Source organism: Salvia miltiorrhiza, chromosome 5 (assembly GCF_028751815.1).
Source record: "Salvia miltiorrhiza cultivar Shanhuang (shh) chromosome 5, IMPLAD_Smil_shh, whole genome shotgun sequence".
NCBI classification, from domain to species: Eukaryota; Viridiplantae; Streptophyta; class Magnoliopsida; order Lamiales; family Lamiaceae; genus Salvia; species Salvia miltiorrhiza.
This window is the reverse complement of record NC_080391.1, coordinates 3283977-3422673: the sequence shown is the minus strand read 5'-3', so window position 1 is coordinate 3422673 and position 138697 is coordinate 3283977. Positions and strand designations below refer to the sequence as shown.

Below are 138697 nucleotides of genomic sequence, written 5' to 3'. Positions count from 1 at the left end.
CTGCATATATTTCTAAATGTGCAGGTTGAGCAGCTGCCGATGGTGATGAAGTGACGAGCAGGATTCTTTTGTCTTATTATGTATTAATGAACTCTAGGGTTACATGTCTTCATACATGTAATCAGAACCTTATTCCGCTGCGTACTCAGAAGTTTTATGTTTATTTGGCTAAGTCAGAGATATCTGAACTTACTAGTTATTTGAGTCTATACGACTAAACTTCTGTTATATTATAAATATTCCTTTTGTTAAATGATGAAATGTGATCCTTTCTTGTTTGATTATTCCCCTTTCTACCCCGCTTCTAATCTTCCTCCATTAGTCACGGTTTTCCCGGCTTAATTATCCTTAATTAGGTCTGGTCGTGACAAAAGTGGTGTATTTTCTTTTCTTTTTTTGTAATAATTTTACACTACAAACAATGTGGCTCCACACACCTTTACGCACTTTTACACTACAATCTTATTCTCCTTAAATCCCGTGCCGAAAAGAAGCACACCGCTTTCGTTGGGACGGAGGGAGTGAAAGATTTAGATATATGTATAAAATGAAAAATTTATCGATAAAATTCATTTGTTAGACAATTAATAACTGGTTTGTGAGATGAAATTTTGTAAATATTAAGTATGCATAAAGTTAAAAATATAAAGGTATGTGTATCTAAATAAAAACACCGTATTAATTATGGACGAATCAAAATAACGAATAATTGTAGATAATCGGTGTCCAACTGCTATAACACTAAAAACGATCGTGGTTAAAAATTCTTTCAATTATTATTTAATACATTAAATAATTTAACACTAAAAACGATGGTGGTCTCTTGATTTTGTTGTTATGATTTCAATTATTACTTAATACATTAAAAATACTATGATTAAAAATAATCATATAGAATATTGTGGTTGTACTAGTGGTCATGATAAATCTCTCAAATGAGTGTGATTCGACGAGATGAATATTGGTGATGTGAAAGACAAATAAATCAATCAAATATTAAAAACATTGGATGATTGAAGTGGTTGCTGGTAATGATAATCTCACGTGCTATGGTAAAAAGTTTTGTTTTCGAATAGTTGTTTTATTATATGAAACAAGTTTATTCAATTAAGACCATCTCTAGTAATCGAAGATGCTTAGTTAAAACGGTAAAGTTGAAGCATCGAATTCTTTCTATTGTACGAGATTATTAGTTTAGGTATCATTAATATTATATGAATTGCATTTTTCGTTTATTTGATCTAATTTATACTAATTTGATTATAAATTTATTAGTAGATTAATTAATTTATTATAATATTTTTTTAACCGTCTCAATTAAATCGATTAATTTTTTTTATATAGAATAGATATAAATAAGAAAATATATAATTAATTATTCACTTTATTATTAATATATTTAAAATATTAATTTTTTTAATTTCGTATCGAAAAGATATTAATACATGGATATTTAATTATGCTAAAAGGAGCTATCGGTTCATAATCATGTGGTTTACCCCAATAATGTTTTGAGTATTTAATCGCTAATCATTCATTTTATTTATTGTTGTGGACTGTTTAAAAACACCAATGATAAATTATTAGTCACAACAATTACGCAACAAATCTATCACTCGGGTTTGACTAATTGTACTTGGGTATAAAATTGCAATACTTTGTTTAATCACAATCCAGTACTATTATTATAGATGTCACTTAAATTATCTTTTCCAAATTCACTGTGTACAAGTAGAGTTATAAATAAACATAACTATTCGCAAATATTTAAGATTCGATTCAAAAAAAATTATTCGAGACTTGATTCGATAACAAAAGAGCCGAGCTCAAACATGACAGCACTCGGCTCATTGAGCTCGCAAACATGTTCGAATTCGATTGTTCGCGAATACGTTTGCGAGTCTGTTCACGAGCCTTTTATAAACCTAGTGCACGAACCTTAAACGAGCTCGAGTAACATATTAATCAAGAAAAATTTTCTGATTTTTCAACGAATTCAAACTCAAACATCATGTATACGAACATTATCGAGCTCAATCTCAAATTTGACATTATCGAGCATTACCCGAGTCAAGCTCGAGCTCGACAAGTGAATGGCGAGAGACGAACTCGATCAACAAGATAAAAGCTCGAATCAAACTCGAGTCGAGCTCAAACAGTCAAATATTTAAACATATTTAAACGAGTCGAGTTCGAGCATGTTAGTATTCGATTCGATTCGGCTCGTTTACATGCCCTATTTACAAGTAGTCGCAAAAAAATACTCATATTATTAGATTAGATTATTTTAACTTTTGTTGCTGTTTATTGAACCATATTATCTGTTGTAAATAGCGATATATTAATTGTACGGCACAAATTAAAGTTGATCAACAGGAAAACAAGCCGTTGAGTCGTTGACTATTAAAAGTTGAAAATCAAATATAAATAGTCATAACTTCGAAGCACTATAGGAATATTTATTTATGATCAATTATCAATAATGTCGAGATCATTTAATAATCCTAAAGTCATCAATAAATTTGACACGTATTTCGAACAAGGGGGCGTGAAAGTTGACCACTGTGGATGGCCATAAAATTATTTAGATTGATTGAAAATGAATTTAGTCATTTTGTATTAAATTTCACAATTTTTATAATTGGTCATTTAATTGCGTGTTTGAAAGTCAGTCACGTTCATTGGCTTTGTTCGAAAATTGAGATTTGTATGATTACTAACATAATGCATATGTATTTTACTTCCTAATGTATAAATATACACATGATGTTGTGATTAAAATAATATACGAAGTAGTAATTGTTTCAGAAACCTTCTCTTGTTTGTTTGTTTCATCAACGAGAGCGTTTTTTATTTTTAATCTGCAGTTTTATATTTCTAGACCAGCCTTAATTTGTTTGGTAAAAAAATAAAAAAACTAATTTATATAGGTTTGAATAAGTACACATTTATCATTTCTTTATGTTCCGGGTGGTATAATTAAAACATGTACGACATATCAGTACATTTGATGATTTGATGATATGTATAATTTTAGTAATATATTAATAGTTTGGTAAATAATACAGATGCTGAAATACATATTCCCACCTAAACTAAAAATATGATGTAGTTTGAAGGGCACGTATTATAATACTCTTTCCGTCTCAATGAAAGCGGTGCCTATTCCTTTTTGAGCCGTTCCAACGAAAGTGGTGTATTTTCTTTTTTTTTTTTTGTAATAATTTTACACTACAAACAATGTGGCTCCACACACCTTTACGCACTTTTACACTACAATCTTATTCTTCTTAAATCCCGTGCCGAAAAGAAGTGCACCGCTTTCGTTGGGACGGAGGGAGTGAAAGATTTAGATATATGTATAAAATGAAAAATTTATCGATAAAATTCATTTGTTAGACAATTAATAACTGGTTTGTGAGATGAAATTTTGTAAATATTAAGTATGCATAAAGTTAAAAATATAAAGGTATGTGTATCTAAATAAAAACACCGTATTAATTATGAACGAATCAAAATAACGAATAATTGTAGATAATCGGTGTCCAACTGCTATAACACTAAAAACGATCGTGGTTAAAAATTCTTTCAATTATTATTTAATACGTTAAATAATTTAACACTAAAAACGATCGTGGTCTCTTGATTTATTGTTATGATTTCAATTATTACTTAATACATTAAACATACTATGATTAAAAATAATCATATAGAATATTGTGGTTGTACTAGTGGTCATGATAAATCTCTCAAATGAGTGTGATTCGACGAGATGAATATTGGTGATGTAAAAGACAAATAAATCAATCAAATATTAAAAACATTGGATGGTTGAAGTAGTTGCTGGTAATGATAATCTCACGTGCTATGGTAAAAAGTTTTGTTTTCGAATAGTTGTTTTATTATATGAAACAAGTTTATTCAATTAAGACCATCTCTAGTAATCGAAGAGGCTTAGTTAAAGCGGTAAAGTTGAAGCATCGAATTCTTTCTATTGTACGAGATTATTAGTTTAGGTATCATTAATGTTATATGAATTGCATTTTTCGTTTATTTGATCTAATTTATACTAATTTGATTATAAATTTATTAGTAGATTAATTAATTTATTATAATATTTTTTTAGCCGTTTCAATTAAATCGATTAATTTTTTTTATATAGAATAGATATAAATAAGAAAATATATAATTAATTATTCACTTTATTATTAATATATTTAAAATATTAATTTTTTTAATTTCGTATCGAAAAGAAATTAATCAATTTAGTTGAGACGTACAAGTAGTCAATTTGATTATAAATTTGGTTGTGGCAAACAAGCAAGCCCACATTATTGGAAAAGGGAGACCATGTGCAAGATGCGATTTTCCATAAAGACAAAATCGTGCACCGACTTTACATAGTTTGTCTCAGGGTTCACCATAATTACCCGTGCACCCCACCGTATCTTATGCCTACACCTCGCACATCACCTTCCTCAGTTGTATACTCTTCCTCGTATCACATCGAAACAGCAAAAAAGTTATTTTTGGATTAATTTATTTAATCAGTAAACCATATTATTGTTACGTTCAATCAATTGTTTTAGCCGACGCCTAAGCTCTCATCGCGCTAATCCCTAATCTAATTATCGCATTTATTAAGCCCTAATGATCCGACACTTCCCAGCCCCACGCTTCCGTAATTAATATGTGAAGACGATTACATCAACTTGGTTTGGTCGATTCTTGCCATTTTGGATTATTTTTTTCCGTTTTTGGCCCATATCTTTTTCTCCTTTTTAGTATTCAACGATCTCTAATGGCGTTTACATTATTCACTTATGTTTGTAGAAGGATTTCCGCGTGCTCTTACATTAAAGCTACAATCTTGATCTGATTTGTTATTTCTTGTGTGAAAGTTTGGATTTTTTTTTTTTTTCGTTCTAATTTTTGTTTTTGGAGTGAAGATGAATGTGGGGAAGTCTCAGGTGTGGCAACCTTGTAAGAAGAAGAGGTTATAGTGGGGTTGAGATTCAGGAATCCCAAAAAGGAACTTCTATTGTGTAGAGAGAGGGGAAGATGGATGGAATATGTATAATCTGTATTAGGTAGGTGAAGGAAAAAAAGGAAGGTTTATCCAAAAAGAGGGAATTTTGGGATTGATTCAATACATATACATATAGATACGGATAAGGGCTGTCGAGATGGTGATGGCATCGAGATCAAGCGCTGGTGGCGGCGGCGGCAGTAGTAGCCGGACGCGCGTGGGGAGATATGAATTGGGGAGGACTTTGGGAGAGGGGACTTTTGCGAAAGTTAAGTTTGCTAGGAATCTGGAGACAGGTGAGAATGTGGCGATCAAGATTCTTGATAAGGAGAAGGTTCTCAAACATAAGATGATTGGCCAGGTGCTGTTTGGATTGGATTATTATTGTTTTGTTACTTTTATTCAAAATCTTTCCAGCCCTTTTCATCTGATCAACTGACATATGTGATGTTTGTGTGGTTTCCTTTGTGTAGACACTTTTAATTTTTTGCACTAAATTTTGGGTTGACTTTTCTAGTTCACAATTTCTTTGATCAGTCCTTTCTCTTTCCAAACAAAAACCTCTATGTGGGGTGTGATATCTGATCTTTTTGTGACCTTGAGTAGTTGTGGGGCTAAAGTTTTATGAAAAAAATTTCCTATCACTTTTAAGACAATCCTATGTGTTGGAGAGTTGGAATAGTATGCTAGCTAATTGAGTTGAGTTTGACATATATATATATATGGAATCTGCACATTTTGGAGTCGATCCACCATCTAATGATCAGAATATGCTTGATATATTTTACTAGATTTATCTAGAATTATTATGTAAAGATTTTTGGGAACTTTGATTTGATATGTGCATTTATATCGTTCCAACACTTATCCTCGCCTTGCAGATCAAGCGCGAAATTTCAACCATGAAATTGATAAGGCATCCCAATGTCATCCGGATGTATGAGGTCGAGTCGAGTATCTTTAACCTAGTTTCAGTTTTTCATAGTGTGTTGTGGACTTCGTGAGCTATGATCTTGAGATGCATGCTTATTGATGGGCTTCTCCTGTAGGTTATGGCCAGCAAGACGAAGATATACATTGTCATGGAATTTGTCACCGGTGGTGAACTCTTCGACAAAATTGTATGTCTCACTAATCTTCACTCTCAAAGAATAGATTCATGAGGTTAGATCAAACGTGATATGTAAGAAGTGCAATTTATTGTTGCTTTCTTGTTGGCAGGCTAGTCGAGGCAGGCTGAAAGAAGACGAAGCAAGGAAATATTTCCAGCAGCTTATCAATGCGGTTGATTATTGCCACAGCAGGGGTGTTTATCACAGGGATCTTAAGGTGAGCACGTCATTTCCTCTTCGTCTTCTTTAGCTCCATGTAACCCGACTTGTCCAATTTTATTGAATATGAAAAGCTCATTGTTTATTGTATTCCTTTCTTGGTTTATAGCCGGAGAATTTGCTGCTTGATGCCAATGGTGTTCTCAAAGTTTCCGACTTTGGTTTAAGCGCCCTACCACAGCAAGTTCGGGTACTATGAGTTGTTCCTTTTTCCTTCAGGGAGCATTTTCATAATTTAGATGAAATATTTCCTCTATTCCGTGTTATCTCTGGACGTCGGAGAAACATACCTCTACTGTTTGAACTTTGCATACTAGACAATGAATATGATATAGTAATTCATTTTCTTGATCCTTTATTAGGAAGATGGATTGCTTCACACGACATGTGGGACGCCAAATTATGTTGCTCCAGAGGTATGCAACCATTTTTCAGCTCAATCGGTGCTGTTTTCTTGTTTCTTGAAGAATAGTTCTGTTTTCTGAATAACTGCTTTTGTCTCCCTCGTTTCACAGGTGATCAACAATAAGGGCTACGACGGAGCCAAGGCAGACCTATGGTCTTGTGGTGTTATACTTTTCGTACTCATGGCTGGATATCTGCCCTTTGAAGAATCGAATCTTATGGCATTGTACAAAAAGGTATATGCCGTATTTCATGATATTCGCCCTGGAATTCGTGATGAAATTATTAAAGAGAAGGGCGGTATGGAGTGAGGTTTTAAACACAAAAATAGTTGATGCTAAAAAGCATGAACACTACGTGCTATCTTGACAATGTTTGTTGAGCTTGCGGTTTAACTTCGTTGCAGATATTCAAGGCGGACTTCACGTGCCCTTCATGGTTTTCCTCGAGTGCAAAGAAACTAATCAAAAGAATTCTGGATCCCAACCCTTCCACTGTATGCTCACTCCTCTCTAGTCAAAGAATTTTTTTTCTTGCAGCTTTATTGTAAAACAATGGCCTAGCTACTTTTTATTATCCAGACATAACTCTGTAAGCTTCATTTGCTACGTGATGCAGCGTATCACGATCAGTGAACTCCTCGCGAATGAGTGGTTCAAGAAAGGATTCAAGTCACCTGTTTTTGAACAAGAGGAAGTCACCCTCGACGATATCAATTCTATCTTTAATGAATCAGCGGTATGAATTTTTAGTTTGGCTACCAGTTTTTTCTTTCACACGAATTATGATATTTCGCCACTCACTGGTAAAGTTGAATTTTGCGATCAGGACTCTCCAAACCTCGTTGTGGAGAGGCGGGACGAAAGGCCCCCAGCCGCACCAGTGACTATGAATGCCTTTGAGCTCATCTCCACCTCACAGGGTCTCAATCTCAGTTCCCTCTTTGAAAAGCAAATGGTACGCTGACTATGTAGTTCGATCGACTGGTAATAAGTGAGAATTTGAAAAAATTAAATAACGCGCTTCACATCTTCTCCGACTCTAGGGTCTTGTGAAGCGAGAAACGCGATTTACATCTAAATGCCCTGCCAATGAGATTATATCAAAAATTGAGAAAGCTGCCGGGCCTATGGGGTTTGATGTGAAGAAGAACAACTACAAGGTTTGATCTGTGCATTAAATGTCCCTCTCTTATGATTAAGCTTCATACATTATTCTGATTTCCCAAAAATATATATTAAAATCCTCATTCATGGAAAAAGATTCATTTTTTGTTCAGGAGTTCTGTATCATTTCAATCCTCTGAACCCCTATTTGTTTGTCATTCCATTTAGATGAAACTCTATGGGGAGAAATCCGGGCGGAAGGGTCACTTGTCCATCGCGACAGAGGTATTTTTACCTACAGATCTTCTCGACTCCTCTCTCAATTACACGGCCGTTAAGGCCTACATTGAAGTTGAACCAAAATATACTCCATATCACATGTTATCTTGCTAGAAGAAGAGCAAGCATTTTGTGTGTGTGAGAAAGAGATGTGTTTGTGTAACATTTTGTAATGCCTCTTGCAGATTTTTGAAGTGGCTCCATCACTTCACATGGTAGAGCTTCGCAAGGCCGGAGGAGATACGTTGGAATTCCACAAGGTATTCTTACATTCAACTTATCATAGGAAAGCTACGCGTGGTGTCTTAGACGATCTCATGAGATTTTGTCTGCAACTATCGAATCTTCTAGAAAGACGAAAGAGGACCAAGTTCACAAACAATAATTCTAGTTGCAGGGTGATAACCCTATTAGTTCTTAGGAATTCAATTTGTTACAATCTATTGAAACTGAAATAGAGTCACATGATAAGCTCTCTTTTCTTCTCCTTATGCAGTTCTACAAGAACCTTTCCACTGGGTTGAAAGATATCGTATGGAAAACGGGCGATGAAGTAAAAGAGGAAGCGAATAACAACGGTAAGTATATCATTGCCTCGTCTACATAATCATTGTTGTGTCGTGCATCATCCCGTTAATCTTTTTGCAGGTGCAGTCGTCTCAACACCGTAGTTGAACGTCGTCTCGGTAAATTGGACCTAGTATAATTACTTGCATGTTAGGGTTTACTTGTATTATTTGGTATGTTTTGATCTTGTATCATTAGACAAATATAAGGAAACAACCAGTGCAGAATTGTGGTAGTTCTCCTCTTTGAAGTATTTGATTTGCTTGTGTAACACATTACCATATCATATTTGATGTTTATAAATATGTGATTGAAGAGGCTTATGTATTGTGTGTGACAGGTAACTGCAACTGATTTTATTTTCCTAAAATATCTTCAGAATAACTTTATAGTTTGTTATTTAGAGATTGACATGGATTTTCAATCAATAATTGAGACATTTTTATTTTCTTTTTGGTTTTTTAATAAAGCAAGATTGATGCTATGTATGTAGAAGAGTTTATTGTTTAAGATTTTAAGAAATGGTGTCCAAAAGTGAAAAACTCTATTCCAATAATGTTAGTATTTTATACAGGCTATACCGCCTGTTTGGTATCCCGATACATTTCGCGGATGGCCCGCAAATAAGGCGCGGCCCGAGGTAAAAACACTGTAGCTTCTGGTTTATGAATCCGACACCCCCCCTCGGTTACCTTTACCAATTTTGAACAGTGATCCATATTAAATTTGGCTTTGCCTTAATTGCCCTCAATTTTTAATACAGAATTCATCGTGTAATTACTTGCAAGTGTAAAAGCAAAAGCTTCTGCAAGGTAGCCTATCTAAATCTACCAATCTGCGTGCGTGGGGAAGGAGAATCATATCCTTGCAAAGAATAATGTTGGAACTAAAATACTCATGAAAAAATTTAGTTTTACAAATGGTTTTGCTGAAAAAAAAACAAACCATAATCAATCGGTATGATTAATCCTCCTCCCCCCTCTCTCGGCACCTGCCGCCGCCCTTCCTTTTCTCCCTCAACATTTCTCTCCCCTGATACTCCCTCATATCTCGGGTCTCGTTCTCTGTCACGCCGGCACAGCCGACGCCGCACCATCACTTCTCTCTCCTTCAACATCTCTTCCTCTCCGGTCAACGACAACAGCCTACATCGTGGCCCCCTCGTTGACAGCAGCACAACCCAAAGCCCGGCCTCCCCTTTTCCAGATCTGGCGCTGGCCGTCCAGTCCAGTCATTCACCCCAAAACTCCTCTCCTTTGCTTTTATCTCCTTCTGGTTATGAGCAAAATAAGCTGGCGTGACGCGTGAGTGCCAAATGCCCAGTATGAACCAGTGGCCCCTCTCTCTCACACACACACACACAAAGACACAAAATACTCATGGGGGTACTTCAGCCATTACGAAATTATTTTGGGGATATAATGGGTGAGGTAATTGTTATCTAATTTTTAACATTGGGTACCAAACAAAAAATTGCTTAAACGCGGTAATTATTCTTACGAGTCAAACACACTATCAATACTAATTAATCTTTGTTTATTTAGCTTATGTAACCGGACTTAATTAATATTGCTATATCTCACCCAACAAATCAAACACGCCCTTAAGATGCTACATAATAGCAACATTTTTGCTCTTCCGTGACTTCCATAAAAACTAGTGTATCTCCCGCGCTATGCGCGGTGACTATGATCTTAGAGCACTCCCAGCAGAAATTCCAAAATTATGCTCCTATATTCCTCCCTAAAGCTTCTCTATTTAATTTTAGGATCTCGATTTTATAAATGCATACACCAGATATCCTATTTTCTACATAAAAATAATAATTATGTGTGGGCCCTACTAATTATAAGCTTAAAATAAATTTAGGGTGGGTGTAAATTTAAGATTGAATTTAGATGGGTGTAAAATTTTTTGTGGGCCCCATCCAATTTAGGGGATCTGCTGGATGCATTTTTTATCTCATTTTCAATTGTTTTAGCCTAAATTTAGAGTTAGTGATGCATTTAGGTGATCTGCTGGGAGTGCTCTTAGACACGCATAAATTATGTATATATTTTATATTTTGTTCGTTTACAAAAAAAGATGATACAAATTTTAATAATAATTGTTAGTGTATTGTGAATGAATAAAGGATCACACTTCAAAAGTAATGTAAATAATGATAATTAATTATATTGTGGGTGAAGAAAAAGATCCATCAAATCCATCGTGTGATGCAAACTTTCCAAAACTGTAATGAGACTAATTTTTGTGGACATCCTTAAATGGCAAAAATAGATTGTTTTTGTGGGAGCAGAGAGTAATTATTAGTATAACCTAAAAAACAATAATTTTAATATCAAATTTATTATTTACAAATTTATCTAATACTTTAATGTAATCAATGTAATTTATGCAAAAATATAATATTTGTTTATATATAGATATAGTATCACAATAAGTTGCTAATGATGTAAACCAGATTAACAACTATACTTTCGAATTCAAAATTATAGTAATTAATAGTCAAATCAGGTATATATAAGGAAAATATAAAAAAATAAAAAGTTATTTTGAAAATTTAAATATTTAAGAAATTTCCAAAAAGTTAAAAAATGATTCACTTTTCTTCTTTTATTAAAGTAAGAGATATTTTATAATATATGCATATAATATAACTCGTTGAGGTTGTTTAATACATGCAAACAAAGTAATTGTTCCATTTATATTTGTAGAAAGATAAAAATGTATTTAATTATTCAAATAATTATGTTGAAATTTTAAAAGATTCTAATTTTACTATTTTGAACTTAAATTTTCATAATCTTTTAGTTTAATTGCATATAGGATAAAATATACTAAAATAAGAAGAAAGCAAATATGCAAGAGAGAGAGAGAGAGGAAAGAATAGATTAAATTAAAAAAATCAATGTGGCATGGGTAGAAAGTGGTTAATTTTAATTTTATAGCTCAATTTACGTACAAATTATTCTCTTAACCTATAATAATTCTATATTTTGTGTTTGAACAAATTAATAATCAATTCAAAAAATTGATCCACTGTCACTACCTTTTATTATGTGGCAATTGTATAATTTAATGCTTAAAAATAAAATATAATTATGTAATTTACAAATTTTTATAGTAGTGACATCATGATACATTTTAATTTAAAATTCGTTTCTCTTATTAAAAAATTAACATAAAATAATACAAATACAAAATATAAAAAACCAAATGTCAAAAAATCAGAAAAAGGGCAAATAAAAATAAAAACGTTTAAACACATCTCTTGAAAAGGAAAAGTAGAGAGATAATAAATTATTAAATATACTGATAAAACATTAAACAAATTATATGTTTTGCTTTTAATGCTTTTGCTTATTGTGATCTAGTTTACATAGTAAGAAATGAAAGGTATTAATTCTAAATTGTGTACATAAAAAAAATGGTCGGCAGTTTTGCAAAAATTGATTGTCGGCGGTTTTATAGGTAACAATTTTAACTTAATTAAATTTTCAATTCCAATTATGTCCTTGCAATTAAACTTATTTACATTTACTTTGCTCTTTATATATATAAAGATTAAATATACTGATAAAACATTAAACAAATGATATGTTTTGCTTTTAATGCTTTTGCTTATTGTGATCTAGTTTACATAGTAAGAAATGAAAGGTATTAATTCTAAATTGTGTACATAAAAAAAAAATGGTCGGCAGTTTTGCAAAAATTGATTGTCGGCGGTTTTATAGGTAACAATTTTAACTTAATTAATTTTTCAATTCCAATTATGTCCTTGCAATTAAACTTATTTACATTTACTTTGCTCTTTATATATATAAAGATTAGTTCATTTTCATTTTTATAAACTTTCTATCATATGATGAGCTTCTTTCTTCACTCACAATACAATTAATTATCATTATTCCTTCTCCACTTATAATACATTCAAATATTTTGATTAAAATTCGTAGTATTCTCATCTAAGACTATTTTTTATGGACATAGAAAATATGATATTATTCGAGATTGAATTTTTCCCTAAGAAAAGATAATAAAGAAACCAAGCTTTGGCTTCTTAATGTCTTACTTGTGAGGATAATCAATCTTAATGGGGAAAAATACTAACATCTTATACAACATACTTTATATATTTAATACATCGAGGAATATATTCAATTGAATCGAAGTGTGATGATTCGAACATGTTCGAAAGCTCAACGAACCAAATGCTATCAGGTTCAAGTTCGGCTCGATAAAATTATCGAGCTTGAAATCGGGTTCGAGCTCAACTCATTTATTATTGAATTGAGTTCGAAATAAACTTTTTTCGAATCGAGTCACGAGTAATTTGCCAGTAGCTTTATTCATTTACATCTCCACTCTAAACTCAAAGTTTGTAAAATCCAACACTGTATTTGTCATGGGTCCAATCTCAAGATATGAAAGCCCACTTTATTAATGGGCTAATCTATATGGATTGGGCTTTTTCCAAATTGGGCCGACTTCAAGCCCAATAATTTCATGGCTGCCATGGAAACACATAACTTACCTTAGATAGGTCATGGGTTTGGGGTTTGGGAGCAAGTAGCCGTCTGCCATTTCGCGTAATTTCTTGAGCAGAAATTAATGTCGGCTTATGATTTCTTCATCACCGATCACCGATCAATAAATTGCCCCTTCACCACTGTTCCGATCCAACATAATTGAAGGACCGTTGACCTAGTTGGAGATTCGGAGATGATTTCGGTGAGAGGGCTCGCCCGGTTGGCGAGGTCGGGCTACGCCCGTCGTCGATGGGTCTACTCGTCTTTGGGGTGTAGCGGCAGCGCGCCGTTGCAGCTCGAGCATTCCTCCCACTTTCGCAATCCTATTCAGTCTTCTCGAGAGGTGAATTCGCGTGCTATTTTTGTGCTTGTGGCGTCGTTTGCTTAAGTGGAAGTTAATTGTTTTTGGGCTAGCTTTTGAAATTCGCGGTTGTTAGTGAAGGGTATCACTATTCCCTTTTTTTGGAAATTGATCGAACAGTTGGTGGGTGTAAATGGGTTTTCCACTAAATTGAGCTGGCGTATGGGTTACACAAGCTTGTCTCATGATGAAAAATTAAATTTTGCTACAGTGATCTTTTAATAGATGGTGGAACCTGACTTATTCTCTGATTCCATTTTTAATCTGAGAAATTATGTTGCTCTCTTCAGCTCTCTAGCCTTGGTGCATTTTGTTTAACTGTTAAATGGCGATGCTTATGCAACCACCATATATTTCGCTGCTCTTGACATATTTAGTACCTTTACATTGTATTATATTTGCTTTGTTACTGTTTATTAGTAGGTTTTGGGTTGCAGAGTTATTTATTCTTGGGTGTCAAATGCCATTAGTACGGTTGGGCAACAGGTTCACCTTCAGAGCAGCTCTGCAGTTGAGGTCAGTGCAATTCTTGTTCCATTTGCCCATTTTTGATAATCAAATTGTGATGATGTTCCAATTGCCTTGAAATAATAGTGATTGCAGATAACATGATTAAACTGCAATCACTTTTCATGTCTTTGTATATGGTTGCCAGCTGGTCTAGATGCGCTCTATTGTGTGGCCAACCTTCTTAATTGTATGGCAGGAGCAACTAGACCCGTTTTCTCTTGTTGCTGATGAACTGTCGATTCTTGCGGATCGCTTGAGGTCTATGGTAGTTGCGGAGGTATGACATGTACGTTGATACTGTTTTCCAACAGATAGATATGTAATGAAGGTAATTCACACTTATTTCTTCTCATACAGGTTCCCAAGCTTGCCTCTGCCGCGGAGTATTTTTTCAAATTTGGAGTTGAAGGGAAAAGATTCAGACCCACTGTAAGACTTTCCTTTCTATCTGTGTTATGTGCCCCCACTTGTTACACCGCTGCGAAAAATGAAGCATTCTATATTTGATCGACTTGTGCTGGCCCATTTGCTTTTTATATGAGTATAAATTTAAGATTACTAGCGACACGGAATGATTTCTAATTTTGGGAATTGATTACTTATGCAGGTCCTTTTATTGATGGCAACAGCTCTAGACTTACCAATCGCAAGGCAAACATCTGAGGTTGCAGTCAATACTTTGTCCACAGAGTTGCGTACAAGACAACAGTGCGTTGCTGAGATTACAGAGATGATCCATGTTAGTGACTCCAGCTCTTTGTAGTAACCTGTTTACAAAATGCTTCACTTCATATCTCATTCTTGGACATTCAAATGGGTTTTCAGTTATAAAATTAATTGTGCCAAAATTGTGTGAAGAATGAGTGGAAAATTGTGTCCGTCTGTTTGTAGACTTGTCATAGTTAAGTTGCTACTTACTAGTGATAAAAATTTATGATATTATTATTGGATTTGTACTTACCTTGCTTTTTGTATGATGCTACTGAACCACATTGGGGAATTGGGTTTATTCTTGTAATTATCACATTAATTTGTAACCCTTCTTCTACTTCTTATTCTGCAGCTTTATGGGATCTTACCTTCTCGCAATGTTACTATTCTGTGTTTGTGGGATGCCTTTTCTTATTTTAATTATTCTGTACATATTGGAAGGTTGTATCTTTGTTTAATAATATCCCTGTAATATAATAGGTTGCTAGCCTCCTCCATGATGATGTGTTGGATGATGCTGATACAAGGCGGGGTATTGGCTCTTTGAACTATGTGATGGGAAATAAGGTACGTGATTTCTATCCTTTTTTGATTTCCCTCTTTAATAACTCGATCTTAACCGACAATAAGGAAAATGTGTAAAGGAGCTTGATTTTTAACTAAAGATCATCTTAATACTACTGGTTTTTCCTTTCTACCTAATTCGTTGTGATGGTTTGACTTTTACCTTTTGAGTTAGCTTATTTGTCTATTGAGTTGTGTCTTTTTTGTTTAAATTGCAGTTAGCTGTGTTGGCTGGAGATTTCCTGCTATCTAGAGCTTGTGTGGCTCTTGCTTCCTTGAAAAACACAGAGGTACCCTTTAAGCTTTTGCCGGTTGAGGATAAGCATTTCTCTACACACATGTGACATTATGAAAGACCAATCATACACATGCTTAAGAATCACACTCGTAATATCATTTATGTTTCTTGTTATTGTTACAGGTTGTCACACTCATCGCTCAAGTCGTGGAACATCTGGTCACTGGTGAGACCATGCAAATGACTACTACATCTGAGCAGCGCTGCAGGTATACTGCTAGCTGGGCTTACAGCTTCTTTTATTTCGTTTGGCTGTTCCCTTACGTCTTGGTAACTTGCGGAATGAGATCACATGATATAAATTACTGTTCCTTTCTCACGCTTCTCTTATCTTTTGCCCGTTCTTCCTAAAATATTGCGCGGTTGCTTTTGGCAGCATGGAGTACTATATGGAAAAGACATACTACAAAACTGCGTCACTAATATGCAATAGTTGTAAGTCTATTGCCCTTATTGCTGGACAAACGGCAGAAGTTTCAAATTTGGCTTATGAGTACGGCAAGAACTTGGTTTGTATTTTTTCCTGTTCTCTTTCTTGCTTGTATGTACAATGAAATTGGGAGAGTATGTTTGTGTGTTTTGACTGGACTACAGGCTGTCTTTTCTCCCAATGGAAAGTATGTTATGTGTTACTTTTTGATAGTTCTATCATGAAATCTTGTTTGCAGGGGTTGGCATTTCAGATAATTGATGATGTTCTTGATTTCACTGGCACATCAGCTTCCCTTGGGAAGGGATCCTTGTCCGACATTCGCCACGTAAGTATCTCCATTTCGTTTCAACTTAACTCGATTGCCCGAATAGTTACTTCATGATGACATGCCAAAATTTTCAAATAATTTTTCTAGGGGATTGTTACTGCTCCTATATTGTTCGCTATTGAGGAATATCCTGAGCTACGGAAGATAGTCGATCAAGGATTTGAGAAGTCCTCAAATGTGGACCGGGTAAGTTTGCTTTTTCACTTGATCATCTGCCCTTTAAAATAACAAAAGAAGCAAAGATATCGACTATCGAGTTTCATGTTCTCTCTCTCTATCTCTTTAGGCTCTAGAAATTCTATCAAAGAGTAGTGGAATTCAGAGAGCGAGAGAGCTAGCAGCAAAGCATGCTAGGCTTGCATCAGCTGCAATCGACGCCCTTCCAGAAAACGAGGACGAGGTTGTGCAGAGGTCGAGGCGGGCACTTGTAGAACTAACGCATATAGTCATCACCAGAACAAAGTAGAACAACTATACAATATGATTTTGATCATGTCGCAGTTGTCTAGGACATTTTTCTCTATTCTATTTTTGGTTGCACCAGACAAGTGTTAATTCGATTGATCGTTGCCCCCCGCCGGCATTTCATTACCATGCTCCGAATAAAAATGTCTTCCAATTGAAATTATCTCCTCTTATAATGAAAAGGGTGTATGCCATTGTAAAGTTTGAAGCAGTTAGTGGTTTGCTTTTTTTCTTTTCTCCCTGTTTTTGCGATAATTACGGTTTTTGAATAGAGGTCAAATGAGAATTTCATTTTCCAGTCTTGGAGATTGCTGAGCCTTTTGTAACTAATGTGAAGGCAATCAATATGTGTTATCTTTGTTGTATATTTGAAACATTTGTCTTCTAAATAGAAATATAATGTAATGCACTCTAAAAATAAACAAGTCAAAGGAAATATGGTATACTAGTTAATGTCTTAAACCAAAGGTTTGAAACTGGTTTTAGGTTCAAGTTAATTGTTATGCTGTTTCCTAAAATTTATTTATCCAAACAAATAAAGATTAGAATAATTTTTAAAAGTGCATTCAAAATTGAAAGAGTAAGTAATCTGCTCTCTGTTGCAGTAAACTCATTGTGCACAGAACTAAAAATCATATTTTCAGAAGAATATAAAGTGAATTTGCTACTATTATAAACAACTCAAAACTACTTTCTTGCATTTACCAAAAACAACACACTGAATCACAACACACTCTTCACATATCTACTCAGTCTCATATTCCTCCTGTATTCATCGATGTCCCGTCGAAAAATTAACACTTGTTTTCCTTTGTTTAGAACACATCTAGAGAGATGAATGCAGCCCAAGCATCCTACAAACAACATCACAAGTTAAGACAAGAGTCTTGGCCAATTCTTCAACTTGTGCAATGTTCAAAACTGACCTGAAGTATCGAAAAGGCTTTATCTGCAATGTACTTCTGTTGGGGCGTCGCACCTCTTTGTTGGAGCTTGTCCGGGTGCAGGCACAGCCGGGCCTTCTGATACGATTTCTTCACTTGAGAGGATTCGATTATATTTGCCAAGGGCACCGGTAGCCAACCACTATTAGGCCATAAGATCTGAGTGGCAAAGAGAGTATGTATTTGTTATTTGCATAATCTAGATTTCTTTAACCATAAACAAGGAATTTTGCATTACAAAGTGGAGTATATATGAAAATTATCTCACATGATGCAAGGAAGATAGCAGCAGTCGAATGTCAGCTTCCTTGCCAGTTGACCATAACCTGATCTTCTCATCCAGAACCTCAATTTCTGTTTGCACCTGCTTTGGTTTGAAGATAGTAGTTGACTATCACAAGCCCAAACGATGGATTAGGTTACTACATACGCGATCCAAACTTGAGCTATGAGATCACAACGTCATTATCCAACGGAGTTCAGTTCTTAAAGATGCAATGTATGATTCCAGAAACAATTCTTGAAAGTTGAAGGCCTCAACTATGATGAGAAAGGCATGTGTGATCACATATGTTACAATGCAATTTGGAAATAAAGCTTTATACCGTGCATTCAAGTTGTTGTTCGTCTTCTACTATTTCCCACTTGACCTGCTGATTATCCTGCAAACCAACAACAGAAAAGGCGTTCACAACCATAAGCAGTAGACTGCAACGAAGAACAAACCACATGATGATCCAAGACGATACAAAATGTTCGATTTCTTGGATGTTAGGACAACATTACCAATGATCCAAAACTGTCTGTATGTCCCTCAGAAACCTGATGTCCATTCAACAGATCTGCAAAAAGACACAACCAACATCAATGGACAGAGTTAAGAAAGAAGCAAGAAGCAAGAAGAGAAAAACTGACACAAACCTTGTGTAGTTTTCTCTGCCTCACACTCGGAATAATGTGTTTGAGACTTCTCCTTGGCCCAGGCTATGGCCTCATCCACACCGTTGGATTCACAAGTCCCTTCCCTGTTCTCGGAGTTGATCTCAATCACATAGGAGCTCATGGCTTCATCCTCCTCGGCCTCACGGTGGCAAACCGAGGAAACTGCAGATGATGGTGAGTTGTTGAGCTCCATGTCATCTGCAGACACTCTGAAGCTGCCGTTTGAAACCGGCTCAAGGCTGATCGTCTCCGGAGAGGCGTTCCTTCGACTTAATCCGAAGGGGAAGCTCCTCAGATTGTCTGGGCCATTGTGAGAGTGAGGAATGCTTGAAAATGGCGGCATCATGTTTTGCTGCCTTAGCTGATCTTCATGCCCCATTCTTGTCGAATTCCACGTAGTCCTCACATTAATTGGCCTAGAATGAATTGAAATTTCAGTTTCAGTTCAGCTAATTTCCATCACCTATGATCGAACTTAAACCCTGATTTCTTCCAATTATATGATCTTTCAAAATTAGGTTGAAATTAGCACCTAATCTTGTGTAAAAAGAGGCAGAATCAGCGCTAATAGCATATAGAAGGAAAGGAATGAAAAATACCTGAGTTTCGGAGCGAAAGACGAGACGTCGTCGCCGCCGCCGCCGTCGAAGGAGAAGGCCGGCCGGAGAGGGCTGAGCTCCTCCGAGCTGAGCACCGACGAAGAGCTCGTTTTTGATCTTGATCTCGACCTCACGACCCTCTCATCATCCCTCCCAAAAATATCGCTGTAAAAACCGGTTTTCTCTCGTTTCTGATGGCCCGGGATCCTGAACTCCGGCAAGCTCCGCCCGCTCCTCCTCCCCGGCGGCGGCGGCGCCTTCTCCGGCGGCCGGAAAATCTCCTCGTAGAAGTAGCTCGTGGAGGAGGACGACGACGACGATCGCGGGAAGCCGGAGGAGAACTGGCGGGAGAGAATCGTTCGAGGTGGCCCGCCGAAGACGTCGCTGAAGTCTTCCGGGTTTAAGTGGTCGTCGGAGGCGGGTTGCCGGAGATGGTGGCTCGGCCGCTGGAGTATGGGCGGCGGCGACGGAGGTGTGGGCATTCCTATCCTCATTCGCCAAGACTCGTCCATTGTTGCTGATTTGCTTGCGGCGGAAGACGGCGGCGGCGGAGGGAGCGTGGTTTGTGAGCAGTGATTACTAATTATGATAATTTGATATTATGCATCTACTTGCATGTGTTTATCCTTTATACATAAAAGCTTTTGAGTGGAATTTTCTTTTCTTTTCAATTTCTTCATTTTATTTTAGATTTTCCTTCATTTTTCAAATTTACAAAGCATTATTATGTCACGATATTTTTTTTGGTGTCTTTGTTACTCGAATGTAAATTCACACAAATTGGGATTTTAACCTTTTTATTCATACATGCACGTATAAATTATAAATTTAGTAACGCATGTGTTTATATATATCATGAATATAAATGAATTTATCATAATTATAAAAAGTAAATACATAAGAATTTCTCATCTCATAGCGAGATAGGTAAAATCAATATATATATAGGGGGCCGCTCCAATGAGACCCCCTAATTTTAGTGAGATCTAGGACATGATCTGGTGCGTTTATTTTGTCAATCCTATGGCTGATATTGTATCTAGAGGGTGATTTTTTTTCGCAGGGTTCGAATCCTGGAGGGAGCAGAATATTTTAAATTTTGTTATTCATCAGTATATACTGCGTTGTTCATCAGTATATACGGCCATGTTCATCAGTATATATGTTTTATTCATTACGAATTTTTTAAAATTTATTTTTCATCAGTATATACATCTTGTTCATTAGATATACGTTTTGTTCATTTGTATTATATGCCTTATTCATTGTACTCATGTTACACGAAAAATAGGGGGTCTCACTGGAGCGCGTCCCTATATATATAGGGACGCGCTCCAGTGAGACCCCCTATTTTTCGTGTAACATGAGTACAATGAATAAGGCATATAATACAAATGAACAAAACGTATATCTAATGAATAAGATGTATATACTGATGAATTTTTTTAAAAAAAAAATTCGTAATGAATAAGACATATATACTGATGAACAAGGCCGTATATACTGATGAACAATGCAGTATATACTGATGAATAACAAAATTTAAAATATTCTGCTCCCTCCAGGATTCGAACCCTGCGAAAAAAAATCACCCTCCAGATACAATATCAGCCATAGGATTGATAAAATAAACGCACCAGATCGTGCCCTAGATCCCACTAAAATTAGGGGGTCTCATTGGAGCGGCCCCCTATATATATATATATATATATATATATATATATAGAGGGTGTGGTTCTAGAGAGAACTACATTATTTGTGAGAACGTGAGAACCATCAAATTTAATGCATTCACTGTAAAAATTAATGCATTCGCTGTTAAAATTAATGCACTCAAAAAAATATATAAAAAAATGCTCCCTTCATCAGGATTCGAACCCAGAATCTACATTCATCCAACAAGATGATGCATCCACCGTAAATCTTGATGATCGAATGACTAAAAATGATTCTCCGTTTTTGTTTTATTTAGTGGTTCTTTCAAGAACCTCTCCCTATATTTATCTCCCTCCGTCCGCAATATCATTTCCACATTGTGGACGGCACGGGTTTTAAGAAAAGTGGTGGATAGTAGTGGAAATGTAGTGAGTGGAGTTTGGGTCCCACAATTGTTGTGAGTGGAAGATTGTGGACCCTACTTCTATAAATGGAAGTGGAAACGATATCGCGGACGGACCGAAATGGCAAATGTGGAAACGATATTGCGGACGGAGGGAGTAGTATATTAGAAGGTCAAAATATATATTTTAAATTGCTAAAGTATCTTAAAATTATAAATAAGCAGAGATGATACAAGTACTAATAAAATTTATAAGTATATACACTTGTGTAATATTCTCTCCGTCTCATTTCAAAAATGTCTCAAAATTGTTATTGTCATATAGTTTTGAGACATTTGAAGTGGGACGGAGGGAATATTAAGTTAGTAACAAATTTTGTTATATTAAATCATATGTATAATCATTCAAAACATTCTTTCAAACAATATACTTAGTTGGGCGTTGGGTATATAAGTGATATAATAAAAGCATATACATAAAATAGAAAATTAGTCTACATATATATAAGTGACATATTATGTAGAAATGGAGAGTGAGTGGAGAGTGGTGAGGAAGAGAGGGGTAGGTTGGTCCCGTCCCGAGCGTATTCCGGTGAGGCATCAAAATTCCCCAAATCCTAGGAACCTTAACCTTCATGCATGGAGAGCTGCTGGGAGGAATGGCGCTGATGGACGTCGGAATCATGACAGAGGCGAGGTTTTGGCAAAACGAAGGGATGGAATGACTACCTTCTTCTTCAATAATCTCCCTAAAGATTGTAGCGTGGATTTCCTGAGAAGAAAGTTTGGTACAGTACGGAAACCAGTCGAGGTATATTGTCCGAGAAAATTCGACCTAAAGGGTAAGCCTTTTGGCTTTGTTAGGTTCGAAAGAGTTGATGACCAAGAGAGCCTTCTTGCAAAGCTTAATTCTCTTTGGATTGGGAGTTATAAACTGAGAGTTTATAAACCGAGATTCGAAAGAGAAAAGGAGGTGGCAAGCGATCTAAGGCAGGAGACGAAGTTTGAGGCTAACCCGAAGTATAAAAAAAGCGGGATCATTTCAGATAACAAACGAACGACGGGAACCACTTTTAAGGACGCCTTGGTGGGAAACAAAGGTATGGATACACATGTAACGAAATTGCTGCAGTTCCAACCTTCGGAAGCGGAAAAGTCGTGGTTGGAAGGAACATACTCTGGGTTTATCAAGTCTGACTTTTGCTGGGATGATATTAGAGAAGAGATTAATTGCGAGTGTGCTGGCAAACTCAAAGTGACAACCATGGGGGGTAATCTCGTGCTTATTCAAAAGAACGGAGAGATTACGGTGGAGAAGGCGTTACAGGAGCTCGACGAATGGCGTGACTTCTGGTTCCAATGGTACCGTCCTTGGAAGTATGTGGATGTAGGGCAGCAACGCGTGGTTTGGACCAAATGGAGCGGAGTCCCGCTCCACGCATGGTGTCCTAGGTTTTTCGAAACCGCAAGTGCTTGTTTTGGAATGGTTCTTAAGATCAACGAAAAAACAAAGCAAAAAGAGAAATTGGATGAGGCCCTTATCCAAATCTCTACAGGGCTAGCACCGGTTGACAGAGTAATGGAGTGTAGAATCGAAGGAGCCTGCTTTAGAATCAGGATCCAAGAATTGCACGACTTGAGGAGATCGGAGTTGGAGATATCCCAGGTGTTTGAGGAATCAGGAACCGAGTCCGACTGGTCGTCGGATGCGGATTCTCAGGCACCGGCGGAGGCATGCATCGGTTACGGAGAGGAACAAAGCAATCATGAAAAAGATATTTCAGTCACCCAGGAGAAGACATCTTCGATTCCTGAGCTAAGCGTGGCTGGGGTACTCCAAAACGAGGATGGTAATGTCGGGTGGGTGGAAGTAGGGTCTCAGAGGAGGATGCAATTGAATAATAATTCTGGTGCTTTGGGGGAGCTTTTCACGCAGATGGGGAATCCTTGTGGGGTCATAAAGGTTCTAAAACAAGTGGGAGTCCATAAAGAATATTGTGACTTCCCAAACCACGTGAATGATGGGAATGATCTTGGGCCTTGCAATAATCCATCAATCTCGCAGCAACCCATTATCCACGTCCAAGAAGAGGGGACCACAAGGCACGATGACAACCAACAAACAAGTCAAGGCCGGCTGTCTGTTTCAGTGGCCGCAATTACCGCAACTTTGGATCCGAGGGAGGAAGCTCTAAATTCAGGAAGGAAATCCGCCGTCTCTGCACAAAGGAATGACGCGAATTGGGTCTCCGGGTCGCTGGAGTCCAGTTCAACAGTTCTTGCCTCTTCCGGGGTGGTCGAGAGCTCGATGCGAAACAGGGGAGAGGACATTCAACCGAGGAAGAAAGGTGCAGGGAGAAACAAGAAGAAGAAAAAGGCTTGTGTAAGAGAAAGTGAAAAAAGTGGATGGAAGGATTTCATCTCTCAAATCGCTCAAGATGAAGGGGAACAAGGCGAGTTGATCGCTAGAAGAGACAAAGAACGAGACGAGGCGCCTCAAAAGACCGATCTTCTCAACAAAACCGAAGGATGCGAAATTTGGAAATTGGGGAAACAATTGGGTCTGACAACCGAATTGCCGGAGGAAGTGATTGTTGAACAAATCGAAGCACAAAGGGAGAAGGCCAGTGAGGTTCAAAAGCTGGGAGATGAACAAATCGTGAATCCATGAATATAGTGTCTTACAATATTAGAGGCCTGGGAAGCAGTGTGAAACAAAAAGATGTGAGGGATATCATCAAAGCTCAGAATATCGATTTGTGCTTTTTATAGGAAACTAAGATGGAGTGCTTCAAGGAAGATGTATGCAAAGCTTGGTGGGGATCGAATAGCGTCGATTTCGCTGTCCGGATGGCCGACGGAAGATCGGGAGGAATTGCCAGTGTGTGGAATAGAGAGGTTTTTGAGGCATCAAGCACTTGGAATGTACCAGGAGCGGTGATCGTCAACGGAGTTTGGAAACAAGGTAATATTAAAAACTGTTTCATTAATGTTTATGGACCTGCAAATTCGGGTGAGAAGGCAGCACTTTGGGAGGTGATTGGTTTGATTGTTGAACAGAATGAGGATGTTTGTGTGTGTGTGTGTTGGGCGACTTCAATGCCATAAGGAAACCGGATGAGAGAATGGGATGTGGGGAGATGAACATTTCAGCAGAAATTAGGAACTTTGACAATTTTATTACAGAGGGTGGGTTGATGGAGATTCGTACCCAAGGGAGGAAGTATACTTGGTATCAGCCAAGTGGAGCCTGTAAGAGCAAATTGGACAGGTTTCTTGTCAATGAGAAGTGGCTTAGAGTGTGGGCTTCAACCAGCAGTCGGGGGATACAAAGATTAGTGTCGGATCATTGCCCAATAATTCTCACAACCAAATCAACGGATTGGGGTCCGAGGCCATTTCGCTTCATCAATGCGTGGACTTCCCATCCAGAGTTCGCGCAGCTGGTGGAAAAAGTGTGGGGGGAGACAAAGGTTAATGGATGGAGGAGTTTTGTAGTAAAAGAAAAACTTAAGAAGTTGAAGGGAGCTTTGAAGGAATGAAACTTGACCTCTTTTGGCAACATCGAACATAGGATCCAAAATCTTAAAGATGAACTCTCGCAGTTGGATGCTTTGGATGATACGCTCGGGTTAGAAGAGTCGGAAATAATCAGAAGGAATGAAATTAAAGCCAATATCTTTCTACAGATGAAAAACAAGATAAGCTTGCTACATCAGAAAACAAACGGAAAATGGCTTCGGGAAGGAGACCTCAATACGAGTTTCTTTCATCGAGTGATTACGGGCCGAAGGAAGATGATTGATTTCTCAGGGCTTTCCTTCAACAATCAATGGATTTCAGAGCCGGAGATAGTCAAGAGCAAAGTTAAGGAGCATTTTCAACAGTTCTTCAAGAAAAGACAAAGGAATCTGCCACGTTTTCCTTCAGATTTCATGGAAAGAAAATTAGATGACAATGATAGTAGATGGCTCATCCGACCCTTCGAGGAAAAAGAGATCAAAGAAGCAATCTGGAACAGCGACGGGAACAAAAGTCCGGGGCCGGACGGATTTAATTTCACATTCTGGAAGGCCTCTTGGGACACTATCAAAGGAGACCTCGTCCAGGTGATGGCGGAATTCCATGCTAATGGTAAAATTCCAAGAGGGTGTAACACTTCGTTCGTGGTTCTCATACCAAAAAAGCAAGAAGCAGGGTCAATTGAAGAGTTCAGACCCATCTCGTTGATCAGCAGCCTTTATAAGATTATTGCCAAGATCCTCGCAAGGAGATTGAAAGAAGTCATGGGCTCAATCATTTCCGACAATCAGAGCGCCTTCATTTGTGGAAGATTCATTCTTGATGGTGTAGTTATACTGAACGAACTGATTAATGAGGCAAAAAAGAAAAGGCTCGGCAGAATCTTTTTCAAGATTGATTTTGCAAAGGCCTATGACTCGATCGAATGGGATTTCATTGACGCCATGATGGAATTACTTAACTTCGATCCTCAGTGGAGGAAGTGGATTAATGGCTGTCTCTCTTCCGCGTCGGCAAATGTGTTGGTCAACGGATCGCCGTCGGGGGAGTTTTCGATGGAAAGAGGTCTACGCCAAGGAGATCCGATGTCTCCTTTTTTATTCCTTATTGCAGCTGAAGGACTCCATTCGCTGATTCAGAAAGCAACGTCAAAGCAATTGTTATTCCCTGCCGAAGTGGGGAGCGAGAATGTGTTGATTTCTCATCTTCAATACGCCGATGACACAATATTTATCCTTAATGGTAGTGAGAGGAACGCAGCTGTTGTCAAGAATATTCTTCATCTTTTCCAGTTTGTTTCGGGGTTGAAGGTGAATTACGAAAAAAGCAATTTGATTGGAGTGGGGGTCGAGGAGGCGAAGGTAAGGAGGATGACTGATATTCTGGAATGCAAAGTTGGCTCATTGCCTTTCAAGTATCTTGGTATCAAAATAGGTGGCCGAAGCAATAGCGTCGGTGATTGGAATAACATTGCCGATAAAATCAAATAGAAAGTTGTAGACTGGAAGGTGAGGAATTTGTCCTTAGCTGGTCGTATTACCTTGGTTAAAGCGGTGTTGCAAGCCATTCCTATCTATCAGCTCTCCTTCTCTCTCATGCCTAAAACCATTGTGAGACGTGTCAATTCTATCTTTGTCAAGTTTTTATGGGGAGGGAATGGTGAATCGAAGTCTTTGGCTTGGATTAAATGGAGTGATCTTTGTTCTAAATTTGATGAAGGTGGGTTGGGCTTTAGAAATTTAGAGGAGTTTAATCGAGTCTTGGTGGTGAAATGGGTTTGGAGGTACCTTCAAGAAAGGGAGTCTCTGTGGGCAAGGGTGGTGAGATCTATTTTTGGGGAGGTGGAGTGGGGGGAGGAGGGTAGGTTGAGGTTGGGGAAGAGGCATCCGAAGGGGGGATGGTGGCCAAAGATTGTTGAAGGCTGTGGGGGGTCGTCCGAGAATTGGTTTGTTCAAAACCTATCACGTCTAATGGGTGATGGGTTTGATACCAAGTTCTGGGGAGACAGGTGGGTGGGACAAAAACCGTTACGTTTTGTCTTCCCTAGATTGTTCCAGTTATGTGGTAATAAGGAGGCGTCCATCGGGGAGTCGGGCAGGTGGGTTGAGGGTAAATGGGAGTGGGAGTTTCTTTGGCGTAGGGAGCTGTTTGAGAGGGAGAGGGGGGCGATCGAGTCCTTGAGCGAGTACTTGTCTGTTTTTGTTCCTTGTGCAGGTAAGAAGGATAAGTGGACTTGGAAGGCGACTAAAGATGGAGAATTCTCGACAAAATCTGCGTATCAAATTATTGCAACTACAATAACTGAAGAGCCCACAACAAACACTCCAGTAGATCTTCTGGCAACGGTGTGGAAGTCGCCCATCCCTCATAAGGCCAAAGTCCACGCTTGGAGATGTCTGAGAAACAGGTTAGCGACGTGCGATAATTTGATTAAGAGAAACGTGGCAGTGAATGTTGAGGAGTCTTGGTGTAATGGGTGTGTGGCTAGTGAAGAGACAGCAAACCACTTGTTCCTGCACTGTCATAAAGTTCAACAAGTGTGGGATGAGATCCAGAAGTGGATTGGTATCTCTTCAGCGAGACCCATGAAGCTGGAGCAGCACTACAATTGGTTCATTCATCTTGGGAAAGGAAAGAAGAGCGGTAACATGCTCAAGGCGGTCTGGATTTGCACGGTGTGGCTTCTTTGGAAACGACGTAACGAGAGCAGATTTGAAGGGAAAACGTGGGGGATCCAAAACTTGATGCTGGAAATTAAAGGAAGAATTTGGAGTTGGAATAAATCTTTTGGTATTGTTGCAAAGGAATCGAGCTTCATTTCTTGGTGTTCTGATTCCTTTTTTCTCTCTTCTTGTTTGAATTTTTAGGTACCCCTGGTACCACAGTTATCTTAATAAAATTTTTTCTGATCAAAAAAAAAAAAATATAAGTGACATATTATATATTGATGTAAAACTATGTACACCAGACGAAATATTAAAATTAGTCCGAGATGAAGCACTAAGATCCAGACGGATTATTTAATTTTGAATTAATATAATAATGAATAACAAAAAATTACATTCACTAAATTAATGCCCTACTTAATCATCACGGCTTATCTGGAAAGCGGCTTTAATGCTGATTTACCCAAAGACGAAAAAATATTTAAGAACTTGAGTTTTCACTTTGACCTCTTAATCTTTAATCTCATTTTATCCCCTAAATTTGAATATATGCATCATCTCATCTCTAATTAATGAAATATTTTACCTCAAAAAGAGGAAATATTTTTATTCACACTTAAAAATAACGTAATTGATGAAAACAAATCGCGATATTAAATTTGTTATAGAAGGAAAATCAAGTACTCCATAGTTTTTTTTTTTTTTTTTTTGAGAGAAAAATCAATCAATCAATCAATCAAGTATAGTTTGTGTACAAAATTTTATAAGTTTATTATTAAAGATTCTCTATTTTCCCCTTCACTTTAATTTGATCCCGTTGTAGATGAAGACTTTCATGATGAAAAATAGTACTCCCTCCGTCCACGAAAGAACTTCCTATCTTTTATTTTTGGGATGTCCACAAAAGAACTTCCTATTGGACTATACCCCACCACTTATAATCCTCTTACTTTTCACAACTCCCAATATTAATTATAACACATTTTCACCACTCTCAATACACTCAACTACCTTTTATTCACTATCAATACACTCAATAATATTTTTTCTTAAAACCCGCGTCACTCCCTCCTAAGAAGTTCTTTCATGGACGGAGGGAGTAAATCATAAGATGAATAAAGAAAATCATAGTCAATGGAATTGGAAAAGAGAAGGGTTAAATTTCTTTGATGACTTGTGTTCATTTCATCATTTGTGTTTGTCCAAATATATTATACTCGCAACAAATGTGACTATGTGAGTGAATTCATTTTTACTTTGAAGAGAAAATCGGAAACTATTTATTCTCAACAAGGCAACAATAAATTAGTGCAAAAACATACACAAGTAACACAATAATGAATCACTTGTTTTGTGCTTCACCGTAATTGAAATATAAATCGCCGTTTCAATGCTGAAAATTTTGTGTAAGGAAAAAAAAAAGTAAACTTTTCGTAATTAATATCCAATGGCATATTTATAATTACAAATATTAACAAAACTACAAACATATCTTTAATATATAATTTTGAATTCGGATCTTGACTCGTCTCATCATCCTCATCATCATGATGAGACGAGACGATTTATTCTCATCATGTGGCCTATATGATATTCAAAATATAAATTGAAAATCCAACTTGACAATCAAGAACCAAAATGATTATGCTAATTATCTCACAAAAGCACAATAAGACTCCCAAAATCACGATTGATTAATAGTAAACTCTTCGTTCATGAACATGAATAAATAATTGAGTACAATCAAATTTCAGAATTATAGCGACAAGTTGCAAAGCAACAAGAATCAACTTATTTTCCACAAGATAGGAATTATAACAAATTAATTTATTTTTCATATGAAAAAAAAGAAGTGGGAGAAAAAAGGAAAGTTAGGAAAAAAGAGGCAGGTGAGGTAAAGGATAGTTGAGCCCAAGGAAGGAGACAATGCATGCTGTATTGTTTCATTCAAATTAAGCTTTATGATAAAAGAAATCCCCCTTTATTTATTTGTTCTCTATCTACTTTTATTAGTCATCTTTGCTTGCAAAACAATTGTAATCATTAATCTCCAAAAAGCAAATATCATAGTACAATAAAAGAGTTGTGACATTCGCCTTTTCTCCACTTGACCTTAGCTTGCAATTATTCTATTACCAAGTCTATTATCAAAACGCCATATGTGTAACGTTATGCGTAAAATGATAAATTTGTGAAGTGTCAAAATAAAATATTAAATATTACGTCCCTAAAAATTGCGACTCAATGAAAGTAGCATGAATTTTAAAAATAAAGTTTGAGTGAAGATTGAGTTTCACACCTTTTTGTAAATAGTGAGAGAGAAAATTTGTAACGTCATTTCCAAATAAAGAAATGTTACAATTTTCAAGGACATCCCGATATAGTAGTAAAGTCACAATTTTTAGGGACGGAGGGAACCCTTTAGAATAGAAGGTCTCGCGCAATTGAAAGAATTGATAGTCAAAGATTTAATTTTTTTAATTTCCCAGTTTCGGGTATAGTTTTTATTTGGTTATTGAAATGGAGTACAAGGTTTTTTTTTCCCCCTTTCACAATTAATATAAAATTGTATAGTTTAGAATTTAACATATTGAGATTATTTTTATTTAAACTCACAAGCAAGATATGATATCTGTCTTCCTTTGCAGTAGCATTACATATGTAATATAGGAATAGGATGTACCAGTCATCTCTCGTTCAAACCATGACAGGTTGTCTATAAGTGCAGTTAAAAGGGGTTTTGACAAATAAAATCACGAATTATTTTGAAATTGTAATTTTAACGTAACTTTTGAAGTGTGACGAATTAAACCACCACCTTTTTAAGTTTGATAGTTCCGTCCCCTTAATTTTTTTGGTCGCCAGATTGTTGAGTTGAAGTTTATTGAGATTAATTTGTCACGTAATATTCATATTATGAAGTTGTTTGCAATAAAATCGCTGAATATAATCCCTTTATAATTTAGAAATTTTTTTAATTAAAATTGTATAAAACAACGTCGCTTAGGCCTCACAAAATGACATTGTCTTTTCTAATCCATATAAGCTCCTATTCAGCACTTCGATGACCGGAAAAAAGTTAAGGGGGCAAAATTACAACATTTGTAAAAATGATGATTAAATTCACTGCATTTCAAAAATCACGTTAAAATTACAATTTCAAAATAATTTGCGATTTTATTTGTCAAAGTCCTGAATTAAAACGATGGTTACCAATCTAGACAAGCGCATTTAATCTGGGAAACGCAACAACAACACAAGTAAACACAATTCAAAGATACCTAACGTATGTCTCTGTGTTTTTTATTTTATTTTATAAAAGAAAGCCATCATTTTCAAGCTTTATGCAGAATGAGAGATCACAGAGAGTGAAACATGGCAACTGTAGCAAGATATTTGAGCACTTAAATTCTTACAATTTTAGCAGTATAGGGGGGGTTGGTTGGCCACCTTCCGGACCGCGCCCCGTTTTGTGCCGTATTATACACATGACATGCACCGATGAAATCAAACACGGGATGAAATAGAACGAGAGCGAGCAGACCCACTCGAATTAATACGAGCCTAGACTCGAGCTAGTGTGTGTCCTAATGAATCCAAAAGACTGACAAGGAGGCCATTATCCGCTCGTACGAAGCTGATGAACTAAAATACGAGATGGGATAGAATGCGAGCACAGGGGCTCGAGTTTACCCCCACTTGTACAGAGCAATTTACGTGCAATCGCAACAATTATCACTTGTTCACGTGGCAAAGACACGGTGAGTGTGAAGGGAAGAGCTATATTCAAATCAGAGTGATATATGATAGGAATTCAAGAAATACCAGAAAAGACAAGTGAATGAATCATTTGCAAGAAAAAAAGCCTTTGGATTTACTACCTAGTGATTCTGGACCATCTCTAGACAAATGGAGTCATGTCCTAGACTTCTATGATGAAGATTCTCGTCATGTCGTTGTCAACTCTCTCTCTCTCTCTCTCTCTCTCTCGCTCATAAACAACAACTATGTCCATCACACATTTAGGTATTATGCTAATCAACTTAGGAATTACAATGCAGTAATTAAAGTTTTGCTGACCTGTCTGTGGTGTAGATGTCCAAAATCTAACTGCATAACCTTTGAAGCCAGATTTCTAGAAGCACAGAACTCTGCATGATCAAGAAATTGTGTTAACAGCTGATATCTTAGATGAATTCTATGACTACTTTTCACATTTTAAACGCACCAAGATTATATGACTTTTCACATTTTAACAGCTGATATCTTAGATGAATTCTCTGACTACTTTTCACAAACGCACCAAGATTATATAGGACCACTTATAGTTAAGATAGCGATTCATGGTTGAAGTTCTTCCAGAATTCTGCCATTCGAATTCGCAGACAATAATGCACTCATAAGAGAATATTGATCAGTTCATAGAGAAGCATCAATATTGAGCAAATTAGGCACAAAAAGAAAATAGTCATTTTCATACCCTAAAAGTCCACTAGTAGTGATTGAATTAAACAGAAATCATTATCATAAACCATCAATGAAAATCAATCTCACCAGCTTCCTTAATGCCTGCTTTAACCTATCTTTTTTGGGATCATTCTACCAGTATGTATATATCGAAGAATGGTTGAGCTTTGCAGATCAACTATGGAGAGCGTGTTTACTCTTAGCCGGGAAATGCCCACGTTCCACAAACCGCAGCATAAGCTTATCTGCCTCCTCTAGTTTCTGCTGTGAAATCAGCTTCTTACTCACTTCCTCACACAGCTTCAGATCAGGAACCAAATTCCGATTGAACATTCTAGAAGCCACTTGATATGATCCAAGAGGATTCTCATTCTTTAAGAAAGTTCTCATAAGAATGTGGCAAGTATCCACATCAGTTTTGGAAGCAGTTTTCAGAATCCTTCCCAAAATCTTGTAAGCCTCATCAGTGTGCCCAAAACAACAAAGCTTTTCGATAATGAGGTTGTATGCCGTCTTGAAGCTTTGTCGTGGCAGCAGCTTGTCCATCAGTTTCAACAAATCGTCTACCCTCCCCTGCTGACAGAAATTATGGATGAGTGATCTATACGTGACGGGTGTAGGAAGCAAACCACGATGTAGCATGTTCTTGATCATTTCAATAGCCTCGTCGATTCTCCCTCTCCTTCCCAGCGCATCCACTACCGCTGTATATGTCACTGCATCAGGGTGTTTGTTATTCAAATACATGTCATCAAACACAGATAGAGCCGAGTCTAAGTCATCATTTTGGCAGAATCCATGAATTACAGAGGTGTAGTTCACAACATTGACAGCACACCCTCTTTTAAGGCACTCCTCCATTAACTTCCTAGCTTGCTCCGCTCTGTCAACTCGACATAGAGACTGAATCAAGAGATTGATGTCGACAGGAGAAGGATAAAACCCTTTCCCGATCATCTCCATCACGACATCACAAGCCTCAGATAGCTTCCCTTCACGACGAAACCCATGCAAGATTACACTATAAGTCACAGAGTTAGGAGTCCACCATCCCTCGCTCATGTCCATCATCTCTCTCGCCTCAGAAGAGCTCCCACCCCGACATAGCCCGTTTAACAAGGCTGTGTATGAGACACAGTTAGGCTTGCAACCATGCTTGTACATCTCCTGCAGCAATTTCTTAGCCTGATCAACTTTCCCCACGCGACAAAATCCATTCAAAACAGCAGTATATGTCACAACGTCAGGGCTGCATCCCTTCAACAACATCTCATCAATGATACCTTTTGCCCTATCTATTCTTCCTCCCTGGCAAAAGCAATGCACTACTGCAGTGTGCCCGACTTTGTCAATACGAAACCCTCTCTCCTCTGCTTCCCGTAGGAACCCCAGCGCCTCGTCTCCATGCCCATGCTTGCAGAGCATGTGAATCAGAGTATTATACGTAACCTGATCAGGCTGCAATCCACTTTCTTCCAACATCTTCTTCATAAGCCCCTTCAGTTCATCAATCCTTTTCTCCTTGCACAAAACTCCCATCACTGTATAGTAACTAACTTTATCTGGAGCACAACCTCTCAGAGGCATTTCGTCGATCAACTTGACTGCATCATCCAACTGCTTCCTTTCACAGTAGCCCTTAACCAGACAATTATACGTAACAACATTAGGTTCAATCCCAACCACCTGCATCCTCTTCGAAAACCTCAACGCCTTCTCCAACTTCTCCCCCTCCACCAAAACATTAACCGCAGTGTTGCACACCGAGATATCGAGCTCGACTCCCGCTCTCTGCATTGCATTCAACACCTGTAATGCTTTACTCAGATGACCAGCTCTACTGAAAGACACCATTACACAACCAAAATCTTCGGGCCAGAGCGCAATCTTACGCCTAATCATAAGATGAAGAACGCGCTTAGCCCCCTGGCATAGCTTCGTCTTGCTCAGAATTCTCAGCATTTCATGATAAACAACAGGATAATGCCTGTATCGCCATTGCCTGTCAGCCCAGTAGAAGAAATTCAAAGCAATTCTTTCATCGGACTGAGCTCGAAGCACGGCGCACACTTGGCTAGGTTTCAGGCTGCGCAGTAAGCGCTTCAGCTCCGATTCAAGCTTAGGAGACCACGCTGCCCTGCGATCAATCAATCTACATATCTCTCTCACTAAAGGGTGCCTCAAATCACCTTCGTCCACCTCGATTCTTCTAGACGCTTCGATCCGCGCTCTGTTCCCATCGAAGGCACTCAAAACCCTAAATTCGTCGTCGTCGCTGCCTTCTTCACTCTTCCCCTCTTCTACTTCTTCATCAGACTCGTCGAAACCATCAAAATCGCAGTTTTCTCCACCCCAGCTATTCGAATTATAATCTGAACTCAATAGGCTTTCTTTAGAAACCGTTTCTGCAGTCCTATCATAAAAGCGTTTGCTATCGTCAATATTATCGCTTCTCACGCGTTGCTCGCGAATTTCCGGCGCCGAATCAGAAGCGTGACTGTGATTGTTAGCTGAACACGATGAGAAAAAATATGGAATTGCTCCAATGCGAGGGAAAAACCGTTCATGGAAGTAATTGTGCCCGATAAAATCAGAACAAGAACACGTATGTAACGCAAGAATCTCACTCAATCGATGAGTGATTGCTGAAGTTCCTCGAATTTTCTTAAATTTCTTGAAATTCAATGACATTTCCAGTCAAATTGGAAATTGGAAATAGGGTTTTGAGAAATTACATTTTAAATATTCTGTGATTTATAGCTGGAAGAGCTGAAAGCCTGAAACTCGAATGAACAAATGAGCTGGAATTGGATTTTGAGCTACATGAACGTTATTCACTTTTTTCTAAATTAAAACTTTTTTAGTGTTTTTAAAATTATTCCCAAAAAAATCAGAATTATATAGTAGTCTTATAGTAAAGACAAGGAAAAAAAGCTCAAATTACAAATTAAATAAACATACTAGTAATAAAAAAGTAAGTACTAAGTCTTGAATCAATTTATCACCAAAAAATGGAGAGACGATCTTAAATTATTTTTTTGTTTAATTGTAATTTAATATTCTAATTCATGATTCATTACATTTTTTTGAGAGGGACCTAAAAAAATGTAATGAATCACGAATCCCTCTAAAAAAAATGTAATGAATCATGAATTAGAATATTAAATTACAATTAAACAAAAAAATAATTTAAAAATATGTATAGTATTAAACATAGCACCAACATATCCGTGGGCAAATACCGTACTTCTAAACTCGGCCCATATAGCATGATCCACTAAAAAGAATGAGTTATTTCTCAGCCTACTTATATTGAAGCCAAAAAAATAATTTAAGGAAATAATAGTAAAAAAGAACACAAATAATAGTATCTCTCATTAATTACTCCCTCCGTCCCTAAAATAACTTCCTCTTTTTCCATTTTGGGACGTCCCCCAAATAACTTCCTCTTTCTTTCTTTCCATTTTTGGAAACCTACCCCACCACTAATAATACTTTATTTATTCTTACTTTTCACTTTTCACCACTCCCAATACTAATTATAACACTTTTCACAACTTCCAATAATAATTATATTACTTTTTCTCCACTATCAATACACTTTACAACTTTTTATTAAAACTCGTGCCGTTCCCAAAGAGGAAGCCATTTCAGGGACGGAGGGAGTATTAATTAAATCATCAAATGGTTACTTCTATTAAAACACTTTTTTTTTACTTTTTCGTGTGCAGAAAATTAAATACAATTTCAATCCGAAAAAAATACAATTAGCATACACAAATAAAAATTAAAGTATAAATCCAAACATGAAAATCAAGAACAAAAAAAAATCAAACTAACTTGGTATTGGGCCTCGTGAATTTCAGCCCGTAACCTGAAATAATAAAACTGAATAGTATTGTTTTTTTAGGGAAAAAAAGAATATTTTTTAATTTTTGGAGACGTAAAAAAAAAGAATATTCTTTATCAGACAATTCGCCATCACCTCATACTCTCTCTCTCTCTCTCTCTCTCTCTCTCTCTCTCACACACACACACACACACGTCACAAATTCGGTGCGCCGGAGAGATGGCAGCTGCCGCCGCGGAGGTGGCCGAGAACGGCAATGCAGCGACAGAGAAATCTGCTCTGATATTTCTCGGTACCGGTTGTTCGAGTGCGGCTCCTAATGCGTTATGCTTGATCCAGCCTTCTGATCCTCCCTGTCGCGTCTGCTCCCAATCTCTAACCCTACCGCCTGATCAAAACCCTAACTACAGGTTTTTGATTGATTGTTATAGCGGTTTCACTACTTAATAGCTTTTTAGAGCAATGCTGGAGTCAATTGGTTTTAATTCATATTCATTGTTGATTGTTTGCAATTTCTGGAATGATCACTTTTGGAGTCCCTATTTATGGCAGATGACTTAGATTCCTCTATTTTGAGATGCCTCTGTTCTTACTTGGATTTAGGTTGCAATTTCAATGCATAATATACAATTTATATTGTTAAGCAATGTGACCTGTTGGAATAGTGTTAAAATGAAAGTGAGGATTTGTTAGTCAAAAAGTAGCAGCTGCAAATTCTAAGTTGGCAGCAATGTATTTCCTTAAAGGCTGCCACCAACCACCTTTCGTTTGCCTATAAATAGAGAAGGCAGCAACCTGCAAAAATCACCCAGAACGACCTCCAGAACAACACCAGAGAAAAGGGTGTGATATTAGAGAGAGAAATCTTGTGTGAGGATAGCTTCTGAGTAGAAGTTATACACGAGTGACAAAAGTGAGTTGAGATATAGTCTTGGTTTAGGCAGATAAAATACATAGTGGTATTTTATGTTGTACTCCTCCTTTTGAGATTCTCTAATATATTGGTGTGGGTCCGTGGACGTAGGCAGTTTGGCCGAACCACGTTAAATTCTTGTGTTGTTAAATTGTGTCTAGTTTTATTCTTATTTCTTGCTTCTACCAAGTTTGGATGGGGAACTAATTTCCCCAACAACTGGTATCAGAGCCTGGTTGAGGTCTCTTGATATTCCAAGTATGCTCTGTGGTTGCAGCATTGTCTGATCTTCCACATCAGAAAGGATTTCTTGAGAAAGATCCGGGCGGGGTGTCTCTTGCGAGACGGCTGTTCATTTTGGTGGAGAAGCAGTACGTCAAGTCAACTTCAAGTCCAAATGAAGTTCGACGTGGAGAAATTCGATGGAATAATAAATTTTGGCTTGTGGCAAGTGCAAGTCAAAGATGTGCTGATACAATCTGGGTTACACAAGGCCCTGAAAGGAAGTCCGGGTGCAGTCAAAAAGCCCGGTGCAGATGATGACGCAAACAACAAGTCCGGTATGAGTGATGAAGATTGGGAGAATCTGGATCTGAAGGCGGCAAGCACAATTCGTCTCTGCTTGGCCAAGAATGTACTTGCAAATGTACATGGGATTTCGAGTGCGAAGGAGCTTTGGGAAAAGCTGGAAGCTCTGTACCAAGCAAAAGGCATCTCGAATCGGTTGTATTTGAAGGAACAATTTCATACCTTACGGATGGATGAAGGTGTGAAGATTTCAGATCACTTGAGTATTCTCAATGGCATTATCTCTGAACTGGAGAGTATTGGAGCAAAAATTGAAGATGAGGATAAGGCGTTGAGACTCATCTTGTCTCTTCCACGTTCCTATGAACACATGAAGCCAATATTAGTTTATGGGAAGGAAACTCTAGTCTTTGCTGAAGTCACGGGCAAACTTCTTTTGGAAGAAAGAAGGCTGATGAGTGAAGGACGTACTTCATCGGAAAATTCAGCAATGGTGGCCTTTAGCAGAGGGAGGAAGAAAGACTCCAAGGGCGTTGTTTGTTGGAGGTGCGGAAAACCCGGCCATACGAAGCGAAACTGTCCAGGTGGAGCTCGTCAAGGTGGAGCGGATTTGGCAGAAAGCTCCGAACAATCAGCTAACATCGTGTTTGATGATGTCCTTTGAGGACATGAATATCCTTATGGCATGTCCAATGGCCATGATAGAGGATGTGACGATGTTAGTTGGACCACATGTGCATTGTTTTTTGGCATGGATGCAGGTGTGTGGTGAAAAGTATGTCGATGGCTGATGACTTCTAGGAGGGCCAAAAGCTAGAAGGTTGCACCAAAAATTTCAGCAAGGTTTTTTCGACATGTGCCTAAGTAAAATTCTTAGAATGGTTTATTCTAAGTGTTCTACTCATTTGGTGGAGTAGGTTTATTCTCTTTTGAGGATGATGGTTCTTTGTGATAAGAATCATAATTGTCGGTGAAGACAATGGTGTTTTTCTTTCATTTTAACAAGGTGGAGATTGTTGGAATAGTGTTAAAATGAAAGTGAGGATTTGTTAGTCAAAAAGTAGCAGCTGCAAATTCTAAGTTGGCAGCAATGTATTTCCTTAAAGGCTGCCACCAACCACCTTTCGTTTGCCTATAAATAGAGAAGGCAGCAACCTGCAAAAATCACCCAGAACGACCTCCAGAACAACACCAGAGAAAAGGGTGTGATATTAGAGAGAGAAATCTTGTGTGAGGATAGCTTCTGAGTAGAAGTTATACACGAGTGACAAAAGTGAGTTGAGATATAGTCTTGGTTTAGGCAGATAAAATACATAGTGGTATTTTATGTTGTACTCCTCCTTTTGAGATTCTCTAATATATTGGTGTGGGTCCGTGGACGTAGGCAGTTTGGCCGAACCACGTTAAATTCTTGTGTTGTTAAATTGTGTCTAGTTTTATTCTTATTTCTTGCTTCTACCAAGTTTGGATGGGGAACTAATTTCCCCAACAACCCATGTTCTTTCTTGGATTGATACAGATGAATGCCATTGTTCATTTGAGTAATTGGTGGTGATGATTTTGTAGGTGCAATACATCTCTCTTAATTGATTACTTTGGCAGCGAGGGCAAACATAAATATATTTTGATAGATGTTGGGAAGACTTTCAGGGAGCAAGTACTCCGATGGTTCACTTGTCATAAAATCCCACAAGTAGATTCAGTGAGTTTTACATCTTCTTTGTGTGAAAATTCTCTCCACATTTTACATTTCCAGCACAATAATTTATCATATTGGAATTTTGAGTTACGGAGTGACGTGATGTTGCATTTAACCAATAAAGCAATGATTATAGTTCTTCCTTCATGCTATGGAATTTAGAGTTACGGAGTGACTGGGTGATGATGAAGTTGTATACAAGCTGATAAAAATTATGTCTAGCAAATTAGAGAATCCAACATCATTTAGTGATGAACTGCCAGTGGATCACATCCAGAAAGATCGATGCTAGAACAATGTTTTCTTACTTTAGGGGGTGCAAAATCTTCGTCATGTTTGGCAAAACAAGAGAACTAGGTAGGATGAATTCAGTTTGGAGTTTTTTCCTTCTTCCTGTTCACCTTATTCGGGTTAAACCTTCGAGTTTCACCACCTGGTCTCTGCTGTTGGTTCAGTAGGATCTCACCATATCTTATGTTGGTTTCAATTCACTTTTCTTTCCACAAGATTTAGTAAAGACATTAGGAACCGCACTTTTCTTTCCAAGTCAACTGAACAGAGAAGTTATTCCCAGTTAGTGTTGTTACATGTAAACGAACTTTTCATCTTTTACACTTCTTCTCAAATGTGATTTATCTGCTATACTTGCTATTTTTATTTTTTACCACAGGAACAAAAATAGAAAAGGAATAAGAAAGTGGTAAAAATTTATTCATCTTGACCAAGAACTTTAGATTTATGGAGATTGGAGACTGCATTGCCTGAATGTTTGTAAAAATGATGGATATCAATATTGATTTCAGTTGTTTGTCACTTGGTATAGTTTCAAAAGGATTTCGGTAGTTTGAGCCAAACTTCTGCTTTTACGGACTTAACCCCGGTGAGGTTGGCTCACTACCTGATCTGGGAAATAGTCCAGTAGCCAGGATGCTGTTTTAGGTGCTATATGAATATTATTTCAGCTGTTATTGACTAATATAGATAATCTAGAACTAATTGTTCTACTTGGCCAATTTTATAACGTCTGCAGATCATATTAACTCATGAACACGCTGATGCTGTTCTTGGTTTGGACGATATACGTGCTGTGCAACCTTTTAGTCCAACAAATGACATTAACCCGACTCCCATCTATCTTACTCAAGATTCAATGAAAAGGTATATTGCACCTTGAAAGAGTTACCTATACTTGGTTACAGTGATAGAAATTGTGATACAGTTCTCTGTCATCTTTTATTACTTGATCAGCAATCTTTAAACAGTAAGATGATTTCACTGCTTCCTTTTTTTTGTCAAAAGGCAATACCTATTGGAGTACAAAGACATTATAATTTTGTGTAGAACAGCTGTTTGATTGGTGTTGACATTAAACAAATGGATCAGTCTCTGCAGTTAACATATGATATCTTACATGCACATGTTTTACATGCACATGTTTTTGGTTATGAACCTTGACATTTATATTTTATGCTATTATAATTGAGTATAGGTAAAAGCAAATGATAATTAGAAAATCTTGCAATGGATGTTGTTTGCAATTACAATATTCTATGCTATATAATTGTTTTTTTTTTTTGAGAGGATATAATTGATTATTTTTAACAGCATTGCAGTGAAATTCCCTTACTTGGTTCAAAAAACGCTAAAGCCTGGCCAGGAAGTTAGACGTGTAACACAACTTGAGTGGAAAAATATAGAGAGCGATTTATCAAAGCCATTCGTGGCATCTGGATTGCAGTTTGTTCCTCTCCCAGTTAGTTTTATCTTGTTCCTTTTTTTGGTCCGAGTAGAATATTGTTTTATCTGAAGATATTTCTAATGCCCGACTTGTATATTCAATTGTTGTGCCCTTTCTAGGTGATGCATGGTGAAGACTATGTGTGCTTAGGTTTTCTCTTTGGCGAAAGATATAAAGTAGCTTATATATCAGATGTTTCACGCTTTCTTCCGTCTACAGAAAACTGTAAGAACTGTCACTTTATATTTGTAACTGTCTGTCCAGCCTGACCAATCTTTTGTCCAGCAGATATTTGTTATTGAATAGCATTAGCATCTATCATCATTAATTAGAGGCGTGCATCTAAGAACATGGGAAACCTACCCTTATTCTTCTTTAATTCTTCATGTCTATCTTGAGATACGATCTCTTATAAAATCTACCACGGCAAAAAATGTTGAGGAACTTTCAAGGTAAGAGATAGTTAATTAAATGGTCTAAACTTGTAATTAATCAAAGAAACACATTTCAATTAGCCTGAAGTCTGAATACAGGGTTAAAGACCATGCAGTTGTGCATAAGTAGAAATCTGGATCCTCTTATAAATATACCTCTGTTTTTTGTAGATATTTCAAAAGATGGCGGTCAACAGTTGGATCTTCTTATTTTGGACACGCTGTATAAGGTAAGATGCCACCCCCTAAAATCCTTATAAATTCATGTTTACAGCCACTTAACTCATCAAGCATTGCATAAAATCATTTCTAGTTCTTCTATTATGTTTTTCTTTGATTTTACAAATAAATTGAAGAGCTTGCTTTTACTGAAATGCAGAGAGCTTTCAGTTTTGAATGTGTTTTACTTTCCAGCTATTATGTTTTGCAATTATCCTGTATTAGTAAAGCATCAGTTTTACTTTTCAAGCTATTGCCTCCTTGAAAAGCCTTTTGATTTAATATGTTTCATTCTCATTGACTGTTAGGATCTAATATTGGCCTGTGTATGGCTTCTCCAGTGCTACAGTACATTTTCCGAGCAATTTAATTGCCATTTTTGTGGATTTTTTAGGTCCTATATATTTCTATTTCTTCTTAATTAACAAGGATATTTGTGCTTGCCCTACCAATGTTGCTTATCTATCTACTCATATTTGCAGAAAGGATCCCACAACACTCACTTATGCTTTCCTCAGGTTCTGCTTATGTATTTTTGTACTTGATAAAAGAAATCCTCAAATGCCTTGTGTTTCATCGTGAAGTTTCTTCTTCAGACTCTTGATGCCTTGAAGAGGATGCACCCGAAGAGAGCTTTGCTTATTGGAATGACCCATGAGTTTGATCACCATAAAGACAATGAATTTCTCAAGAACTGGTCTGAAAGGTATGCTTATAAAAACAAGTTAAACTTTTGGAGGTGAACGGAGCGTATATTTCTAGTGACACTGACACCCACCATATTATACTTGTGCGTTCGACATTTACTAGGCACTAATGTTTTTGGTATATATATGTGGCCTTACTACCCCTCATGAGATGACATGGATAGACGTAATGCAAACCTGTTTCATTGTTTCCAGAGAAGGAATACCAGTTCAGCTTGCACATGACGGACTGCGAATCTCTGTAGACTTGTAATGTGGTAAGCTTTCGAATTTATGAATTACAGATCTAGCTTGAATCAATCGTTTCTTTATGTGGCTGCTGAACCAATGAGCCATCATTAAGTTTTCTTTACTGCTCATTCTTTCCAGTAAAGTTGATGATGGAATTGTTTGGGATACACATACACATCGCAAATGCTACGTGTATATATGTCCTGTTACCGGGTAGTACTTTATGGGACACACATCACATTCTAATCTGCAGTTGCATTAACTGATAAATTGATTGAGATTATAATTTCACCCTTTTCTTATGTGTATTTTGAAGGAAGATCGAACGATCCGCTTGTATGAATATGACTATGGAGACTTCCTTGGTTTAACTGACTACACTGGACCTTCCAGCATCATGCACTGAGTTTGAAACTCGGTATATACGAACCTTTCAATTTGTAAAACTCAATACAATTATTTGTCAAATTTTCAGCAAAGACAACTTTGATCAGATGATGAGATCATTTACACTGAATGCATTCTGTTGTTTTAATATACAAGTCTCCTTTGTACAAGAGCATTATGAAAGTCTCCCAAATTCATATTCAGTCTGCTTCATGTACAAGAGGCAGCGCTTTGATTGGTTGGAATAGTTATATTTTGCAAAGAGATTGATAGGCATGTTTGGACGACTTTTATGTATCTTTTTCATTTCAATTTTGTCTCTCAAAATGTATCATTTCGAGTCAATATTTTCTCCTGAAACATCCCAACATTCCCTGTGGTTTATAAAATTGTGCCAGTCATTCTCTGGAGATAGATCATTAATTATATTCACTAAACTTTCACAAAATGTTTCGAACTTTCGTTTTGCTTCTTGAACTTTCAGTGTTTTCCATAAAATGTCCCACTATACAAAATTCGGTGAGGTAAAGATGACTTGTCTCGCCGGATGTAATAATTTGAGGACTGTCATTGTTGGAAAACATTGAAAATTCGGAATTTTTTGTTATTTTCATCACTGAATTTTATAGGGTTAAGTATCAATTTAGCCCCTAACGTAGAGGCCCTTGTAGCCAATACAACCCTATGCGCAGGGGTGTCTCAACTAAACCCCTATAGTCCATGTTTTGCGCCAAGTAAACCCCTCCGTCTAACGGAGAGTTAACACCGTTAACTATTTTAATTTTTTAATATTTTTTCTTTTATTGGTGGTGGGACCCACACCATCTTCTTCACTAAGCTCGCCGGAAACACGCCGGAATCCACCCCTTCCCCGAAACTCCGGCGTCGCAGCGACGACAAGCTGCGGCCGCCTATCTCACCAAAGTGGTTGACACCATTCCAAATCAAGATTTTATGAAGAAAAATATTATGAGGGATGGCCGCCGCCTCCGATCAAACCAGCACACAGCGGCGATTAGGCCCCACGCCCTCCGCCGTGCCGTGCGCTGCCGCCGGACCCTGCGTCCCTCACCGCCACCAGCCTGACTTCGCTTCAAACTCCAACAAGAAGCGGCGAGAAAGACCGACTGGATCTGGAAGACCGGCCGATGGGGAGACTGGATCTGGAAGAGCGGCTGGATCTGGAGGGAGACCGGTCGACTGGATCTGGAGGCCGAAGGCGGCATAAGGATGAAGGGGAGGATCCAGCGGAGGGAGCGATGGCGGCCTCGGCCTTTGAGGTCGACCGGTGGTCCAGAGATGGTGAGATCGACGGCGGTGGTAGCCAATGGCTGCTGCTGTTCGTCTGTCAAGGAGAGGGGCGGAGGCGATGAGTTGGAGAGTCAGACGAGGGAGGCGGCGATGGGTACGGTCCGGCTGACCGTAGCTGTCAGCTGAAGGAGGGAGGCGGTGGCTCTGGCGGCTAGGTCGCCGGAAATCGAAGAGGAGAAGAAGGTGGTGGTGGCAGCTGGTGGTGAGGGCCCCACGCAATAAAAAAAAGAAAAAAAAATAAAAGACGGACGGAGTTAACTCTCCGTTAGACGGAGGGGTTTACTTGACGCAAAACATGGACTATAGGGGTTTAGTTGAGACACCCCTGCGCATAGGGTTGTATTGGCTACAAGGGCCTCTACGTTAGGGGCTAAATTGATACTTAACCCAATTTTATATAACAAGATATTGTATGAAAAACGTTAAAAGTTTGGTATTTTTTAAAAGAAAATAAAAAATTGAAATATTTAATAGAAAATATTTAAAGTTCGAAAAATAAAATACTATTAATTCTTATGTATTTTTGGGATATATTGCAATTACACTCCTAATGGGTAGGTGGAGAAGTAAACACCGTCCTAATTATTGTTAGGAGCAAAAACATTCGAAAACTTGTCTCTTTATTTTCGTGCAAATACTTCTTCAAAACTAATAATGCCACTAAAGTAAAATATTGCCACGTATTTATTTCACTTTAGCCCTTTCTTGTATTAAAAACAAATACTCCCTCCGTCTCATATGCTTAGGCTTGTTTTCCTTTTTTGAATATCCCATTTATATAGACTTGTTTTTATAAAAAGTAATGTTTTTTTACTCATTTATTATTTTATCCCTATTTAATTCTTTAATTTAGTTCCACTTAATACATCATTAAATAATAAATATGGGCATACTAGGAAATTTACCTATATATTTTCATTTCTAATGATTTTTCTTAATCTTTGTGAAAATCTCAATCAGCTTATCCATATGAGACAAAGAAAGTATAATATTCTCATTATGCTACAACGTTTGGGCCCCTCCTTGAAATTTTGAATAAAACTCCAACCCAACTTACCATAGTAATATAAAGTACAACATGCCTAATTCTTTTTGAAACCGGTAACCAATTATTGCATGTATCGACATAACTCGTACACAAATTGAAATTCTATAACAAGCTTTTCATATATAATAACTATATTAATAGCAGTCTTATTCAAGGACGATTCTAGAACCTTAATACAATACAAAGCAGTCAACATGACCATGCTAATTCGATGTTAATTAAAAACATTCAACATTATTTTTTTATAATTATTATTTTTGTTTTTTTTTTTCATTATTTTGGTCGCAAGAGGAAGCCAATATACGACCAATCAGATCGCTATGACTCTGACTTTCTTAAAATTCAAACAAGAGAAAATTCTAGCTCATTGTTTTTCTCCTATCCCCTATCTTCTCCATCTCATATTCTCATATAATACAGATTTCTGTAAGAAAAAAGCAGGAAAATAGAGAGAGAAAAGGGGAATTTTTTAGCAAGAAATAAAAAGAAATATGGCATGTTATGTCCCTTTTAACAGCAGGAATTTGGATATTAGCTTCTTCATATTTAGACCAACAATTGTATATGTGGATTCTCTTATTGATGCTCTGAAGCAGTTTTCTTCTTACACTGACAGCCTTGGTTGTGTTCACAGTTCCATATTTACTAGTATTCATGGGAGCATGGTAAGAACCTCTCTCTCTCTCTTAATATGTATTTATTTTCATGTGTAATAGTTTTTTTTTTTGATCGGGCAAAGTCATGTTAGATGTTAGTAATTAGTTTCCCATCCACTCCAAGAACCACCTTATCTCTCCATTCACCAAGATCCACCTTATATCTCTCATCTCCAATTCGCTCCCAAGAGGGATCGAACCCGGGTCACTTCACTTAAGTGAGGACCCGGTGGCCAATGATTTTCATGTGTAATAGTATATAATTTGTTTGCAGATTGTGTGGTATGGGGCATGGATGAAGAGGAATGATGAGAGCAAGCAACTGCTAATTGCTGCCCTTGTAAGTGCCTTTGCAAAATTGATCATATTTAACTAAGACCAATTTTCTTGCCTAATGTATGTGAAGTAAAATCATATGCAAAATAGGAATTCCTAATGAAATAAATTAAAGGATACAAAAGTAGGGTGCCCACAACTTCTTTTCATCAATACCATTCACCATTCTTAAATGAAGTAAACCAATCATCACAAAAATATGTACAAGATCGTCTTACAACTTCCCCCCTCAACTGATCAAAGATTATTCCAAGTTTGATTTAGAAACAAATGGGTAATTCAGACTGATTTAGAAATTAGGCCAAAAAAATTTGAGCTTGCATAAATAAAACACTAATTAATAAGTAATGTATCCACAAGACAATTCTCCGCTCATTTTAAGAGTTTCGGGCTAACTAAAATGAACCGAGAATTGTCATATGGATGCATTACTTATTAATTGATGCCTTACTTTTGTAAGCTCAATTTTTTTTTATCTAATTTTCCAAATCAATCTAAATTAATGTCCTAAAAAACCCTCTGACTCGTAATAAATCGTTGAAAGTCATCAATTAATGTCCAAAATAATCACACATCAATTTTGTGACGGCAGATTTCAGTCCTAACAAATGTGGTAGCAAGCATGGCCATCTTACTCGACCACAGCTTCTTCGACGCCTACGCCGGCGAGTCGCGAGACGGCTCTCCGGCGGCAAAGTTCTTCACCGGCGACGTGGTGGCGATGAGCTCGGCCACCCTCTCCGGCAGCGGCGGCGACTCGGCCGAGATGATGAGCTTCGGCTACGCATCCTTAGCCATATTCAAGGATCAGTTCCTAAAAATGGAAGGCGCGGCGGCCGGCGTTTGCTTCAAGTCGAAAAGCATGCCGAAAATAGTAAGCCTCGTCGTGTGGAAATCTCTGCATTCATTCTACACCTACATTTTAACCTCGGATTTTAGAAACCGAATTCTTCCCTATTTTGATGGCTTTGCAGTCGACATCAAATACGATGTTTTTCGAGTGGCCTATGTTAGTGGGGAAAATGGCCTTGATATGCTGCAAGATTTCCAAAGATGATCATATTTTTTTTCCACTCAATTTTGATGTGTTTACGTGGGAATCATGAGATTTTCTAGAGCAATACTATCTCAATTTTTGTTTATTGTGTGTGAGAGAGAGATGCAATCTACGTTAAGCAGCTTCTAAGAAAAGAAAGAAAGAAAGAAAGAAAGAAAGAAAAAATTTCATCCATCCTAATTAGGGATGGCAATCGGGTACAATGGGCACGGATAGTGATTATCTATACTCATACCTACGAACTAAATGAATAGTAGATATTAACCACGAAACTATCCGTGGATATCAAAAGCCTCTCAAACCAGTCCTATTAGGGATATGTAATATTGCCATCCCTAATCCTAATATCAATGTCTCAAAAAAAAATTAGTACCGAGTTAAGGAGTATATGTAAATTGATTAAAAATAATACTTTCTTCATTCTTATAAAATATATCTAATTTGTCATTTTCGTCTGTCCTTATAAAATTAATTCATTCCATTTTTGGTAAGTTTTACAATCACAATAAAGTGAGACATATTCAATTGTTTTATTAAAATTCGTGTCATTTGAAAGCGGATATATTTTATGAGGACGAAGGGAGTATTACTTATATATTTTTAAGGGTTAGTTGTTACTACCTCTATCCATTTTGATTTAAGAGTATATACTTTTTGGTGGGCGTGTGTTTTAAGAAAATAGTTGTTACTACTTCTGTTGGTTTTCATATAGTTCAGTTTATTGTTAATATCAATAGTTTGCCTCTTGTAATTCTAAAAAAATATATTAATAGTTTGGGGTATTTTGTTAGTTTTCAGATTATTCATGTATTTTATTATAATTAATAATAATTCAGTATGTTTTGCTATATGATCAATTAAACATAAGATATAAACTGCAATTTTCCCTAATTTTAAGTAAGTGTCAATACTTCAATAGTTATCATTTTTACATGGCTAGGTGAAGTAATTAGAACAACGTCGAATTGGGCCGGCCCATTTTATGGCATAAGCCCAACACGGTGATCCATTACGTCATCCATTTCAATGAATTGTTGGGCTTTTCTTTCTGTCCTTAATTTGTCTATAATTTCTTATCTAAATTTTAAATTTATTTCCAAAATATTAGATTAAAAAAAAAAGAGTGTTGTTTGCTTAATTTGGCTATAATTTTATGTTGATTGGCATTGAGACACTAGCAACATTTCCACGAGCAAACATAATTTCTCAATCATTTCCAACCAACACTAGTAGAATCTTCTACTACACATCATATTTTTATTTCATATACTTATTTAACTGCAATAACCCAAGCACGTGATATATTTTAATGTGGTGCATATAAATGAAAATAGTGGTTCAACAAATATGGTCCATACATTTTTGTCCACGTATTAAATGTAGATGTTAAAAAAGGTCCACCAAAAGAATGAGGAAGAGAATTTTCAATTTAAATTCCCATAAACACATTTTTGCATTTAATTTAATGAGCTTGTTTGTCCCTGTTATAATGGGAATATAGAAAAGATGGTCTTTTGCAATATTTTTCAAAAGTTTGGTGGAAAAAAAGGTGACAAGATTAGATGGGCCCCATCAAAGAAATCATGGCATCTCAGTCAAAGCAAGTGAACTATAATAGTAAAAAAAATTCATAAAATCTTTATTCAATTTCTCATTTGCCTTTCAAAGCTAATTCCCTTTTATTTATGTCAATGTGACGGAGACATAATGTATAAATAAATAAATACGACCATCAATATAATATAATATTCCCTCCATCTTGTTCTGTCTGTCCCAAAATTATATACTACTACTAGTTTTCTTAATTTTAAGTTATTAAATTTTATTTTAATTATCTCATACTATGTCCTTACTTAATGGTGTTCATGATTAGCAAACTTTTGGCTTTAAATGAGTACAAGCTACTCCCTCCGTCCCACGAATTTCGATACGTTTGAATTCGGCACAAGAATTAAGGAGTTGTAAATTAATATTTTAAGTGGGTAGTTAATAAAATATAAAAGTGATAAAATAGGAGAGAGAGAAGGTAATAAAAGTGATAAAGTAGAAGAGATAAAGTAATAATTATTACTCAAAAGGAAAACGTGTCAAGATTCGTGGGACGGCCCAAAAAGGAAAACGTATCAAAATTCGTGGGACGGAGGGAGTACAATATAGCGTAGTGGATAATGTTTATATCCATTTTGCTTACTCCTACATTAAATATTCCATTGTACCGCTCAAAATAAATAAATAATACTAAAAGAAACCATTGTAGTGTAAGAAAATTATTTTAAATACTAAAGTTGTGCTGTGCTGGTGAAGACAATGCTTATTTCCTAATCAGCAAATGTTAATCATTTTAATGCACGTAAATCAATTACTATACAATTATCTTATATTTTCTAAGCTGTCTTAATTATATCCATATTCCTCTATAGCTCATACTTATAAATATGCAGCTTATAATCTTGAAAATTAATATGCCGCATTAATTGCCATGCACAGCGGAGTGCTAATAAGACTGCTCATGCTTTAGCAGATTTTGCTATTTTTTGTAATTATGTAATAATCTGAAAGTTCGATTTTCCAGTCTGACTTCTTAATATTGTTCACACAGATTTCAGTATATGAATACACCTTTCGTCTAAAAAAAATGCCACATTAACCTTAAAAAAATGTATGCTAACTAGCTTTGTTCAATAAGGATAACAATGAAAATTTAATTGAACAACTTGATTTCTAAAATTAATTTTGCTTCAGTCCCCAAGGGGACACCAAGTGGTGCGACCTCCTGTGTGTGAACAGTCAGGTCCCGGATTCAAACCCCACTGTTCCCCCTTCCCAACTCCCCCAAGTCAAAAAAATAAATTAATTTTGCTTCATTGTGATACACGAGAATAACTCCTTAATTAAAAGAGTCGCATATTAACTATAATTAAATTTTAAATACAAAATCGTAAAATATTAAGAAATTGTAAAAAATTAAAGCTAAACATATAAAATTTGAAAGTGTATTATAAAATATAAAAAATAGCCTAACAAATGTAAAAATAAAACAAATACACAATATTGGAACTTTTTTTTTTTTGATCGGTAAAATCAAAATTTTATTAAGATTAAAAGCAAGGCACCAGAGATGCCAATCAAAACAAGAAGGAAAGATTGAAACCCTTTGAGCACCACATGGTGAAAGGGATTCTCAACTCCAAAACTTTATAGACCTCATTCCAACTCCAAAGTCTACCCTTGATCTGTAAAACAAGTCTCTCAATATCCCAAATCTTTCCTTGAAAACGACTCTCGTTTCTTTTTTCCCATAGTGTCCAAACCGTTCCCACCCATAACGCATTTAGCAATCTTCTTCCTTTCTTCTTTTTGGCAGCAGAGATGAAGGAAGTGTAATGATGGAGAGTACCTCTAGGATTTGCCGTTTTGATGTGTATCCATTGGAAGATTTGGTCCCACACCGCCGCAGCTTTCGGGCAATGAAGAAACAGATGTTCCGTCGTCTCCTCTCCAGCGACGCAGGCGTTGCATCCTCTCTCTTCCCAGCTAATTTGAATTTGTCGTCTTCTTAAGTTGTCACAGGTAGCCAAACGATTTCTAAGACATCTCCACGCTGTCACCTTGGTTTTGTGCGATGTTGGAGCCTCCCAAACCATAGCCATCTCAGCCGGTTGAGTTTGTTGCGCCTCACTGGAAGCCGCCACCAAATCATAAGCCGACTTTGTTGAGAATTTACCGTCCGTAGTTGCCCTCCAACTCCATCCATCAGTTAAACCTGTAGAAGGGACAAAAGCAGCAACAAGTCTCAAAAGTTCCTCCACCTGTCCATTCTCTATTTCCCTCAAATCCCTCCTCCAATTCATCGACCACACCCACTCTTCTCCTTCCCAAAACCCACTCTCTCCGACCACACCCACTCTTCTCCTCCAATACACAATATTGGAACTATAGAAAAAGACTTAAACATATTCTTCAAAATGAATAGAAATGATGCACGTGATTGCGTGCATGAGACCAAAGCGTATGAACTCACTGTAGCTTTAGCATCGCTCTATAAAATCCACTTTATTTGATAACTTGTGTGGATTTCGATAAATACCCCTCAATTTATCTTATATTTTTCACATAAGTGGTCCTTTATCTTTTATTGTCTTCTTCTTTTGTCTCCTTTTAATTTCTTTGTTTCTTCTAACAAAATGTTATTGACTCAAGATACTCCCCTCACTTGGAAGTTGGACAAAGATTCTTTAAATTTGAAAAAAATAAAAATAAAAATAAAATAAAAGAAACCTCTCCAATTTATTTTGTACTATTTGAAGTACATGCAATTGCATTGATTTATTATTATTATTATTATTATTATTATTATTATTATTATTATTATTATTATTATTATTATTATGTTCAACCTGTAAAATAGTCATACAAACAATTCTCTTATATTGTTGAGGACGTTGAATTAACTTTTAATTTAAAATTATATTTCATTCGTCCACGATAAATATAGTCTTTTTGCTATTTTCGTTCATTCACTATAAGTACACTTTTTCCATTTTAGGACATATATAATTGTATTTTACCTCCATCCACATGCAGTATTTACAAAAGTTCATCTCATAAACCATTTAATTAATTACCAACAAATCAACTTAATTTCAGCCCAATTCTTCACTTTAAACGCATATTTCAATATTTTCTTAAATCTCGTACTCTCCCATACACACCACACTTATCGTGTACGGGGAAGTATCCTATGTTTGACAATAATCCATATCCATCCCAATTATGTGGTCCACTAATCATAAGTTTTGTAACTAGAAGTGAATTCATAATATATAGATCATGAGGTTGAACGTACAAGTAGATTTTATATGGTCCACGAGTGAGTGGCAATGTGCAAGGCAATATTGGTCAAAGATTTACATCCAAAATGAGTAAGCAAATTCCATTTTCTTATTGATAGCAATAGCATCATCATCATGATAAATGTAGTAAGAAAAAATGACGTGTGGTCAAAGAATTGGGCAAGGACATGAAATTGAAGCTATTAAATGGAAAAGCAATTTAAGGGAAATGGGCCAAGAAGAAGAGATGGGAACACTCCATGTGAAATGGAGTTCACTATACCCCATTCACTAATGATGCAATTGCCCTACCCTACCCTACCCCCTTAGAAAGAATGTTTTGGACTCATGTTTCAATCCCACATCATTTTTAAATATGGACAAAATGCCTCTACTAATATTAATATCATAATCAAAATGCCTCTACGAATATAATATTAATATCATAATCACATATCGTCGAATTCAAATTTCAAAGATCGAACCAGACGTACAAATTTTTTCTATTAGATTATTTTTTTTCAAGTACAATCCGAAGGTTGTTTCACGAATGCGTTTCACGAATGCATATAGAAGGGCATAGCTAGTAAGATAGAGGGCCAGATTTTTATTTATCTATTGATTTTTAACTGTTATTGTCAAAATCGAGAAATAGGTAATCACCTCCACTATTATTTTCTGACTATGTCAGTGATGGGGCGAGTTTTTTGTAATACTTCCTTCGTGCCATTTGAATTGATCGGTTTTTTTTTTTTTGAGTTGTTACATTTAATGTGACTTGTTTTGTTAATTAATTTTTATTATACTCCCTTCGTCCCACCGAAAGTGGTGCGTATTTATTTTTGGGCTGTCCCATCGAAAGTGGTGTATTTTTTTTGGTAATAATTTTACACTACAAATAATATGGTTTCACACACATTTACACACTTTTACACTACAATCTTATTCTCCTTAAATTTCGTGCCTAAAAAAAGTGCACGACTTTGATCGAAACGGTGGGAGTAATAAATACAGATTCACATATCATTATATTATGCCAAAAAAGAATTGGGAGTGAGGGAGCAATATTGTTTTGTTGTGAAACAAGTCGAGATTAGGATGTTAGGTTTTCGAGCTAATTTGGGTAAATTAAGTTGTGGATATTGTTATTGGTTTGAGAAATACTAATATTTAAATAAATAAATAAACAAATAAAACAGATGACATAAGGTATGACTGTTTCTGTCACGAAGAGCAGTCGAGTTTGTGTGCCCCACAAACACCAAAATATGTATGGTCACTAAAGTTAATTTTGTGGAAAGAAAATTGTCGTCAGTATATACCTTACTTGGTGAAAAGAGCAATTTTGTAATTTTTAAAAAAACGTTAGATTATATTTTCAACTCAAATTCTGGCTCATTTCATAAGAAAAACCATCGAGTAGAATCTTTTTTTTTTTTTTTTTTTAATTTTTAAAATATAACACCTTTTGAAATTTATGGCAACTAAAAGTTGAGTCAACATGTCCGGTTAATTGGTCGAAATTTAAATTGACTCATACTATAAACTTAATAATGGGTTAAAGTAAGGTGTATTGCTAAACAGCCACGTTGCAGGCTTGCAGCTACTCACAATTTATCTAAGTAAAAAATAATTTAATTTATTTAACTTATTTTTTAAAATAAAAATAAAACATAGTTATTTTATCATATTATCTACATTATAGTTATGTTTTGGTAACTTTTTTTATTTTTAATAAAAAATAATTAATTTTTTTTGAGTGGTAAAAAAAATTATAATAAAAAAAAATTTTAAAATTAAAAATACAAAAAAAAAATTAAAAAATAAGTACAATGTAGAGATTATAATAAAATAACTAAATCCTATTTTTATTTAGAAAATAAATTGAATAAATTAAGATTATCCTTATTATATTAGTGTGTGGGTGGCCACAATGTGGCTGCATAGATTTATTGTAAAGTAAAGTTATTTTTATATTTTATAAGTTCAAGCTAATTAAAAAGTGATATGAGATCCAAGTTCCAGCTATTTTTTAATAATAATTCTTTTTTTAAAAAAATAACTATATGAATTGACGGGGGATTTGTTTGTAGAAAAATATTGAGATATGATGAACTATTTTTATACGAGATAAAGCTTGAATAAAAGTGTGCCTTCAATTCTTTTTTGACTATTTAAATTCTAAGAATAAACTCCTCAGCAACACAAGTGATGCTTAGGATACTTGTACAAATATGAACCTTGTATTGCATATACAATTAAACATTATTAAAAGAAAAAGAATGTTTCTAAAGTACATAGATAATGCAAGAAAAATAGAAAAAGAAATGATAAAATAATGAGAAATCACGTGACCAGGCACGTGTGATCGTCATCAAATGTGTCTCACTTGGATAGGCCATTAACAGTCTTGGGGTATGTGATCACATGGGCTTAACTTTATGTTAATATCAAATCATGGCATAAAAAGTATAAATGGGGAGCTAATTTAGTACCTAAACAAAAGATAACTTATGAAAGAAAAAAAATAATAATAATAACTTATATGCCTAAAGGCTAAAGCCCTATTACTTAATCATGATACTAGCCTCTCTATAGGTGACACGAATTTTTCGACTTTGGATGCCTCTTTAGACTTTATATTGCTTTGATAAAATAGGTTTTTTGTTGGAGTAAAAAAAAGGATTTAATTAATTTTATTGTTTTCTACACATTGTAGTTTTTTTATAATTTATAATTTGATTTTTTGTGATAAGGAGTAATATATGCGGAGCAGATGAATGAACGCGAACAAGGGAATCACCAAAGTCAGAGGAACGGACCTCGCCAAAAGAACGGACATCACAAGAGAAATAATCCTCGCCAGAGGAATATATTTCACCAGAGAAATGACCATCGCCAGAGGAATGACCACCATCAGAGGAATGGCTCTCGCTAGAGAAGTCATTAAAGAACATAAGGGCGATTTGCCCATGCGCCAGAGCAGAGGAATCGCCCGCCTGTGAGCAAATTTACTACTATGCCATCGACCACGCGGGGAGCATGTTTTTAGAGGCGAACTTACTATTTTACAAGGATACACTCTCTACTTTGAATACTACAGCAATTCCACTCGTGTTTTCGGCAATCTAGCTATTTTCTCTCAACCTTCACGTTCAAACACTAGGTAAAACTTACAATTTGATAATAATTCACCGATTAAACTTCTACCCGTTCATTAACGATTCACCATTTTGTAATTTTTTAATAATAGTATTTGGATTTTTTTGTAATTTGGCAGCATAACGATGATAATAATAATAATAATTTTAGTACAAAATCATATTATATGTGCATTATATTGAGAGCAATATTTAGCGCATCCAAAGCCACCGTCGAGCCTTATCTCCGACTTGCAAGTGAACCCCACGTTCGAGCTATCGAGCTCTGCAGCCATCAAACCCCACCTTTGTGCCCGATTCATTCCATGCCCCCAATGGTGCAACCATCTATCTCTATTTTTTCTCTTTCGTCCCCGGCGTGTATATCCGCCCTCAACGCCAGGCCCTCTTTTCGGCAACGGTATGTGGTTTGTGTGAGTTGGGTTCACGTTTGCTCCGCATGCCGCGCTGTGAATGCTCTTAACTAAGATATTAGTATTATAAATATAATAAAAGCATTGGAATTTATAAATTGTATTGATATGCACAAACACTAGCTATAAAAATCCTTAACAAACTACTCTTTAACCTTTTTGGAATTAAAGCAAATGGAGAGAGATGGTGGATTTGAGGTTCACTTTCATAGCATATATAGTGGGATCAGGTATTGACCAATTACTACAGTATTAGCCTCTTGGGATACTGTGCCGCCTCAAAATCATACCACAAAATTAAATATTTACTCTTTTGATTTATATTAGTAGTAATTATAATTTGGATAGAGATATCACATTATAGAATTCAGTAGCCTATTTCCTGATTTTACTGCCAACACTTTCATTTTATTCATTCACAAACTTTTGGACTTTTCTTTTTATTGTTCGTAATATATTATATACTCATATTTGCAGAAAGGTGATCGAATAGTGCCAAATTTTTAGAAAAATTTTAGATTTGCCTTCTCTAAATAATAATAATAATAATATTATTATTATTATTATTAATAACTACAAATTTGTGGTTCAAAATCGACCACTAATTGTGGCTAGATTGTTGGGAATGTGGTATGTATCACTAAAAAATGAGCGCGTGGGATCCATTGTCCCACAATTTAGTGTGTATCATCGTGTACCACTCTTAATTTATTATAATTTTTAATTATATTTTTTTTTTCAATTTTAATTTATTATACTTTAATATAATAAGAAGATAATTAACAAGGGTTCACTCATCCAATTAGAATTTATAATTATTTTTTATATTTATTTGAATTAATAATTGATTATTTGGGTTAATTAATTCAAAGTCAGGGTATCTAACTTTTTAAAATTTCAATTTTTAGTTATAAATATTAATAGAGTTCATAATATAATAATATTTTTTATTTTGTTAAAAAATAATTATAAGATAGAGGATCCCATCTGACAATGAGACTATCAAGATTGTTCAGTGTATTATATATTTTTCTCTGATTATAATAAATATCCCAACATTAATTCTTAGCAATATAGTTATCTTAACCATTATTGATTTTGGTGAGTATCCGTAATCAATATACTCGAATTAATAATCAAATAGATTCATCTAACTTTCCTCATCGTCTGATTATCGTTTACGAAATATAGAATAAAATTCGGATGACTTACTACTTAGTTAATTAGTTTAAGGAAAATAGAATTTTGGAGATTACAAAGAAAAAAAAATAAAAGAAAATCAATAGAAAACTTATGCAAGTGTTTTCAAATTGGATGATGATGGCGTTCTCTTATATTCATTGTATAAATTCAAATACAATGATAGTATTGTAGAGAGAGAGAGAGAGAGAGAGAATTATATACAATTATACATATGTAGGTGGTGTGTTTTTAATTAGATAGGCCTGCAAGTAGAGAGGGGTGAATGAAGAAGATAGTACTCAATAACTTCTGAAATAAGTAAAAAAAGCATCAGAAATCCCAACTACTCTACACACTTCATGCACAATCATTAACCCCTCTCCCTCCCGCCTTTATTTTTGAACTAAATTCATCATTCACTTCAATTCAAATCTAACTATTCTATATACACAATATATATACGTGTAAGGAAGGGTTAGAATAAAAACACTCTTAAGTATATAAAATATAGTAAATAATTTTCAGCCCTTAGATCATCAAGACCTACGGTTGATTTGTAACCCTGTTAGATGAATTCGTGGTCCTGAGTTTGAATACCAAAGGTTATATATATATAATTATAGAGATTGAAAGATTTCGTTGAAAAAGTTAAAATATTGTGAGAATTGAGACCATCCGTAAGTTATATTGATTTATTTATTATTCTTATTAATTTATATATATAATTAATGAGTTAAATTACAGTGAGAATGCTATTTTTCGTGAAAAATGACAGTAATGAATAAGTAAATATATAATGTCATATAAGCTGCTTGTAACAACTGAATATAAGGAGAAGAACAAATGATAATGGACAAATATGGTGATAAATGAGAATGAATATGTAATGTTAGATTTTCAAATCCTATAGCTGACATTTACTTAGAGAGTGCTAAAATTTACATAAGTTCTAATCTTGGAACGGGCGAAAATTTTATCAATTAATTTAACACCGCTATTAAGTCATTACAAGCAATGTATGAAACATTATACACAGACTTATACAGTATTTTCATTTTTCACGAAAAATAGTATTCTTGAGTATAATTTAACCCTATGACTTAGTCCTATCTATATATGGGGAATGGTTCCAATTGGATCCCTCGTTCATGGTGAAATTTTAGATTGATTTGTATGTATTGATTTAATGCATCCTATGATTAATATTTATCTAGAGGATAAATTTTTTTACCTGGATTTAAACTTTGAAGGGAGCGAAAATTTTACTAATTTATTAATATAGTTATTAAACACCATATACTGTCTTATTAATCAGTATATACCGACTTAATCATTAATTTTATTTTTCATGAAAATAAACAATTTTACTAGAAAGACAACATCCCATGAGAATTTAATACCCTGTATGCTCACGCTGTGTTGGATTAACATTTTTTCATGCATGTATGAGACAAAATTTTATACTAACTTTTACAAAACCTGCTAAATTTTGTGATCTATCAATCAATCTATGAAAGACGTGAGATGCAAAATTCTCAAAAAATCCACTAATTTGGTTTTTGAAATTAAGTAGACAAGTTGGTATCATTTCCCTATACTTTTTCTTGAAAACATTCAATCACTATATACCAAACTTCTACACCACCTTTTAAAGCCAACAATGATACAAGGAGTGAAAAAAGTCACTCAGACCCATTATTCCAAAAGTGTGTAAAATGTTTGAATTCCCTTTTCCTAAAAAAAAAAACAATAATTAAACTTTCGCCAAAATAGGCCAAAATTTTGTAAATAACATAAAAATTAGTGTATGATTTAGTATTTTATTTACGTCGTTCATATGGATATATAATTAGACAAGTGAAGAAAAAAGGCAATCAAGTTTTAATTTTTTTCATATTCTAAAAAAAAATTAACAAAGATTGAATTAGTATATATGTTGTCAATTTGATTGGACAGAATCCACTATAAAAGACAGATGGTCAAACATTAAAGTCATAAATGTCATTACAGCTGAATGTGATCATAATTGTTAAAGACAGACTCCAAAAATGGTTCCTTTGTGAAGGGGAAATGAATAGATTAGGCATTAATTGTATCTCAGACTAAATATTCTGCAAAAGAAAAAATGAGAGATTGAGTGTGACGTAAATTAAAGTTTGGAGTAAATAATTTGTTTTTTTTTTCAAGAATATTATGATTTCATGTTTTTTAATGCACCAAACCAATAATCCAATACCAATCTATTTTTTTTCGCTGGCAACAATAAATTGTAGTTTGTGAATATTACTATTTGTATCATTTTGTAACTTACACAAAAAATTACAAATTGTACCGGATAAGTCATTTTGGGTAGGTATCGAGCTTTTGGAATTAATTAAAATCGAACAACAAATATTCTATTATTACAAGGGTGTGTTTTATTTGACGAAAAAAAGATGGAATATATATTTTTCTCATTTTTTTCGCTCTTTACCCATATTCTCTTAGTTAATATATATATATATATATATATATATATATATATATATATATATGAACAAGAAGGAAAATTTTCTCGGGCAGTTCTTTTTTTCACATTTTTCACTTCAATTCATAATAACATTATCACAAGTTATATGTGTGATAATATTTTTTTTCATATTGTATATTTTTATGATTTTTTAATTTTACCCTCAAAATATATAGTAGTAGTAGTAGTACAATTTAACTCACCTATCTTCATTTTCTCTCTCTCCACTCTTCAATTTATCCTCAAAATATATAGTACAATTTCTCTCTTCAAAATATTTTCATATACTTTTACATCAAAGAGAACCCGAGATCAAAAAAAATATGGAGTGTGGCAATTTTTTTTCATATTTTTCCCCCTTTTTTCAGTGATAACTTACGACCAAAGAGAATGCATCCTAAGTTTTCACATATTTTTTGTATTTTATTATAATTATCAACAATCTAGAGTATTTTTGTTAGTTTTAAATAATATATATATATAAATTCTAAAAAAAATTATTTAACAAACCAATAGTTCAAATTAATTTTCCCTTTAATTTAGCACAGACAATCAAAAGCAAATTATCAGAAAAAGAAAATAAAAGGTAGAACTTTTTATACATGCTTGGTAGTGACTTGATTGAGCAAGAGAGAATTTAGATTCAAATAGGAAAATGTATATATATAAAAAAAAGTTTCGAAAAAAAAAAACCCAATTCGAAAATAATCGCCGACTAGATAGTCAATAAATCGGTAAAAGATCGGCAACGTTGCCACCAACTTACATACATTCTCTCTCTCTTCTCTTTCTCTCTCTTTCTCTCTTCTCACTCTCTCTAAAACAAGGCGCATCAGATTAGCAGAGCTGTGACCATAAAGAGCTTTGGCTTCTTCTTAGCTACCTCTCCTCTCTCTCTCTCTCTAGACCTCTGTTCACGGTTGTGCTGTGCGTATCTGCGTGTGTGAGTAAAATAGAAAGCAAAAAAGTAGAGAGAGAATCTAATGGAGTACGAGAGGATACACAAAGTTCAGGTATTGCAATCTTTTCACGATTATCACATCTTCTGTCGCCATACATGCATTTCTCGTCCTTTCCCTTGGAGTCGTTGTTTCGTCATCGCTATATTGGGTTATCCCTTCAAATTAGTAGATGTTTTCTGATCCTAGCACACCATTTGCTTGATTAATGGTTTAAGAGAAAATTACAATGTGGTTTGAATGAGATTACTTAAATGGGGTAATAGTAAATTTTTAATCTGTTTTCTACAGTGGAGGGGGGGGGGTGCTGAACTTTCTCAATTTCTTTTTCTTTTTGCTTTTTTTTTTTTTGGTATTGAGTTTTTCAATTTTCATTTTGGGTGTTATTTCAGACTGGTATCCTATCTCCTAGTAAGTTGAGGATAAAGCTTATGGGGCCACATCATCAAAAGAAAAAAGATGGATCAAACAGTAATTCTTCAAGAACATCTCCTTCTAAGATGGAAGATTCGGAATTTGTCAATAATAGCTTGTTGGCAGCCCAAAATGGGGATTTTGGAGAAGAAGGTTTGATGATTTTTGGCCCTTTACCGTTTTGCCTTCAGTTACTCTTTTATTGGTAGATTGCATTTATTAGCTATCTTAGATATTGTTGAATTAGAGCTAGTGGTCCTAGGGGCTTTTACATGCTTTGAGCTGTTTCTATTGGCCCTTTCAGAAGTTGTGACATATAGTTTCTGAAAATTTTGGAAATTAGTTGAGCTTTTCAATGAGGAAAGATTTGAGTAAACTTATTTTTTTCTTTCCCTGAAGCATGAGTGAAGCAGCAGTTTTAGTGCCCTAAATTGTGCAAATCCATATGCTGATTTTAGGCCTGCACCCTGTTTTCTTTTGGCAGTATCGAATTTAGAGGTTTTGCAAATTAAGTCTGATGGTGTTACATCGGATGGTAGCCAAGGCGACGGAAATTTGTTGCAGTCGAAGGAGCTCGGAGCAAAGGATAATGGCGATGCTAGTCGTTTTAGAATGCAGCTTCTTTCTAAGGTTGACACTGGTAATTCCAGTTCTGTCCACCCCGTTAGAATGTGTGAGGATGAAAATCTTGATTATGACAGCACCTCAAGCTTCGAGTTTCATAAAGGGGAGAGGTCACTGCACCATTCCATGACGAGGTCCTTCTCAAGACCAATGTCGTCGAAATGGAATGATGCGGAGAAGTGGATTATGAACAAGCAGAATGTGCAATCCAATATTTCAAAGAAGGCCAACTTGCAAAATCAGGTGAACAGACAACCAGCTACAAATATGGTGAGGGTTGTGCCAGAATCTACAAGTTCTGAAAACAAGCCATCAGTGAAGCGGGTCGATTTTTGCCAGTCTGCTTCACAGATGGGATCGGGGAAATTCGCATTGATTGATTTGTGCCCTGAAAGTAAGGATTTAGGGGAAGTAGATGATACAAATATGCCTTGCACCAAGAGTGTAACAGAAGAATCAACAGGTGAATATGGTGCTTCAACTCTATAGTATATTTTGAATTGGTGTTTTTGTTTCCACGCTTTTCCCCTCCATGAAGATAATGATAACTTAGAAAGAAAGAAGTTTAGATGTTTACAGCTTCTCTTCCCCCTACAATATTTGTCAATTATAGAGACACTATTGTCAAGCTCTAACTAACTTTGTAATTAGTTAGGTTGAGACTTGTACTTAGGAGTAACTATTTATGTCGATCTCATTAGGTTGGAAATTTCATCGTTTTGTTTTGAAATCTGTCAAGAAAATTGTACTTGCTAAAATCTGTTACTCTCTAAGCGCGGACTGACTGTATATTATAGTGTAGTTGTATGGTTCTGTTTTTCAAAGAAGATTTTAAAAGACTGCATGACGGTGTATATGATTCTGTTTTTGTTGTTGCTTATCGTCATATGCTTATTTTGATGCTGCAGTTCCTGCCATAAGATCAGTGTCGATGAGAGACATGGGAACAGAGATGACTCCTATTCCGAGTCAAGAGCCATCGAGGAGTGCTACACCAGTGAGTGCAACGACCCCGCTTCGCAGCCCAACGTCTTCTATACCTTCTACTCCTCGGAGAGGGGAGCCAGCACCGACTCCAACGGAACATCCCATCAGCAATTCTACTCAGAACTTGGCTGAAAATGCTAAAAGGGAATTGTCTGAGCAAGAACAAAAGCTTAAAACGAGAAGGGAGATTGTAGCCCTGGGCGTTCAACTTGGTAAAATGAATATTGCTGCTTGGGCAAGCACAGACGAGAAAGATAAGAGTAATTCTGGAAACGAAGCCATAGACAATGATGAGCTTGCACAGATTGAGTATACAAAACGTGCTGCTGCGTGGGAAGAAGCTGAGAAAGCTAAGCATGCTGCCAGGTTCATTCTTGAAGCTTATCCTTTGTAGTTTGAAATGTTGAAACTATTATTTTGTAATCAAATGCAGCTTTTGACTTACTTGAATCCTATTTCAGATATAAACGAGAAGAAATAAGAATTCAAGCATGGGAGAGTCAACAAAAAGCAAGGCTTGAAGCTGAAATGAGGCAAATAGAGGTAAAGGCATCTCATCTCTTAAGACTCTTATCAATGAAATCCATTAAGTACTGTTTTGGATCAGAACGAAAACTGATTAAAATCGACACTCAGGCGCAAATTGAGCAAATGAAAGCACAGGCTCAAGCAAAGATGGTGAAGAAGGTAGCAATGGCAAGGCAAAAATCGGAGGAAAAACGAGCTGCAGCGGAAGCTAGAAAAAACCGACAGGCTGAAAAAACTGCGTCGCAGGCAGAATACATCCGCCAAACAGGCCGTATTCCTTCTTCCCCCTTCATCTGCTGCGGCTGGTCATAACCGAGCAGGTACATCCGCACAAGCAAAACCGCCCTTCAGTGCCATGTTTCTCAGCAAAATATGCAGAAAAACGCGCTCCGTGGGAATAATTTTCTGTGTTAAAAGATCACCATTAGTCTCTCACTCAATCCATCTATGTATCTATTGACAATCAAGAATTTGAAGCCTTTGGATTGAACTGCAAATCTTTGCAGCTATACATGCCCTCATTCACACCTTGTATAGTTTTGGTGTAATGTCTGCCATTTTTTGTTACACAGTTTGCTATCAAGTTGATTCACCGTAAAATATTTAATTGGCTTCTCTTGTTTTGGAATGAAATACTTTATACAGATTGATTATTAAGAGAGGATGTGATGATGATTAATAACATCCACTTTATTGCTACCAAAAAACAAGGCAAAAAGACATGGGAGTGAACAAAATAGGCTAAAGTTTGAGTTTTTTTAAATAGATACACAATAAACTAGAGCTATTTCAATATTAACTAGTGCTAGCTCAGAATAGGAGAAGAGGACATGAAGTCTATCATATACTTACAGTAGTATAGCTCTCTATATAAAAAGTTTTTTCAAGTTAGAAAGCAGAACTTCTCTTGCCTAACAGATTCAGACAATGCTAATATTACAAACAGAGATTGCAGCTAAACAGAACTGGTTCAGAAATCAAGACTTCCAACAGACGGTATACCGGTGCTCATGTTCCTCGCCTCCTGCCGGCTTCCATAACCATCACAACTGCCGTTTTGGACAGGCATCCTCTGGAGGGGAACGGAGTTCAGAAGCTCGACTCCTCGTTTTCCCATCTCCTGAACCTCCTGAGGTGACAGGATCTTGATACACCACACGCTGTTTACGAACTCCCTGAAATAGTACGAGAATCGGAGGTCGAGTATTAATAATAGAGAGTTGATATACATATATATATATATATATACACTGCATATTCTGCTAATGAATGTGAGAGGAATGGAGAACTTACTGCCAGGGGTCGTCGCCAAGAAGAAGAACGTCGTTTTCGCGGTCCACAAATACAAGCTGCCAGCCTGATCTCAACGGATCTTCCAATTCGCCTTCGAGGCCAAACATCTGAGCGAGCTCACTGCGCAGCTCCGGGTAGCTGCTGAATTTAGTGATGTCAAGCGACCTTCCAAACGATCCAGATTTGTGAACCTGAGGAATATTCACACGCGTATTGAATATCGACTTAGTCTTTTTAAGAGGGTGTTTACCTTGGGTGATAGAATACATAGAAGTATTTGAATGATAACAAAATCAATAGTGTTGAAAGATAAATATTTTTATACCAGCAAGAGCATATTGATTCGAGAAGATTACCTTAACAAAGGCTCTATCGGCCGGATTGTTATGCCCCCCATTGTCGGTAGACATCAGAAAACCAGACTCGTCAATGCAACTGCTTGAAGTCACGGTAGGGTTGAGCGAGTAATCAGCACCGGAGCTAGTCATGTAGCTGGAAGAGGCGAAGGTCATGCTCGCATTATCACTGTCGCTAACAACTGCTTTAAGGTTTGACATCCCGTTCGACATGAAGGAGGAATCTATGTTAACTCCAAAGAGGAAGTGGTTGTGGGGATCGTTATTCGCTTCTTGCTCCATCAAGCACTCTCTACCGGGAAACGGAGGCAACGAGACAGGATTGCTGCTTGCATTTGTGTTTGACAGTCCTAACTGATCAGCCTGCGGTGAAATAGTCTGCGAGAGGCCACTAGAAAGGGGATCGAGAGCAACCCGTTTTGTTGGCCAACCACTTGAAGATAGCATGTTGCTAGACCTGGACACATTAAGGAGGTTGGAGGCCTCATCCTGGGTGACTGAACTCAACAAGCTGTGTAGAGGAGAACTCATGTTGCCAACAGGTTTAACACTCGATTCCGAAAAGCTCTGATGCATGGAAGACATCGAGTGCATCGTTTGAGACTGCACTTGAGAGTTTGATGACAACTGCGATAGCTGAGGATCAATAACATGCTGCGTCTGATTAGGCTGCTGCTGCTGCTGCTGCTGGTGGTGGATCTGTGCATCGTTGAATGAGTTCTGTTGGAGCAATTGCTGCTGAAGGAGGTTTGCGTGCGACTGCGACGCCGGTTGAGACGGGCTTCCTTGAAGACTCTGAACAAAGGGAGCAGAGCACTGAGATTGCTGCAACAACTGAGACTGCTGCATATAACCTGCAGATCGGCTGCCGACGGATTGGGGTTGCTGGAATTGCATAATCGAAGAAAGCATCTGTTTGGAAGGGTCCACAACCCTCATATCCTGCATAGCAGCAGCTGCTGCCATAGCTTGATAAATATCGTTTTGCATGCCGAGCATCGACGCATCGAACCTCGGCTGCATCCACGGCGCAACCCCCATGCCTTGGTTCAGGGATTGCATTCCTCCGTCTCCGCGAAGCCACATGAGGGAGGGATTTAACCCCATGTCATCATTCTTCATCCCTAGGTACAACAAACCGTACCAAGTTTAGAAACACGAGATCACACACGCATGTGTGAGAGATGACAATGTGGTTAGAGGTACTACCTGAGTAGGAGGGGAGACCCGATGGCCATGGCCGCTTCAGTCTTAGAGGAAACGGCGATGGATACATAGGAAATGTGGTTAAAGGTTCGATTTCCCAAAGTGAAACTCTCGGCTGCCTTTCCCCAGCCGTAGACTCGTCCCAGCCAACCTTCATTTATTAGAAATCATCTAATTAAGCAGTCTCATTACAGTCCTTCCAGAGAAGTGGGAGTGGTTAATAATATGTGCATCTGTCCATGAAGTCAATCGATTTAGTAGGAAGCTGAGAAAGCGTAGCGTACCTTAACCGAACGCCAGTGTGAATTCGGCCACCTGACAGGATCCGAGTCGCTTATGCCAGTTATTGTGCCCATGTAGCTGGAACCAAAAACATCTCGAATTCAGAACAAACGCAAAAACATGTCAAAAATGCATTTCTCAGCTTAGAAGTGTCTGAACCATACCGACGAACGCTAGATTCTTCCGTTTCAAACAGCATCCGGAAGCGCATCCCCACAGACACTCGGGTATGGTACACTGCTTTTATGTATTTAGCCAGAGGTATAACAAATTCAGAGGGACTTGCCCTGAATCAAAATTGGTGTCATTGGACTGCCTGTGGAGTCGATATTATATTGAATCGTGCAGGCACTTATCTTGAGGAAGCAGCATACCTGGGATTATAGAATATCGTGAAACGGCTATTTGTTGCAGCTGCATGAGCAGCTGCAGCGAGCAGACCGAGATGCATGCTATCACTAGATAAAACTGACGAAGGCATGACAGTTTGTGGGCGGTTGGCACGTCGAATGCCAAGAAGCAACTGATTCTTCTCATTCCTGATCAATGCGCAACAAATGAGGTCAGGCGTCGTGACTCAAGAATTTTTAAACAAGATGTTAAACGCGTTCTGCATACCATATGAAAAGAACCGAATCACCGGCAACGAGTCTTTTAGCACTCACAAAAACACTCCAACCAGTTGTAAGCAGGTGCCTCTTTGGCTGACCTGAGATTAGGATAATATAAGAATTTCGCATCAAAATTTTCATAATCATACAGCAACTACTTCTTGAAAAGAAAATTTCATGGTATAAGCATACATTTTATGAGACTAAAAAAAACTAAAACATCAATCAAAATTCTAATCATAAAAACCAGAAGTTTACTATTATGATAATAGACCAAACCTAAAGGCCATATATAATTTAGACTTGAGAAAACATGGAAACTGAAGATATTACAAACAAAATAACTACAGAGTTTGTTCTTCCCTCCATCTATCAAGAACTCACCCCGAAATATATGTCTGAATTTCCACTCATTGTTATGAAGATCCCTGGCAATCAACTCTTGTGCTGGAGGTTGCTGTGAAAAATCCTGTACACGGGTATCGAATAACTATAAATGCCAAATAACTAAAAGATATAAACAGAATTGTTTCTAATATCAAAAGGCCAAAACTATTTACCAAGGGCGGGAACACTTTTTCAGCTGCCCGACGTGGAACGGAGAACCCACCGTGAGTACTTGTGTCACTAGCAGTCAAAGTTTTGCAGAAGTAATTCGTTGGCTGTTTGCTGGCTGCACCCAAGTCTGCTGGAAGGAAGGAAACCTCTTTCTGCTCTTGCTGCAAAAGAGCACATAAATCGACAAAGATGAGCGAAATTCGTATTTTTTCCACAAGGAATCCTCAAATAAGATAAGGATAAGTAACATACTGCACTTAGTGGTTGCAAAGTCATTTGAGCATACACCTCATCCGTCTCTATGTCGGCCTGGTTAATAAACAAAACATAAGCTTCGCAGACGAGCTCACACGAGAAACAGAGATGCGATATAACTTCGAGATGCAAGACGGCTTACATGCATGGTCACGTTATGAAGCTGGCAAATGAGCTGTGCAGGTAAGCTCTGGTAATTAGGCATCTGAGCATCAACTTCCTTGTTCGTGGATACAGCAACCTATGCAGGACGCATTGAGAAACTGTGAGCTTCGACCAATTACTGGTTACACGACACCTTTGTTTGATGCAGAAACTTATGTTCATGAAGATGAAATAAACGTAGTTCGGAAACGAATACCTGCTCGCTGTGGCCCTGAGGAAAATACACCACATGGCTTCCGAGAGACGGTAGAGAAACAAGAGGGCCAGCACAGGCATGCCAAAGTTCAGAATTTAGGCAGCTCTTCTCTCCTCCTGATCGAATTCGAGAAAAATCATCAGTAATTAAGAACAGTAAAGATCAACAAATTCGAAAAAAAATATCAGCACTCAGAAACAGTCAATGAATCAACATATTCAGCATACTGTATGATGGATCAACAATGCATATTAGACAAAAAGGCAAAGGAAACTATTTAAAAAAGGCCAAGAATTATTATGACTAGAATTCTTCTGAAACAAAAGGGAAAGGCAAAATAGTCAACCTCCCAGAAAACCTCATCACCAAAAAGACAAGGAAAGAAGGCAAAAATTCAAGAAAGAGAATCGAGTTCTTCCTTTGCAGATTTTGCAGCCTTGAATTATTATTTTTTATTAAATAAAAAATAGAAAAGCATATAACATGTGAAGATTCCACATCAATATGTCAAAATCTCACAGTTGAGCAATCTTAAACCATCACCACACACAAACAAAAAGGAAGAAAGGCAATCTTACCTTCAGGAGACTGGTGATTTAAGCAAGCAGAGAGTTTCATGATGAAGATTCAAACAATAAAGATTGAGCAGCACAAAAAACAGCAGTAACTGCAAAAGGCAAGATCCAAATAAATCATAAAAAAAAAACTCCCCCACAAAAACATATACCATCTCAAATCTCAAAAATAAATTCAGCTTCCAATTACCTCCTTTCCACCCCAAAATAGCATAACACCTGTGCACTTTATCCTCTGAATCACCCTCCAAAATTCCAATACATGAAACAGACTCCAAATTCCCACCCCCTTCCTCCTCCAATTTACCACTAACAGTATATGAAACTCCCAAAAAATTATGAAAAACAAAACAAGAAAAAAGCCTTAGCTCATGAAGATAGTGACGCCAAATCTCATCTCCCTTCAAAAACTTTCACCCAAAACCTATTCCACTACAAATGAAGAAAAAACTCAGCACCATCAGTTCTTGATTTTTTTCTCATACAATTCCTTCAAGCACAGGAAATGCAATTGAGAAACAAAACAGCCCACATCACCCACCAACCAAACACTATCTTGAGCTCAAGCACAGAATTTACGCCAAGAACTCCAACTTACACAAAAGAGAAAGCAAACAAAAACTCTTTATATCCAACAAAATCCCGCTCGCAATTTCAAAAGCAAAGAAACTCCCCAACCCAACCCTCTTCAGATCTCAGCAAAACTCTCAAGAAAGAAGCACACCGAAGCGCTCCCAAAACCCAATATTTTCTCAGCAAAATTCAACCTTTTCGGCTCAAAACGAAGCCCATTTCCTGCCTCAAACCAGCGCAAAAAGGGTCTTCTCTCCGAAGCGCGGGTTCCCACAATAAATCAACTCCACCGATGCATGCGCGTGCGCCTACCACCACCATATATATACGTATTTTTGTATACTTAAAACAAACAGCACAATGCTTCGGTAACAGCGGAAAATGGTGAAAACTGAGATACTACTACTATTTAACATATACACGTATATATATCTTCTGCAAAAGCAAATACATATATATATATGCAGAGCTAAGCTAGCAGTGACTGGGAGTGTTGTAGAGTTGAAAGTTGGAGTATATTGCGCTTCTCTCTCTGTCTATATATGGGTTTCTCGCTCCTCCCCAGCCCTCTGCTCCAATCAGTCAATATTCAATATCACCTTTTCCCATTTCTTGAGATGTCATTTTTAATTTAGGCGACGGTAGTAGAGATAGAGAGAGACTATTTTAATTCTCTCCCTTGCTTGAGAGAGAATGTGGTGGGAGCAGTGGACCACGCAATAATTAGACCTTTTGAACATTGTCAATTACTTTTATAACCTTTTCGCTCTTTTTATCTTCAAAACTTGATTTAATTAAATAATAAATACGTAAATTCCAATTCCGAAGTGGGCCTTCTGAGATTAAGACTGAGATCTGCTGAAATCGCTGTCACTAATGGGCCACTGCCAGCCCAGCCAGAAATTTTTATCATTAATGCCATTTATTTCATTCTATTATTTATTTTTATCCTTTTTGACAATTCATATTACTGTTAAAAAACTGTTGATGTTATCTTCTAATAATATTTATATTTTAGGGTTTTGGTTATCGAAAGTGGTCGAAAATAAGAAAAATATAGAGTTTCATGGCATCAACTTCATATTTTTTTTTATTACCAATTTTAATTGCCGAAATTTAACAATATATGTGTCATTAGAAATGTAATGTTAAGAATTTTTCAACGGTACCTTCGATTTGCACATGGGAATTCAGACAATCAAATTATTAGTTGGTGAAGTTTCAACCTAGATCAAATTCCAAAAGAATAAAAGTTTATATATTTTGTAACTAAAAGAATAAATTTAGTTAAAAATCAAATTTTGAATATAATTAGTGTATTTACATGTAATTAACCATTTATATACTAGTCAATTAAATCATGGGTTTTTTTTTTCAATTAAATCATTGTTGAAATGCTTTATTTGAAAGAAAAGAATTGAGTAATTATCAAGTTTGAGTGAAATTCAAGTTCCATGACTTGATGGTTGGAAAAGATGAAAGGTCATAAATGTCGAAAATTATTCTTCTGCAGTATAATAAGTACATGCACATTCATGTGTATTTGGATGCGCAGTTCATTTATATTTAAATTCTAATTTAAATTCTAATTAAACTTCTAATTGATATCTATTTAATAAACAATTGTTGCCGTCCTTGCAGTGCGGATGGTCCGACATGAGTTTTTTTTGGTAATAAATAGTAGTGTATGTAAATATTATTTTTGTGGTTCTTCAAGTATTATTTTTGTGGAATAATTGTATTTTAATACAGAAATTTTAATTAAATTTTAATTTTGCATATGAATTGAAATTCAATCATACGAAGTTTTAATTTTGTTAATTTTTTACAAAATTATTACTAATTTTTAACAATTTAATGTCATTTTGATTAATTGAAGTGATAAATTAATGCTATCGTTACTAGCTGAAGACTAAGTAGTATAAACATCTAATTAAATTATGTAGTATCGGTCATTTAAGCCACATAAATATTTTGATCATTTACCTCGGTATCAAATTTGAGGCAATTGTCAATAGTGTGAAAAAATCACAAAAATTAAAAAATTTATATGATTTGAAGTAAATTTTTAATCCAAGTGTAAAACCATCATTTGAAAAATATTTATGCATTTGAGAGCAATTGTCCTATTTAATTGATGCACTACCCGATAATTCTCTCACATATATACGGATTTAGAAGCAATAGACGGGGCAAAATGAGGAAGTAAAACACGAAAGTTTATAAGAGATTATGAAGTAGTTATGCCCCAAGACGAGTCCAAGTAGTTATTTTAGAAGGTCTTGAAACAAAGAATGACACCGAAAGAGAACTTGAATAAGAGAGGAATTGCATGTAACGCCGCAGATTCGAAGTGCATCTTATATAATGTGGAAGCGAAAAGTACAATCCATTTATTCTCTAAATGTAAGTTTGCTACTTATATTTGGTCTGAAATTTATAAGTGGTTGAAAGTGTCTATGGTATCTCATGTTGATTCCGTTACTCGCTTTCTCAGACATTGTGAAATTTTGGGAAAATGAATTTTTTGAATAATAGGTGTCACTATTTGGATTGGGGTGGTGTGGTCCATCTGAAAAGCTAGAAATAAAATTATTTTTTAGGAGGAGTCTCATTGAGCCTACGAAAGTGGTGTAGAAGATTAAGATTAGAGTTTGATCGTAGATATTCTCAAAAGAACGAAAATTTGTCTGTTGTATATATTGCTAATTGGATTCTAGATCCTAGAGCGTCTTTGGAAGTGTAATGAAAGTGTAATCTGCTTGGATTTGTTTGGTGTAAGGAATATCCCTTGTACTCTGATTTTTATAAAAATATGTATCTTTTACCAACAAAAAATTAAAAAAAAAAACATATATACAAATTTAGAAGGATTTGAGAATTTTATTAATTTTTTTTGTTGAAGCAAGATAGCCACTTTTTAAAGTTTTTCAATTCAAATACTATAATATAATCCATTTTAAACTATGTTTCAATAAAACATTATTCACCCAAGGTTAGATGATGGAAGTAATATCAATATTCCACTCACATGGTACATGGATAAAAACGACAACAAAATATCACTTCATCTTTTTTAACAATGAGCCGACTTAAAATGGTTGTATTTTTATAAAATTATAATTTTCACTTTATATATGATTTTATAAACTAAAAGTAAAATTATACTGAAATTTCTTAAAATTATACCGAAATTTTCACTTTATATATGATCCTGAATTTACACTACATCATTTGTTGGGTTTTCGGTATGGGCCATGATTTTAGTATTTTATTTAAATTAAAATAACAAATGGAGTGGACCCTCTATCTTTGATTTTTCTCTTCTTTGATCTTAATGAAGTGGGCCCCAACGAGGTCTTAATTACTGCTGGTATAAAAATGACTTCGAATCCGCAAAGTATTTTTTAAGGTTGTAATATTCGATTTACACCCACGAGAACTATCCGAAGAAGATAAATGAAAATTATTTTAACCATAATATTTACAATTTAGCTTAATTAAATGATTGCATTAAGTTAATAAATTTTATCCTTAATTACAGAATTAAAAGGTAAATTGTATTTTAACCCATTACTACATCATAGTTATTTGTATTCGTTTTAAAGTAATTGGGAAATTGAGAACACTATGAGGAGGACATTTTATAATTTAATACTCCATGTATAATAATTTAACTGTATTTATATTTATCTTAAAAAATTTATTTTATGTAGTTTCAATTCATATATTCTTTTAAAGTTTTGAATTGCACATTAAATTTTAGTTATCATCGTCTATCGAAGCTTGAGCAATATTCTTTTTCGGGTTGTCCCACGAAGCTTGAGCACTTTTCTTATATGGCAAAAGTTTTTTCTCTTATTCACATTTTCACTTTTTCACCTACCACACATAACACGCAAAACACTATAAATTAAACTCGTACCAAAACGAAATTACTCATACTTCGTGAGATGGAGGGAGTACAACGCAAAGTCCTTTACTATCAACAACTTAAACTAATGAACCCTATCAAAGTAGCATGAAATATAAAGTTATTTTACGAGTATTAAATATAAATTTCAACTAAATGATTATATTTATCTACATAAAAGCTAATACATATATAGTTGTTTTGTGTTACATAAATATTAGTATTGTACTAAATCATTTACGAACTTGATTGAATCTCTTTAATTAAATCTTAGTACTAGTACTACTATTTTTTATCTAAAACAAATCAGTCTTATTATTGAATTTAGCATTGATGAACTTCAAATAACTGTAGCAAGGTACTAGAATTAATAGCATTAATTAAACTTGAATATAATTCCCTAGCTCGTGCACTGTAAACTTTTAAAAGATAGAGAGAAATCCGTCGTCAGATTATAAATTCACTGACGTAAATTTCCACTTTTATACAATTCGGCAACTATAATAACGACACATTCTTGAACAATTTAATGATTGTCAGATTTTGCAAATTGAACTCTTTCTCAACCAACTTTTTAGCAATATTTTACTATATTCTCTATTGTACTTTTTTTATTTTTTTTTGTATTTTTATTTTTAATTTATTTTTTAATAAAAATAAAAAAGTTATCAAAAAATTATAAAAAAAATAATTACAATATAGATAATATAATAAAATAACTAAATCTTATTTATATTTTAAAAAATAAGTTAAATATATTAAATTATTTTTTATTTAGATAAATTATGGGTGGTCACAATGTGACTATTTAGCATTAACTGAGTAATACTAAACAGCCACATTGTGGCCACCCACACACTAATATATAGAAATTGCAGTTTGTTAGTATGTGTTGACTGAGCGATCAAATGGTTAATGTGTCAAGTTAAAGTCTAAAAATCCTAAAGTTAAAGCCTACAAATCTTGATTTTGAGTTCATTGATACGATTTTTAAAATTTTTATTTAATATTATTAAATTATTAAATAAAATTACATTTACTTTTTTTCTCATTGTCAATCCTTGTTAGAATATTTATTCTAATACGAACTTGCATAATATAAATATATAATTACCAACGTCACCCGACTCACCCCTATTAAGGAAGCCCAATCTTATTCTTTTTTCCTTTAATTTTAAATAATTAACAAAAAGATAAATTGAACTTTAATTTTTATATGCATTACAAAAATAATAATACCAAAATATCAATAATAATCTACGAAGTATTAAAAATTTAAATAAAAAAGATAACACAAATATAAGCTAAATATGAGCCGTGCTCACACAAAATATGTAACATAAAATTTCTCTATATATAAATTAACATTATTAATACTTGTAATTTAACCGTTGAACCAAATTTGCTTCGAAAATAATTTAACTTTTATTCTTTAATAATAATAAATAAAAAAAAAGATTCTCCTTACTTTGTTACAAACACCTTGCAAACTCTTAGTACCATTTTATTTTTGGATAAATTAAACTCCACTCAAATTAATAGACAAAATTGAACAACTACAATTGATCAAACATCTCATAAATATTTTTAATGTAACAATCGAAACCGAGTACATATCATTTTTTCTTTTTCGAAATTTATATATAATGTGAATGTGAAATATGTTGAATTTTGGCCAAAATAAGTAATATTAATGCGTAGTCCAGCTGGATTTTGTTACAATGGAAATGGAATATTTTTTTTTCTTTTTCTGATATCACCATAAATGAAACACATGCACTGTTTGGAAGAAATTTTATGGGATTAACCGACTCCTCATTAGATTTAGGGCCCTATCATATCAAATTTCAATCAATTAATGTAGCCAGGTCCATCAACTACCTAACGACTAATGATGCCAATTTAATTATCCAACCCCACACTTTTTATTTTATCTTTATGTACTTACATTTCGTTTAGTTTCGATCATATTTATTCGTAACACACCGAAGGAAAAATGGATGGCTCTTCTTTGGGTCGATTTGAATCATAGGATATTTGGCTCCAAAAAATTAAAGTCAATCAAATGTTTTTTTACATAAAAGTGTTTTAGGGGTCACAATATTGGAAGTGTTGGTAAAACTTCAGTCCGATTCGGGGAGGAGTAAAATCCTCTCCGGTTTTGTGCGAATAAGGCCTATTATACACTTATTTATCTAAGTAAAAAAGAAATCATTCTCTACGTCCATGCACGATAAGTGTGGTGTGGAGAAGAGAGCACGATTTTTTTTAAGGTAAGAGAGCACGAGTTTTAAGAAAATATTGGGAGATGAGTATAAAATGAGGCATAAAGTTGATTTGTTAAATATTAATAAATGGTTTGTGAGATGAGGGTTTTGTAAATATTGTGTGTAAATGAGAGTAAATATTGTGTAGTAAAATGAAAAGATCACACTTATTATTAACGAATAAAATTAGCAAAAAGACCACTCTTATCGTGGACGAAGAAGTATTATCATAATAATTTATTTCAAAAACTAATGTATATTAATTTGTTAGTCTTGAATCTTTGATCCAAACTCAAGAAAGCTATATTCTTTTTCAATTCTCATAGAAAAAAAGGAGGCCGCCGTGAACTTAGAATAAGTGCATGGAAATTTATATAGTACTATAGTTTACATATATTACTTCATTTGTCCCATTAAGAATGTATTGTTTATGGCTATGAAATAAAAAAATCTCACTTATTTTAAGATATAAATTAAGTGAATTTTGAGCTACTATAAATGAAACATCATCATTAAATCATTAAAACAAAATTTGAATCATTATTAATGAGACGAAGATAGTATTCACTATGCAGGTCACTTGGGGGAATAGTTGGTTAGCTTTCGAAGACTTGAAGCCACATAAAACTTATAGTGATATATAAACACAACAACATATTCCAATATTTGTTTTTAACTAATCCCCAATCTCCTTAATATTGATTTGAGTTTTTTAATTAAGAACCTATTTAGCTTGCCTTAATTGAACTTTTAGACCCAACCAAGATACGTAGTCATAGTTAGATATCTTTTCCCAAATTAAAGGATTTGGGGGAGTATTGATTTATGTATGTATATATAATTGCACAAGCAAGTAGTAGTATTAGTAGGCAAGCTGAACTATGGAATAGTGAGGAAATGAACCTCGGAAACACAAAGCAAAAAGGCTTCTCTTTTTCTGCTAGAATTTGACACCACACGTGCAACTTGTCATCAAATGGTCTTTTGAATACATAGATACATCCAATCTAATTAATCCCTATCAAATAGTACTTCTATCTTAGACTTAGATTCGCTTCATATCCCCCCTTTCATATCAAGATCCATAAAATTAACTTTCATTCACTATTATATATTGGTAAAAATATGTAATTAAGTAGATATTTTACTACTTGGTATTTTTGTTAAATTATTCATGATTAATTGCATGTAAAATATTAATTTTTCATCAAATTCTGATTTTATATACAGATTTTAAAAGATAGTGTGGCGAGTATTAAACTTTCACTATATGATTTTGCATACAAAATTTTAAAAATAGCGTAAAGGTAATGTGGTAATTATCGAACTATTGATTTACTCTGATTTTGTTATCAAAGATTACAACCAATTTTACTACTGTAATGACTAGCTGAATAATCTGACTTTGCATAGTTTCGAAAGTGGTTGCAATGTGTCATCACATATGTCGTTTTTTTCTCTCGCCGATTATGCCACGTCAAATTGTCATATCAACATTAAATTTTGTCGAAATCTTGATTGGCAGTAAAATCAGATTAAATCAATAGTTCGGTAATTATCACGCTATATTTTAAATTTTTTTTATGTAAAACCAAAATGTGATGAAATTTCGGTAATTATCATGCTACATTTTAAAGTATGCATGTAAAATTTAAATATAACGAAAATTCAATAATTACTATGGTACTTTTTAAAATTTGTATGTAAAATTCAGAATTCGGTGAAAATTCAATAATTTATACTCCCTCCGTCCCACGAATCTTGACACATTTCTATTTTGGGTAATAATTATTACCTTCTATCTCCTACTTTATCACTTTTATTACTCTCTCTCTCTCTCTCCTACTTTATCACTTTTATATTTTATTAACTATACACTTAAATCACTAATTTATAATTCCGTGATTCACTTGTCGAATTCAAACGTGTTAAAATTCGTGGGACGGAGGGAGTATACAATTAAGCCAATTATTTAGCAGATATAATTAAATGGGATGGGTCGGGTTTGGGTCGTGAAAGATAACCTGCCACCAAATAATAAAACTAGACATAGGAAGATTGATCAAAAAAAAAAAAAAAAAACTAGACATAGGAAGAAACCTATTGCGTTTGCAAATAAATTAAATAAAAAGAATCCCATGTGTATGTTGGTCCAGCAATTATAGCCCTCTCATCTAGAGAGAGAGAGAGAGAGATGCTTAACCTAACATACGGTGGGTTAGGGGGGGTGGGCTCTTTGAATAAATATAATTATAAAAAAATAAATCATTATTTGTGTGTGGGTGCAAAACAAAAATAGAACGGGATACGGACACCTTGTACGGTTTCCGTACATTTAGGGATTTTGGACCACTCCCTCCTTCCTTGGATATCAATATCATTTTGTTCTACATTGTAACGCCGTTTTTTTTTTTTGGATGAGTCTCGGAATATAGTGACTACATGGTCTCCCGTTGTAACAGTGGCGGAGCTAGAAATTTTGATTTGAAGGTGAGACGGGCCGGAAGTCGAAAACTCAATAAAATACTACAGAAAAAAAGATTTTTATTTCATGAGACGCTCTGTTCGTCTCTCTCTAACTTCTACTTTGCATAGGAAAAAAAATTAAGAGTAGTACTTTTTGGACAAACTATGTTTAGATAAAAAAAAAAAAAACAAGGGTTAATTAAATACTTTTAAAAAGTGATTTATTTGATATTTTTTGTTCAAAATTAAAAAGTGTTTTATTGTTTTCTCCACATTTTAGTTTTATTTATAATTTTTAATAGTATAGTTTTGTAACTTTTGCACTTAAGAAAATAATAAGTAAAAGTTAAAAATTTACAAAAAGACTACAATTAATGTGGAGAGAACGATAAAACAAACTAAATCCTTTGTTATTTTGAATATTTTTTTTTAATAAATCAATTTTTTAAAGTATCAAAGTATTTTTTGTCCGAACATATTTTTGTCTAAATAGTATTATTAAAAAAGAAAAAGGGAGAAATAGAATACAATAATAATAAAAGTAACAATGTTTAAAAAGATTATAATACTAATAAATTAAATTGGGGACATTGATCAATACCCATTCTCCACTGCTAACACCATTTTAATACGTATATATGCAATATTGGAAGAACACTACTCCTTCCGTACTTGATAAATGTATTACTTGGTTAAGGATATACATTTTTAAAAATATTTAGTAATTAATATGTTGAATAGAGAAAGTGATCCATTAATTTTTAAATGTGGTGTTTTTAAGGAATAAAAATGTAAGGAATTGTGTGAGTTCATATCCCAAAAAGACGTGATACATTTTTTAAGGACAAACAAAACAGAAAAAATACAATACACTTTTCAGGAACTGATGGGGTATTTTATTTCATAATGTGTAAATTTTCTTCACAAATACATATTTGAATGTATGAAAATCACAATAATTAAAGTACATAAATTATATAAAAAAAAAAATCAAATCCATCCTAGGGAATCCTTTACGACAGCTGACTCGAAGCCTAAATTATGTTGAATTTTTAATTCATATACTGATATACAAGGTAAATTTGTAAAAATAGATATTTATTAGGTATTTTGATTGTAATTTGTGATATGTTTGGAGTATATTTATGAAAAAAAATTGTATATTAATGCGTAAAATGGTATTTTGCCCTGTGTCTTAATGCGAATAGTGGAACCTAAAAACATGTACGATGCATATAATGTATATTATCTTTTCTTTTCTCATGATAAACAACCAAAGAGAACGCACCCATATTGAAAATTTCTCACATGGAAAAGACCTAAAACTACACATATTCTTGTATGCATTAATGCATAGGCTGTTTTAAAGAACATTCACATCTCTCAATTTGGTATCAAAAGATTCTTCAACCAAAATGTTCGATTAGTTTAAACCTACGATGAGTTTTATATATGTTTGATTTTGCTATTCAAAAGTTTTATTCCCATGTGATTGTGTCAGCTGTCAACGTACAATTATAAATATTTGTATGATTAAATTAATCCCTCAAAAAAAAACTAAATATATATTACTTCATCCATCCCAATTCAATAGGTGTATTGGCATGTGATATTATAGTTTTGCTCAAATTATGATTTTGCACACCGTGAATATTTTCGATGAGTCAAAATTTGACGTGTCTATTACTAAGCACATGTGGCAGATGCGGCTTCTTTTTGAATGAATAAGAAATGATGCAGTTGCTTAACTCTGATTATTTGTTTCAATTTTTCGTTCAATTCTTCACTATGTTCTACAAAATATGCTTTAAATCACAGCTTAAATGCCCCAAATACCGAAACTCTAAGAATTTAAAATAAAGCGGCGGCATATTCAAAAGTATGAAGCTACGTCGTTTCTATAATCGGCCGATCATGCCACGTCAATTAGTCAGGTTGTTATGTCAACAATGATTTGAGAGAAATTTGAAATCGTGTGCAAAATCGAAAAGAATACAAAGTTTAGATATTTGAAGGCAAATTTTGAAGTTGCAATGCAAATTCAGAATTTGAGCAAAGTTGGAGTATTTACAAAATTACGAACCAATAATACCACAATCCAATATGCCATATTTCCTTATTTGGACGTCTTATTTCAATATTTCACTTGCTAAAATAAAAATTACTAATATATAACAAACACCCTCGTATAACTCAGTATTTACACTAAATATCATTATGGCCGCTACACATAATTATCTCTCATTTTCACTTGAAAAAATATCATAATTTTTCTCTCCAACTTTTCCAAACAAAATATATAAAAGGGTGTTTGGGGTCCACTCAAGTTTTATGTGATGTAGTTGTCATGGGTGGGCCTAGATAAAGTGATGGGCCAAAGCCCAAAAGTAGTACAAGCACACCTACCCCCCACCCCCCCCCCCACCCCCCCACCCCACCCCACCTCATTTCAGTCCATGAACCACAATGGCGTACCTTTTTTTGTTCGTTTGTTTGAATTGATTTGTAGAGAGGGCAAGCTCATACATAGACATAATAGGGTATGTGTCCATTCATATCTAGTGATAATTTAGGTTGGTCGAATGTCGCGATTCATCTCTCAATAATTCAACATCATTCACATCATAATATATAGTACTACTATATATTTTTTTGTAATATTCTATAGACATCTAAATAGGATGAATGTGTAACACTCAAACATATTAAGATATAAAACAGATTAAATATAGTAGCAGTATATATGAAAAAACGTGTCTGTGTTATATGCCAAGTGAATGAATGTGCGAGAGTTGTCAACCACTTCTTTAGCACCTCAAAGATCATGCAATCGATCTATTTATCCTTTTGAGATTTTTGCCTTTACATACACACGATTGAAACCAAAGAATATGAGATGCAGCGTGCGTGAGTTGGTCTAGTGGTAGGCAGGGGCGGATCCAGGATTCAATGTTAGGGGGGGCTGAATCTATTGGACTACGGTGCTTGAAAATATTTACACGGGCCCCCGAAGCAAATTTTTTTGAGCATTCCATACAATTCATTTCATACATTTTTTCAACAATCACTTAATATAATAAGATAATTGTTCGCAATTCAATTAATTCAACATCAAGTAGATTGAAAGCATATAATTTTTAATTAAATGAGATTTTATTAAAAAAGAGAAGAAAAAACAGACCTAGATTGAAAGCATATAAAAACGTACTTTTATTCATTTTTCTTAAAAAAAAATTGTTTCATCTTCTAAACAAATAAACTAATTTTCATTGTTAGTAATTAGTAATTTTACTTTTACCTTTAGAATTGACTCAAATTTAACATTAAAAATTAACTAAGAAAGAAAAAATGATAAAAATAATACTATAAATGTAACAACTCAATGTGTTGAGCAATTAATATGGATAGTTGGATACTATAAATAATGTATTACTATATTTTTTCTTGTATTTTTTTATTTATATACACATATATATAGATATAAAACAAAATAATAAATATATATATCTATAATTATAAAAAAAAAAACTCAAAAATTAGGAGGGGGCTGAAGCCCCCCCTAGCCCCCCTGGATCCGCCACTGGTGGTAGGTAATTAATGTTAAAGATCTGAGATCTTGAGTTCGACTCCACCGTCATACGATTTTTAATTTTTTTTATTTATTTATTTCTTATTGCCATATAAATTTTATATAAAATTGGAAGAATTCGTCGTTCATCCGGTTTTCTTGCGAGGGTGTATAAGATATTGACAATATTTAATTACTAATAATTTACTCCATCCGTCCCATTAGGCTTGTCTCATTTCTTTTGACCACGGTTATTAAGGAGAGTATAATAAATGTAATAAAAATGTAGAAATGTGCGAGGACATATTATTTGTAGTGTAAAATTATTATCAAATATAAAAACAAGACAAGACAAGATTAAAGAGACAACCCAAAAAAGAAAACATGATAAGATCAATGAGACGGGGAGTAATACTTAGTAGTTGTTAATTAACTTATGTTATGTATGTGATGAAGTTGAGAAACTAAAAACTCTTCTTAATAAAACATTTGTTCAAATCTCATTTAGTTCTATGAATTATAATTTCATTTTATGTGGATATTTAATCTAGCAACTTAAACCTTGTTTGATTGTTTATTAACCTTATTTATTTGAAATTTATTACAATCTAGTATTAATTTGGAATTCATTCATATGATCATACAAATCTCAGGTTACATAATTATAGCACTCTGCATTAATTCAAGAGATTAATTAAGCTCGGACCGTATTGTTCTAAAATTAGTCAAACTATATATAGTCGCACGTGCATGAATACTTCGAAAATGATAATTAAACGATATATAAATGAGGGTGTACATATAAATATAGCATCAACAAAAATTAATACTAGAATTTAACTTGATACGAAAAATCACAATAAATTGATTAAATTACGTACGGATAAAAATTTATAAGACAATATGCTATTCACATTCAAATTCATGTCTGCTAGCATACTTGTTAATTTATTGATAATTTATAAATATATAAAATTAAGTGAATTTTCACTCGCAGTAAAATTTCTCCAGTGATTTTCTTTGTTGTATGGTCTGCATGCTTTAAAAAATGAAGTTTAATTACACAATATTTTGAAGAGCAGTTGCGAATTTATCTTATAAAAATAATATATATATATGTATATATAATATAAATTATATTATATAAAATAAGAGTAATTTTTAATTTATAAATAAATATACTTCAAAATCTAATTTCATAATAACCAACACATATTTAATATTTATATATACTCACCGAAAAGCAAGTCAACAATTGAGTATGATGCATTAAAAAGCGAATACCCTTTACGCATAACGAGACAGTGGCGCAATTTTTCCTATTCTTTTATCTCTTTTTCTGTACAAAAAACGCCTTTTTTTAAATTAAAAAAAACATATATTTATTTATTAATTTACACAAAATCTTGGGTACACCTGGGTGTACCGTACAACAGGGTTGACCCGTACCCAAAATAGTGTTATTTATATGAGTTGGGTCAGGATATGGGTTCAAATCAGAGTGCGGGTCAAAGTTTAAGTGAAGGTGTGACCCGGTTGTACGGTACATCCGGGTGTACCCAAGACCACCTCTATTATTTATTAGAAAAGGAGAGGTGGTGGAATTGAAATCGTATAACTAAGATATTTTCATTGATGATGTTTATTTAGTAAGTGGGGTTTCAAATGTTAAATAAATCAATAATTATCCCATTTCATTAAATATCTTGTCTAAAATTGAATTTTATTGTGGTTGAGACCTAATTTCCATTGAAAAAAAAGCTGTGAATCCAACACTCGCAAAATCATACTACTATTTGTGTATATTTTTCTCTTTTTCTTTTTAATTTTCCAATTCAAAAACAGTGTTTTGCTCTTTTTATTGTTTAGCAGCAATAAAAACAGTGGATCACGTTTTTATCTTTGAGTTGACCGACGATACTAATTTCCTATAAAACGTGATTTAATTAGTTAGTTGTGTTGCAGCTTTCTTGAGTTCGTGCATGTTCTAACAATTATCCGATTTGGATTCCTTAATAAAAATATTATTAATCGAAATATCACAGGGGTTTGTCGGAAAATCAATAATTGATCAAGTGATTAAGGTGTTTAAGGATGACAACAAGCATATTATACTAATCATTTCGAGATTGACATCGGACACTATCATAATTCATAAGACAAGAGTGTCATATTTATAGCAGCTACTGTTATATAATAATAGAAAATTATTATGTGAATAAATATATAAAGTAATACCAGTAGTTATCGTTACTTCTATAATAAAAAAATTCGATGATAAGAATGCAGATTTCATATCATTCGTGTAACAGTGTAAATAACGTTGTTACACGAATATATAAAGTTCGTGTGACAGTTTTAGTTATATTGTTACACGAATAATATGAAACTTTCTGTGTAATCATCGAATTTTTCGTGTAAGGATATTAAACAAAATGGCTATCGTTACATATTTTTATCCATATAAATAGAATTTCCTTTTATTAGTCTCATATTACACTGAATAAATTGTAAAATTACTCGGCTACTTTACAGTAAAAAATATATATATTCGGCTACTTTTATAAAACAATATTTTCATAGAGTTAGTACTTTTATATGCTTACAATTACTAGTTTTACATGTTCAAAAATGATTTTAGTTGACGAGTTTACTCACGAATTGAATTATTCTAAACACAAACCCAGCCTATTTATATATATATTAGTAATATAATTTTTCAATAAACGAAATCAAATGAATTTTTAGCAAACTACTATCCGAATAGCTCGTCGTGCTAAAATAAAAACTTGTGTACATATTAATCTAAAGATTTAACTATCTTTAAATTTAATTTTTTTTTTGAGGCGTATTATTATTATTATTATTATTATTATTATTATTATTAAGGTTGTTTTCAATAATGTCGGCCGCCGATATTAAAACAAAAATGGTGGAAAATAGTTTAATAATGTGTTAATGAAAATTAGAGGGGCATGGGAAAAAAGTGAAGGACAATGAGGAAAGGAACAGCTCATCTCTTAGATTTGGGGGTCCCACCAAATTTCTGCTAAATCTAGATTTCCTCGCCTGCAGGCCCCACGTCTCATTTTTTGACGATGACCTCGTCAAACCTTTCACACACACACACTCTCTCATCTAAGTGGGAAGAGTTTGTGATTGGGATGGATATTACTGTTGCTCTCAAAAAATACTCCTAATTTATATTTTAAAATTAAATTTTATCTAATCTCAACACCTCTCTTATCTATATATATATAAAAGTAATATAAGCTCTATCCTACGTGGCGTAATAAAATCACTCTATTCTAATTTTCCTCCATTCTCATTGATTCTTATTTTTTATAAATTTTTAATCAATAAAACCTATCATCAACAAATTTCTATAGCTAATTTCTTATACATTAATTATATCTCAATCATACATATCTAAAAATAATGAATCTCGAGCTGCTCTAAAAATAATGAATCTCGAGCTGCTGCACAAGATAATATATATCTAATATAATGATTATAATTTATACTTGCATTATATACTTGCAATATAATGATTGGGATGAAAGAGAAATATACAAAGATATATTTTTCGAAAAACATGAATCTCGAGCTGCTCTAAAAATAATGAATCTCGAGCTGCTGCACAAGATAATATATATCTAAAATAATGACTAATATCTTTCGAAATATACTTGCAATATAATGATTATAATTTATACTTGCATTATATACTTGCAATATAATGATTGGGATGAAAGAGAAATATACAAAGATATATTTTTCGAAAAGCACGCAGCACAAACTATAATCTTTATCTCTTTCTCTTAATTTTAATTATTAATATATGTATTTCATCAACATCACAATTATTAACAAATTATAGATAGACTCAAATTCTTAGATAAATCTTATCAAAGGTAGAATTCTTTGTCAAATTGACAATCTTATATTTCATCTATAAAAAGGATCGGTTCTCCTTTCTTTCTCCTGTGCTGTACCGGTTCTGCTTTCTTTCTCCACTGCCCTACCGGTTCGTAAGTTGAAGTTTCTGCTCTCTTTCTACGTAGAGGTATTTATTTAGCCCGTCGAAATTCGTTGATGTATTTATAAAGTGCGTAGAATTGTGTGAATCTGATTTTAATAGAAACAAGTATATTTTGTACAATTAGGTGGTTGCATCTGGAAACTTCATTTTTAATTTTCAGTTTAATTCCTCCTAACTTCATCTTGTGGCTTCATTATTTGATCTATATTGATATCGGCTTCTGTTTCAGTTTAATTCCTCTTTCCGTGAATGTGATTTAATTGGCTTCCAGAATAGTTTGTTTAGCTCCTCGATTAAATGGATTGTACGAGCATGAAATTTAAGTAAATAAGGTTATAAGGCAATGAATCAATGCTAGCTTCTTTCTGCTCACCTTTTATATGCTTGCCTTATTTAAATGGATTGTACGAGCATGAAATTTAAGTAAATAAGGTTATAAGGCAATGAATCAATGCTAGCTTCTTTCTGCTCACCTTTTATATGCTTGCCTTATTTGTGGGTGTGAAATCATCTGCTGTCTTCAGTAAAAACATGCAAATATGTGGTTATGGGGTTTTGTACTTCTCCTTTTGAACATACAGTATTAAAAGATAGGAGTATTTTACATTGTATACTTTTTTCCTTTGCAAAATAATTTTCTTGCCAATCGTGTGAATAATAGCATATTTGATAATTTATTTACTTACTCTAAATATAGGAAATGTCGACGAATAATGAAGCTATTCCTTTGAGCATCATCAAGGAAAAAATACGAAATAAATATGTGGTTGTCAGAATTTTGCGCTTATGGGTTCAAAAAGATAAATTGGGCAAGGAAGGACTTGAAATGATCGTGATTGATGAATGGGTAAGTCTTATCACAATTTTATTTAATAAATAGTTTTGTAAAATTATTAATTTTCAATTTATGCTATCTAATAACATATTTTTATTATGTAGGGCAACAAAATTCAAGCATCCGTCTCAACAGTGAACAAGAATAAGTTTCATGAGTTACTTAAAGAGGGACAAATAACCGTTATTAAAAACTTCCAAGTAGTGAAAAACAATCCTAACTTTCAGCATGCAAAAATCAATCATGAGTGGAAAATCAGTTTTACCTTTAGAACCATTGTTTATGAATCAACTGAACGCCCGAATATTACTGAAAATGGATTTGATTTCATCCATTTTCGAAATATTCATTCACATGATCAAGAATTGGTATTGGGTAAGTATAACATATTATAGAAAAAAAATATTTTATTATATAATTTTCTAATATTAGTTTTGATTGTGTATTTAAATTACATTTTTTTGTAGATATTCTTGGGGAGGTAAAAACTGAAAATATTACCATAGATTGTGTTGAAATGAAGCATGGCAAAGCTAAGAAGTGTGACATAACATTGGCTGATGCAGAGTAAGTTTCTAAATTTTTCGTTTAATAATGATTAGTATTTCTAATTTTATTTTAAATTATGTTTTTAATTATATATGTAACAGTGGCACACAAGTAATTTGCGTATTGTGGGAATCATATAATATATATCTAAAATAATGAACCTCGAGCTGCTGCACAAGCCGCTGTATTCCAGTCCAATGAACCAGAAAAGCACACAGCACACCAAGTGCTCGACGGAAAGACTGAATCGAAACTATATATAATCTTTATCACTTTCTCTTAATTTTAAATTTCTATATATCTAATTTCAATTATGATGTCATTTAATTTTTTTTTTAATAACCCGTTTCTAAGTTTCCAATAGCTAGAATGATTATGAGTCCATCAGATTTCGCTAAATTTCCAATTCGGTTTCAGAGAAGGCAATTTCCTGTGAATGTTTGTTTTGCTATGACAATAAATAAAAGCCAGGGACAATCTCTTTCAAATGTAGGATTATACCTACCGAAACCAGTTTTTAGTCATGGACAACTCTACGTGGCAATCTCAAGAGTCACTAGAAAAAGAGGTTTAAAGATTTTAGTATGTGATGAGAGTGGTCATACCCAAGACACAACAACTAATGTTGTGTATGATGAAATTTTCGATAGATTATGAGGTAATTGCAAATTTAATATTTTATTCAAACTTTACAAATTTTAAGTCATTAACGGTATTATTTAAAATATTTTTTTCTTATATTTTGCTAGGTTGATTTGATATGTGCGTGCTGCTTGTGATTGGAGGGAATAAAGGTACAATAAATCCCATCATATTTTTTCATGTTCATAGATAAAATATGTTATATAAGGATGGTTGAGCCGGGTCGGTTTGGGGACGATGGTTAGGCCGGAGTTCTTGAAACTGACATTCCCGCTCTTCTTTCCTTTCCTTTTTGTTTTCGTTTTAGACGAGTACTCTTTTTTCCTTCTACGGTTTTTCCTACCGGGTTTTCCGTAAAAGGGTTTTAATGAGGCTCGGCCCTTAGTCTGTTTCTTTTGTACTTTCAAGGGTTTCTTAGGTTTTTCTTTTCTTTTATACATAATAGCATGAGGATGGATATATTTCGTCTTTTACTGTATCATGTTTCGGCTTCATACTTTGGTATTTGCTTCTTCTTTTTTTGTTTTTTTTTGGAGGAGGAGCAGAAGTTGATTTTTAAGCATCGAAAAATTCTAAAATCATCATAATCAGATTGGATTGGTGGAAGTGTCTAAAATTAGTTTCTGAGTTCAGAGAATTATTTGTCTAAAAATATATTTAGTTAACATCTTTTACTTTAAAACAAACTTATTTAATGCTTTATTTTAGTGAAAAAAATCATCAAATAAAAAATGTAATAAATAATTACAAATATTTATATATTTTCATTTATTCCCGTCGATTTTCGACGGGTTACCGACTAGTATACTCCTATATTACTCCATCCGCCCCAACCAAGTTGAGGCGTTTCTTTTGGACACGTAATTTAAAGAGAGAATAAAGTGTTTATAAAAAACAAGGTGTAATTAGTAACTTTAATTTATTTCAAAAAAGAAAATGACTCAACTTCATTGGAAGTTTGGAACGATCGACCCGATAAAGAATACGACTCAACTTCGTTATGACATATGGGTAATATATATTGATATGATAATTTTTTCATAAATGTGGCATATTATTAATACAAGTTTTAATAAAGTTGTTATAGGTAAAATAAATGTATAATTTCTAATGTGTTGGTACAAAAAAATAGAATAAAAATAGTATATTTTTTATAGTTAAATATAAGAGAGAATGTATGACGTAATGGTTCAAAAAGTAAAATAAGATTATTTTTCGTGAAAAAAAAAGAATTAAGTATAATTTTTTTTTGTGGATCGAGGGAGTATAAATTTAGGTCAGCAAAACTAGTGTTTAATACAAGTGTTATATTACTAATTGAATATATATATAATGTACCATGATAGTTCAAGCTTTACATATACTTAATTTATGGTAACAACTAACTATCTAGGTATATTTTAAATAAAGTTGAACTTAATTAAATTCTTAATTAAATAAATACTATGATATGCTTAATTTAAGGCATGTTCTTTATGTAACAATACATTACCATCCAAAACAATAACATATGCATTTTTCTAAAGTTTCATGCAATGTATAAAAAAATTAAGTACTACATGCATGACCTTGCAAAACAAAATACTCCTACTAACTTAAAAAAATATTTCATAAATTTCATTTTCAGTCTTTGTCACAGACTACAGTGACCTCGATGAATTCAATGAATATTCCACGTCTATTTATTATGGGTAATGTGAATAGAAGTCAATAAAATTTAACGAAAATATTGGTATCATAGCAATTTTAATAACCATTGAAGTTTATGCCACTCCAACGCATATACCTTACCACAAATGTCTGGAAGAGAAAAACTGGAAATTGATATCATAATTCATATATTTGTCGGTGCAAAAAATAAATTATAATAGTATAATATATCGTGTTTATTAATATTTTAACAATATATAGGATCGAAAAATATATATATCTCATAAATTATCTAAAAAAAAGTACTTTTAACATCTTCTAATAAAATTGAAATGTCCAATCTCCGTAAACGTAACAACTCCGAATAACAAAGAATGTTTATAATTACGAAAAATTATATAAAAAGTAATAAATTTTTAAGCTATTTCTTAATGTAAATATTTGTTATATTTCTTTTATCTTTGTTTTGGAGGCAATTTCTTTTATCTTATTATTATCCTAAAATCCCCATAATCTTTTTTTCTCAACGTGGGCCCACATAGTGGGCTGGCTGTGGAAATGACTGCATTGGACACGTGTAAACCTACACCCCCGGCCCATTTTAGTGGTTTGGTCTTGAAAGAGGGAAAATACCGGAATATTTGGAACTTTTTGCTATTGTGTCTCGCCTACAATTAAGTAGGGGATAGGATTAATACCCGTCATTAATCCTTAATTAAAAAGGACTTTAATACTTGATTACGACACTTCTTTTTACACATGAAACTGTCCTTCTATAATTATATATATATATATATATATATATATGAAGGTAATCGGCGTGGGTTTTAGAGTATACATCACGGTGGGGAATTACATGGGTGGGTTGCGGTTGATCGGCGAAGGTAAGCGGCGGAGGTTTAAGAGAGAATTTAGGGTTTGTGCCGATAGAGATAGAAGAGAGGAATAGCGGAAATGAAATGTAAATGCCGATAGAGTTAGGGTTAATTAGGAGTATATCTAATTTAATTACCTCCCTTATTAGAATGTAATTGAACCCTAATTATTTCTATATTAAGACTGAGCCTATTGGAGTGGGACAATTTAAAATGGAAAACGAGCTTATTGAAGTGGGACGGAGGGAGTAAAAAAGAACAAAGAACAAAAATAAATTACAAACTAAATCTCAGATATATCCAAGAGGGTAAACAACCGTTACGACAAAGGTTGAGGGCGAGGGTGGAGGTGGAGTCAAGAAGGGTGAGTCCTAATAAGATTTTAGTCTTACTCATTAATAAGAATGCTTATAGGACATAAGCACAATTTCTTATAAATAAATAAACTATTTTTTATTTTAGATAAACTCCACTTACTACAATATCCATTATTATTTACAAATTTTTTAAAACTCGTATCATCCATAAAGTGGAAATAATACAATATGATGGACGTGAGCAGATTATTAATATTGAGTTGGTGTTTGCTATCATGGCTAAATACAGAATATCCTGATTTAAGTTAATCCAAGGGGGATGTGGTATTATTAATCCTAAGAAATCTGGATTAATAATGCTGGGTCGTCGGATTAAACCGGGTCATCCGCATTATTACTAAATAATACCAAACACTAGACTGGTCTGTACTAAATTAGCTAATACAGTGTATTAGCCAATATCAAACACGCTCTTTGTTCATTATCAAATCAAGTATGTCAAATGCGGATTAGCATGTTTCAATTAGCAATGATACGGAATAAAGAGAGGCATATAAATTAACGTTATGATTAGTGGAGCCCCAGGTGCTAATCATGGCCGTGTGTATCATGAAAATGATAATCTTTTTGAAACAAATAAATAGCAACAGTTATTTAAAGGGGGAATTAATGATGATTAGGAATATAATGATGGTAATTAGTGTTTTGCCAACCTCTCAATTTTTCTTAACGGTACATATAGGGGTTTGACCGAATATTTTTATCTGACCAAGATAAGGATAATTAAGATTAGAGTAGTGCTACAATAATAAATTTTGTACAATAATTAAGATTAGAGCAGTGCTACAATAGTTTTTTGAACAATTTTTTAATATTACTATTATTTTGTAACTTTTGTACTTTATAAAATAATAAAAATTAGAAAAATTATTAAAAAAATTCAAAAAAAACTACAACGTAGAGAAAACAATAAAACTAACTAAATACTTTTTTTTTCTTGAACCAAAATTTTAAAATAACTTCATTTTTTTAAGTATTTAACTACTCCCTCCATCCCACGAATCTTGAGTCACTTTTCTTTTTCGGTCGTCCCACGAATCTTGAGTCATTTCCTTATATGGCAAAATTTTTTCCCTTTATTCACCTTTTCACCTATCACGCTTAATACACTAAATACTATTTTCTTAATTTCCGTGCCGAAAAGAATTGACTCAAGATTCGCGGGATGAAGAGAATATTTTTTATTTAGACATATTTTATCCAAATAGCATTATTTTTATCTGAACATATTTTTAAAGTATTAATAATTATAGGCTTTCGATATTTCTTTTAAGTATTACTAAATTCGGAGAGAATTATTGAAATGTCCATTTGTCAACTAGCCATTTGAAACATAATTAAAGACAAAATGACGATTTTGAATTTAAAAATTATGTGTTTGAATCCTAATAAATGGATTCTAAGTTTAGGTGTGCGTATCCACATATTGTAGTTGTAGACACCTAAAACCCCTAAACCTTACCTCTTAAACCCTAAAAACAACATTAATTGATAGAATGTTTACAATTTCATAGGTTTATAGAAATAATTTTGCAATTGTAGGGGTTTTATCAAATTCAACTATCATTTTCACATTGCATATCACGGAAGCGATTGCTAGGATTATTTTAATTATGTTTAATTATCTAATCAACTCTAATGATTAATACAATCCCAATTATGAATTAAAAAAAAGGGGAAACAAGGCAAGGAAACAAGAAAACAATTCATTTGTTGGTTTTCTTGATCGTGTTTTTGGTGACACAACACATATGTCTAAGAAAGTCCTAAAAAAAGAAATATTGATGTGCGACAATTGTATTTAATTATGATGTTTTAAAACCGACCTCGATCACTATTAATTTTTATATCATCACTCCGAGAATTAAGGAACCAAATGCTCATTAAATCATATATTAATCCTAATATTTGCCTTTCGCTTTCTCTTTCCCAAGAATTAAGGGAACAAAGGGTCCCAATTTAGTTTTTTTATAGTATATGGTTTTATGTTGGCATGCAAATTAATCAACAATTAGAACACTTCATGCAAAAAAAACCATTTAAATATGAAAAATATTCGAATCGACGACTATAAAGAAGTTCTTTTCAAAATCCTTGAACAATATATTATCTAATTGATGGAATGAAATTTTATAATTGAAACCAACATTTTCTAAAACGTATAAAACATATCACAAAAAGAAGTCTTTAAAATTAAATAAAAAATTGACCCTTAGATCATCAAGCTCTACGGTTGATTCATCACCTTGTTGGTTAAATTCATGGTCCTGAGTTCGAATACCAAAGGTAGCAAAAAATTATTTTTGGCAATTCATGCCTTTATACAATTTATTCATGCGTGTTATACATAAAATTCATGCATTTTTGCTGGTTTGTAATTCTTAAAATAAGGGTGGTTTATTGAATAATTAAAATCTCTAACCCTAACTTCGCCCACTTGAATGGGACTTACTCCCTCCGTCCCTGAAATAAGTTCCTCTTTTTCCTTTTTGGGACGTCCCCCAAATAAGTTCCTCTTTCTTTCTTTCCATTTTTGGACAACTACCCCACCACTAATAATACTTTATTTATTCTTACTTTTCACTTTTTCACCACTCACAATACTAATTATAACACTTTTTCATCTTTTCACAACTCTCAATACTAATTATAACATATTTTTCTTCACTATCAATACACTTTATCATTTTTCCTTAAAACCCGTGCCGTTCCCAAAGAGGAACTTATTTTGGGGACGGAGGGAGTATATTTTTTCATTTATGAGCAGTACATAGATGATAGATCCATTTATTTAATTATTATGAAAGAGAATGATAATTATTGAGGTTTGAAAAATAAGAATCTAAACACATGATGGGGACCATATATTCCAAACACATATAATGTGACGCATATGGTGGGGTTTGTATACAATTTTTAGCTCTCTCTCTCTAAATATTTGATGTGTATGGGAAGAAAAGATATGGGAGGAAAAGGATTACTTGTCAAAGCACTTTTAAGATATCAAAGAGTAGGCCAACCCTTAGATTATGTATTAATGAAGGTTGGATAATACCAAATTAAAGAAGTTTTAAAATTGGGGCCCATAAATACACAAAAAATCAACTATCAAATTAATGTCTATCAGTTTCATATGAGTATTAATTTAGTAGTATTACTTTTCTTATATCCATTTTATTTTGTAATAGACATAAATTCCTCTCTTAAAATATGTCGCATAATGAAATGGCAACTGCATCGAGTAATTTGATTTCAACATCTTTAGAATTATGATTTTTTTTTTTTTTTCAAATCCTTAATTGACTCAGAAATCACTAATTAGTAAGTAATTACTAGTATAAAGGATGCGTTTTTAAAGTGGGCTGGATTATACAACCAATACTTTATTTGAGGTGTCTCATCATAATGGGTCGGCCCATAACAAGTGGAGGCCCATTAACTTTCTAAACTTTTCTTTCTTTATAACCTCAATTTTTTCAGATTTTGAAAAACACTTTTGAGGTAAAGCATTTAATCCTCATATTAAATTTTTGTATTGCCATTTCATAATCCTGAAAATAATAATAATAATAATAATAATAAAAATCATAATTGTGCGCACACACTAAACAAAAATCTATATATACATATGTATGTGTACATATATTAAAAAAGAGTTTTAACAAGTATTTTTTCCTTATTTAGAAAACAAAACTATTCTTCCTGCCAAATTTCTCTCATTCTATCCTCCTTTTTTGGTATTGATTAATTTTAAAATCATCAAAATTTAATTCATAAAATAATTTTCAATATTCATCTTAAATTAAAAATCATGACAAGATCTTTAATTTGGTAATTTTTTTTATATATGAATTGAATTTGGAATGAATAAATCATGGTCATTTAAAGTTTCAAATATTTTCATGTCAAAAAAAAGTTTCGAATATTTTTTTTTCACTCCTCTATAGTGACTCGCATCCAACCCATTTTTTTTTTAATAAATTATTAATTTCTCCTTTATCTACACACAAAACCCTCAACCTAAAATCTGCTTTAAATCTTACTAATTATGGTATTTTATGCCAACAATACCACTTTAATTTATTTAACACAGAGAGAAAAGAAAAAAAAAATGACAAATAATTCATAGTATATCCCAGAATTTCCTATTGCACAATATATAAATATGGTTCAAACAAAAGCAATATATACAATGCACATATCAATCAAATCCAACACCAATCCAGATAGCTTCCTACTTGACATTATCTTACCTGGAACTGATCATATAAAATGACAGCGCAGATTCTCCTTCGCCTTCGCTATCAGCTCGTACCTCTCCCTCCGGTGTCACAAACGAAGCATTCGTTGAAAGAATCTAAGTCGAACGTGTGTCTTCAGATATTTCAGAGGAGGTTGCTCTCGTCTCCACCCTGCAACTTAAACACCAAATTCAACTTTGAAGCCTAGTTTGAGATGCATTTCGTCAACACATTGTTGATTTCTCTTACCTCCCTCAACCATGCCATAAGAGGAAACTAATCCTCTTGCTCAAAGTCTAGAAGAAAGTCTGTCAGGTTCTCCGAATCATCTACAGCTTCTTCCAGGGTCTCGATTTTCTTTTTAGGTTTCGTCTGCGACTGAAGAATGGAACATGATAAGGCGCCTCTCACCATAGATATCCAGTTTATGAATATATGTAATAATAACTGTATAGTATTAGTAGTTTTGATTTACCTTTGGCTTGAGCACTTCTTGATTGCTTTTTAGGATGCTCCAATTGCGCGTAACTTTCTCATCTTCTTTCTCTTCACCTTCATCTTCGCTGTCCTCTCCTTCGTCCTATCATGAGAACTCAGAAAAGAATGAAAATAAACTCAAATATATATCGCGTTTAAAACAAACTGAAAAATCAAGAGAGAGGTCAAAAAGGTGAAGGACAAGAATCTCACATCGTTTTCTCCTATGTCGACAGCTTGTGCCATAGCATCATCCATGTCCGCCATCTGTTGCAGAAATTAAACGCTTTAAAGCAGCTCACACATAAAGCAACAAAAAACAACGAGAGGCGATTACCTCGACTACTTCTGCCTTCTCATTGGCCAGGATCTTCTCCAGCTCCTCTCTTGTTATAATTTTTCCATGCTGACAAAAAAATGCAGATATCACTGAAGCTATAGTATACAATGGAATGAGATATGTATGTGATAAATGAAAAAGGATGTAGAAGTAATCAACTCTGCCAAACCTCCTTAAGATAATCAAGCATGTTTGGAGTCGGTTCGTGAAAATCTGGACCCCGGTAATCAATCACCTCGTTTGGATCCTGAATGTAGTTGATAGTTGGGTAAACAGGATCTCCACCCCATACTACAAACAAGAGCGAATTAAGCAATGCCAAAAGCACGGATACGAGAAACATTAAAAAACTTATGCAACTTAAATTTAACATTCAACATTCAAGATAATAGAAGCACGTATACTTTGCTTTATTTGATCCTCCCGCATGCGCATCGCTAGTGGATCTCGAGGAATACGGACATCAGTACCCATCATGATGCGGTACTCTCGATCAGTTTGATATGTAAACATCTCAATTAGTTGAGATGTCTCATCTTCACCAGTCTCTTCAAAATGCTTCTGCACGGCTTCACGTGAGGTGTCCCTTTTCCAAGCTTCAACCCATTCTGAATAGTAAGCTATAGGGCCTAGCTTTTGCAGTCTTTCATTTTCTTCCTCAAGCCTACGAGTCACTAAATATTTCAAGCTCCAAAAAAGAATCATTTTTAAGCCGATTTCGATAAGTGAATTACAAAGAAATAAAGCTTCAACTTAATTCAAAAGAATTTTCCTATTTTGCTTGCAACAGAACACCAATAATTAGGTACATCTACATATTTTTCATTTTTTCCTATATTCTCTTTGATTATAACTTCATTATTGCCTCTGTTCTATCCTTTACCGCAAAGAGTTGGTTGACTATATAGAGAGTATTCAGAAGTTAATGATCATAGGCTCTAATATATCAGGAATTGCTCTCAGTTCAGTGTTCGATACAATGGTTGTTTCACTTTTTTTCACGGAATAATTAAACGCATTATCACGATCTCACCCAACCACAAATAAACAGAAGTAAGAAAAAAGAAGAAATAATTTTATTTCAATCTCAATTTATAGTAGTCTAAAGACAGAATGAGCAGTTAGTTCCATATAAGGTACCTATATTAAAAGAAAGGGAATGAAGAGAACAAAAGCACCAATCAAGGAGGTAACTTAATCTGAAGAATCCTCATTTCAATACTAACACAAAATTGGTTGCTTCAAATGCAAGTTTTTAGCTAAAGAAATCATGCTTTACCTCTCTTCTTTATAAATATGACGTCTAGCTCTAAAAAGAGCGCATTCAGTAAGGGTTGGTTCTTCACCATAAAGCTTAATTTGCCCAGTCTCTGCCATAGCTTTGAGAAACACCTGGAAAAAGGAATGTCAAATGTGATGTCAACACGATCATACAAAAGAAGCACCGTGACATTATCAGAAGCCAAAATAAGACTATATAAATTAGGAAATCGTCTGAAGACCCTTGAAGATGCCACAACCTGTGGCACGAATATTAGTTTTACATGAAAGAAGTCAAAATGTGCATACTGTCTCAACATCTGGTCGTCTCCTTTGCCATCTCGACCATTGTTCCTTGTCGGTCTTTCTCCAGTTCCACCACAGTTCTTCACTTGTAAGTGGATCCTCAATCGGTTTCTTAGCTTCCGGATCAATAAAGGGGTGAGGATTCCCAATCTTCTTGTCAAGTTCATAGCTACTCAACTCCTCTCCCGTAGGTTCTGCCTGATAGACAACATACCCTGACAAGTGATCTTTTGGTTCATCAAGCGAATCCTCTTGAGATTCAGCTTCCACTTGATCATTCACAGATACATTCGTTTCTGAAGACTGAGATGCAGAAAACGAAGACTTGTTCCTTTTCCTCCTACTCCCAGGGGTTTTCCCGAAAGATGGTTTTCCAGTCGACACACCAGTTGGTTCAGGAGCCCGTGCAGCCCTTACTCGACTTGATGTGCCTTCCGGCCAGTACTCTTCCCCTGGAATGCTTGCACGAGCACCAGAAGCCGGCTCAAGCTGACCGGAAGTGGAGTCCATATAGCTATGATACGGGTATCGCTCAACTGATATATGCTCGATGGGGCTCTCTTTATCATCTTTCTCGCACTTTATTTGAGTAAGTAAAGGAGCCCTCTTTAACGGAGAGATGGTTACTACTTTAAACTTTGACATCGATGAAGAAAATGAACCTGCAAACGGTAGCTGGACCGACCAACGCATAAATCATCTAGGAGAAAATGACATGTATAACCAGCATAGACTTGCAATTAAAGCAACTATTTTAAAAAAATTTGAAAAGAAATGTGAAAGAAAAACTAATACATTTTCTGATCATGAACAAATCCATTACTCATTAGTTCATCATCAAAACTCAGCTCAGCCCAGCTCACCTATCAGTTAAAGCAAGACATACTTCAAGCCAAGAAACGATTTCTACCAAGATTCTAGAATTCCCAAAATTAAACAATCAAGAAAACAGAGCAGGATTATCGAATTCAAGAAACAGTAGTTCAAGTAAAAAGCATGACACAATTCTTGAATTCCAAAACTAATCAACACTTAAAACAGTTAACCAAATTAAAAAAAAATAAAAATCCAACCTTGAGATTCTTGGTGACGGCCGCGTCCACTGAAACTATCCTTCTCAATCCTCCATCTGAAACCACAGAATCCAAAGAGTTGAAGTAGTCGAAAATAAACGCAGGAAAAAAAAACCACAGAAAAAGCGAAAAGGCAATGACCTTGATAATGCCAAGAAGGAGAAACAGACGCCATTTTCCCAATGAATAAATTCCTCAATAGTTTTACGGTTTTATTACAAGAAATCTCACTTGGGTTTAAGCATAACAGAGACAAGGTTTTTGGAGGATAACAGAGAGTAACAAAAATGCTATCGGAAGCCGATAACGTTAAATTTAGTAATTTGCTGTTGAGGGAAAAGCGTGGCGTAGTTTTATGGCGATATTTCAACGACTTCAGTTGTTTGCAACCTTTGCGGTTGACACTTCTATTTTTCCCAATTAAAACTCTCTCTCTCTTTCTTTTTGGATTAATTGCCTATAAATATACGAACTATACCCAAATTTTGGTTTTTAACCAAATCTATTTTTTTGTCAAAAAATACATAAACTTTTAATTTTTTTGAATTTGGCGTAACTCCAAAAATTCGTTGGCCAATAACTTGATTATCTGAAGTCCGATTTGCAATTTGAAGGTATCGTTGGAAACATGTCAATAATAGTAGCTTTCTAATAATATCCATATTATTGAGTTTTGGTCACCAGAAGTAGTCGAAAAAAAGAAAAAATGCAAAGTTTCATGACATTATTTTTCGACCACTTACAATGACCAAAACCCAAAAATATAAGTATTATTAAAAAGATAATGTCAAGAGATTTCTAACGGTACTTTTGGATTACCCATTGGACTTAAGACAATCAAGCTATTATAGCCAACGAACTTTGAGCTTAGGTCAAATTTCAAAAAAATAAAAAGTTATGTATTTTTTTACCAAAAAAATAGATTTAGTTAAAAACCAAAATTTGGTTATAGTTCATGTATTTATAGGCAATTAACTCTTTCTTTTTTGAGAAAAGTTTTATAAAATTTCTTGTTGTTGGCAAATTAGCACATCTATAAATAGAATTAGCTTCATAAAAAATAGAATTAGTTACGTCGGTTATATTTTGATTAAAATAATCGTACTAATATAAATAAGCAAAATATTGCCATAGATGAAATCGAGTTAACAAATCATATCATGATAGAATTGCTTTCAATATTAATTCAATATCAACTCTCTAATGGTATGCCAAAATATATTCTTTTCTCAAACATCTTTAGTAACACGTCATCGCAACAAAATTAATACTTCATCCGCCCACGAAATATTGTCCTAGAGGAAGTGGGCATGTGTTTTAAGAAAAATTATGTTATATATTTATTGAGAGGAGAATGAAGCCCATAAATGAAGAAAAGTGAAAAAAATTAATTAAGTTAATAAGTGAAGAATGGAACAATATATTAGCGAGTGGAAAAAAAAACCATATACAAACTTGTATCACATTGTTGGTTTGATAGGTCAAGCAACACCATATATGAATCCAAACACAAATTCAATAATACATTTATAATTTCGTTGGTGTTTGAATCCGATATAAATATTGACACAACATAAGACTTCCCCATCATTGTATAATGCCACTAAAAGGGTAAAATCTTGTGGGTTCCTTTCCTTACAACTGGAAAAATAAAATCTCAGACAAATACAACAACTAAGTAGGGAAATTTTTCTAAGATAAAGCTCAGCAAGAAATCAAATCATAATTTTCTCAAATCTGCAACAAGCTCTCCACCAAAATTATTGGGGTATGGATATTCATGAGAGTGAACACAACAATAATAACCATGTTATGAATATAACTATACAACAACGATGGAAACAGCTAATTGCAAACCTCATATATGAAGCTTCACACCATGAAGTATCAAGTGGAAAAGCTTTCACAAACTACACTGTCTGCGATACTGTCGAGTCTGCAGTTTAAATTTGCAGATTCAATGCTAAGAGAGTCGAACGAGATAGAATGAAGAGATCGAAGGCAAGATTCTCCTCCTTATCATAGACATTTACCATGGCCATCTCAAAGGGGCTGACATATATAGGTAAAACTAACCAGGTAATTTGGATACCAGATCCTTCAGCCTTCCAATTGATCTCACAACCACACGAAATTCGGAAAATCATTGCATATCACAGCACTATAACTGTATTAGACAAACTGGTATTCATCAGATATTATCTAAAGCATCAAATCAAACACAGGCCTCTGTTTGATTTCCTGATATTCTCTCTCTCTCTCTCTCTTTAGGTTGGGGCACCCAAGAGCATCTTAGCATTATCCAATAACACAAGACAAAAAGCAAGATAAGAAATGTACCAAAGGATATACTATGTAATTTTGTGAACATGAATGCTTGTTTTTATACAGTTTTGGTACTAGTAAAGCATAGTCTCGCTCTTCTATGTTAAGAGTATCGTGTAGGAAAAGCCTTTCAACTCATCCCAAATTGGTCCAAGTTTCCAACGTTCCGAGATCAACCAGTATAAGATAGGGAAGAGCATAACTTAAAAGAGATCAAACGCAGAGAGACTTTTCAAGTTAGTGATCATATCTATTTCAAGTAACTGTTTAACCAGAACAGAGTCCTTTGCGCTTAAGGTCAAAATGACTAATTAAGATCACAACTAGCAAAATACATACATAACACAGTGGCCTTGCATATAAAGTAACGGTAGTGAGCAGCACCAAAGTCGACACTAAAGCTGCAGCACATGAATTAATCAACAGGACGCTAGTTGCATCAACCAAGAAATATGCTTACTCCCTCGAGGCACAGTTCATTCGGAAACCAAACTGATTTTCATAAAATAAACAGTAGAGGGCAGCAAGTAACTTACAACCATGTTCACTTCACCCACCGTCCTTCAATCACAGACCACTGGTGCACTGCTTAATCTACAATACACCTTCTTCAACTTGCTGGACTCTTAAACGCCAAGCACTTTGAGTCGTTGAGCAAAGCAAAGCATCATTACTCCTGACAAAAATCGTCTGTTATCTCAGGCCCACAACAGGGGCTTGACTGGTGGCAGAACTGATGTAGTTACCATAAGCCAGTAGGTTCTAACTTAAACGACAGCTTTTGATATTCTGTGAGGAAGTTCCTTAACTCACAGCCATGATTGTCTCCTACTTTTTGGTCATTTATAGCTAACAAGAAATAAAAAAGTTTAGCAAGCAAACTACCAATCTGAATAAACTGAAATGGATCCCTATGCCTATAAAACTTGCATCTTTTAAGGTGCAACAGTTAGAGTTGCTTTGATAGCTTAACTGTGTTAAATCTGATGGAAACCACCACAAGTTCAGCATTATAGTCATATTAAGTAATTAGTTATATAGATATATAGATATATACATACATACATACATACATATATATATATATATATATATGAGTTAATCAAGCAGAATAATCACCATCCATCATAAAAAATTGGTTCCAAGACAAGTAAATCATCAAGAGTTCTTAGCATTGAGGCTAAAATACAATCTATCTAGGCAACAAAGACGAGCAAAGCAAGTAAATCATCATGGTTGTCAAAAACGAGAAGCAATAGAATCAAGCAGCTTCCATTTTTGTCAAATTAAACAATCAAGAAACTGCAATTAGAGTTGAAATACTAAACAAACTGAACAATGCTTTGTATAAAATAAACCTTGTTCAAACACTAGGTCAAGCTACCAATGGTCAGTAAAGTACCACTAATTCACAAACAGAATCATCATCTACTCATACCCTCAGAATCTGTAGCTTGTTCGAAAATGCAATCGCCACCCAGTCAGGCTGCGAAGACGACCACTGCAGCTGCTCAATCTCCGCCCCGGCAGTGTATGCCAGAATCGGGTCCAACCCGCCCTCCACCGGCTGCCCCATCGACGAGAGGTCCCAAATCAAAGCCTGAGAATCATCCCCCGCCGTGCAAATGTGGCAGGAACTATGCGGCGCCCACGCAATTGCATTCACACTGGCCTGATGCCGCTGCAGCTCCACCACCGGCAGCGTCGGGAAGCGTATATCCAACACCACGACCTTGCTACTGTCCATTATGATGGTCGCCATGTATCTCGGATCCTGCTTATTCCAGCCGAGCCGCACCAGCGGCGTGTCCGGCTCCGAGCTCTCGTAGATTATGGTCGAATGCTCCTTGTCGCGCAGATCGAAAACCCTAACCGAGCCGTCGGCCGAAACCGACGCGAAAACCCCAACGCCGCCCCACGCGATGTCGTAGACCTCCTTATCGTGCGCAATTAGCTGCGTATCCACCATCTCCTTCTCGATATCCCAAATAGTGCAGGTGGTGTCGATGCTGGAGGTCCCAATCCGCCGCGGCTCGGCCTCGTTCCAGTCAAACGAAGTCAGCGGGCCGGAGAACTCGCTGTTGCGGTTGTTGTTGAGCAGGCTCTTGAGCTCGACGCGGCGGCCGCCGTCGGAATCGGAGATTTGCCAGAGGCGGAGGAAATCGGAGGAGGAGGCGAGCAAATCGGGGCGCTGGCACTCCTTGTCGGGGACGAAGATGAGCTTGGTCGGCGGGTAGGGGTGGTCGAAGGAGATGGCCGGGTCGGAGCGGATCTCTCCGGTGGAGTCGTCGAGCTGGACGATTTCAACGCGGTTAGGGTACTGCTCGAGGAGGCTGGCGATGGCGAGGCGGTATTTCTTGTCCTTGCGCACGCTCCAGTTCATGGCATAGATGTGCCATGGAGCTTCGTAGGTGTAGATCTCCGACCGCCGCTGCTGCTCGTCCGACCCGTCCTGATTCGGATCGCTGCTCGCACCCATTTTCGGCGCGGATTTGCCTCTCTCTCTCTCTCTCTCTCTCTCTATCCTCCCTCTCTCTCTCTCTCTACATATATATATATATATATATATATAAAATCTTCACTCGCTCACTGTGGATGACTGAGAAACAAATCCAAATCCAAATCCAAATCCAAATGTTGTGTACCCTAAAAAATTACTACTAATACTAGTAAAATAAGTAAAATCAATGGCAAACCAAAACGATGCTTTGAATTTGATAAGCCCTAAATAAAGAATTAGGGCCTTACTATCAAAATCAAAACTTCAAAAGTTACTCTCTCTCTCTCTCTCTCTCTCACACACACACACACATACACGCTGCTGCCCCTTTTTTTTTCCGGCCGAAGGTAGCACCGAGCTTCAACCTCTCGATCCTCTCAAGCACATCAGCAATAATTCATAGGAGAACTACAGCTATCTAGAAACCAACTCTTTCAATCCCAACTAAGATTCAGTACATAGAAAAGTATGGCACTCGCTTGCTCAAATGGTGTTCAATTTTTGGACAGCCATAGTCATATTCTCAGTTCGACGCCGAAATCTTTTACCTCAATCTGTTTTCGCGTGAGACCCATCAAATGGGTCGCTCAGAAAAGTGGTTCTAGTAGCTCCGCTCGTCTCTGCCGGAGGAATAATAATCAATCTGCTATGCTTGTATTTAACGCCATTGCTTCAAACAACGTGCCCTCCTCTGCTGCTGGTACCATTCTTTTTTCTTTCTTTGTATTCTATTTTATTTTTATCGGTTTTGATTTGCTTTCAATAATACTAGTTACGGATATAGCTGTATAAATCAAGAATTACTTGTTCAAGGTGGCAGCAATGGATGAAGAGTTAATTATGTTTATGCTTCTATCATTCTGTTGAAAGTAGCTAATTTTGTTCTTAAAAATTGTGTCTTTGTGAAAGGGTAAACTCCTCATAAGGAGGAATTCCATAGCAATGCTTGTAGTATTTCATACCATTCGATATAAAATGCTCCCTTAACTTAAAGGTAGTAACTTGTTTAGTTAATCGCCAACAAACTGCCCGAAATTTGGATGTTATGCACAATGTTAAAAATTAGCTGTTCTTACCAATACTTACCAATAGGCTGTGATGAATTTGTTTATGTTGTCGGAGCTATTTTTGATGCGTGGTATTGGAATTGTAGAGGAAAATATAGCTGTGCTGGTTATTGGAGGGGGAGGAAGAGAGCACGCTCTTTGTTACGCCCTGCAGCGATCTCCTTCCTGTGTTTCTGTGTTTTGTGCTCCTGGTAATGCTGGAATTTCTGGCTCGGGCGATGCAACGTGTATAGAGGATCTTGATATCTCCGATAGCTCAGCGGTGATTGCCTTTTGCTGTGAAAGGTCTATTGGACTGGTTGTAGTGGGACCCGAGGCTCCCCTTGTAGCCGGTCTTGCCAACGATCTTGTTAAGGCTGGGATTCCTACTTTCGGCCCTTCTTCAGAAGCTGCCGCCTTAGAAGGTTCAAAGGACTTCATGAAACGGCTATGTGACAAATATGATATCCCAACTGCCAAGGTTCATTACCTATTATTAGCTTTGGTTACTGGATAGGCTTATAAGCTTACTTACCTTTTCCTTTTCCATTGAATGGTGCAGTATCGAACTTTTACTGATCCGTCTGCTGCAAAAGCATATATTGAAGCTCAAGGTGTTCCCATTGTTGTTAAAGCAGATGGGTTGGCAGCTGGGAAAGGTGTTGTTGTTGCTATGACAATGGATGAAGCATTTGAAGCAATTGATTCTATGCTTGTGAAGAATGTTTTTGGCTCTGCTGGGTGTCGTGTCATCATTGAAGAATATCTTGAAGGAGAGGAAGCGTCGTTCTTTGCTCTAGTGGACGGGGTGCATGCCATACCTCTAGAATCCGCTCAGGACCATAAACGAGTGGGTGATGGTGACACTGGGCCTAATACTGGTGGAATGGGGGCATATTCTCCAGCCCCTATCCTAACAAAAGAACTAGAATCTGTTGTCATGAAATCCATTATTCTTCCTACCGTGAAGGGAATGGCTGCAGAGGGCCGCAAGTTTGTCGGGGTTCTGTATGCCGGGCTAATGATCGAGAAGAAATCTGGACTACCAAAGCTGATTGAGTACAACGTCCGCTTTGGAGATCCTGAGTGCCAGGTTTGTCCTTGTTTCAATTCTGTTCTGAATTTACAAGAAGCGTAACGTGATTGATTGTTTCTAAATTATCAATTACTGCTATATCTGCTTTCTCAACTGCTATGTGCTGTGCCATATTGTTGATACTGTTGAACATACATACAAAGGTGTTAAAGTTTGATGTTGTGGACAGGTGTTGATGGTTCGTTTGGAGTCGGATCTGGCACAAGTGTTACTGTCAGCGTCCGTGGGAAAGCTAAGCGGCGTATCTCTGGAGTGGTCTCAAGGGTCGGCAATGATTGTGGTAATGGCGAGTGAGGGTTACCCGGGCAGCTACAAGAAGGGTACAGTGATTGAAAATCTCAAGGCAGCAGAGGAAGTGGCTCCGAGTGTAAGGATTTTCCATGCTGGCACAGCCCTCGACTCCGAGGGGAACTTCGTTGCTACAGGTGGACGTGTTCTTGGCGTCACTGCTAAGGGGAAGGATCTGGAAGAGGCCAGAGATCGAGCATACCAAGCCGTAGAGCAAGTGAAGTGGCCGGCCGGCTTCTTCAGACGAGATATTGGCTGGAGAGCTCTCCCCCGGAAACAATGTGCTGCAAGAGCCTGAAGATTTGCAATTTCATCAAGTGGTGACTGCTGAGGATTTGTGCCAATGTTTTGTAAGAGGGAAGAAACCATTTTACTGCATTTTTTGTGTTGAGATATTTAAAGAACAAAACGGGTATGTATTGAGGTAGTAAAATGTCACTTGTTTTAAATTGAAGGATTTTGATTTGGTTATTTTCAGGTATAGGATAAATATAATACCACAATTATTTTGTATATCAGGTTCAGTTTAATGAGGTGTGATTTTAAAAAAAATATGTATGTTTAAATATTATTGTCACTAGTATGAAAAAAGGATAAATTTATAAAATCAAAGTTTGTGCATTGTAAAATGACTTAGTTTAAATTTATAAATTCATCTTAGTTTCTTTTAAATTTAAATCCAATTAGCACCAAACTAATAATGCACTGACAACACATATATGGTTGAGGATGATTTAGTAATAGATTGAGCAATTTTAAAGCTAAAACTATAGAATTCAGCATCTGTATAAATTTTGTGAATGGGTCACAACTTATTATTTTTCTTTTTGAAAGAAAATTAACTTTCAATTAATCAAACAATAAGTAATACTAGTTCATACAAAGATTCAACTCAAACATAATCTGCTAAAACAAAACGAGTAAGGGGCATTTATTTTACAGGATTGATAAGATGCATAATTGAGTCTTTTATCATTAAAAGTAGGATTTATCAAATCCCACCATTTTCAATCGGATAAGAATTAAGCAAAATTAGCTTAAATGAGTAAAAAAAATTAAGGGTCTTGGGATATCTCAAAGTTTCGATCCATCAAAATAAATAAGACATTAACCATACTATTTTTATACTCCCTCCGTCCCGCCTAAGATGCTACATATTCCTTTTTGGGCCGTCCCAATGAAGATGCTACATTTCTATATTTGGCAAAAATAAGGAATTTTAAACACTTAATTAACACTAATTAAGTATTTTTTTTATTACCTTCTCTCTCCTACTTTATCACTTTATTACCTTCTCTTTCTTACTTTATCACTTTATTACTTTCTCTCTCCTACTTTATCACTTTATTATTATACACTAAAACATTAATCTACAACTTCTTAAATCCCGTGTCAAAAAGCAAATGTAGCGTCTTGGTCGGAACGGAGGAGTACTTTATAAAGAAATTGGGGCAAATACGATATTTTCATATTTTCGCGGGGGGCTCGTCGAATCGCTATGATTGGCTGAGCTCATAATTAACCTATACTATAATATTCAGATAGATTCCACGAACTCCCTTTTTTTTTGTTTTATAATGTCACATTCTTTTTGGCGCTACATTTTCCTCAATTTCTTAATCTAGGCCCAGCCACCATTTCCCAACCGTAGATTTCCCGCAGCTTCAACCAATGGAGTAAAGAAGAATCATACTACTATAGTATTTTTTTAATTCATTACTTTAATTTTGTCACTGCACGCACAAGATTTAGGGTTTGTCATTGCAAATCACCATCAATTCGATCTGCTGCGTCGTTTTGTTAATTTGTCTCGCCTTTACCGCCAATTCTCGCCGTTGGTACGTTTGATTTGACAATTTTTTTGTTTGTTTGAGTGATATAATTGGTATTTACTCATTTATGCTGAAAAATGACGCTAAGATCAGTTAAATGGGCAGAGAAAGGGTTTTGGTGTGCGCATTGATGCTTTCTTAATCAAAATGAAGTTTATCTATCGGATTCCAGTGATTTTGTGCCGGGTAGTGTTATTTGCTAATTATCGTGCATTTTTAGGTTTCTATGAGACGGACAGTAGCATTTCTGCTGGAGATACTATCTGTGAATCGACTTGTAGACTGGGAGTTCGAATCATATTGGAAGTGGATTTTGTGAGAGATGCGTGCATTTGTTAGTAGGAGCCGTGTTGGGTTTATGGGGGCGTGGTTGGAGTGACGTTTGGCTTTTGATGTGGAGTTCTGTATTTTTATTCAGCTTTCGAGGATGAAGAGGTCGAAAGGTGATTATCCGAGCGGAAGAAGGTTCAAGTTCTCGTACGTTCTGTTGGCTGCAGCTGGGTTGTATTTGATCCTTATTTTCTTCAAGTTTCCTGATTTTTTGGAGAGTGCAGCTGTTTTGAGTGGGGAAGAAAGCGCTGGTGTTTTTGATGGATTTTCAATGATGGATGAAAAGAATGCGGAGATTAGTAAATCACGTGTCAGTTTTGATGGGTTCCACAGAATATTACATGATAATGAAAATCAGGATAATCCCGTAAAGCCACAACAAGGGGATATACAAGCGGAAAGAGATTGGAAATCAGTAACAAAGTCTTCGCAGCAGCAGTATGGTCGAATAACTTCTGACATATTGAGGAAAATGAATAGGACCAAAAACTTATCTGTGATGGAAAGAATGGCGGATGAGGCTTGGGCTTTAGGATTGAAGGCGTGGGAAGAGGCAAGCAAGTATGACGATAAGGAGATTGACATGAGTACTATACTAGAAGGGAAGCCTGAGTCATGCCCTTCTTGGGTTTCAATGGATGGAGAAGAATTGGTCAAGAGAGATTATCTTATGTTCCTTCCATGTGGTCTCGCTGCAGGTTCATCTATCACAGTCATTGGAACTCCACATCATGCTCACCAGGAGTATGTACCACAACTTGCTAAAAGGAGGGTTGATGATGGATTGGTTTTAGTGTCACAGTTCATGGTTGAGCTTCAAGGCTTAAAGGCTGTGCATGGGGAAGATCCACCAAAGATTTTGCATTTGAATCCTCGATTAAGAGGTGACTGGAGCCATCATCAAGTAATTGAGCACAACACGTGTTACAGGATGCAGTGGGGAACAGGTCAGAGGTGTGATGGCTTGCCTTCCAAGGGCGATGATGATATGCTGGGTATGCTTCAGTTATTTTTCTTGATCTGATAACTTTGCATCCATTTTCAGGACACCATTTTTTGTATTTTTCAATTTATAGAAGGGTATAAAATCAAATGTCCTGATTCCTGACATCATATGGTGACTGAAGCATGAATGGGCTTATTCATAAACATCGTTAAGGGATTCCTGGATTTAAATGTGTTAGTATATTTCTTGGGTAGCCAAAGCCTGAACGAATTCACATAAACATTCCAGTTGGGATCTCCAGACTTTCAGTGGTATTTAGTTACAGGGCAGCCAACGTGTGGACTCCCAAAATCCACCTTTTCTTTTATGGTTTTATGGTTAATAACCCCCCAAAATGTGAAGCTAAATTCAAGTGTATTGCAGTAACTGAACTAAGGTAACCTTCATGATGCAAAGTGTCTTAGCTAAGAATTATGCCTCTATCTGTTATGCCGTTTCTTGATTGTTTGCTGTTAAAACTTATGATACTTATTTACTGATTCTGTGATACCTCTTCTTTCTGTTTGAATTTAATATTTTACAATCTTGATCGATCCTATAAAGAGTCTAGTGTGTTATCCTTGCAGTTGATGGATACTTGCGGTGTGAAAAATGGATGCGCAATGATATCACCGATACAAAAGATACAAAAGAGTCCAAGATATTTTCGTGGTTTGAGCGCTTTATAGGACGTGCCAAAAAACCAGAAGTAACCTGGCCATTTCCCTTTAGGGAAGGACGAATGTTTGTTCTGACCATCCGTGCTGGAGTTGATGGATATCATATAAATGCAGGGGGGCGTCATGTTACATCATTCCCATACCGAATGGTAAATTACTAGCAGTTTTCACTGCATACCATCAACATTTATTTGGTTTCTATTATCCGTTTTGAGTCGATGTTAATATGATGGCTTTCTATACAAAAGAGTTGGGTAATTTTCATTAAAAAGATCATATATGTTCTCTAATTTTTGAACTTTTCATCTTTATGTATGGTGCTCCTTTTTTTAGGTGCATGCGTTATGGAAATTACACATTCTTTTCCCCGAGCAAACTTTATTAGCTATGAGAGCTATACTTTCCGATCTACTCATGGATCCCTTAGTTCCTGAAAATCCTTGAAGAGCATATAGTTTCCTGATCATATTGTTACTTCTTGTCCAGGGTTTTACACTGGAAGATGCAACAGGGTTAGCAATCAAGGGTAATGTGGATGTTCATTCAGTATATGCCACCTCTTTGCCAACCTCTCATCCAAGTTTCTCGCCCCATAGAGTATTAGATTTCTCTGAGAAATGGAAATCCCATTACACACCACAAGGTGGGGTTCAACTCTTTATTGGGGTACTTTCAGCCACCAATCATTTTGCTGAGCGTATGGCAGTAAGAAAGACATGGATGCAATCTATATCAATCAAGACGTCTAAAGTAGCTGTTCGATTCTTTGTTGCCCTGGTATGTCAGCCTTTTCTTTCAATTGCATCACTTCACTGGGTAATTTTTTTTATCATCAATTTACTGAAAAGAAATAAGATAATTTTTTGAGGCCACATGTTTGAACAGTAAACTTAACTGTGTCTTACTTTTCTGTTTATTGATTACCATCCTAAAAACTTCAAAGTTCAAACCTTGGAATATACATATATGTATATATATATATATAGTTTGTACTTTAAGAGAGGTTTTTATTTGATCCACTCTCTCTCTCTCTCTATATATATATAGATGTGTTTGTGTATGTATATCTGCATGCTTTCTCCTTTTTTCATTTGAAACCTGTCACTTTCCAGTTCCTGCTTCTCTCCACTAACTCCCCCTGTACTGTGGATTTCAGAGACATTTTATTTGAGATGGAATTGCATGTGTAACACATGAAATATGAGAACACACTATTTGCATAATTGCATGGATGTTAGTCATTAGGCTTGGCCAAACTTGTGTAGAGTGTTTATAATAAGAGAAAAAAGTGAGTGTGCTTTCCTCTTGCACTCATTTCTAATTGAGATGCAAAGAGGGTGAAAAGATGGCACCGGCAAATATATTTCGGTAGGCAAATGGTATAGCATTTTGTACTATGCTTTCTTTATGGTGTCCAACTTGGTGGGGCATCTTTTTTCAGTTAGTTTATTTCTGCTAGATAATATGTAAATACTACTTACTAGCTGAAGTTGAACCCACTTGACGAAAATGTTTCTGTAGAACACAAGGAGTGAGGTGAATGCAGTTCTGAAGAAGGAGGCTGCTTACTTTGGTGATATAGAGATCTTGCCATTTATGGACCGTTATGAGCTAGTAGTTCTTAAAACTGTTGCCATTTGTGAATACGGGGTACGTTATTATCTCTCTTCATCATTTGGTCTCCTGTAGGAAGATTTTTTCGTTCTCTAACTGCCAACTGGCACCTACATCTCATTTTAGGTTCGAAATGTAACGGCAGCATATATTATGAAATGTGATGATGACACGTTTATTAGGGTCGAGAGAATTTTGAAAGACATCGAAGGCATGTCACCTAGAAGGCCGTTGTATTTGGGAAATTTGAACCTCTTGCACAGGCCTCTTAGGACAGGGAAGTGGGCCGTCTCTTATGAGGTGCGTGCGTTCACTTGTGTAAGAACAAAAATGATTATATGTTTCTGACAAGATAAGATTGTCTTCTTCTCTCTCTGCAGGAGTGGCCTGAGGAAATCTATCCACCTTATGCCAATGGACCCGGATACATAATATCAAGCGACATCGCTAATTACATCATCTCTCAAAGTGAAAATCATAGCCTACGGGTTAGTAACATGTTCACAGTTGTATGTCCTATGTGAATTACAATCTTTGATCACTTCTTCCTGAGGCTAACATTACAGCCCCCACCCCCCATCCCCACCCCCAAAATTTACTATTTTGCCCCACTCTACAGCTATTTAAAATGGAGGACGTTAGCATGGGAATGTGGGTCGAGCAATTCAACAGCACGGAGCACGTTCAATATTCTCATAACTGGAAATATTGTCAGTACGGTTGTATGGAGAACTACCACACTGCACACTACCAATCCCCTAGACAAATGATATGTTTATGGGACAATCTGATGAAAGGGCATCCTCATTGCTGTAATGTTTGAGGTAAGCCGTAGAATGCTATCTCATCTCTTCGTACATGCCTCGTCATTGCTGTAACTCTGCAGTCCAAGATTTTTTCGATGAGGGGTGGTGGCCTTATGTTTGACAATGTCACACTTCTACACAAGGCCTAGGCCAGTAGAAGTCATATCCCATTACAGTATCTGGTTGTTTTTAAGGATTACCCTTATTTTCACCGATACCCTCGAACGAGCTGAGAGCTGTACAAGCTGTATAGGATTGTTGTACCGTGTCGTGACACAGACTATCAGGTGTTTGTAGTAATGTAATGAAAGAGCACTGCCTCCATGTCCAAATTTTGTGGGAAAACACTGATCTGGAAAACTTGCCTATCACTTGTGTACCTTTTAGCTGCAGTGTGGTGGGTTCGATTTTCTGTTTCTTTCTTTCTTTCTTTCTTTTGGGCAATCTGGGTATTGTCGATGCAGGAGCCTCAAACGAGCTACACGTGGCTGGACTGCTTTTTAAACAATCAGAACCATACCACTCCCGATCCAATTAAGCTAGGATCGGGAGCGATCTGGTTTTTAATTATTTAAAAGGCAAACGAGCCACGTGTCGTTTGTTCGAGACTCATCCGCACTGGCGCAGACAGAACTTAAACATCGACAATACCAGCAATTTGGCATTAGTGATTCAGACAAAACCAGTTTTTGTTCTTGTTCATCCTCTGAACACCAATTATGTATATAATATGGTCCTCGTATTATTTTTTATGTATTTATTTTAGGGAATGGTCCAAAAAATTGATAGGTGGCGAGGTGCACGTGACACGTTATTAGGTTAAAAATTGTCTGCGTCGAAACCTATAAGGCTATATAGGTAGTTAGTAACTGCTAACTAAATTATTTGAGTAGTAAATAGCCGTTAACTTGAATTGGATAATCTTGCTTTGTGGGCCCCAGCGTTAGAAAACAAAACAGTTGCAAGTATTTCGCTTTCGCCAGCTAAGGCACACGTTAAGATTGAAGGCTTGTAAGAATTGATCCCAAATTTTGGTGTCGGCAAAAGCCTAATAGCTGTAAGTATTTCGCTACAGCCACGTTTAGTGTTTCTCTCTATGCCGTGTGCAATTATTTTTATATATATTTTTTTAAATATAAAATTATAATTTCACTTGCGTATTTAAAAATACTAGCTCTTGCCCTGATTAGTGATCTTCACTTCCATTAAGATTTTTATTTGTAGCATATCAAAAATGCATATCGTTTTAGATTATCATGTGGGCTCCATGTTGACTATAATATTTATTTGCAAGTTGAGATAGATGTATTCGATAATGTGTGGACAATTATGCTCCACGCATCATTGAGGGTGGAGTCTCACTAACAGTTAGCTAATCAACAAAATAAAATGAAAATAATAATTCTTCTCACTACGAAAAGTATCTGGTCTTTTTATAAATAATAATTCACTCGCATCATTAAGATGTATTTTGATTTGATCATAATAAATATTTTCTTATTTAAAAATAATTTTTAAAAAAGTGACTTATATTCCATTGAGGTTTTGGGTTCAATCCCATCTGCGTGCGGTGATGTTTTCCTATTTTAGGTGATGTTGTATTTCCACATGCGTGCGGTGTTGTATTGTTCGGTGTTGAGGTCCCACATGCAGGGCGTTTCTCGCCTGCATGCGGTGATGTTTTCCTACCATTTGGGTGGTGGTGAGGTCCCGCCTGCGTGCGGGTTGCATAATTGATTATATTCAGATACCTCGTGTAATCTCAAAAAAAAGCAACTTATATTTTAATAAAAATAATTGGATATATTGCGAAAGAAGAAATAGTCCATCTTGATAGTGTTTGGTATTATCGTAAAAATAGACTCCATTGTGTGATAGAATAGATAAATAAATTGATTATTTAAAATAACATATTATGAGGCAGTGTTATAAATGAAATATAAATGAAATAGTATTTTTTTTAAAATTCTAAAATGACAATTTAAGATTATTTTTCAAAACAAAAAAATATATAATATATCTATTTTAATACACGTATTCTTATATTTTCAATTTTATCGACACTTATTTATATCTTCAAAACAAACCACACTTTTCTGATTGATGAAGGGCATGTATAACTTAGTCCTATGAAATATGTGGACGCAATGAATGCATAATTGTAAATAATTTTTCTTTGTCTCCGAATAATAAAATCAATAAAACTATAAAGTGAGGCGACTTTGTTAAAAGTGAGGGCTACCGACATTATAAAAAATAAAGTAAAAATGAAATTGAGATGATATTGGAAAAAAAAAAAGAGGAAGAGTATTTTTGAATACTTCGCAAGTTGCGATGCCTTTTGATTTTTTTGGGATTAATAATTTAATAAGTGATGATGATATTGATGACAATTGACAGCTTCGCCCAAAAGGATTTTTATCAGTTGGCCTCAATTTGTCGGAAAAAAGCATTACTAAAAAACCATTAAATCTTATTGTTCATTAAATTGACCCATTTTAAATTACCTTCCTTCAAAATTACTTTTAGTAATCTAGTTTATTCAAAGATCAAAGCCAATCTTTTCTTTAATCTTGTATATCGTCTATGAGATATACTAATAAATAAATAAAATATACTAATAAAATATATGCGTTAGAATCTTGTATCGTCTATGAGAAATCATGCTACTTTTTCACAGAAGAATATTTTTATTTTGTAACATAATTTAATAGTATGAAATAGAATGTCATTGAAACACATTGTCGTCTACTCATGCATGTAATAATATCTACACGTAATAATCAATTTCACACACCTAACAATTTGGTGGCGTCACTTTATAATGATTTGTCCATACTATTTCAAGTTATTTATTTATTTTATCACAAAGCATAGTCGACATAAGTCATCAATAATTACTTGGAAAACATGATTATGCACATGTACGTACTTTTTACTTGCAAGTCAAATTTCCTAATCTTCACCTTAGTTCTAATTAACACACTAATATGTCGTTAGGATTAGAAATGTCCTTGGTTATAGCAAGTGTATATCCATTTATTTTAGAGCTATTATTAAAAAATAGTCCCAACTTTAAGAATGTAGTATTTCTTATAGCTCAAATTTATAAAAATTATAAAAATAGCTTGAAATTATCTTTATTGTTTAATTTATACCCCGATCAAATATTCATTCAATCGAGGGGTGACGTAGCTCGTCAAAGGTGACCTGGAAATAAATAAAAAAACACTATCTTTTTTTTCTTTTCTTTTCTACATCAGCTCCTAAATATCAGATTTTATATCAGATTAAAATCTGATCTCTTATATGAGACACATTTGAGAGCTAATGTGAAGATAAGTAATCTGATTTTTCGAGGCACATCACCTTTCATTAAGTCAAAATTTTGAATCGAACTATAAACTGAACGATAAAAATAACTTTCAGGTTATATTTATGATATTTATAGATTAAAACTAACAAATCATCATGACTTCATGACCTCAAATTTGGACTATTTTTCTAATAATAACCTTTATTTTAACATGAAAGAATTCATGGCATCAAATGTAGGAAAAAGGGTAGTTTAGTAAACTCAAGCGTGAAGCTCTCTAAAAATCCTCCTCACTTTGCTCCCTCCAAATCCGGCTTGCCTCACTAATCTCGCACACGCACTACACACACTTTCCCTGCGTCGACACAAAAGCAGATAAAGTAAAAGCCAAAATTGAAAAAAAAAAAAAAAAAATCCATTTCTTCGTTCAAACCCTCAAATCCATGGGGAAAACAGAAAAAGGAAATTGCGAGAAACCCCACATTCCATAAATACCAAACTCTCGCAATCAATTTGCAGAGAAGATATTTTTTTGCCTTCGTTTCTGCTATAAAACAATCACTATTGCCCCTTGAAGGCTTCCAACTGCCTTGCATCTCTCAACGGTTACTTCTTATCCTCTTTTAATGCGCCTTAACGGCCACTACTCCCTCCTTCCAACGCTCCTGCTGAGTTGATATTATTGCCGAGAGAGAGAGAGAGAGAGAGAAGGTGAAACGCCATGGATTTCAGCTCGTTCCTGACGTCGCTGGGGACGTCGTTTGTGGTTTTCCTGATTTTGATGTTCCTCTTCGCGTGGCTCTCCAGGCGACCCGGCAACCACGTCATCTACTATCCGAATCGGATCCTGAGAGGTCTGGACGCCTACGAGGGAATCCGGCTCACCCGCAACCCGTTTACTTGGATCAAGGAAGCTGTCTCCTCCACTGAGGCTGATGTCATCAGAGACTCCGGCGTTGATGCTGCCGTCTATTTTGTCTTCCTCTCCACCGGTATATATATATATATATCTCTCTCTAGTGTATTTTGTGTGATTGCATAAGCTACATTAGTGTGAATTATTGAAATTTGAGGTTTTCTTCGTTTTAGTGAAAATGTAGATTCAGACGAATTAGGAAGAAATATCTTATAATTTACACTATGTAGACGTATCCTGTATGATTAATTTTGATAATCAGTTGCGTTTAACAAATATTAGCAGTACTTGGCAATGTGATTGCAAGCTGAACAATCAGACTCGGAAGCTGGAAGTTGTTTTCATGGATCTAGGGCTATACTGTCTTATTTTCTTGTGAATTAGACTGATAATGTTTAGTTTTATTGATCTGGTGCAGCACTGGCAATATTGGTTTTGTCGGGAGTTATCCTTCTGCCGGTGCTTCTCCCCGTTGCTTATACTGCTGAGAACAAAATAGACGCGAATGAAACCACTAGCAAAGGAGCTTTCAATGAACTTGACAAGCTATCCATGGCGCATATTGCGGTTAGTACTCTTCATTTTCAGTTTTTGGCTTGCCTAAATCGATATGCATTGTTTTTGTTAGGACGATGATTGTTTTGTGGCATGATGCATTTTGCTTAGTAACTCTCAATTGTGCTGTGGATACCAGGAGAAAAGCCACCGGTTATGGGCATTTCTGGCAGCTACGTATTGGGTTTCTTTCGTTACATATTACCTCTTGTGGCGAGCATACAGGCATGTTTCCAATGTGAGAGCTGAAGCCCTTATGTCACCTGAAGTGAAGAATGAGCAGTTTGCTGTCCTTGTTCGAGACATACCTGCTGTTAACGAGGGTCAAACCATAAACGAACAGGTGGACTCGTATTTTAAGGCAATCTATCCAGATACATATTACAAGTCAATGGTGATCACAGACAATAAAGTGGTACTTGCTTTGACACTCTTATGCATCTCTCCATCATTGTTTTGATTCACCGTCGTCTTTTCTCTTGGTCTGTGTATAAGGATGTATTGTTTTCTCACCCGACTTTTGGTGATCATTTTGTAACTTGTCACCTTTTCGTCTCAGGCCAACAAAATTTATAAAGAGTTGGAAGGCTACAGAAAGAAGCTTGCGCGTGCAGAAGCTGTATATGCCCAATCTAAAGGGACTGCTAACCCTGAAGGAATGAGACCGACTGCTAAAACTGGCTTTATGGGGCTTATGGGTAAAAAGGTGGATGCAATAGAGTACTATGGGGAGAAGATAAGAGAGTTGGTTCCAAAGTTAGAAGCCGAGCAAAAGATCGCCCTGAAAGACAAACAGCAACCTGCAGCTGTGATTTTTTTCAATAACAGGGTAACTGCAGCAGCCGCTGCACAATGTCTACATGATACAATGGTGGATAAATGGACCGTCATGGATGCTCCTGAGGCCCGCCAGTTACTATGGACCAATCTTGCCAAGAATTTCTACGCGAGACTGATTCGGCAATATCTCGTATATTTCATAGTGTTTCTTACCATCTTCTTTTACATGATACCTATCGGGTTGATTTCAGCACTGACTACTTTAGATAACTTGAAGAAGTTGCTCCCCTTCTTGAAACCGCTGCTGGATCAGTCTACAATCAGGACAGTCCTCGGGGCGTACTTGCCTCAGATTGCACTTTTAGTATTCTTGGCACTGTTGCCAAGTTTCTTGTTGTTCCTATCCAAGGCCGAGGGCATACCTTCACTGAGTCATGCGGAAAGGGCTGCCTCCGGAAAGTACTTCTATTTTTCAGTGCTGAACGTATTTATTGGTGTTACAGTAGGTCACACCCTTTTCGATTCACTGAAGACAATTGAGAAGGATCCAAACACAGTATTCGATGTACTAGCAGCAAGTCTTCCTGGAAGTGCTACATTCTTCTTGACTTTTGTTGCTTTGAAGTAAGACTCCTTTTTCCTTTCTTAACTAGTTGTGGTTTTGTTGCTTAATTATCATTTTCATAGTGGGATCATCTCTCTTACATCCATTTTTTGTAATTTCAAGTACACGATCTCACAAATCTTTGCCCTTGACCTTTTGTTTTATACTCATGCTTGACATCTTATTTTGAGTTGGCTTGTTGTGGTGAAATTGAACATCAGCGCCAAAATATATTTTCATCTTGATGACTTTGTAGACCGACTCAAATGCGCGACTTTGTGCCTTCAGGTTTTTTGTCGGTTATGGGCTCGAGTTATCCCGACTTGTTCCTTTAATAATATTTCATTTAAAGAAGAAGTATCTCTGCAAGACTGAAGATGAAGTGAGAGAAGCTTGGGCTCCGGGAGATCTTAAATATGGGACTAGATTTCCTAATGATATGCTTATTCTAACCATCGTTCTATGCTATTCTGTCATAGCCCCGATTATTCTTCTATTCGGGGTGTTGTACTTTGGTTTGGGATGGCTTCTTCTACGGAATCAGGTGACTCCTTAATCTTCTTCATTTATGTTAAGTTATTGTAATATTTGTGTACTAGAATAATGCTACCTACAAAATAGGCAAAATATGAAAAAATATTATAGGTGTTTCAAGATTTTGCCTCTTGTTTCCATCAACAGGTGCTCAAAGTTTACGTGCCTTCGTACGAGAGCTACGGCCGGATGTGGCCCCACATGTACAACCGCATTATGGCGGCACTGATCTTGTATCAAGCCACGATGTTGGGCTACTTCGGCGTGAAGCAGTTCGTCTACACTGTTTTTCTGGCCCCGCTTCTTATCTTGAGCCTCCTCTTCGTCTACATCTGCACGATGAAGTACTACCGCTTCTTCGAGTCGACAGCGCTCGACGTTTCCTGCCGGGAGCTGAAGGAGACTCCCAATATGGAAGGCGTGTTAAGGTCGTACATCGCACGGAGCTTGAGCGCGGAGAAGGCCGCCGATGATGCTCATTTTGTAGAAGATTTGGCTCACGTTTCCAGACCAGGTTCTGCGGTTTGATGTTTTATCCATTTTGTGAATTATTTATGTATGTTGCATATTTTAGGTTTGTATTATGCTCTTAGCCTTTTGTTCATAGTTTCTTCCACTAGATTTGTTGTTGAGTTGTGGTATATGTGCTACAAAATTTGTTATTTAGAAATTTCAGTAATTTCTCTGCCAGAACATGGTGTGTATTTGTGATTTGTCTCTGTGGAATTTAGAGAAAAAAATGCTCTTCTTTCTCCTGATTATTATGATGATCTCGGTTCTAAAATAACCTCCTTTTTTTTGTTTTTTTTATAAAGGGTGTACTGCCAAAAAATACACTAATTTTGAAAAAAAAAATCACGTGAACTTTTAGTTAAGCCAAAAAAATATATAAATTTATATTTTTCTGGTAATTTTCACCTAAGTTTAACTTTCAACGAGATCAGAGCTTAATTGACAATTGAAATTAAGTCAACTATATTAATTTTTGTCTTCTTAGACCTCTGAACTTCTAAATACCCCTTATCATTAGAAGATAGACCAACGTCATGTAAATTTTCAATTGCCAACTAAATTTTAATTTCGTCGAAAGTCAAGCTCAAATTAAAATTACAATAAAAATATAAATTCATATGTTTTTTGACTTAATTGAAAATTTAAGTGAAAATTACAATTTTTATCAAAGTTCATGTATTTTTTTTTTGTTATAACTTTTTTTATAAATTAGGTATCCATGAGTAGTTGGAATTGTATTCATCTTTGTAGATGTGATTTGAAAAGTCCTATACATTGCATAGATCACAAATATTTTTATTAGGGTTAATTATGGGAAATCAATGTTTATTTTGTGGACTTCCATGACTATAATAAAGTCAAGATATTTAGCTTCATATTTCCGGCTACTAACTATTCATGCCCCCACTATCGAATACGTAACACCCCATTTATTCCATTACTGGACCTAAAGAAATTAAATAGATCAAAAAATTGTAGTTGGGCTTTCATGAAAGTCCATTGTTATTTCTAAATGGTCATTGGCCCAACTTTACAAATAATTTTAAGCCCAACATAGGAGGATCAAAATTTTTAATTAGTAATTTAAGAGCAATCATACTAACTTATATATCCAAATTTTGTGGAACCCATCTTTTGAAAGTTGCGTATCAACTAGTTGTCCATTTCTGCTCTTCCAATTTTTTAGCTGCAGTGTGGGGTTTGATTGTTTCCTTTTCTTTTTTTTCTTTTGAGTTGGAAAAAGTAGTGGTATTGAATTTGGGGGAAAAAGAAAAAAGAAAAAAAAGGATAATATGCCTTCAATTATTGATCCCACTAATCTCACTGGTCACTCGCAATTTGGCGTTACTGATTTTTAACAGAATAATTTTGTTTGTCCTATTATTTAACTTTTAAAGAGGTGATCTCATGTAAAATCGATTCCATGGTGAAACCAGCTTCACAATGACACTACGTCAATATACAAATGGCACTTTAAAATAATAAGTATCATTTGTATGTTGAAGTAGTGTCATTGTGTTGGTATCAAATGCAAATCCATACAATAATACCAATGCAGCGGAAACAATTTATAACGCACATACAACCGAGAAACGTCCCCAATCTTCGCAAACAAGAAAATCTCCACAAGTAATCAAGATCATATGCAAGACGATAAATGAGACAAGAGATTTACGTGGTTCGGCAAATGCCTACGTCCACGGGCATAATCACTTCTGGAATAACCATGCTTCAGCATGAAAGAATCAAACCGCTTGTACCACTGTCGAGGAGATTGCTTCAATCCATACATGGATTTCCTCAAGCGATAAACATGATCCTCTTTACCCTCAACCTTGTAGCCCTCAGGTTGACGCATATAAATCTCCTCCTCCAAGTCTCCGTGCAGAAAAGCGGTTTTGACATCGAGTTGTTCCAGCTCAAGATCACTGTGAGCCACAACACTCAACAACACCCGAATAGAAGTGTGCTTCACTACTGGAGAGAAAATCTCATTGTAGTCCACTCCCTCCTTCTGTGCATATCCCTTTGCTACTAACCTCGCCTTGTACCTGATCCCACCGAGCTCAGAATTATCCTCTTTCTTCTTGTAGATCCACTTACAACCAATAGCCTTCTTTCCTTTGGGCAAAGGTAGAACCCCTTCCAAAACTTGATTCTTCCGAAAAGACTCCATCTCTTCTTCATTCGCAGCCAACCAGCTTGCGCTATTCTTATCCCGAATAGCTTCCTGGTATGATGCTGGTACCGCATCATCCTCTGGTAGTGCGCACCTGACCAAGTTTGCCTGCCCATAATGCTTCAAAGGCTGATCTGACCCCAGCTTTTGAACTCTCTTGTATGCTCGCTTTGGCCTAGTGGAAGCCAAATCATCCGCGAGCCGCTGTTGGTGTAAAACATCTACATTCTCTTGATCAAGAGCCTCGAGCTCAGACTCCTCATCACTCTGTTCTCGAGTGTCTCCATGACCTACTTCTTGAACACGACTAGAACCTGGTTGATCCTTAGGTTCTATCTCGATCACCTGAGACTTGACCGTCTCATTTTCATCTTCACCGGGCATTATAGCTTTAAACTTAGCTGCCATGGAATACTCATCAAAGATAACATCCCTGCTGATTATGAACTTTGAATTTTCTAAACACCACAAGCGATAACCCTTCACTCCAGTTGCATACCCCAAGAATATTGCCTTCTTGGCCCTCGCCTCAAGCTTTCCCTCGCTGACGTGATAGTATGTTGTGCATCCAAAAGTTCTGAGTCTCTCATAATCTGCATGTTCCCCAGACCATAGCCTGTATGGAGTATCTCCACCTAAGCTCGAATGTGGAGATCGATTTATGACATGAAGTGCTGTAAACATCGATTCTGCCCACCATTCTCTGCCTAGCCCTGCATGAGACCGCATGGACATTGCTCGCTCTCGCAGCGTGCGATTCAGTCTCTCCGCGACCCCATTCTGCTGCGGTGTATTCCTGACAGTCCAGTGCCTAGCAATTCCCTCCTGGTCACAGAACTTCTTGAAGGCACCATCTGTATACTCTGTACCGTTATCAGATCTCAATGTCTTCAATTTCTTTCATGTCCTGTTTTCAACCATTGCTTTCCACTTCTTGAATGTGTCAAACACCTCATTCTTATGCTTCAAGAAATAAATCCAAGCATATCTAGAATAATCATCAATAAACGTGACATAGTACCTGGAGCCTCCCTTGGTGATAACTGTAGCTGGCCCCCAGACATCAGTGTGCACATAATCTAAGATGCCTTTGCTCCTGTGTTTGCTGGCCCTGAACTGAACTCGGTGTGTTTTCCCGTACACGCAATGCTCGCAAAATTCCATGCAAGGCTTCTTCAAGTTCTTCAGCAAACCTTCTTGACAAAGTAGATGCAGGCCCTTCTCTGACATGTGTCCGAGTCTCCTGTGCCATAACCGGGTGTAGTCCCCTGGATTTCTACTAGTTCCATCTGCTCCAACTGCCGCACTTCCCGTCACTGTTGTGCCCAAAAGCGTATACAAATTTCTTTGACGGATACCCTTCATCACAACTAAAGAACCCCGAACAACCTCCATGACTCCATTCCAAGTGATAATTTTGCATCCACCGGAGTCCAAAGCACCAGCGGAAATAAGGTTCTTACATAGTTCCGGGATATGTCTCACATCCTTTAAGGTTCTGATAACCCCATCATGCATCCTGATTCTGATCGAACCGACCCCCACTGTTTTGCAGGAATGGTTGTTTCCCATCAAAACAGTTCCACCATCTATTTCCTCATAGGTAGTAAACCACTTCCTATTCGGAGACATATGATAAGAGCAACACCAATCGTAATATTGAAGAACTCCGACGATTCGCACAACCCGCGAACTCGTCACACAATGAATCGAGAATTACACCCAAGATGAGATCAACCTCTCACTCTCGTACACTCTCAAACCCACGCTGGAAAAACCCTCTTCAAATACCTCACAATCTCTCGTGTATATCACACCCCAATTCTCTCTGTTTTTCTCTCACAGCTCTCTCTGCTCTCACCTTGATGTCTGAAGCAAGAAGTGAGTATTCACTTACGCTCCCTCTCTCCCCTTACGACTTTCACTACAAAAAGCAAAAGGAAAAAGCAAAAAGTAAAAGCAAAAGAGAAAAGGGTTGTCCCCTTGTCTGCCACCAACAATTCTCCACCTCGTACTTCATTTGATAAACCTCAAATGTAGGACGAATACGAGCACCGCCCACGAACATGGACACCCGTACAAGCTGCACCACTTTTCCATGATTGCCTACATACCCAATCCAGGGATCAAGCTCCTGTAGTTCGAACACAAAAGGATAAGCTCCACCTCACCCCAACACCGCCCCGAAAGGCTGTCCCGTTTGATTATCAACACGGGTTGATATGTAGCAAGTCCAAACAGTGTTGAAACTTGCCACCAGTCACCACCTTGGTTAACATGTCTGCTGGATTTTCATCTGTGTGCACTTTCATAAGAGAAATATCACCTTCCTCTATGACATCCCGCACAAAATGATACCTGATATCAATATGCTTGGTACGAGCATGATGAACCTGATTCTTTGCCAAATGTATAGCACTCTGGCTATCACACCACAGGTCCACGCGATCCTGCTTAATCCCAAAATCACCCAGAAGACTCCACAGCCACAAAGCTTCCTTAACCCCCTCTGCCAAAGCCATGTACTCAGCCTCGGTAGTGGAAAGAGCCACTGTAGCCTGCAACATCGATCTCCAACTAACGGGGGCACCGTGTACACAGAACACATATCCCGTATTAGATCGTCGTCTGTCTAGATCACCCGCATAATCCGAGTCCACAAACCCATTAACCTGACATGTATTTCCACTAAAACACAATCCTGTGTCGCTGGTACCCTTCAAGTACCTAAGGATCCACTTCACAGCTTCCCAGTGTGTCTTTCCAGGATTAGCCATAAACCTGCTCACAACACTAACTGCTTGTGAAATGTCCGGACGTGTACACACCATAGCATACATCAAACTGCCAACTGCACTAGTGTAAGGCACTTTCTCCATCAATTTTTTTTCTTCAGGTGAAGTGGGAGATTACTTTCTAGAGAGCCTGAAATGAGGAGCCAACGGAGTTGCCACCGATTTTGCATCTTGCATCCCAAATCTCTGCACAACCCGTGAACTCGTCACACAATGAATCGAGAATTACACCCAAGATGAGATCAACCTCTCACTCTCGTACACTCTCAAACCCACGCTGGAAAAACCCTCTTCAAATACCTCACAATCTCTCGTGTATATCACACCCCAATTCTCTCTGTTTTTCTCTCACAGCTCTCTCTGCTCTCACCTTGATGTCTGAAGCAAGAAGTGAGTATTCACTTACGCTCCCTCTCTCCCCTTACGACTTTCACTACAAAAAGCAAAAGGAAAAAGCAAAAAGTAAAAGCAAAAGAGAAAAGGGTTGTCCCCTTGTCTGCCACCAACACATTGTGAAGCCGGTTTCACCATAAAACCGATTTCACGGGAGTTTTTGTGACTTTTGAATATGTGAGGATCCTCTGCTGTGTGGTTTTATAAATCTTTCTCCTAGCATTGAAAATTTTTTATCCTGCAAATTTGAGCATGTTGGACTAATTATTCAAACAATCAATCCAACAATCTATATATATATAAAAGTAAAATAAGCTCTATCCTACGTGGCGTAATAGAATCACTCTATTCTAATTTTTCTCAATTCTCATTCATTCTTATTTTTTCTAAATTTTTAATCAACAAATTTCTATATATCTAATTTCGAACCTATCATCAACAAATTTCTATATCTAATTTCTTATGCATTAATTATATCCCAATCATATATGTCTAATTTCGGCCTCATGCATCCACGTTTGAGCTCTTATTTTATTTACTTCAACCTATCATCTTTATTATAGATAGACTCAAATTCTTAAATAAATCTCAAATTCTTAAAATTATTATAACATTTGTATAATAAATAACATAGAATAGTATAAACTCAAGTAGTAAATTGATTAACAAAATTCATTTATTATTATGATATTAGATCCGATTGCAACCATAAAGTCAAATTATACATTTTATAAATACATAATCTTTTAATTCAGTTAGTAATACCAATTAAACATACATTTAGAATCTTTTAATTTTTAATTTATTTATTGTTATATTTTTTTTCTTCCAGTTCCTTATAGTTATATATTTTTAAATTTTATTTATTATTATAATTTCATTAAAGGCAAAATATTATATTCAAACAAAAAATAATTATATATATATATATATATATATTTTTTTTTTGCAGCTAACATCAATCTTTTGTTAAACAAAATGGTTATTTATATGTATTAATACTTATTTTTAAGTATATATAAATATTTTTTGCTCATCATTTTTTTTGAAAAATCAATGAATGTGTCGTAAAAGTTATCTCCAAAGATTTAATTATCTTTTTGAAAATTCAATAAATATGTTTATCTAACAATCTATGGAATTGTTATACAACCAAGGGAGATCGAAGGATTTCGATGATTCAATCGTCAATGACCTAAAACAAATGATTGACAATAACAGTCCTTATGCAAAGGTTTATCGAATGGTTGCTGATCAAATCTCACGTGATAGCTCCATCGATGTAAAGCTTCGGCTAATAGGAAATAGATCGAAGGATGGAAGGGAATACAATATGCCAACAACATCAGAAGTTGCTGCTCTTATTGTTGGAGATTTTGAATCGATGCCCGATATGGCATTTACGATACAAGACATAAAAGATGAAGGACAACAATTACTTCTTGCTAGACGGTTGCTTCAACAATTTATGGTGGATGGATATACCATGATGGAAACACAAAAGCTACAATGGATCCGTTACAACCAGCCAAACCCTTAGGTCAGAAATATACGTGAATCTAAATGATTTGAAAAGCAAGGGAAATACTGACACGACATATATTGGCAAACCAAGCATATTGCCATCAACATTCACTGGAGGGAGGCGATACATGATTCAAAATTATCAGGATGCCATGACAATTTGCAGGTGGACAGGATATCCGTCGTTGTTCATAACATTCACATGCAATCTAAAATGGCCAGAGATCATGAGGTTCATTGACAAGAAAAACGTAAGACCATAAGATAGACAAGATATATTGGTTCGAATATTCAAAATGAAGCTTGAAGAACTTATACATGATCTTAAGCAAGGAAAATTGTTATGGCGAACACAATGCACGTAAGTTATTATTCTTATACTTTTAGGTATAATTTATTTGTTTATTTATTTAGATCACTTATATAAATTTTTAACTTATAGATATAATAAATAGTATTTATTAACTTACTAAATTTATGATATTATATTTGATTTATACAGTAGTTAACTAAGAACATGAGATTACAGGTATTTTAATCTTAATCTAATTATATATTTTAAAAAAAATTATATTACCATGATAATTTATTAATATTATTTTAATTCAAATAAAAAATATTAAAATATAAAAAGTACTAAATGTTTGTATCTATGTATTTATCTTAATAATTTTATCTTGCATTGTTCGAATTAGTCCTCATTCCTTAGTAGATGTTATATAAAGGCGACTATAGTAAATTAAGTTCAGCGATAATAACAAAAATTTATTAATTTATTCTAAATCCAAATACCTTGATAGAATACGATGGCATTTGTCAATTATATTAGGCTAATTAAAACTAATGTAGTAATAGATCGTTTTTCTATGGATTACATATTTTACAAGACGACACAGTAAGGTTAAATGGCTTATCTTGATTGATTTTGTGAACATTTAAATGTAATTATGTATAGTTAGGATATTTTCATGAAAATACTACAATACAACGTATAGGGAAGGCAATAAGGCTGATAAAAACAATAGATATTTTTGTTTGATTTAGTGATAATTCGAATAAGAAATATTGGTACACATTTTTGTTTCAGGCAAATGCTTCTGGTTCGGATGCAGAAGAAACCAAAGAATTTGCAGAGTGGATACTTAAAATAGGTGACGATACAGCCGGACATAGTCTTGGTGATGGAGAATCTGTTGTGGCATTATCAGAAGATATCCTTACACGCGATGCAACAAATCCTATTGCAGCTATAGTGGAAAACACATACAATGACGTCATGAATAATGCATTTGCAACAAATCATATTGCAGCTATAGTGGAAAACACATACAATGACGTCATGAATAATGCATTTGATCCAGAAATGTTTAAGAATAGAGCTATCTTGGCCCCCACCAGTGAGATGGTTGATACAATCAATGATTACGTCATGTCTCTGATGTCTAGCAAGGAAAGGGTTTACCTAAGTTCAGACAGTATTTGCAAAGTAGATGGACAAGTGGACCTTGATGAACAGGTATTCTCGGTTGAATATCTCAACACAATCAAGTGTTCAGGATTACCGAGTCATGAAATTAAATTGAAAGAAGGATGCATAATAATGCTTCTCAGAAATATTGATCCATCTAATGAGCTTTGCAATGGCACTAGGCTGATAGTAACTCAACTTGAGGAACGCGTTATTGAAGGCAAACTCATTTCAGGAAAAAATGCGGGCAAGAAGTTTCCCATAGCTAGAATGATTATAAGTCCATCAGATTTCGCTAAATTTCCAATTCGGTTTCAGAGAAGGCAATTTCCTGTGAGTGTTTGTTTTGCTATGACAATAAATAAAAGTCAGGGACAATCTCTTTCAAATGTAGGATTATATCTACCGAAACCAATTTTTAGTCATGGACAACTCTACGTGGCAATCTCAAGAGTCACTAGAAAAAGAGGTCTAAAGATTTTAGTATGTGATGAGAGTGGTCATACACAAGACACAACAACTAATGTTGTGTATGATGAAATTTTCGATAGATTATGAGGTAATTGCAAATTTAATATTTTATTCAAACTTTAAAAGTTTTAAGTCATTAACGATATTATTTAAAATATTTTTTTCTTATATTTTGCTAGGTTGATTTGATATGTGTGTGCTGCTTGTGCTTGGAGGGAAGAAAGGTGCAATAAATCCCATCATATTTTTTCATGTTCATAGGTAAAATATGTTATATGAGGATGGTTGAGCCGGGTCGGTTTGGGGACGATGGTTAGGCCGAAGTTCTTGAAACTGACCTTTCCGCTCCTCTTTCCTTTCCTTTTTGTTTTCGTTTTAGACGAGTACTCTTTTTTCATTCTATGGTTTTTCCTACCGGGTTTCCCTAAAATGGTTTTAATGAGGCTCGGCCCTTAGACTGCTTCTTTTGTGCTTTCAAGGGTTTCTTAGGTTTTTCTTTTCTTTTATATATAATCGCATTATAATAATGTGTTATATGAGGATGAATATATTTCATCTTTTACTCTATCATGTTTCGGCTTGGGACTTCGGAATTTGCTTCTCTGTTTTTTTTTTGGAGGGGGAGACATAAGTTGACTTTTAAGCATCGAAAATTTATAAAATCATCATAATCAGATTGGATTGGTGGAAGTGTCTGAAATTAGTTTCTTACAATTACCTTCTGAGTTGAGAGAATTGTTTGACTAAATATTAGTAAAAATAGATTTAGTTAACATTTTTTACTTTAAAATAAATTTATTTAATACTTTATTTTAGTGAAAAAAATCATCAAATAAAAAATATATTGAATAATTACAAATATTTATATATTTTCATTTATTCCCGTCGATTTTCGACGGGTTACTGACTAGTTACTTATGAAACCAAAAATGTGAACACAATATTGATTAAATTGCAGCGTGAATTTATTATAAGAATCTCTTTTACAACGAGAGTCCTGATCTATTCAATTAAGAATTTCTCTTAATTAAGTTGAAATAATACAAAATAAATCCATCTAATCCTATCGAATATGCTATTAATAACTAGACTCGTGGAAGTTAATTACACTACAAAAAAAGTTTCTAGTAGTGACATGAGGCTTGGTGGCTAATATTCGTGTCACAAAAATTAGTGGCGTTTGAAAATGTAACTATTAGTGATTAGCTACATCATCAAATGTCACTAATTTTTATGACACACATAATAGCTACCAAGCCTTATGTCACTAGTGGAATTTTTTTTTGTAGTGTTAGGACAAATACACAAGTATTCTTTATTTCAGATTATGATGTATTCTTTTTTATTGATAAATTTATTATAAGAAAAAGAGGAATAATAAAAAAAAATCTCTTTAAATACTTTTTTTTTTCCGTTATATATTCTTTAAAATTTCTCTTTAAATGCCTAATATGGAGTAGTTTTTTCCAGAAAGTACTCGGGCTACATGTTATCCGGATAAAAGCACATTCTCAACTAATAAAATAATAAATCTGAATTTAATTATTAATTTGTTATTTTTGGACGGTCTATTAAAATTAATTCATTTTTATTAATAGACAATAACCACAACTTAGTTCCTTACATCTACTTATTTAACATTTCTATTACATGGTGGACTCTTTTATCCAATCACAATATAATTAATTATTAATTAACATCATATTTTCAGTGAGATAGTTTCTCCACTTAAGATGCATTTAATTATTTTTATTAAAATTCAAATCATCCCATTCTAAAATAATTTATTGTGAACGAGAGAAGTATTCCCTCCGTCCCAAGAATCTTGACACATTTTCTTTTTTGAGTCGTCTCACGAATCTGGACATATTTCCTAATAAGGTAATAATTATTACATTCTCTCTCATACTTTATTACTTTTATACTTTATTAACTACACACTTAAAATACTAATCTATAATTTCTTAATTCGCGTGCCGAAATCAAACGTGTTTCTAACATGATTTAATCAATATACTATAAAAATCAATATATATATATATATACATATATATAGGGTGCGGTTATAGTGAGAACCACAATTATCGTGAGAACATAAGAACCAATAAAATTACTGCATTTGCTATACAAATTAATGCATCCGCTATTAAATTTAATGCATCCGAAAAAAATAATTTTTTTGCTCCCTTCAGGATTCGAACCCAGCACCTGCATCCATCCACCAAGATGATGCATCCACCATAGATCTTGATGATCGAATGGCTTAAAATGGTTCTTCATTCTTATTTTATTAGTGGTTCTTATTTGAACCTCTCCCTATATATATATATATATATATATATATATATATATATATATATATATATGTGTGTGTGTGTGTGTGTGTGAAGCACGTGTTTCTTAATTCGTGGGACGGAGGGAATATCTTTTTTTCTAACATAATTTAATCAATATACTATAAAAATCACATATATTAAGCACGTTTGTCCACACATACTATATATATATACACACACACAAGCACAATATGCCATGTTAAAATAAAATTGAGAACTATAAAAAAAAATGGCATTGTAATTGAAGAGAGAGAAACGCCATGGATGTGAGCTCGTTCTTGACGTCGCTGGGGACGTCGTTTGTGATATTCGTGGTGTTGATGCTTCTCTTCACGTGGCTTTCGAGGCGACCCGGCAACCGCCTCGTCTACTATCCGAATCCGATCCTCAAAGGATTGGACCCGACCGAGGCTTTCCGGGTCACCCGCAACCCGTTTGCGTGGATCCGGGAAGCCGTCTCCTCCACTGAGGCTGATGTCATCACACATTCCGGCATTGAGACACTCGAGAACAGAGTGATGAGGAGTCTGAGCTCGAGGCTCTTGATCAAGAGAATGTAGATGTTTTACACCAACAGCGGCTCGCGGATGATTTGGCTTCCACTAGGCCAAAGCGAGCATACAAGAGAGTTCAAAAGCTGGGGTCAGATCAGCCTTTGAAGCATTATGGGCAGGCAAACTTGGTCAGGTGCGCACTACCAGAGGATGATGCGGTACCAGCATCATACCAGGAAGCTATTCGGGATAAGAATAGCGCAAGCTGGTTGGCTGCGAATGAAGAAGAGATGGAGTCTTTTCGGAAGAATCAAGTTTTGGAAGGGGTTCTACCTTTGCCCAAAGGAAAGAAGGCTATTGGTTGTAAGTGGATCTACAAGAAGAAAGAGGATAATTCTGAGCTCGGTGGGATCAGGTACAAGGCGAGGTTAGTAGCAAAGGGATATGCACAGAAGGAGGGAGTGGACTACAATGAGATTTTCTCTCCAGTAGTGAAGCACACTTCTATTCGGGTGTTGTTGAGTGTTGTGGCTCACAGTGATCTTGAGCTGGAACAACTCGATGTCAAAACCGCTTTCCTGCACGGAGACTTGGAGGAGGAGATTTATATGCGTCAACCTGAGGGCTACAAGGTTGAGGGTAAAGAGGATCATGTTTATCGCTTGAGGAAATCCATGTATGGATTGAAGCAATCTCCTCGACAGTGGTACAAGCGGTTTGATTCTTTCATGCTGAAGCATGGTTATTCCAGAAGTGATTATGACTGTTGTGTCTATATTCGGAGACTTCCTGGAGGTGAGTATATCTATCTTTTGTTGTATGTGGATGACATGCTTATTGCCTCGAAGAGCAAGGTGGAGATAGATAGACTGAAATCTCAACTTGGTAAAGAGTTTGAGATGAAGGATTTGGGCACTGCTAAGAAAATACTGGGTATGGAGATTAGAAGAGAGAGGACAAACTGTGTTTTGTTCCTGAGCCAGAAAAGCTACATTGAGCGGGTTGTGCAGAGATTTGGGATGCAAGATGCAAAATCGGTGGCAACTCCGTTGGCTCCTCATTTCAGGCTCTCTAGAAAGTAATCTCCCACTTCACCTGAAGAAAAAAAATTGATGGAGAAAGTGCCTTACACTAGTGCAGTTGGCAGTTTGATGTATGCTATGGTGTGTACACGTCCGGACATTTCACAAGCAGTTAGTGTTGTGAGCAGGTTTATGGCTAATTCTAGAAAGACACACTGGGAAGCTGTGAAGTGGATCCTTAGGTACTTGAAGGGTACCAGCGACACAGGATTGTGTTTTAGTGGAAATACATGTCAGGTTAATGGGTTTGTGGACTCGGATTATGCGGGTGATCTAGACAGACGACGATCTAATACGGGATATGTGTTCTGTGTACACGGTGCCCCCGTTAGTTGGAGATCGATGTTGCAGGCTACAGTGGCTCTTTCCACTACCGAGGCTGAGTACATGGCTTTGGCAGAGGGGGTTAAGGAAGCTTTGTGGCTGTGGAGTCTTCTGGGTGATTTTGGGATTAAGCAGGATCGCGTGGACCTGTGGTGTGATAGCCAGAGTGCTATACATTTGGCAAAGAATCAGGTTCATCATGCTCGTACCAAGCATATTGATATCAGGTATCATTTTGTGCGGGATGTCATAGAGGAAGGTGATATTTCTCTTATGAAAGTGCACACAGATGAAAATCCAGCAGACATGTTAACCAAGGTGGTGACTGGTGGCAAGTTTCAACACTGTTTGGACTTGCTACATATCAACCCGTGTTGATAATCAAACGGGACAGCCTTTCGGGGCGGTGTTGGGGTGAGGTGGAGCTTATCCTTTTGTGTTCGAACTACAGGAGCTTGATCCCTGGATTGGGTATGTAGGCAATCATGGAAAAGTGGTGCAGCTTGTACGGGTGTCCATGTTCGTGGGCGGTGCTCGTATTCGTCCTACATTTGAGGTTTATCAAATGAAGTACGAGGTGGAGAATTGTTGGTGGCAGACAAGGGGACAACCCTTTTCTCTTTTGCTTTTACTTTTTGCTTTTTCCTTTTGCTTTTTGTAGTGAAAGTCGTAAGGGGAGAGAGGGAGCGTAAGTGAATACTCACTTCTTGCTTCAGACATCAAGGTGAGAGCAGAGAGAGCTGTGAGAGAAAAACAGAGAGAATTGGGGTGTGATATACACGAGAGATTGTGAGGTATTTGAAGAGGGTTTTTCCAGCGTGGGTTTGAGAGTGTACGAGAGTGAGAGGTTGATCTCATCTTGGGTGTAATTCTCGATTCATTGTGTGACGAGTTCGCGGGTTGTGCGAATCGTCGGAGTTCTTCAATATTACGATTGGTGTTGCTCCCGTGGACGTAGGCATTTGCCGAACCACGTAAATCTCTTGTCTCATTTATCGTCTTGCATATGATCTTGATTACTTGTGGAGATTTTCTTGTTTGCGAAGATTGGGGACGTTTCTCGGTTGTATGTGCGTTATAAATTGTTTCCGCTGCATTGGTATTATTGTATGGATTTGCATTTGATACCAACAATACAGCTGTCTATTTTGTATTCCTCACCACCGGTAAGCTACCTTAAGTGTATTTCTAACTTCTAGAATTAATGTAAATTGTGTACACTAACACTGGCTACTCATTCCGTTCACGAAAAGATGTCCTAAAGGAGTGTGACGCGGATTTTAAGAAAAGGGGCTCACAAATTATTACTAAAAATAGATTATGATATTTTTTGTGGACTGAAGGAGTATTTAATTTAAGGATATGTTCTCTATTTGATGGTTAGTTTTAGTTTATCTTTAGAAAAAGAAGGAAAAAGAAAATATGAAAAAATTATCAAACTTTAATGTTATTTTTATCTCATGTACTCTTTTATGGAAAAATATATGAAAAATATGTTAAGAAAAGAGAGAAAAAGAAAGATGAGTTAAATACCATTTGACGAAAGATCATAAGTCACTCAAGACTAAAGAAATTGTAAAGTTTATTAATTTGTTGATTATTATTTGAAAAAGGTTTTATTGTAGTTATAAAATTAAAAGACCATATTGCTAATTAAAAATATTATATTTATTTATTTATTGCTTTTATTAAATAAAATAATTTTTTGTTTAAAATTACAAGAGGTATCTATTCTATAATCAAATAAGCTACCTGCACGCAAACGAGACTTTTACACAACATAAAGGTAAAAAAACTACACCACACATCGGCGGGACCACTACCCCATACAAAAGTAGGAAAAACTACACCGCATTAAGACGGGATTAAACCCATTACTTCTAACAAAGGAAAATCTTTGAATGTCTTAGCTTTGAACTAGCTTCATCGGCATCCGATAAAATAACATTAGTTACATGTACCGCGTGTATATAAATACGAAATCACATGCTAGAACAAATAATTTGTACTCCCTCCGTCCACGAGATAGAATTCCGTTTAAGAGCCGACACGTGTTTTAATAAAGTTGTTAAAGTCATTGTAAATAAAATATAGGGATAGTGTTAGTACAAAAAATTAGAATAAAAATTAGATGTGATGGTTCAAAAGGTGTGGACAAGAAAAATGGATAAATATGACTCTTTTTCGTGAATTATGCAGCACTGGGAATATTGGTTTTGTCGGCGGTCGTCCTTCTACCTCTGCTTCTTCCCGTTGCTTATACTGGTCGCGCCATTGCAACCTCCAATGAAACCACCATTGAAGGATCCATGGCTGAAGCCGACAAGCTATCCATGGAGAATATTGCAGTTACTCACCTTGTCTAAATCTATATGCATTTGTTATTTTCATTAGTTATAGAAAAATTAAAATTAAAATCTCCATTGACAGGACAAGAGCCCTCGGTTATGGGCGTTTGTGGTAGCTACGTATTGGGTATCTTTTGTCACATACTACCTCTTATGGCAAGCGTACAAACATGTCTCCGACATGAGGGCTTCGGCCCTCATGTCGACTCATGTGAAGAATGAGCAGTTTGTTGTCCTTGTCCGGGACATACCTGCTCCCCCCGACGGCCTGACTCGCAGGGAACACGTCGATTCCTATTTCAAGGCGATCTATCCACATACGTATTACAGCTCTATGGTCGTCACAGACATCAGAAAGGTAAATATATATATTCATGTGTGGGGTTTTCATTCATCATTGATCGACCAGCACACGCCGGGGGCGGATCCATGATTTATTGTTTGAAAGTATTTACACACGAGGCCTTTCGTACACTTCATTTTTATATATATTCGAGTATAATCTTAATGAGTTTATGATCAAAACTCTGTGCCCTTCCATTTACTATTTAACAAGAAGTATTAAATTAAAAGCATATAAAGATGCTACAATTCTTAAAACAAATTTAAGAAATCACTATAAAATGTTAAGTAATTAACGTGATACTACGAATATTAAAACAGTGTACTACATTATTTCTTATATAAAGATATTGCTAAATTTGCCGCACTAAAAAAAATAAGATTTTCGTTCGAATTTCAGCTGCAATCATCTGTCAAGATGATGCATCAATTGTAGATCTTAATGATCCAAAGGATTAAAATGATTCTCCGTCCTTATTTTATTTAGGGGTTATGGCTAAAAAACACACGAAACTTTTGATGAAAATTATAATTTTCACCTGAACTTTTAATTTAGTCAAAAATACACATGAACTTATATTTTAGTTGCAATTTTCACTCGAGTTTAACTTCCGACGAAATTAAAACTTAGTTGGCAATCAAAATTAAATCAAATATATCAATTTGTTACCTTCTTAGACCTCCGAGCTTCTAAATAATCCTCATCATCAAAAAAACTAGACCAGCATCACGTGAACTTCCGAACGCCAATTAAGTTCTAATTTCGCCCGAAGTGCAATTTTTGCCAAGACAATAACCTAACTTGTGGACTCAGGCCAACAAGATTTACCAAGAGCTGGAAGGCTACAGAAGGAAGCTCGCGCGCGCACAAGCCATACAAGGAAAGCGGCCCACCGCTCGAAGCCGAGCAGAAGGCCACCCTGCGAGACAAGCAGCAGCCCGCGGCCGTGGTCTTCTTCAACGACCGGGCGGCGGCCGCCGCGGCCGCGCAGAGCCTCCACGACGTCACCGTGGATCATTGGACCGTGACGGACGCGCCCGAGCCCCGCCAGCTGCTATGGTCCAATCTCGCCATGAATTTCTACGCGAGGCTGATTCGCCGATACCTCGTCTACTCACTGGTTCTCGTCGGCATCTTCTTCTACATGATACCCGTCGGCATGGTCTCGGCGATGTCCACGCTGGAGAACCTGAAGAAGCTGCTCCCCGTCTTGACGCCGTTGCTCGAGCAGCCGGCGGTGGGGGCGATCGTCGGGGCCTACCTGCCTCAGCAAGAGGCTTTCCTAGAAGTGCTACTCTCTTCTTGACGTTTGTGGCTTTGAAGTAAGTCTGCGACCGTAATTTTTAGTGTTTTTTTAAAAAGATGACTATATGTTACGGAATTTGAAACTGATGACTATATCTTCCATCACGGTCCGAAATAGGAGTGTAAATGTGGAAAATGGAAGCTATAGTCATAATTTTCAAACGTATAGTCCTCTTTCTGAAAACACTGAAATTTACGGTCCTATTTTAACGATTGGCTCTGGCTTTCCTATATGGTTTCTTACTTAACTAGAATATTGATGAGCTTAAGTAATTGCTCAGGTTCTTTGTGGGCTATGGGGTTGAGTTGTCAAGGATCTTTCCTTTAATAGTGTTTCATATGAGGAGGAAGTTTGTAGGCAAGACTGAAGCAGCTGCGGGAAATCTTAAGTATGGGACTAGATTTCCTGATGATATGCTCATTCTCACCATCGTCCTCTGCTACTCTGTCATGGCTCCCATAATTCTTCTATTCGGAGTCATGTACTTCGCTTTGGGATGGCTCGTGCTACGGAATCAGGTCACTCGTTTTCTTTGATCGTAAATTTATCATGAAAAAATATGAAGAATTTGAAAGAAAAAAAAAATCTCTTATTTCTTTTCTTAAATTCATTTTATGTAAAAGAGAATTTCATTGTTTCTCATTTCTCCTTTTCCACTCCAAGGGATGATATTATCCCTCCATTTTCGGTGTGATAATAAATGGTGAATTTTTCTCATTTGTAGAAAATGAGGGATTTAAAGAGAAAAATTCTTTTATCACTTATTTTTTCATGATAAATTTACAATTAGAGAGAACGCGCACGATAATATTCTTCATTCATGTTAGTTATTTACAATCAAATGAGGGGTCTCCTCATTCACGTTAATACTAATACTCCATATAAATTATAGCACAAAATTTGGAACTTCTTTAACTTTATGTTGAGCATTTTACACTTACGCTGGTTTGTTCAACTCGCAATGGTCGAGTACGTTGAGCATTAGTGCGTTTTCTAAAAATGCTCGACAGGTGCTGAAAGTGTACGTGCCTTCGTACGAGAGCTACGGGCGGATGTGGCCCCACATGTATAACCGCGTCATGGCGGCGTTGATCCTCTGCCAGCTCACCATGCTCTGCTACTGCAGCGCCAAAAAATTCCTCTACACTCCGCTTCTCGTTCTGCTTCTCATTCTCAGCCTCCTCTTCGCTTACTTCTGCACGACCAAGTACTACCGCTTCTTTCAGTCCACGGCGCTCGACGTTGCGTGCCGTGAACTCGACGAGCCTCCAAACATGGAGGAGGTCTTCCGCTCCTACGTCCCGCCGTGCTTGACATCGTTCGATTTCGACGACGATGCTCTGTCTCACGTTTCTGTATCAGCTTCTCTGCTTTGATTTCTTCATATTTTCCACTACCTGTGTTGTTCACTTGTGGTGTGGTGTGGTGTATATAGTTGTACAAAATTTGCTTTGTTATTTCCCTGCCAAAATTGGTGTGTATTTGTGGAATTTAGACATCAAATTGCACTCTTTGTTCCTCGTTTTATGATCTTGGTTCCCAGGTAGGCAGGGGCGGAGCCAGGGGGGGCTAGGGGGGGCTAGAGCCCCCCCCAAATTTTGAATTTTTTTTTTTTTTTTTATAATATGTCTAAAAATGTTGTTATTATTATTATTATATTTGTATTTTAGTAAAAAAATGTCTAAAATGTATTGAATGCCCCCAAATGTTTTTTAGTAAATGTTGAACTATATTATCTATAAAAATGTTGTTATTATTATGATTATATTTGTATTTTAGTAAAAAATGTCTAAAATGTATTGAATGCCCCCAAAAAAAATTTTCGGGGGCTACCGCCCCCGAACCCCCATAACAGTTCAGCCCCCCCCCCAAAAAAAATCCTGGCTCCGCCCCTGCAAGTAGGTATGGTAGACATTACATTTATGTATGTTACCAATTAGACCATCTCCAACGGAAGATTTATAATACTCTGTTTGTCTCGTAAGAGGGTGTCACGTATAAGATAACACAAAGTTTTAAGAAAAAAGTTAGTAGATAATATGTTGAATGTAAATGAATGATTGTGGTTGAATTGATTGTGAAGTTGTGATTAAAAGGCGAAAGTGGATGTGTCATAATGAAAATGGTTTTTTTTTTTTTATGAAACAAACGAAAATAGAAAATACGATTCATTCTTAAGAGATGGAGGGAGTTGCGTTTGGCACTTTATTGCCACATGAGACATCTCCAATCCTGCATTATTCTGACACGCCATCTTAGTGCAACATTGTTTCGCCATATTACCTTATACTAGTAAATGACCCGTCGAATTTCGACGGGATCTATTAAAATATAAATTTATAAAATTATTTAATATTATATTTTTTGTTTTATGAATTTCTTTTTACTAAAATAGAGAATTTAATAAATATTTTAAAGTAAAATGTTGTAATATTTATTTGAAATTGATCTAATTTAAATGTCTTTATGAAATTTATATGTAAACATAGTTTTATTTGAAATTGATCTAATGTAAATTAGATGTCTGTAGCTGGAACCAATAACTGAAAAAAATAAGAAAAATAAATAAATTAAATAAAATCATTAATGACTTAAACTATCAAAGTTTGAATAAATTATTAAATTTGACATGTAAGGTTGTCCATGACTAAAAACAGATTTCAGTAGATATAATCCTACATTTGAAAGATTTGGAGAGAGCGGCGAATTACTTGGTTCTGGCAGATGAGTTCTGTTGGAGCGTTGCTGTTCGTAGTTCGTGGCGCTGCACTTTGATCGAACACATGGTGGGCTCGTTTGGTGGTTCTGTTCAGCTGAACAATTGGGACTCGGTGGCTGCTATCTCGTCGAACATTTGGTGGACGGAGGGCGCTGGCCTTCGGCTCTATGATACGCCGGCGTTGCCTTCTTTTTCTGTCAGATCCGATGTTTGCTTCGGGTATGGCATGGCTGCGGTTTGCTTCACAGTTTGTTTTCCCGATGTTGCTCTGGGCGAATTAGTTTACGGCGACGGCGTCTCACCGGCCGAAACTATTAGCTTCTCTTTTTTGGTTTTTGTTTATGAGGTAATCTCGGCGACGGCGTATCGGCGACGGCGTATAACCGGCCGTTGTTTTACCCCT

General features: G+C 35.6%; 16 protein-coding genes across 30 annotated transcripts; 11 read left to right on the top strand and 5 right to left on the bottom strand.

Moving 5' to 3' along the window:
- Nucleotides 1–4407: 4407 nt before the first annotated feature.
- Nucleotides 4408–9040, top strand: LOC130985169 (CBL-interacting serine/threonine-protein kinase 23). 2 transcript variants are annotated; one of them, XM_057907988.1, is made up of 15 exons: nt 4408–5390; nt 5911–5973; nt 6079–6150; nt 6251–6358; nt 6470–6550; nt 6723–6776; nt 6876–7001; nt 7172–7261; nt 7384–7503; nt 7594–7722; nt 7811–7927; nt 8100–8156; nt 8336–8410; nt 8647–8728; nt 8799–9040. In XM_057907988.1, the coding sequence occupies exons 1-15, from the start codon at nt 5187–5189 to the stop codon at nt 8819–8821; spliced, it is 1401 nt and encodes a 466-aa protein (XP_057763971.1). In that variant the 5' UTR covers nt 4408–5186; the 3' UTR covers nt 8822–9040. The 2 variants fall into 2 exon arrangements, with proteins under 2 accessions (XP_057763971.1, XP_057763970.1); XM_057907987.1 differs by having other exon boundaries at nt 8647–9040.
- Nucleotides 9041–13203: 4163 nt separating this feature from the next.
- LOC130985168 (solanesyl diphosphate synthase 3, chloroplastic/mitochondrial) lies at nt 13204–17079 on the top strand. 2 transcript variants are annotated; one of them, XM_057907985.1, is made up of 12 exons: nt 13204–13592; nt 14034–14126; nt 14317–14397; nt 14478–14549; nt 14728–14859; nt 15312–15398; nt 15614–15685; nt 15817–15902; nt 16070–16202; nt 16362–16451; nt 16542–16640; nt 16741–17079. In XM_057907985.1, exons 1-12 carry the CDS (start codon nt 13443–13445, stop codon nt 16918–16920), a joined length of 1275 nt encoding a protein of 424 aa, XP_057763968.1. In that variant the 5' UTR covers nt 13204–13442; the 3' UTR covers nt 16921–17079. The 2 variants fall into 2 exon arrangements, with proteins under 2 accessions (XP_057763968.1, XP_057763969.1); XM_057907986.1 differs by lacking the exon at nt 13204–13592 and having other exon boundaries at nt 14050–14126; nt 14266–14397.
- Nucleotides 17080–17532: 453 nt separating this feature from the next.
- Nucleotides 17533–20070, bottom strand: LOC130985167 (uncharacterized). 3 transcript variants are annotated; one of them, XM_057907982.1, is made up of 7 exons: nt 19405–20070; nt 18785–19221; nt 18650–18705; nt 18469–18525; nt 18132–18254; nt 17846–18022; nt 17533–17773 (listed from the first exon to the last, which is right to left on the bottom strand). In XM_057907982.1, exons 1-7 carry the CDS (start codon nt 19914–19916, stop codon nt 17735–17737), a joined length of 1401 nt encoding a protein of 466 aa, XP_057763965.1. In that variant the 5' UTR covers nt 19917–20070; the 3' UTR covers nt 17533–17734. The 3 variants fall into 3 exon arrangements, with proteins under 3 accessions (XP_057763965.1, XP_057763966.1, XP_057763967.1); XM_057907983.1 differs by having other exon boundaries at nt 18132–18230; XM_057907984.1 differs by having other exon boundaries at nt 18132–18227.
- A 4174-nt stretch (nt 20071–24244) lies between these two features.
- Nucleotides 24245–27879, top strand: LOC131024792 (uncharacterized). The gene is made up of 5 exons (XM_057954328.1): nt 24245–24428; nt 24650–24936; nt 25069–26346; nt 26476–27660; nt 27853–27879. Exons 1-5 carry the CDS (start codon nt 24245–24247, stop codon nt 27877–27879), a joined length of 2961 nt encoding a protein of 986 aa, XP_057810311.1.
- A 3029-nt stretch (nt 27880–30908) lies between these two features.
- On the bottom strand, nt 30909–34980 carry LOC130985164 (pentatricopeptide repeat-containing protein At5g41170, mitochondrial). The gene is made up of 2 exons (XM_057907975.1): nt 32206–34980; nt 30909–31802 (listed from the first exon to the last, which is right to left on the bottom strand). Exon 1 carries the CDS (start codon nt 34807–34809, stop codon nt 32293–32295), a length of 2517 nt encoding a protein of 838 aa, XP_057763958.1. The 5' UTR covers nt 34810–34980; the 3' UTR covers nt 30909–31802; nt 32206–32292.
- A 1100-nt stretch (nt 34981–36080) lies between these two features.
- On the top strand, nt 36081–43106 carry LOC130985165 (putative hydrolase C777.06c). 5 transcript variants are annotated; one of them, XR_009088907.1, is made up of 11 exons: nt 36081–36378; nt 38976–39111; nt 40139–40266; nt 40714–40861; nt 40966–41071; nt 41452–41510; nt 41982–42017; nt 42096–42205; nt 42402–42463; nt 42576–42650; nt 42754–43106. XR_009088907.1 is itself a non-coding variant. In XM_057907979.1 (11 exons), the coding sequence occupies exons 2-10, from the start codon at nt 36546–36548 to the stop codon at nt 42457–42459; spliced, it is 807 nt and encodes a 268-aa protein (XP_057763962.1). In that variant the 5' UTR covers nt 36277–36378; nt 36521–36545; the 3' UTR covers nt 42460–42463; nt 42754–43106. The 5 variants fall into 5 exon arrangements, 4 of the variants coding, with proteins under 4 accessions (XP_057763961.1, XP_057763959.1, XP_057763960.1 ...); XM_057907979.1 differs by lacking the exon at nt 42576–42650 and adding an exon at nt 36521–36571 and having other exon boundaries at nt 36277–36378; XM_057907978.1 differs by lacking the exon at nt 42576–42650 and having other exon boundaries at nt 42758–43106.
- Nucleotides 43107–45496: 2390 nt separating this feature from the next.
- LOC130985163 (uncharacterized) lies at nt 45497–47317 on the top strand. The gene is made up of 3 exons (XM_057907974.1): nt 45497–45848; nt 46114–46179; nt 46768–47317. The coding sequence occupies exons 1-3, from the start codon at nt 45675–45677 to the stop codon at nt 47230–47232; spliced, it is 705 nt and encodes a 234-aa protein (XP_057763957.1). The 5' UTR covers nt 45497–45674; the 3' UTR covers nt 47233–47317.
- A 12667-nt stretch (nt 47318–59984) lies between these two features.
- LOC130985162 (uncharacterized) lies at nt 59985–63448 on the top strand. Of its 2 annotated transcripts, XM_057907973.1 has the most exons (6): nt 59985–60342; nt 60681–60855; nt 61187–61789; nt 62235–62679; nt 62775–62856; nt 62950–63448. In XM_057907973.1, exons 1-6 carry the CDS (start codon nt 60313–60315, stop codon nt 63151–63153), a joined length of 1539 nt encoding a protein of 512 aa, XP_057763956.1. In that variant the 5' UTR covers nt 59985–60312; the 3' UTR covers nt 63154–63448. The 2 variants fall into 2 exon arrangements, with proteins under 2 accessions (XP_057763956.1, XP_057763955.1); XM_057907972.1 differs by having other exon boundaries at nt 60069–60342; nt 62775–63448.
- Nucleotides 63449–63569: 121 nt separating this feature from the next.
- LOC130985161 (auxin response factor 6) lies at nt 63570–69627 on the bottom strand. The gene is made up of 15 exons (XM_057907970.1): nt 68529–69627; nt 68342–68430; nt 67764–67879; nt 67545–67643; nt 67400–67456; nt 67150–67308; nt 66974–67058; nt 66597–66687; nt 66353–66517; nt 66143–66265; nt 65981–66056; nt 65700–65847; nt 64491–65614; nt 64135–64325; nt 63570–64016 (listed from the first exon to the last, which is right to left on the bottom strand). Exons 2-15 carry the CDS (start codon nt 68379–68381, stop codon nt 63812–63814), a joined length of 2679 nt encoding a protein of 892 aa, XP_057763953.1. The 5' UTR covers nt 68382–68430; nt 68529–69627; the 3' UTR covers nt 63570–63811.
- A 15973-nt stretch (nt 69628–85600) lies between these two features.
- Nucleotides 85601–86707, top strand: LOC131024791 (uncharacterized). Its single transcript, XM_057954327.1, has 4 exons — nt 85601–86014; nt 86107–86377; nt 86470–86569; nt 86653–86707. The coding sequence occupies exons 1-4, from the start codon at nt 85868–85870 to the stop codon at nt 86705–86707; spliced, it is 573 nt and encodes a 190-aa protein (XP_057810310.1). The 5' UTR covers nt 85601–85867.
- Nucleotides 86708–94217: 7510 nt separating this feature from the next.
- Nucleotides 94218–98216, bottom strand: LOC130985160 (protein PLASTID TRANSCRIPTIONALLY ACTIVE 12, chloroplastic). Of its 3 annotated transcripts, none has more exons than XM_057907968.1 (11): nt 97934–98216; nt 97793–97848; nt 96723–97394; nt 96433–96545; nt 95558–95817; nt 95323–95444; nt 95151–95219; nt 95027–95080; nt 94812–94916; nt 94586–94714; nt 94218–94513 (listed from the first exon to the last, which is right to left on the bottom strand). In XM_057907968.1, exons 1-10 carry the CDS (start codon nt 97965–97967, stop codon nt 94613–94615), a joined length of 1587 nt encoding a protein of 528 aa, XP_057763951.1. In that variant the 5' UTR covers nt 97968–98216; the 3' UTR covers nt 94218–94513; nt 94586–94612. The 3 variants fall into 3 exon arrangements, with proteins under 3 accessions (XP_057763951.1, XP_057763950.1, XP_057763952.1); XM_057907967.1 differs by having other exon boundaries at nt 94218–94507; XM_057907969.1 differs by having other exon boundaries at nt 94218–94507; nt 96723–97381; nt 97934–98093.
- A 1074-nt stretch (nt 98217–99290) lies between these two features.
- LOC130985159 (WD repeat-containing protein LWD1-like) lies at nt 99291–102596 on the bottom strand. 4 transcript variants are annotated; one of them, XR_009088906.1, is made up of 3 exons: nt 101556–102596; nt 100654–100793; nt 99291–99959 (listed from the first exon to the last, which is right to left on the bottom strand). XR_009088906.1 is itself a non-coding variant. In XM_057907965.1 (2 exons), the coding sequence occupies exons 1-2, from the start codon at nt 102594–102596 to the stop codon at nt 100961–100963; spliced, it is 1047 nt and encodes a 348-aa protein (XP_057763948.1). In that variant the 3' UTR covers nt 100347–100960. The 4 variants fall into 4 exon arrangements, 2 of the variants coding, with proteins under 2 accessions (XP_057763948.1, XP_057763949.1); XR_009088905.1 differs by lacking the exon at nt 99291–99959 and adding an exon at nt 100864–100966 and having other exon boundaries at nt 100347–100793; XM_057907965.1 differs by lacking the exon at nt 99291–99959 and having other exon boundaries at nt 100347–100966.
- Nucleotides 102597–103085: 489 nt separating this feature from the next.
- Nucleotides 103086–105560, top strand: LOC130985158 (phosphoribosylamine--glycine ligase-like). Its single transcript, XM_057907964.1, has 4 exons — nt 103086–103317; nt 103771–104144; nt 104226–104756; nt 104929–105560. Exons 1-4 carry the CDS (start codon nt 103086–103088, stop codon nt 105343–105345), a joined length of 1554 nt encoding a protein of 517 aa, XP_057763947.1. The 3' UTR covers nt 105346–105560.
- A 1041-nt stretch (nt 105561–106601) lies between these two features.
- LOC130985157 (hydroxyproline O-galactosyltransferase GALT2) lies at nt 106602–111665 on the top strand. The gene is made up of 8 exons (XM_057907962.1): nt 106602–106885; nt 107100–108204; nt 108782–109023; nt 109361–109651; nt 110396–110524; nt 110615–110788; nt 110869–110976; nt 111108–111665. Exons 2-8 carry the CDS (start codon nt 107307–107309, stop codon nt 111309–111311), a joined length of 2046 nt encoding a protein of 681 aa, XP_057763945.1. The 5' UTR covers nt 106602–106885; nt 107100–107306; the 3' UTR covers nt 111312–111665.
- A 3217-nt stretch (nt 111666–114882) lies between these two features.
- LOC130985156 (CSC1-like protein ERD4) lies at nt 114883–118760 on the top strand. The gene is made up of 6 exons (XM_057907961.1): nt 114883–115602; nt 115945–116093; nt 116221–116496; nt 116641–117485; nt 117754–118009; nt 118147–118760. Exons 1-6 carry the CDS (start codon nt 115332–115334, stop codon nt 118525–118527), a joined length of 2178 nt encoding a protein of 725 aa, XP_057763944.1. The 5' UTR covers nt 114883–115331; the 3' UTR covers nt 118528–118760.
- Nucleotides 118761–129842: 11082 nt separating this feature from the next.
- Nucleotides 129843–137102, top strand: LOC130985155 (CSC1-like protein ERD4). The gene is given in 9 exon segments (XM_057907960.1): nt 129843–130177; nt 132713–132744; nt 133778–133926; nt 134009–134284; nt 135083–135162; nt 135164–135537; nt 135540–135591; nt 135856–136093; nt 136586–137102. Coding segments are annotated over 9 exon segments (1806 nt in total). The 5' UTR covers nt 129843–129938; the 3' UTR covers nt 136952–137102.
- Nucleotides 137103–138697: the final 1595 nt, after the last annotated feature.

What these genes read in the sequence shown, in the direction of transcription:
- LOC130985165 (XM_057907978.1), top strand. Translation starts at nt 36,188, where the DNA reads ATGGCAGCTGCCGCCGCGGAGGTGGCCGAGAACGGCAATGCAGCGACA. An exon ending in ACTCAAGATTCAATGAAAAG is followed by an intron (nt 40,267 to 40,713) that starts GTATATTGCACC and finishes TATTTTTAACAG; the next exon opens with CATTGCAGTGAAATTCCCTT. An exon ending in CTCACTTATGCTTTCCTCAG is followed by an intron (nt 42,018 to 42,095) that starts GTTCTGCTTATG and finishes TTTCTTCTTCAG; the next exon opens with ACTCTTGATGCCTTGAAGAG.
- LOC130985156 (XM_057907961.1), top strand. Translation starts at nt 115,332, where the DNA reads ATGGATTTCAGCTCGTTCCTGACGTCGCTGGGGACGTCGTTTGTGGTT. An exon ending in TGATCACAGACAATAAAGTG is followed by an intron (nt 116,497 to 116,640) that starts GTACTTGCTTTG and finishes TTTTCGTCTCAG; the next exon opens with GCCAACAAAATTTATAAAGA. An exon ending in TTGACTTTTGTTGCTTTGAA is followed by an intron (nt 117,486 to 117,753) that starts GTAAGACTCCTT and finishes TTGTGCCTTCAG; the next exon opens with GTTTTTTGTCGGTTATGGGC.
- LOC130985160 (XM_057907968.1), bottom strand. Translation starts at nt 97,967, where the DNA reads ATGGCGTCTGTTTCTCCTTCTTGGCATTATCAAG. An exon ending in GGAGGATCAAATAAAGCAAA is followed by an intron (nt 95,445 to 95,557) that starts GTATACGTGCTT and finishes TCTTGTTTGTAG; the next exon opens with TATGGGGTGGAGATCCTGTT. An exon ending in AAGAAGTGCTCAAGCCAAAG is followed by an intron (nt 94,715 to 94,811) that starts GTAAATCAAAAC and finishes TCCATTCTTCAG; the next exon opens with TCGCAGACGAAACCTAAAAA.
- LOC130985164 (XM_057907975.1), bottom strand. Translation starts at nt 34,809, where the DNA reads ATGTCATTGAATTTCAAGAAATTTAAGAAAATTCGAGGAACTTCAGCA.
- LOC130985168 (XM_057907985.1), top strand. Translation starts at nt 13,443, where the DNA reads ATGATTTCGGTGAGAGGGCTCGCCCGGTTGGCGAGGTCGGGCTACGCC. An exon ending in AGAGCAGCTCTGCAGTTGAG is followed by an intron (nt 14,127 to 14,316) that starts GTCAGTGCAATT and finishes ATTGTATGGCAG; the next exon opens with GAGCAACTAGACCCGTTTTC. An exon ending in GGAAAAGATTCAGACCCACT is followed by an intron (nt 14,550 to 14,727) that starts GTAAGACTTTCC and finishes TTACTTATGCAG; the next exon opens with GTCCTTTTATTGATGGCAAC.
- LOC130985167 (XM_057907982.1), bottom strand. Translation starts at nt 19,916, where the DNA reads ATGGACGAGTCTTGGCGAATGAGGATAGGAATGCCCACACCTCCGTCG. An exon ending in TGCTATCTTCCTTGCATCAT is followed by an intron (nt 18,023 to 18,131) that starts GTGAGATAATTT and finishes TTTGCCACTCAG; the next exon opens with ATCTTATGGCCTAATAGTGG. An exon ending in AAGCCTTTTCGATACTTCAG is followed by an intron (nt 17,774 to 17,845) that starts GTCAGTTTTGAA and finishes TGTTGTTTGTAG; the next exon opens with GATGCTTGGGCTGCATTCAT.
- LOC130985158 (XM_057907964.1), top strand. Translation starts at nt 103,086, where the DNA reads ATGGCACTCGCTTGCTCAAATGGTGTTCAATTTTTGGACAGCCATAGT. An exon ending in ATGATATCCCAACTGCCAAG is followed by an intron (nt 104,145 to 104,225) that starts GTTCATTACCTA and finishes TGAATGGTGCAG; the next exon opens with TATCGAACTTTTACTGATCC. An exon ending in TTGGAGATCCTGAGTGCCAG is followed by an intron (nt 104,757 to 104,928) that starts GTTTGTCCTTGT and finishes TGTTGTGGACAG; the next exon opens with GTGTTGATGGTTCGTTTGGA.
- LOC130985161 (XM_057907970.1), bottom strand. Translation starts at nt 68,381, where the DNA reads ATGAAACTCTCTGCTTGCTTAAATCACCAGTCTCCTGAAG. An exon ending in TTCATAACGTGACCATGCAT is followed by an intron (nt 67,457 to 67,544) that starts GTAAGCCGTCTT and finishes TTTATTAACCAG; the next exon opens with GCCGACATAGAGACGGATGA. An exon ending in ATTCAGACATATATTTCGGG is followed by an intron (nt 66,688 to 66,973) that starts GTGAGTTCTTGA and finishes TCCTAATCTCAG; the next exon opens with GTCAGCCAAAGAGGCACCTG.
- LOC130985157 (XM_057907962.1), top strand. Translation starts at nt 107,307, where the DNA reads ATGAAGAGGTCGAAAGGTGATTATCCGAGCGGAAGAAGGTTCAAGTTC. An exon ending in GGGCGATGATGATATGCTGG is followed by an intron (nt 108,205 to 108,781) that starts GTATGCTTCAGT and finishes TTATCCTTGCAG; the next exon opens with TTGATGGATACTTGCGGTGT. An exon ending in TTGCCATTTGTGAATACGGG is followed by an intron (nt 110,525 to 110,614) that starts GTACGTTATTAT and finishes ATCTCATTTTAG; the next exon opens with GTTCGAAATGTAACGGCAGC.
- LOC130985169 (XM_057907987.1), top strand. Translation starts at nt 5,187, where the DNA reads ATGGTGATGGCATCGAGATCAAGCGCTGGTGGCGGCGGCGGCAGTAGT. An exon ending in CAAATTATGTTGCTCCAGAG is followed by an intron (nt 6,777 to 6,875) that starts GTATGCAACCAT and finishes CTCGTTTCACAG; the next exon opens with GTGATCAACAATAAGGGCTA. An exon ending in CTATCTTTAATGAATCAGCG is followed by an intron (nt 7,504 to 7,593) that starts GTATGAATTTTT and finishes TTTTGCGATCAG; the next exon opens with GACTCTCCAAACCTCGTTGT.
- LOC130985163 (XM_057907974.1), top strand. Translation starts at nt 45,675, where the DNA reads ATGGCATGTTATGTCCCTTTTAACAGCAGGAATTTGGATATTAGCTTC. An exon ending in CTAGTATTCATGGGAGCATG is followed by an intron (nt 45,849 to 46,113) that starts GTAAGAACCTCT and finishes ATTTGTTTGCAG; the next exon opens with ATTGTGTGGTATGGGGCATG. An exon ending in AACTGCTAATTGCTGCCCTT is followed by an intron (nt 46,180 to 46,767) that starts GTAAGTGCCTTT and finishes TTGTGACGGCAG; the next exon opens with ATTTCAGTCCTAACAAATGT.
- LOC130985159 (XM_057907965.1), bottom strand. Translation starts at nt 102,596, where the DNA reads ATGGGTGCGAGCAGCGATCCGAATCAGGACGGGTCGGACGAGCAGCAG.
- LOC131024791 (XM_057954327.1), top strand. Translation starts at nt 85,868, where the DNA reads ATGTCGACGAATAATGAAGCTATTCCTTTGAGCATCATCAAGGAAAAA. An exon ending in TGATCGTGATTGATGAATGG is followed by an intron (nt 86,015 to 86,106) that starts GTAAGTCTTATC and finishes TTTATTATGTAG; the next exon opens with GGCAACAAAATTCAAGCATC. An exon ending in ATAACATTGGCTGATGCAGA is followed by an intron (nt 86,570 to 86,652) that starts GTAAGTTTCTAA and finishes TATATGTAACAG; the next exon opens with TGGCACACAAGTAATTTGCG.
- LOC131024792 (XM_057954328.1), top strand. Translation starts at nt 24,245, where the DNA reads ATGGAGTGCTTCAAGGAAGATGTATGCAAAGCTTGGTGGGGATCGAAT. An exon ending in CAACGGAGTTTGGAAACAAG is followed by an intron (nt 24,429 to 24,649) that starts GTAATATTAAAA and finishes ATTTTATTACAG; the next exon opens with AGGGTGGGTTGATGGAGATT. An exon ending in AAGTGTGGGGGGAGACAAAG is followed by an intron (nt 24,937 to 25,068) that starts GTTAATGGATGG and finishes GAACTCTCGCAG; the next exon opens with TTGGATGCTTTGGATGATAC.
- LOC130985162 (XM_057907972.1), top strand. Translation starts at nt 60,313, where the DNA reads ATGGAGTACGAGAGGATACACAAAGTTCAG. An exon ending in AGAGGATACACAAAGTTCAG is followed by an intron (nt 60,343 to 60,680) that starts GTATTGCAATCT and finishes GTGTTATTTCAG; the next exon opens with ACTGGTATCCTATCTCCTAG. An exon ending in TGTAACAGAAGAATCAACAG is followed by an intron (nt 61,790 to 62,234) that starts GTGAATATGGTG and finishes TTGATGCTGCAG; the next exon opens with TTCCTGCCATAAGATCAGTG.